Here is a 144179-nt window from a genome sequence, read left to right on the forward strand (position 1 = left end):
TAGCGAACCATTTCACATACAAATTACGGTACATTAAAAAGGCGAGTAAAATTTTATGGATACTAATTACTAAATAGCATTTGGTTAAAAACTGGAACGATTGTGAAAACAGAAGTTTATGAAGCTTTTTTTGCACGGGAAAATATATTATTATAATTGTTTTTCTCTACGCTCTGAAACTACATATATATGTACATATGTACATATGTATGTACATATATTAGGGAAACTTTTATTACTAGGTAAGAGTAGACTACATACTTTTCACGCATTTAACTTTTATGACCTACATTCGATCGGAAGTTTTGCACACTATTGAGGAAATTTGGTCAACATACCTATCTATTAGGTACTATTGTGAAAACATAAATCGGCGGCTCTCAGTCTTTTACTGCGGATTCATTGATATATTATTATTAATAATATAATAAATATTATAACAACATAATATGAATATAATGCGTTATTGAATTTTTATTATAGTGGGCCTTTTACTGATCATTTTCTATTTTACAATTTTAATTTATTTTTGTTAGTAATTATAGTATTACTAGTGAATAGCCCGATGAAATATCATCGCATGGGTATAAAATTATTATATACTCGTATAAAACTACAAAAAAAAAACCCGGAACCGGAACCGTTATTTTCGAAGACTCTCATAGATAGTTTTCAATTCTTTATTTGTAATAATTTTCAATTCTTAAAGTTAACGTTAGCAAAATGTTAATTAAAGTTAACAAAATGTAATATTTTCCGATTATACACAAACGGTCATTGACCTCGTAACGTTGAATATTATTATTACACATAACAAATTACGTGCATATACATATGATGTGTATTTACAACACGTATTCTGGGCGAGGATATGGCGTGCGCCGCGGGCTCGTGAGAACATTTAGTTTGTATCGGAGGGTCTGAGGTTCGATTCCCGGCGCCCGCGGTGAATGAAATCAATTTTTTTCTCGAATATCGTCAAAATATAAGTAATTTAAATATAATTAAAAATAAATATATAAAAGAATGGTTCAAGACCTCGCTAAATAAAATTATTAAAATTACGTATTTTTATATGGCGAGAAGGAATATTTCAATTAATGTTTTAAAAAAAAAGGCAAAATGAAGAATTGGATTTGTTCACCATTAGCTAAATTTAGACTTATGGACCATTAGCTCAATTTAAACCTACATATATTCAGGCTATTTGGGGTGATCGGTTCGATTCGCGACAAAGTTGTCTCGTCGAAAAATGAATTTATCGATTTTTATCGATTCGTTCATTACGTTCGGCGAGAGTTAGGACACACACACACACCCACACACACAGATAAGCGTCTTTATATATATGATATTAAATTATTCTAATGTTAATAGTGTACAGCATAATAGGAAAAATAGCTCAAAAACTTATTTTCAATTAAAAATTCTCTTATGAATTTCTGCTAACGTATTATTACATACATATATGTATCATAATAGTTATCACAAGGAGACACATGGTTAGATTATTTTTATACATAAACTAGTGTTGGACCCGTTGATTTCAACGGGTGGTTTCGAAAAGGAATTGAAACACGAATAAAAATAAAGTTAAAGATATTGAATCGACTGGTTTCGGAAAGAAATTGATGCACGAATTACGAAGTGCATGAAATTATTTGTGCATCGCCGACCTCCTGACGCCTTTGCCCCCGATGCCTCCGTCGCTCCGGGGCCTTCGGCCCCAGCGCCGCCGACGCCTCCGGCGCCCCCGACGCCTTCGGCACCCCGGGGGCTTCGCCCCCAGCGCCGCCGACGCCTCCGGCGCCCCCAGCACCCCCGATGCCTTCGGCACCCCGGGGGCTTCGTCCCCAGCGCCGCCGACGCCTCCGGCGCCCCCAGCCCCCCCGATGCCTTCGGCACCCCGGGGGCTTCGCCCCCAGCGCCGCCGACGCCTCCGGCGCCCCCAGCACCCCCGATGCCTTCGGCACCCCGGGGGCTTCGCCCCCAGCGCCGCCGACGCCTCCGGCGCCCCCAGCCCCCCCGATGCCTTCGGCACCCCGGGGGCTTCGCCCCCAGCGCCGCCGACGCCTCCGGCGCCCCCAGCACCCCCGATGCCTTCGGCACCCCGGGGGCTTCGCCCCCAGCGCCGCCGACGCCTCCGGCGCCCCCAGCCCCCCCGATGCCTTCGGCACCCCGGGGGCTTCGCCCCCAGCGTCGCCGACGCCTCCGGCGCCCCCAGCCCCCCCGATGCCTTCGGCACCCCGGGGGCTTCGCCCCCAGCGTCCCCGATGCCTTCGGCATCCCGTCGCCCCCAGCCCCCCCGATGCCTTCGGCACCCCGGGGGCTTCGCCCCCAGCGTCCCCGATGCCTTCGGCATCCCGGGGGCTTCGCCTCCAGCGCCGCCGACGCCTCCGGCGCCCCCAGCGCCGCCAGCGCCCCCGGCAATGAAAAAAATGAAAAAACTGAAAAAATGAAAAAAATGAAAAAACTGAAAAAATGAAAAAAATGAAAAAAATGAAAAAACTGAAAAAATGAAAAAAATGAAAAAACTGAAAAAATGAAAAAAATGAAAAAAATTAAAAAACTGAAAAAATGAAAAAAATGAAAAAACTGAAAAAATTAAAAAAATGAAAAAACTGAAAAAATGAAAAAAATGAAAAAAATGAAAAAACTGAAAAAATGAAAAAAATGAAAAAAATGAAAAAACTGAAAAAATGAAAAAAATGAAAAAACTGAAAAAATGAAAAAAATTAAAAAACTGAAAAAAAGAAAATTATGAAAAAAATGAAAATTATGAAAAAAATTAAAAAAACTGAAAAAACCTGAAAAAAACTGAAAAATATGAAAAAACTGAAAAATATGAAAAATATGAAAAATATGAAAAAAATGAAAAAAAAAAAAATTTTGTTCCCCATACTGGTTGACGGTTGATCGTCCGTCACATACAAATATACAAATATACAAATATACAAATATACAAATATACAAATATACAAATATACAAATATACAAATATACAAATATACAAATATATTTAGCGACAGTCCGTTTTTATATATATTACTAGTGTTGGACCCGTTGATTTCAACGGGTGGTTTCGAAAAGGAATTGAAACTCGAATAAAAATAAAGTTAAAGATATTGAATCGACTGGTTTCGGAAAGAAATTTATGCACGAATTACGAATGACAAATTACGAAGTGATTACGTTTTGTACATCGCCGACGCCTCCGGCACCCCGGGGCCTTCGCCCTCGGCGCTCCGGGGCCTTCGGCCCCAGCGCCGCCGACGCCGCCGACGCCGCCGACGCCTCCGGCACCCTCAGCGCCCTCAGCGCCCCCGATGCCTTCGGCACCCCGGGGGCTTTGCCCCCAGCGCCGCCGACGCCTCCGGCGCCCCCAGCACCCCCGATGCCTTCGGCACCCCGGGGGCTTCGCCCCCAGCGCCCCCGATGCCTTCGGCATCCCGGGGGCTTCGCCCCCAGCGCCGCCGACGCTTCCGGCGCCCCCAGCACCCCCGATGCCTTCGGCACCCCGGGGGCTTCGCCCCCAGCGCCCCCGATGCCTTCGGCATCCCGAGGGCTTCGCCCCCAGCGCCGCCGACGCCTCCGGCGCCCCCAGCACCCCCGATGCCTTTGACACCCCGGGGGCTTCGCCCCCAGCGCCCCCGATGCCTTCGGCACCCCGGGGGCTTCGCCCCCAGCGCCCCCGATGCCTTCGGCATCCCGGGGGCTTCGCCCCCAGCGCCGCCGACGCTTCCGGCGCCCCCAGCACCCCCGATGCCTTCGGCACCCCGGGGGCTTCGCCCCCAGCGCCCCCGATGCCTTCGGCATCCCGAGGGCTTCGCCCCCAGCGCCGCCGACGCCTCCGGCGCCCCCAGCACCCCCGATGCCTTTGACACCCCGGGGGCTTCGCCCCCAGCGCCCCCGATGCCTTCGGCATCCCGGGGGCTTCGCCCCCAGCGCCGCCGACGCCTCCGACGCCCCCAGCACCCCCGATGCCTTCGGCACCCCGGGGGCTTCGCCCCCAGCGCCCCCGATGCCTTCGGCACCCCGGGGGCTTCGCCCCCAGCGCCCCCGGCGCCACCAACGCACAAAAATGAAAAATATGAAAAAAATGAAAAATATGAAAAATATGAAAAAAATTAAAAAACTAAAAAGATGAAAAAAATGAAAAAACTGAAAAAACTGAAAAAATGAAAAAAATGAAAAAACTGAAAAAAATTAAAAAACTGAAAAAAAATTAAAAAACTGAAAAAATGAAAAAAATGAAAAAACTGAAAAAATGAAAAAAATGAAAAATATGAAAAATATGAAAAAAAAAAAAAATTTGTTCCCCATACTGGTTGACGGTTGATCGTCCGTCACATACAAATATACAAATATACAAATATACAAATATACAAATATACTATATATAAAAACGGACTGTCGCTAAATATATTTGTATATTTGTATATTTGTATATTTGTATATTTGTATATTTGTATATTTGTATATTTGTATATTTGTATATTTGTATATTTGTATGTGACGGACGATCAACCATCAACCAGTATGGGGAACAAAATTTTTTTTTTTCTTCATATTTTTCAGTTTTTTAATTTTTTTCATTTTTTCAGTTTTTTCATTTTTTTCATTTTTTCAGTTTTTTCATTTTTTTCATTTTTTCAGTTTTTTCATTTTTTTCATTTTTTTCATTTTTTCAGTTTTTTCATTTTTTTCATTTTTTCAGTTTTTTCATTTTTTTCATTTTTTTCATTTTTTCAGTTTTTTCATTTTTTTCATTTTTTCAGTTTTTTCATTTTTTTCATTTTTTTCATTTTTTCAGTTTTTTCATTTTTTTCATTTTTTCAGTTTTTTCATTTTTTTCATTTTTTCAGTTTTTTCATTTTTTTCATTTTTTCAGTTTTTTCATTTTTTTCATTTTTTCAGTTTTTCATTTTTTTCATTTTTTTCATTTTTTCAGTTTTTTCATTGCCGGGGGCGCTGGCGGCGCTGGGGGCGAAGCCCCCGGGGTGCCAAAGGCATCGGGGCGCTGGGGGCGCCGGAGGCGTCGGCGGCGCTGGGGGCGAAGCCCACGGGATGCCGAAGGCATCGGGGACGCTGGGGGCGAAGCCCCCGGGGTGCCGAAGGCATCGGGGGGGCTGGGGGCGACGGGATGCCGAAGGCATCGGGGACGCTGGGGGCGAAGCCCCCGGGGTGCCGAAGGCATCGGGGGGGCTGGGGGCGCCGGAGGCGTCGGCGGCGCTGGGGGCGAAGCCCCCGGGGTGCCGAAGGCATCGGGGGTGCTGGGGGCGCCGGAGGCGTCGGCGGCGCTGGGGGCGAAGCCCCCGGGGTGCCGAAGGCGTCGGGGGCGCCGGAGGCGTCGGCGGCGCTGGGGCCGAAGGCCCCGGAGCGACGGAGGCATCGGGGGCAAAGGCGTCAGGAGGTCGGCGATGCACAAAACGTAGTTCGTAATTCGTAATCACTTCGTAATTCGTGCATCAATTTCTTTCCGAAACCAGTCGATTCAATATCTTTAACTTTATTTTTATTCGAGTTTCAATTCCTTTTCGAAACCACCCGTTGAAATCAACGGGTCCAACACTAGTACAAATATATTTAGCGACAGTCCGTTTTTATATATATTATTATACTAACAATTTTTCACACAAAAGAATACAATAGAGATACATATATATGAACGATCAGCTTTTCTTTTAATTTGCGAGAAACTGAGTAGGAGGATACCGATTTATGGGATCCGTCACAACAATTAAGCTGGAAAAAAATTGGAAAATTCCAAAAGAAGATGGTTGATCTGTATTTTTTTAATAACCACAAGATCTCGCCAGCAGCGTATTTGGCTGGGACTTGAGCCCATGACCTCTCTACTGGTATGCAATAGCTCTACCAGTGCATGAAGTTGTGGTTTAGTCGAGTATTTTCTAGTGAGGCACATTTTAAGATATTTATATTAAAAAACTTCTTTCGTTTGTTCTTCGTGCTTTGATTTTAGAAAAAATATAATTAATCGGACTGGAATCTGTAGTTGATTGATGATCATAAAACATATATCATACATATTACGTTTCATATTTTATGTCTTCATCTACGCCGAAAGTTATGGGTGGTTTAATGTTACTTATGTACACATTATTACATATGTTTGTGTATGTATATACAATAATCTTTGGTTTGAGTCTTATTTAATTTACTATCATTTCGTTTCCATGTATTATGATTTGGGCTGGTGTTAGTTATAAAGTTGGATAGAACTTTTGAATTGAGTATCCTAATATTAAGGTTTGACACCAATTATGATACACTTAAGCTTGAATAATATTATATTATATACTAGTGTATCATAACATAAATTATCATTATTCATATTATTCCTATCTACACCGTGTTTATTGTATGTTTGACGGGGAGCTGAATGACATTGATCTATTCATTATTTCCTTGAATCAATTCAGGACTGCCATCAGGAGAGTCTTGATTGATTGATCCATTTCTATTTCTATTATATTATATAATCTTTATCCAATATTATATAACTTTTTGTTTAGTTATGTACATACTATCCTATTTAGTGATATTTTAGTTTTTATTCTTTTTTTTTTCATTTATTCGTCTTTATGTACAATTTTCTGTAATTTGTAAAAATCTATAATTGGGCTCAGATGTTATTTTATTTTGTTACATTTATTCTTTATTTTTATGCATTTCTACATCTGTTTTCTGTTGGTTTTTCAATAAATAAATAATAACGATATTGTGTTTGATAGAAATATTAGAATTTTATGACAGTGAAAATAAACAGGACTACAGACAAATTTTTACCTTATCTATGTACGTAGTAACAATAGATGAAGTTTAAAAATGCTAATCGATACTACGTTATTTCGGTAGTCGGATTTTTTCCTCTTAGAAAGGTCAAAAACGATTTTTTCCACATTACTGAACGTTTCGAGCTGAAAATTTGTGTTTGTATTTTTTATGTACTTATTTAGAGTTGATAAGGTTTTCGATAGGATTCGTAAACCAAAAGTAGTATTTTTTTTTAAAACAATATTTAATTATTTTATATTGACCTTTTAAATTATTTTTATCTTCTTGATATTTTGTACTTATAATATTTATAGTGATATTAAGGATTAATTAATTTGAACAAAATTCGACGACCGGAAGTATAAATTTTACATAACCAGCCATAATTAGCCAGCAGCATAGCTCGGTCGTCAAGCTTCTGCTTAGCGTCGAGAGGCGCCGGGTTCGATCCCATGAGCTGATCTTGACTGAAAAGAAATTTTATGAGTATATCTGTAGTGCTGCTCCAGGTCGATCGTTTCCTATCAGAGTTTGCCAATTTTCTCTGATTTCATTGTTGAAACGGTTCCCGGTAAAATTGGCTAAATATCCTTCCTACCTACCGTGTCACCACTATTTGAGATTGATTGATGTACAATAAAATTTATGTATAATTCATAGATGTCTCGTGAATTTGCGAGTTTTTCAGTGTCTCGTAATTCAGCGACTTGTATAATAAAATAAAAAACTGCAATGTTTGTAATTGGTCAGGAAGGCGCATTGGGGTTACCTATAAGGCCTTCGTGGCATATATGTAAAATATAAATAAATAACGTTTATCGAAAAAGCTCTCATATCTTGTGAATATGTGAACTTGTATGTGTGCGTCAATATCAAATTTTGTTTTCATACTTTTTATATTCCTCAAATGCATACATACATAGATAAAGTCATGGGCTGGTCATATCCGAATTTTTTGTTAGTTTTATGTCGCCCCCCCCTCTAACCCTGTAATTGTGTACCTGTTGCACTTATCTAGTCAAGACAATGCTTCATGATACTATTACACAATTTGTTAATATTTTATACCTATACGTTAACTTCAATTCGACGGTTACAATGCTATGAATCGGAGTCCGGCGTGAATTTCGTACATATTTACCGCAGCGTATTTAATAGCAATTACGGAGAGCAACTATTGGCAAAGCGATTTTGAAATTTTCGCGAGAAACACGCATTCACGCACGCGAATTTAATAATATATCGTCATACTTGTACTCGGGAGGGGGAGGCTGGGATGGGCAACCTTTGTCGAACGGAGTGCGTCCGATATGCGACGCTCACTCGCTAAACTATGTCAATTACACAAACACAAGTGCAAATTTCGGGACATTATACATACAAATTGTCCCCTCCCCGTTCCTTCAGATCACACTTCACGTGGCCAACCTTGTTCTCGTATCCTATGTATGTATGTATATGTATTATATTTCAACGTATAGCACAAGTGGTTATTGTTCGCAATTTGACCAGATTTCACAAGATCCACTGTTTTGGGTATCTATATATGTACATATGTATATATGTATGTACATATAATGTGTGCGTAGTATATGTAAATAGTTTGGATTGTAATCTGGGGTTGGTTGTTTTTACAAGCCTCTATATTCTTAAATATTGAAGATCAATTTTCAATCGAATTATGGTATATAATACAGGGGTGTTAAAGTAAAGCTATTGAATTGATTTCGTGGCCTTTTTTTGTGTTCATATAATAATATGAATTACTAGTGTTGTGCCCGTTGATATTTCAACGGGTGGTATCGGAAAAGAAATTGATACATGTATAATAGCAAACAACAATTGTCATCGTAATCTTAATCGTTATCGAAGTTGGCACCGAATTCGTCATCGTCATCGGAATCGGAAATCGGTAATGTACAAAATCGATATAATAACTAGGGATTGTAATATCGGTATATGTACTGATATAACGGTTTACCGGTAAAATTTCGCCATCGGTATATACCGGTAAATTTTAAAATTTACTGGTAACTAAACGAAACAATTTTATATAGGCATATAATTGTATAGTATTTGATTCAAAATAAGATGCAAATTAGGTTGCCTGGAATTTTTTTTTCAGAAAAGATCTGGAATATGTTTATTTTCAGTATTAAATAGGGAAATTTTAGATTGGTAAATTCACTACCAACATAGATCTTAATAAATACGATCAGACGGTTGTTTCAATTATATGACTGAATCTTTCAAATGGTCTAAACTTTAAAGAAATAAATATGGTTGGTTAAAAATAAGAAAAACATAAATTTATTTACGAATTTACTTTAATGCAGTTATAAGACATTATTACCTTGAGATTTATTTTTAATTATTTACGATTCGATCTAGATTAATTGCTTTAGAAAAAGTAACTACATACACATATCTAATCCACAAAAAAAACTTTTTTCATTTAAAGTAGGGTAGATCATTTACCCTAATAATAACTGTTGCTGATTCTAAAATTCGTTTTTTACTTTATTTTTTTTTAAATTTTCATACTTGTCGATACACCCACTTATATGTATGTATATATGTGCATATATATATACGTCGCTTCCATTTGTACATATATTTATATACTAGTTGTTTTATCCAGCTTTGCTCAGTATTTGTAATATTAAACATGGTGAATCTAATAGTAAATATTCATTTGTTTTTTTATTAAATTTATTTGAATCAAAACCATAGCGAATTGTCGTCATAGAAACTTTGATTTGTTTTCGATGTTATCAACCAACATTACATACTTACAAAGTCTTTTTCGAAAATATATAAGATTATATAAATTATTATTATTTTGGTGACCAGACCAGACAGTATTTTAAAATACCACATATTTTTCGTGTGAAATAAGCTTGCGTATGTCTATTGATCATGGAATATTAATTTTATATCAATTTTTCTAATAAAAATGAATTCCACTCAAAATTTTATATGCATTTTTTAGAGGCTTTTATATGTTTTGGCATTTTATAACTTACAAAAAATATAATAGTAGACGTAAATATTTATTCGGAGTCATTTTACTCGTAAAATGTTACATAAAATGATGTACAATTATATCTAGGGAATCCTTGGTGCTAGTGTTTTGCTAAGGCAAGGCGTAAACACACTTAATCGTATCGCTTATTAAATCTTTTCTACACAACGATAACTAAAAATAAAATGTAAATTACAAAAACTTTGCGGAAAAACATATGGCAGGTGTTTCGTTACGCTTTCATTTTGTCGTAGATTTTTAACAAGAAAAGTTTGGTATCGAATTCGTGAGTCGATATACATATTTTCTTTATTGGCTTTAATTTGTTTGCAGTTAGCTTATGAGTTTTGTCAATACTATGGAAAAAACCATTGAAGTTATCTTTATCGGAATTGCTGTGAAGCACGCCACTGGAATTATATCGACTGCGGCTCAACTTTGTTCACTTCCATTTCTATACGACATTTTTGTAGATACATATTGTGTTATTTTTTTCGTATTTTCTCTTCATACAGTCAACAATATTTTCAATATATATGAGTGGTATAAATAAATTGTGCTTTCAAATAAAAATTCACATAATATATATAATAGTATAAACATACAAACATACGTATATAATATGTATTATATGTATCATTTTTACAAATTTTACTAGTTTCACTGATAGCGTTTGGCCAAAAAATTTGTGAGCTGATTTTGAACTATTTTTACTTTTCCGATCGCTTTGATATTTTACCGACATAGAGGGGTTGGCTATCATTAAAGAAAGCAAGTGTCGTCAATATGACGCTAAATTAATTTCATCATTAACAAAATCATCAGAATCGTCTGACCGATCGACGCGATGACAGACGATTGCGACAAATGCGCCTTTTTGTTGCCCCATACGCATCTCATATGTAGGTTAAATAGTTAAAAAGTTATAACAGTCAATTTTTTCACACCTCATATACATTTTAAATTCACGAATAGATTATAAACACAATTATTTTGATTGATAATAGTTTTGTCTTTGTTACTTTAAAAACACATACGTACATATTGTAATTTATAGGTAATTAACACTTACCTTACTGTGCTAAAATAATCCGTTAACAACCATTGTGTTGGACTCGTCGAGTTAAAAAATTGTGCTTTAAGTAATAATAATGCAAAATCTGGGAGGTTTATTATTGCAATTAGCTATAAAAATCATTTTATCGTATATTTTAAGTCGAATAATATAAAATAGGTGTAGGAAATGAAAAAAATTATTGTTGAAGCATCCCAAGGTGAATAATCATTCTCAGACAGAACGTTGAGTGCGGCACTTTCTGAATTCCCGCTTCCCGCGAAAATAATTATTTCTGCTGATATTGATCAATGTTTTTATTTCGTAATGACATAATTCGAATCATAGAGGTTTTGATGAGTAATACATAAGATATGTATACCCTGTATTGAGTATATTTTTGAGAATTAAAATAAACTATAAGTCCTGGTCACTCGCTATCCATCACAGTGCGGCAAGAGTTAAGATCGAAGTTTAATTGATTGGCGAGAATTATCAATTGCAATGTTGTGATTTGATTGCAAAACAGCAAATTACAATGTTGTGATTTGAATAAAATATCATATTTTGAATATGATAATAAAAATAATAATTATTTTAATATAAGTAAAATTACTATGTAAATAAAAACGAATATCATTCGAAATGCGATGATCCTTTCGACAGGGTCTTCTTAATATCCGGCTGCGGGGATTTCGAACGCAGGCATCGTGAAAGGGTTAAAAAGGCGAGCGCGCTCGGCCAACCCCCAAATCCCCAAAGTCGAGATACGTTCGCGCAAATAAACACACATTTAAATATGATTAATGGGCGTGCTAAAACCGCGACAAAGGGTTAAGTGTTTTATTGCTCGCCGCGAGCACGAGCCGGGGGGGGGGGGAGACTGGGGGTGGAGAACACTCGCGGTCGTTGCGTCGACCTCAACCTTAGGTGCGCTCTTTCTAATGACCGGCTCGATCGGCTCGAGTGCGATAAAGGTTAAACTGAAAGAAAATAAACGAAGCAATCGGCGTGTGTTCGTGTGTGTGTACATACATACATATATGCGTATGCTAATGTTAAAGGTGTAATTTAGAGTTCTTTCGTGTGAAAGAATGTGCATTCGTGTTAGCTTCACACTTTATACGAAATTGTGTTTTTATTTTCATAATGTATAATACTAGTGTTGTACCTGGTGACATATTAAGTTATTAAATAAAAAAAATTAAATAAATGTGTCGTCGGTCATGTGTTCGATCCCCCGCGGTTGAATTTTTTTTCAAATAACATTTAAATATATTTAATTGTTTAATATGAAAAAAAGCGGTAAAACCTATCTAAACATAGATAAAAAAATTAATTAATTAATTAAATAAATTTTTAAATTAAGTAAATTCTCTGCCAAGCGGAAACATTAGTAGCAATATGTACATATTTGTATATCGAAGTTTTTTATTATATATAGAATGTACATACATATATGTACATATATAGAAGTTTGTTATTCGTATATACGTTTTGGCAGTGGTTTAGCTGTGACGTACATATGTATGTCGAATCGAAACGGCTATTTTAGTACGGCGAGCGTTATCTCAGACAGACACACAGACGGAATAGCGATATTATAATATAATATATTATATGTATATGTATATATGTCTTTGCAAAAATGTGATAAATATTTTAGAAAAATGTGGTGATCGTTTGGTTTATTTGATGTAATTATTTACACTAATGTTATTATTTTAATTCTAAGTATATGTATGCAGGTCTTTTATTTCACGAAGTCTTATCTATTAACAACTTGTGTATGCACTGGAAACAAATGCGTGTAAATTGTATGACGGTAAACATCGTTTAGCCAGCAGTAAATATTGTTCAGTTTTATTTCATGGTACACATGTAGGCATAATAAAAAAAAAATCATAATTCATTAATTAATTTGTTCATATTTTAATATAAAAAGTGTAATAAAAAATAACACGTAAGGAATTAAAAAGAAAAAATATATTTTTTTATTTCTTAAATTATAAGTCACATTTGTGTAAATAACCTATAATTGTATTTGAAAAAATAATGGAACAACCTGTAGAAAATTTGTTTTCGCATCAGATATTCAGATTGTATGTAATGGTTGTCAAGTAAACATTAGAACGTGAGATATTGGCTGATATGTGTTACGCATCGCTTTTCCGAAACATTTTTTGTTGTGTTACTTTCAAATTGCATTTTTTTCATGATACTGAATCTTGACTATATGGGTTTGTACAATTTTTGTAAGCGAAATTAGTTTAGCCTTTGATATTGTAATTTTTTTGGCAATTGTTATTTTATTTATTTAAATTTTGTAAATAGCAGGATCTTTTCAAATATAATTCAATTTCTCTTTTAAGCAATTCATATCATTGCAAATTATTCAATTCATTCAACTGAATTTTTTTAATGCCATTTTATTTATTTTTCAATACAATTTGCTTTCCATTAAAAGCGATATCGTCGATGAAAATATATTTCAAAGATTAATTTAAATACATATGTATATATGTATATTGTTTGAATAGCCCTTGAAATTTCATTATTCAGCACTATATTCAATAAAGTTACGGATTTTATTCTCAAAAGAAAAGGTGAATTTTGTGAGGAAATTTTTTAACGGAAATCATTAGCGCAAAGTTAAGTGTAATAAATTTTTCAATATTAACTCTTTTTGGAGCCTTTTGTAATTTTGTATTCATTATAGGTGGATTAATTATTAAAAAGTATAGTATAGTGTTTTAAAGTGGAATACTTTTTATATGGCATTAATTTGTTGGAAGATAACAATCACATCCCTGGAATCTACACGTAGAATTTTCGACATTATAAAATTGTATTTAAATTTCAAAAATTTTAAGGCCGTTAAAAGAATTTCATAGAAATTCTACGCGGTGTTGGTGATACTTTTGGGGTATACCCAAAAATTATACAATATCTTAACCAATCGGATGTGTTTAATCAATGACTCAATCGATATATTTGAGAAATATAAGACGTATCAAAAGAAAATTTGTAAATAACACACATATCTACATACATTTGTATACACACGATGATATTATTTTATATACACGACATTTTGGATTTTCAATAAGACTCGAGTCCTACTTCTGGTGGATCGATTTTATTCTAAACTTTCATTTTTTTGGACCTTAATATCGCTATTAAGATTATATTATAATTGCATATAAAATATCATAAAGACACAATAAACGAAAACCGTTTCACTACTTCCGGTTCTTAACCAAAACCTGATAAACTCTGAAATAGTATATGATTGTATGTATGCATGTACATTAAAAATATAAGTTTAAATTTTGATTCAATTTCAAAATTTTTCTAAGAAAACAATTCCTACTTACAATTTGCCGATTATTTTTAATCTTCAATATGAAAATGGTAATTTTTCGCAAGTTAAAGAAAGAAATAAGTTTGCCACCGCTATTCTAGACTCTGTTTGTAATATCCTTCATTCACTTTTTCCTCGAAAAACCTGTGAAGTGTAAACCAAACCTTTTTGAAAAATTGGGCTATTTACGATTTAATTTACAGATAAAAAATGGCGTCGTAGGTTTTGAATTTAGAAACTGCTGTTCCCCTGCGGGTTATTGTTGGAGTTCTTATGGTCCTTTGGAGTTTCTGATAATATACTAAGTTGAAATTTTGATTTTAAAATTTCAAGTTGAAGTTGAAATGTGGGTAATCGGTCTTTTTTGTTTGCTCTGATTTCATTTGTATTAAATAGAGATTTGGAACAATATATTCAGAGATTTGGCTCAAAAAAGAAAAAAATCGCTGGCTGCGAAATATATCGTAGATTGAAACATTACGAAAGATGTATCGAGAAAAAAATCATTCAACCTCGTTTGTGAAAATGCAAAATTTAAATTTGAAACTTTTTGCAAAAGAAATCGGAGGGTTCAATTTGAGAATACAACTTCAAAGTCGTAGAGCTAGTGGCATACATTTAAAGAAAATGAATGTACATACATACATATGTACAAATATATGCTTTCTTTTTGATAAACTACAGGTGGGTCGCCGTGAGTATATATTTCTCGATTTTAAGTAATCAAGACGAATATGTTGATATGGCCATATTCGAAATGTTCTGTCAATGCGCGATGGATGATTGGTCGAGCGAGCGTTCTGAAAAAGTTCCCTCCTTCACGAAGATAAATAAGTTTCTACTCCAGCATGCTGATGGACCGATGAATGGAGACTCGCATACGTCCGTCTAGCCATGAAAAAAACAAGAAGGTATAGGAGAAGGGACGGAGGAAAAAGGCCTAAGAGGGGAAGATAGAAAGAAAATCCTTTGTTGAGAAAAACCGCTAGTCCGATATGACGTACATACATATGTATGTACATACTAAAATATATAGTATATAATCCACATGTACGCGGGCAGTGTTGAGTGCGCAAGAAAAAGCTGTTTCTTGTATCATGTTTGGTGGGTTATTGTGCTTCGAGCTGGACCCCATCTACCAAGACTACAACAAATTAATCAACTAAAACGTCTTCCGTCTCCAGCAGCCGGCCACAACATCACTGACGACGACAAGGAACAGTGTGATAGTCTCAAACAAAGCTATCCATTATTCGTCTTGAGCGTTTGCCCCACTCCCGGTCGCAAATTGAAATATGTACGTATGTATGTCTCTTTGAGATGTACGCTCAAATGTTTAATGGTTTGTTATTTCGTAATTTAAAATCATTATAAACGTCATATACTATGTATGTATGTTTACTTTGTCTGTATAAGTAGTGCCAAAGTCACGAGAAATTTTGATCAATTCATTCGATATTTTTTTTATGTTGAAAATTGAAAATTTCACTCAAAGAGTCTCGTCTACAAGTTGCGTGATCCTATTTGCGTTATAATTTTTGTATATAAGAGTTACAGCTTAACATTTTAATAAGTTAATTATTTAATTTAAAATTATTTACTGGAAAACACGTTTCAATTTTAATTTATGCCAAAAGACCACGCACCTATGTATGTATGTACATACATTCATACATAATTTAACCATTCATGAGAATTTTTAATATAAGATTAAAACTTGTGGAGCAGTCTATAAAACCAGGGCTGTGGATTCGTAACAAATCTCATTTTTATTATTTTCTTCAATTAATCGTATTACGGTAAATGTCAACTATAATCTCTAATTTTACTTTAGGGTACATAAATCCACTAATAAATTTAAATTTAATAATTTTTTTATACAAATTATCATTTTTAATTACATTATAAATAAAATCGTTAAATTGCACGTTTTGATGTTTTGTGGTCAAAACCGATTGTTTTCTCCGTCTCATACTGTTTTTACAAAGTTTTTATTAGTTTCACTTCGCCAATCGGTCTGACGAACTTCCTACATTATTCCGATCGCTTTGAAATTTTGCCATTTTGCGAAGTTTGGCCGTCGATAGAGATTTCAATTGCTAATTCAATGGTGAAATATAATCGTAATAAACACGTTTAGTAATCCAAAATTTTTGAAGAAGGTGACAGTTAATCTACTGCCCACAGCCAGTAAGCTTGTTTGTTTGACTTTCCACCCCCATTCGTTTAGTCAGATTTTAATTGTTTAAACGCTTATAACTTTCTATTACATATATGCTTTCATTATCTCTCATATATATTTTTACTTCACTAATAGGTTATATAATGAATGTTAAAATGTTTATTTTATAATGTTGATAATTCGATATGCGTGCTATGGCCAAATTAACGATTACTTTCTTTGACATCTATCTGGACGAACCAGTCGATCTTTGTTTTCAACTCCTTTAGTTTGGCTTGATTTTGGACTGAGAGCGTCTATTCGGAACTGCGATATTTTGCGAAATTTATATTATACTATTTTTTATAAGAGATTTTTTACTCTCATTTTTACTCTTATTTTTCTCATTGATTTATTTGTGTATGAAATTCATACATACATACACTATGAATGTACGTACATTTTATTTATACCTATTTCATTACCAATAATTCAATAAATTGGTTTACATGTAAATTTTTAGTGATTTTATAATTCCTTTAATTTTTTATATTTTGAAAATCGCTATTATTTTCATTACTAATAATTTTATACGTTCGCAAAAAAAGTCGATCTTACTAAAATCGTTCAAGTTGTAGTCGACGCTTGAAGTCGGAGTCGGTAAATTTTGATTCAACTCCACAGCCCTGGATTCAACCGAATATACTTAATTAAGTCTGTTAAGTTTTTTGATTTAAAAATGTTAACTTAAATAAATAAATAATTTTGAAATTTTGAACGTCTTTCTTACACTTGCTTACGCCTTTCTTTTCACTAAACGCAAAAATTTCGTATTTATTCGATATTCTAGTTCTATTGAATATATACATAAATATTATAATTTATAGTGAATAAGATTTTCTGTAGGTAGTGTATTTGAATGTTGATTTGGAGTTTTATTCGGCCCAAAAATAATGGTTTAAGATTCAGGTACATAAATATTTCTAATTGCTATCATAATAGAGATGTTTGTCAAATCAATTTGTATGTATTATTTTGTAAACTTTAATATGATGATGTTGCAGTTTTAACAAACCTATTTTCTAGGCGTTTAATTTTTATTATGTATAAAATTTATTTTTATTTTTAAAGACGCCATTGTTTTGAAAACGCAAATAAATTGCAAGGTGCAAACATTTTCTGCAAATATATTATTGTTTGAAAGTTCTGCTTTAGACAATATCGCTGCAGTGTCGTTCGACTGTCACGATCAGAAAACTTCTTAACATCACATACGTACTGTTATTATTGTTACGAAGGAAGTTCTTTTAAACCGCACTTTAAGGAGATAAATAAAATGCAACAGTATTTATTTTGGAGAAGTACGGGCAAACAAATATTGAATGGGGTTTTACTTTGTTAATTTCTCGAAATTTTAAACTGCACTTAGCAGCATTAATAACTCAACTTCACAAAATGTCAGTTAAAATAGATTATCATTTCATGCTTACGATTAGTATCGTCTCAATATTACCAGTGACTTGTATGTACATATGTATGTATGCATTTGAAAACTTTTCGATTTATATTTCTTCTTATGCATCTTCTACTATGGCAATGTATGTACGTATACGTACAACCATGTGTGTGTATTGTTATGACCTCATAGCATTGATATTTATAACGAAGGCCTTATCTGCTTTCCACCAACGATAACCACATACGGTCGCACCAGACGAATCAGATTACGAACCATGCGAACCGTCAGCACATTCCACATTCCACATTCTTTAGATAACCACATACGATCGCACCAGACGAATCGGATTACGAACTGTGTGAATGGTCAACACATTCCACATTCCACATTCTTTAGATAACACAAGAAATGGCGTCGTCTATTTTGTATAAAAGGGGATACACGAACCCCGATAAGTTAGATTACCTCAGACAACACCACGTATAACTACTCTACTCTACTAGTGAAAACTCTTGTAAAAAACCTTGTGAAAACCCTAGTGAAAACCCTTGTGAACTTTTGTGAAAAGCCTAGAAAAACCTTGTGAAATTCCTTTGTTTAAAACTAGCATTTATAAACATTAACTTCAACTTAAACTTAAAACATCGAAGTGATCTGGACCTTTTTATAAAAGGGTGCCTATAAATATCTCTTAGGCTAATATTGTAAACATTATTAAAGAATATAATAAATTCTAACTAATAAGAAAAACAAGTGACTTTTTATTACGGAAACAAAAAGTGTTTATCTGGTTTGCTCGTAGATCAAACATTGATCTGCTTGTGAATCGGATATCAATTTTTGTGTCTCCGGTCCGTCAGGACATAACATAAAATGGTGGCAGCGTGGTGGGATTCCTAAAGGAAAACCTCACAGAAGACAGTCAAATAGAAACTCCATCTCAAAAGAATTTCTACGTCAATTAAGTCTACAAACTTGGAAAAGTCATTGTCAAGATATTGCTTCGCTGGAAGAGACTCATCTCACCCAGATATTCATTCGTGAATCGCGTTCACGTAACGCCGTGCTCAATCGACACGTTGGAACAGTATCACCCAAGACACATCGACGGATTCAAATCCTGGCAACCAACATCTTCGCGGATCGCGCAAGGTGGTGAACTTCGTTCTTCAAGGAAGCCAAGACTCCACGACTACGACGACGACTACGACTACTACATCTACAGTATTAACAGCATCACTTCACCTTACTTCACTTCACACCACGAGAGAGAGAGAGAATTCTTCTTCTACACATTACAGCAGTACAACGACCACGATGAAGATATTAATGTAGGTCTTTATTATAAATACTAACCATAAAATTGTACAAACACTGTAAACACACACATACATAAACACACACTACACACGAAAGGTAATCTCATTGCAAAGAAAAATTAAACTCACTTCTTAAACTTTGCAATTAATCAATTAATTAAAAACTCAAAATGGTTGGAACTTCAGGTGATAGTCCAATACCAGAGGTACCAGAAGCATTAACAAAATTCACGATAGGTGAAATATCTTTAACAATATTATTCAAGTTCATAACGTCATACAATGGAGATAGGGACACGCTCGAAATCTTCTTGACAAATTGCGATAGAACTCTTTTAATGGCTAGTCCGTCTCAAACAGAAACACTCTTTAAATATATCTTAGCATCATTAACAGATAAAGCGGCAATAGTATGTGCAAATCATGATATAAAATCATGGAAAGAACTTAAAGAAATCCTACGGAGGAATTTCGGCGAAAGGAAACATTACGCGCAATTGCTCATGGAACTGCAACAAACAAAACAAGGAGCCAGTGAGAAAGTAGCATCTTTCGTTAACAGGATTGAAACCTGCGTTAAAGATTGCCTAGTTTGCATAAAACAAACGGCCACGACGGAAATGGCAAAGGGCAAGATAGAAAGCATCGAAGAACTTAGTCTTCAAGTATTTAACTTCGGAATACATAGCTCATTAGCTACAATTCTAAGAGCAAGAAACCCAAAGACCTTAAACCAAGCAATAAACATAGCGCTTGAAGAAGAAAGGATAAACAAGCTTCAAGACTTTACCAGAAAACGATGTGGCATCTGTAATAAAGATGGCCACACGGCTAATAATTGTTATAAAAAATCGGGAAACGTAAATCGGAATAATCGCGATTTTACTAGTAAATTTAAAAATTTAAACATTAACACATACGAGGCAACTAAAAAAATATGCAAATTTTGCAAAAAGGAAGGACACTTAATCGATAAGTGTTATAAGAGAGCCAATCAAGGCAACGCCGTAGAGCGACCCATAAGTAATTTTAATTGGGGAACCAACGCTCCCGTGCGTCCTCAAAATAAATTCGTAAGACGGGACGACAAAGATCGTAATCCGCAGCAAAACTTCAATCGGAATGCGCAAAAGACGCATCTCCACATGATCAATAGATCAAAAAACGGGCGGCAATCGGTCGATGCTCGGATCGACTCAACCGATTTGCTTTAGATCCAATAATCTACCATCTAGGTGACTACAGTCTGGGAAACATGAAAATCCTTCGACTTAGTATACCGAAAGGAGATGACTACATCTTGAGATCATTCCTTGTCGACACTGGGGCAGGAATATCTTTAATAAAAGATTATTGCATAGATGAAACTGTTTCGTTGATAGACGAAAATATACATCTAAACGGAATATCCGGTGATTCCACGATCAAAGCCCTTGGAAGTATTTTTATTAACCTCATTATTGATGGTTATCGGCTCAGTAATAAGTTTCAAGTCATCCAAGATGATGATAGTTTAAACCTCGATTATGACGGGATAATCGGAGGAGATCTCTTAGAAAAGGAGAAGGCAACCTTAGATTACGCGAATAATCTATTGATTTTAAACAACGGCCTAAAAATAAAATTGAAACATAAAAGTCCTCTAAATGAAAATAACAATAATAACAATCTAAATGAAAATAATAATTCTGTAAATGAAAATTATGATAACGAAAATCATATTAATATTTTAAAACCAAGAACAGAAACCTTAATAGAAATCAATGTACTTAACCCTGAAATAGAGGAAGGCATTGTTGAACAAGAATTAAATATACCAGGAGTATATCTCGCTAAAGCCATAGTTAAAGTAAATAAAAACTCTAAAGCTTTATGCACAATTTTAAATCTAACGGAAAAAAGTATTACGCTAGATACATTGGAAATAAAATTAAAGCCAATGAATAAAGAAGTATATAAATTAGATAGAGACAATAGATCTAAAATCGAAGATAGAAAAGAATTATTGAACAAAACTATTAGAATGGATCACTTGAATCCAGAAGAAAAAATGTCATTAATATCACTTTGCGAAAAATATCATTACATATTTCATTTGACGGGAGATAAATTAACATCTACGGATTGCATAGAACATAAAATCATAACTAACTCGGATAAACCAATACATAATAAATCATATAGGTATCCAGAAGTTCATAAAAAAGAAGTAAACGATCAGATCGAGAAAATGTTGAACGAAAACATAATCAAACCTTCAACTTCTCCTTGGTCCTCGCCTTTATGGGTCGTACCCAAAAAGAAAGACGCCTCAGGACAAGAGAAATGGAGAATAGTTATCGACTATCGACAATTAAATAACATCACCATAGGAGATGCATATCCTCTTCCAAACATAAATGAAATACTTGACCAACTAGGAAAAAGTAAATATTTTACCACTTTAGATTTAGCAAACGGATTCCATCAAATCAAAGTAGATTCAAAAGACATTATAAAAACTGCGTTCTCTACACCCAATGGACACTACGAATATCATCGTATGCCATTCGGCCTTAAGAATGCACCAGCCACTTTTCAAAGGCTGATGAATAACATATTAAGCGGACTTAACGGTACGAGTTGCTTTGTCTATTTAGATGACATTGTCATATATGCAACCACGCTTAAAGAACATAACACAAAACTAGAAAAAGTATTCGACAAACTTGCGAAAAATAACCTAAAATTACAACCAGATAAGTGCGAATTCTTACGAACAGAGGTAGCTTATCTAGGCCATATAATAACTGATAAGGGAGTATTGCCCAACCCAGACAAGATTAGGTGCATCAAGGAATGCCAAGAACCTAGGACACCGAAGGAAATCAAATCATTCATGGGATTAGCTAGTTATTATCGTAAATTCATAAAAGATTTTAGTAAAACCATTAAACCTTTAACAACCCTGTTAAAAAAGGATACACTATTTAATTGGGGTCATGAACAGCAAAATGCATTTGACACTCTTAAAGAACAATTAACCTCAACTCCAATATTACAATACCCAGATTTTACCCAACAATTTATATTGACTACTGACGCATCAGACTATGCAATAGGCGCAGTATTAAGCCAAGGAAAATCAGGAAAAGACTTACCAATCTCTTACGGCTCTAGAACTCTCAACAAAGCAGAGATTAATTATAGTACCATAGAAAAAGAACTATTAGCTATAATTTGGGGAGTAGAACATTATAGACCATATCTGTACGGCAGGAAATTTACTATCTATACCGATCACAGACCCTTAAGATATCTATTCGAAATGCAAAAACCCGGTACATCTAAATTTATTAGATGGAGACTCAGACTAGAGGAATATGATTGTGATATTCAGTATAAAGAAGGAAGAATTAACTGTAACGCAGACTTCTTATCTAGAATCAAAAATGAAAGCTATGAATCATTTTTACGATATGATCACACTAAACTCAATTTAAAAATGCAAGAAATACAGAAATCATTATTAGAAAGCGACAGTAATATTGCACACTGCGTTTCTAAAGATCTGAAAATGTCTAAAGGCATTGCAGAAGAAATAAAAGGAATAATAAAAAACTATAATGAATTAATTAATACGAGACGAGATATAACAGATATATTACATTCAAAATTCGAGAATAAAATAATTTATCATTTAGTAACGAAAGCAAAATACTTTGACAAACCGACATATGAAAATGTCTTTCAAACGCTTAAAAACCTTAGAGATCTTTTAAAGGAAGATAAAATCAAAACCCTAGCTATACCAAAACTTGCTAGTGGAGAAGATAATTTAACTTGGAAACGAATTAAACAAATGATACAATACGTATTTAGAGACTCGGAAATAAATATACAATTATATATAAAACCAATTAACGTAAATCCAATAACTTACGACTTGATAAACGACTCAGAACTTTTATCACCTATCAGAACGCCTGATATAGACGAACTAATTCGGACAAGAGACGATCTTGACGAAGAAACCATGGACTTCAACGAAAACCTGTTCGATGAAGAACCAGATATTCAATTAAATTACCAACCTTCAGATAACGAACAAGAGATAGATTCTTCTAGCGAAATTAACTTTAAAAACTTTATGAGAACAATAAAACTAGGAACAACCGAAAACAACGAAAACGTTACGGAAACGAACGGATACTTATTAACCAATATAAATATTGCGTATCCAACATCATTAGACCTTGATGAAAACAACCCTTATTGTTTATCCATATTAGAAGACTTATCCAGTCAAGAAATGTTATCAGAAAGAGAAAAACAATTAAAAGATGTGATACTAACAGAATCAAAAGATTTCAAAAGGAAATACTTTCACTGTTTCACTAAAGTTCACTATTTCGATAAAACCGAAACTAAGATAATATTCGAAACGTTAGTTAATTTAAAAATTAAATTAATCGAATTTAACATTGACCAATTAGCAATAGCAAATTTCCAAAATCAATATGACACTATGTCAACTGCTAAAATAAAACTCATGATTGAATTTATATTTAAAGATACAAACATAAAAATACTAATATGTCATAATAAATTAATAACTCCAACATCTAGCCAAATACCAATCATCTTAAAGGATAATCATAATTCTCCAACAGCAGGACATACAGGATTGATGAAAACCTTAGCTAGAATAAAAACTAAATATATTTGGAACAATATGAAAGACGACATATTAAATTATATAAAAAACTGTATTGATTGTCAGAAAAACAAAACTGATAGACATAAATACAAGGCACCAATGGAAATTACCACTACGTCAACGACGGCATTTGAAAGAATAGCCATAGACATTGTAGGACCATTAAACGAAACCGAAAAGGGAAATAAATATATTCTAACTGTACAAGATGACTTGACGAAATATTCTCAAGCGTACGCGATAAAAATAACAAATTCAGAAACAATCGCAATTAATCTTATCACACATTTCTCACATTACGGAATACCGAAATCATTACTCACGGATTTAGGAACTCAATTTACAAGTAACATCACGAAAGAACTTACGAAATTATTAAAAATAAAACATTTGAAAACTACGGCATATCATCCACAAACTAATGGAGCCTTAGAAAGATCCCATTCAACTCTTAAAGATTATTTAACAAACTTTGTAAACAATACTCATACAAATTGGGACGAATTATTAACATTCGCAATGCTGTGTTATAATACAACACAACATACCGCAACTAAATTCACACCTTACGAACTAGTATTCGGACATACGCCAATATTACCTAGTTCATTGAATGAATTAGAACCAGACGTAACATATGGAACATATATAAATACGTTAAAATTCAGATTAGCAAAAATAAGAAATCTTGCACGAGAAAACATAATTCGCGCCAAGATACAAGCTAAAAGAAATTACGATAAGAACATTCACGACTACAATTACGAAGTGAATGACTTAATACTGTTAAAAATGAATATTATACCACGTTCATTAAACAAGAAGCTGACTGCGAACTGGAAAGGTCCATATCGCATTACTGAAATACATAATAATCAAACCATCACCATTCGAATCGAAAATAACCGATTGAAACGCGTTCATAAAAACATTATAAAACCATTCTATGGATAAAATATTTCAGATTGCTCATCCTAACCACCAGACTCGCATCCTCACAAAACATCACTACCATTCCAAAAGGCAACGGCCTTTACTTCAATCAAATCGGAACGATCAAAATAAGCGAAGGAAGCTGGAACGTATTAACATATATTAATACAACTATTATTCAACTTGAATTAGATCAAATACGCGAAGGACTTACAAATCTTTCAACGAAATGTCAAATTATTAGAAAAAATATTAGAAAAGTAGGATGTTATAAACATCTTAATCCTTTAGAATCATTATATGAAGAAATCAAGAATAAATACCAAGATATAACTTATCTAGTATTAAGAAAACGTACCAAGCGAGGACTTATAGACGGAATAGGTACAGTATTGAAAACCGTATTCGGAACCTTAGATGCAGAAGACGCTAAATACTATGACGAATCAATTGATAAAATAAACCAAGACGAGACCCACATAATAGAACTTATGAAAGGTCAGATACACGTCACAGAAGACGCAATAAATAGCTTTAACAAAACAATTGTTAACCTTAATAATAATGAAAAACTCCTGAATATAGGATTAAATAAAATAGATTCACTATTAAATAAAACTAAATTAGAAATAGACTTTACCGAAATGAACTCAGTTTATAGGGAACAAACGGAATTATTAACTTTAAATCTAGATAGATTAAGAGATAGAATAGAGACAATAATTTACTCCATTCTTTTTGCAAAACAGCAAATATTACACCCAGACATATTATCACCAGCAACCTTATATAAAGAATTAGAAGATAAATCAAAAATGATACCCAGTGGATATGAATTGCCATTACCACTTAGATATGAAACCTCACATACGTTAATGGACATAGGAGAATTGATAGTATATTCCACTTATGGAAAAATAATATATTTACTAAAAATACCACTAGTAACTTCAAACGAATACAAACTTTACAAAATGTATCCATTACCAATTCCACACGATGATCATACTGACATCTACTCACTAATACTACCAAATAAGAATTATATAATAAAGTCAAAAGACGAACTAACTTATGCCATGTTTGACATAATAAAAGAAAAATGTAAGATTATAAGTAACGGAAAATATGTATGCACGGAACTGAATCTGTTGTCAGTCCATCAAAATAATGAATGTGAACCCAGTCTACTAATCAATAATGTAAGAATTATTCCAGAAACTTGCAGAACTAGAAATATAAAAGGAAAAATAAACCTTTGGCAAAAGCTCACAGCTAACAGATGGTTATATACCTTATCTGAAAATGCCAGAATTAAAATAGAATGTAAAGATAAAATCAGTAAAATTGTAGAATTAATACATACAGGAATGTTAAGTTTAGACAAGAATTGTAAAACTTATAATGGACTTATAAAAATCTCATCTAACGATCAATTACAAGTAGAATATGAGAATCCATACTCAAATATTAACATCATTAACGATAAATGTTGTCTACTTAAAGACTTTAACAGCTCCTTATATAACGTAGATCCTATTGAACTAGAAAACGTTGAACTTTCGAATTCAATGAATACAATAAATAAACTGGAAAAATTCAACGACAAATTGGAAGATTATCAAAATCAACCAATCATTGTGAAACATTCACATGTACTTTTATATATATCTTTAACAATAATTATAATCATAAGTATAATCATAACCTTTATGCTTAAAGGATACATAATAAAAAAATATTGTAAAAATAAGCCCAGATTCAATATACACTTCAAGAAAAGAAATAATTTAGAATCAAGTAACGTAGAAATTCTAGATAATGAAAGTTCGCCTATGACAGCCGAACAAAGATTAAACTCAATTCAAATTCACTAAATTCAAATATTAGTGAATTACTTTAAGAAGGGAGGGATGTTATGACCTCATAGCATTGATATTTATAACGAAGGCCTTATCTGCTTTCCACCAACGATAACCACATACGGTCGCACCAGACGAATCAGATTACGAACCATGCGAACCGTCAGCACATTCCACATTCCACATTCTTTAGATAACCACATACGATCGCACCAGACGAATCGGATTACGAACTGTGTGAATGGTCAACACATTCCACATTCCACATTCTTTAGATAACCACATACGATCGCACCAGACGAATCGGATTACGAACTGTGTGAATGGTCAACACATTCCACATTCCACATTCTTTAGATAACACAAGAAATGGCGTCGTCTATTTTGTATAAAAGGGGATACACGAACCCCGATAAGTTAGATTACCTCAGACAACACCACGTATAACTACTCTACTCTACTAGTGAAAACCCTTGTGAAAACCCTTGTGAAAACTCTTGTGAAAACCCTTGTGAAACAATTGTGAACTCTTGTGAAAAGCCTAGAAAAACCTTGTGAAATTCCTTTGTTTAAAACTAGCATTTATAAACATTAACTTCAACTTAAACTTAAAACATCGAAGTGATCTGGACCTTTTTATAAAAGGGTGCCTATAAATATCTCTTAGGCTAATATTGTAAACATTATTAAAGAATATAATAAATTCTAACTAATAAGAAAAACAAGTGACTTTTATTACGGAAACAAAAAGGTGTTTATCTGGTTTGCTCGTAGATCAAACATTGATCTGCTTGTGAATCAGATATCATTTTTTTGTGTCTCCGGTCCGTCAGGACATAACAGTATGTACATTTATGCTGAACATAAAAATACCTCTTCTTTAAACACAATTTTTTAGTCATGATCCATTCCAAATAAGTTGCAGGATTCTATGATTTTCTGTAGGTTTTTTTGTTACCCCGACGTTAGACTGTTGAAACTTACATGCATACTTTAGATAACTTTTCTGCCGAAATTGCATCTTGTTTAATTAATTTTTCACTGGAATTAATGAATTTAATACTTGAAAATCACAAAATGACACAAAGTCGTCAGTATTTTTTTAAAACGTGTTTATATTTTTATAAGCTTTTTATTAGCTTCACTCTGTTGGTTCGTGACATTCCTGCCCGTCGAAAATATTTTATCTGATTTTGAACCACTTCAACTCTTTAGATCGCTTTGACATCTTACCGACATACAGGGGTCAGATAACATTCAGGTAAGCTAGTATCCCTGACATGAAGCTAATGGAGTTTAATCATGAACGAACTCATTAAAATTTACATCGGAATCTTGTGTCAAATCGAAGCGATGATAGGTCACCATCTCACGAAGCGATGACAGCCCCTTCACAACTCACAGGCTAAACAGTTTTAACAGTCACATTTTTCACTCTCATTTACACTATACTTAACAGAATGAAATTACTAAATGTCCTGTGCATTGAAGAATCAGATTGCTTGCTTAGACAAAACACAACATTCTGGAACTCTATAAAGCATAAAACAAAATAATTATGATAACAAAAAGCTTTTTATTTTAGCAAAAAGATATTTACTTTTACCATGCTTGTTTTTATTGAATATTATTTTTTTCGATTAAAATAAACGTTTATATTACAAATACCGAGCGAAGCCGGGTAAAACAACTAATATTCTATAAAACAGGAATAGAAAAATTTATTTATTAATTTTCAGTAGATGGCGCAAAAAGTTCGTGGCACACTATTTGCCAAGAGGAAATATAGATAGCAAACAATATATATATATATATACAGATTTTTTCTTGATTCTACTACCTAAACCTTACATACATACATACATACATACATAAAACTTCACAAAGTCTCTTTTGAAATTATATATTAGATTTTAAAGTTAAAATAGTTCAGTAAACTTAATGAATACTATCTAAAATAAAGTTCAATTATTATATGTAAAACATATATTCCGCTTTGAATTTAAAACTTTTTTTATGCAAGGTAAATTAAGTTGGTTGAATGCTGTTCAATTTATGCTGAATTATGACACTGGTAAAGTGTAAATTCTGTAGTGTGTAGTATAAAATACTTACATGGCTGTTTTTTTCTTAGTACTATAAGGTAGAATGTCGGTTTGACCCCTGTGATACGACGTCGAGTATACCTAAAGAGACGCATCGTAAAGTGACTCTGCATCTCTGAACGCACGCGTGCATTGCTCATATCATAAAAGTGAATACACCCTTAAACACGTCGCATCGTAGGCCTAAAAAGGACATTCGTGTGAAGCCAAGCTTAGAACTAGTACATATCCTGACACCATAATCGAGCGAGCAAAGGGAAAAATCCCCGCGAGAGTCAAATCTCCCTCTTCGGCAACACGTATAACGTACACTACGGAATAGAAGAAGGTGGGTTGGCGAAAGGGTTTTCGATAAAGCTCAAAGAGCAATCGGTTAATTCACACGTCGGGGCAGGGGCTTCAAAGCTATCGACGCGGCCCGCAGCCGGTCCCTACCCACTGACACTTGAGTGACGCGGACAAGGAGAACATTTCACACTCGATATAGGGCCTTTTTAGCATGGTTCGCATAACGTCCATTGTCAACCGGGAGGAGAAAGGGAAAGCAGGGAAAAGGAGTACATCAATCATTCGACAGGCGCAGCGCGTCCGGTTGACCGTGAAAAATGAGACGAGGACGTCTATCCCGGGAGCGATTAATGAAAAACGGCTTCCTTCCAGTCGACCGCTGTAAATCCATCAAGATTCGGAGACGGAGGAAAAACGGCCGAAGGGAGGAAAAACCGACCCCCCCCGGATTTTCCCGCCGAAATTGACACGGGGACACAATTCGCGGCTGAATCCAACTCAAATGGTCAACGGGCCGGATTAATTGAGCGGCTTCGGGCTTTTGTTTTGCGTCGCGGCTTAGCCCACTGACAAGAAAAGGTGTGTCTATTCAAATTTGGCCACTTGCGACGCTGTTTCATTTTTCTTTTGCCTTCGAAAAGTTGTGAAAAGAGTGCCTCAAATATTACGTTTGGGAAACTGTAATACTTCACAAGTAAAAAAATTCGGATGCGACCAACCCGTGACTTTATCTATGTATTTGAGGAATATAAGGAGGTTACAAAACAAAATTACACATTGAACCGTACAAACACATTCACACATACCGGCAGCATTATGAAATACTAATAGCTATGACAGCATTTTCGATACAAATTGAGCGCAAATGTAAGTTCTACTTCCGGTTGTTGGATTTTGTTCAATTTTTTTTTATTGCTTAAAAGCACTATCAGTATTATACATAATATAAATATCAAGAAGATTAAAATAATTTACAAGGTTAATTCAAAGAAAAATAATGAAATATTGTTTAAAAAAAAAACTACTTCCGGTTTACGAATTCGGACCGAAACCTTATCAGCTCTAAGTTAGTACATAATGTTTCACTGTTTGTTTTTTTTTATAATTAATAAATTCCTTTAACGCTTTTAAAAGATATTACAATGTATATCCAGGAAATTTTCCCAATTAAAACTATTCTTTATAATAAATACTTAATATTTCTACGTGCTTTCATTTTAATCTTATATAAATTTAAATCGGAATAGGGTTTATCATTAAAAGTTAACATTATCATTTTCATTGGTCGGCCCTTTATAAAAAAATTGTTTAAAATGAATAATATCTTAAAATGAAAAATATCTTAAATAATATCTTAAAATGAATAATATAATAACAGAAAATAAATTTCTCGTACTGAAATTAAGGAATACAAATTCAGAAAATTGGCTTTTTTTCTGTATTTATAAAAACAATTGTGCGTATTTTGGTTGAAAAAATAAATTCTTTTGGCGAGTGAATTGTGAAAATATAGTGTTTACGCTATCACTTTATTTTATTTGGAATTTCTGTTACTTTCTACCTTTATTCCAAGAATATTATGTTATATTATATGACAGATGAACAGAAAAAAAAGTTTATCCTTCGAGTAATCCTACGTCAATATAATGTCACTGTGTTTCCTGACCACCTTCTCGATTTCTCCGGCTTATTGTCGCAGCCGAAATACGACGAATCTTTTTCGAATTGCGAAGAGGTCTTCGAAAAAGAAGAAGAAAAAAAATCAGACAGATGTCTACGGAGAAAAGTCTCGAAGCTGTATGGAAAAAATTGTCGATTTTCGTTTTGCGGCTCTTCCGAGTGAGAGAGAAAGAGAAAGAGCAGGAGCGGGTTTTGAATATCAAGTAAGTTTAAAATTTCGGACCCGAACCTCTCTTGTAAATTAAAAACTTTTCCTGGCAACGCAACGGTCGAAAAGCCCGAGAGGAAAGGCGTAAAGGGGAGGTTAATTAAAATTTTGCTCTTGTTGCTGCGAACAAGGAAGCTCATAAGTGCTTTTGCACTGATTAATAACGCAATCACACGATTCAATAAATGCGCCTATAACAAATATGTACATACGTACATATGCGAATATAAATAACAGTAAACAATTTCACACACATTTGATTTTTTATAACGGTTTCCAATTTGTTGGAACCGTTTCAAAGAAAACAGATAAATTGGCATAGGAAAAGATCTGATAGGAAAAGATCCACCAAGGGGTCACATATACATACATATATCAGCAGCACAGCTAGGGATTGAACCCGTGACTATACGAAATCATTACACAATAACCATTGATCTATGATGCTGGTATGTACTATATATGTATTTTAATATTTTAGCATATGAGCCGTTACATTTGAAAGTGGCATAAATGTACTATTCTTCGTTCCGAAAACTATTTCTCAAAAAATTGATTTAATTTTTTCTTAAATACCGAAGCATTAACTTTTGTTTCATTGTCTTCATTTATCCATGCTTCATTTAAGCGTTGAAATTTTCAAAAATTGACGCGTTAACAATTCCAAAAGAAAATTTAGATACGTAAAATATAAATATTTGTGTTTTGTATCGTATAAGTATTTTGGAATTATTCATGTTCATTCACACATCCATTCGTTCATTCATTCATTCAAGTTCAATATGTATATTTAGTGTATAGTTCAATGTATATATATTTAAAAGTTATTTGAAAATAAAAAAAAATCGAACACAGGACCGACACATTTATTTTATTTATTTAATAACTCAATATGCCATAACCCATGCGATGATATTTCGATATAAAAAGGCGATGATAGTTAGTAAATAATAGTATATTATTGATAATTAATAATAGTATGTCTCAGGATCCCGGGAACGATCCTGAATTCCGTAGGTAGGTATGTAGGTAGGTAGGTAGGTAGTTTCTACCTTTTTTTCGTGTTAACCAATTAAATATAAATATTATATTATTTAAATAAATAAATTTAAAAGGTATTTGAAAAAAATATGACCGCGTACGGATCAAACACAGGACTGACATATATATATATATATATATTTTTTAATTAATATTTTAATATGTCATGACTAGAGGTAGGACCGGAAGCGTGCCGTTTATTGTTCAATTGTTGTAAATGCTTTGTAAAAAAGGTTCGGCAAACCTTTAACAATACATTTACAACATTTGAACAATACACGGCTCCCTCAGGGTCCGGTGACTAGTCATGACTAGAGACACGTATCTATTTTTATGAAGAATTTAATTTTAAATAATAAAAAAAATTGATGAATTTTAATAAAATTTATATATGTACATATGTACATATTTATATATGTACATATGCAATTTAAAGACAACGCAACAATTAAAAAATAATAGAAAAATTCAAAAATGTTTCGGGATTAAAATTACAATGAAAAAAACATGAATATAAAAATACAAAGACAAAAAATATGAATATAAAAATATAATACCAATTAAAATTTATTAAAACTCAACATGGAGCATATTTCTACATATTCTTTTTTGATATTGGTGCGACGATCGGTAATAATTATATTGTATTTACTAAAATACCTTTCAGCATCCACACTATTGACGGGACACCAAATAGATTTTAGAGCTGCACAACTAAACTCTTCATATTTATTTTTTGTTGCCATCAATAATAGCAATATATCTGACGTGGATTCACTTTTAATATTCTCTATTAATTGTCTAAATAAGAAGAGGTATGTAAAAAGTGCTTATATCCTCCCAAGCATTGGAGTCTCTGTTAAACCATTAAACATGCCAGGTTTCTAAAAAACAAAACTGTTTCTTTAGCATGAATATTAGATTTTGTACCTGGCTCAGATGGATTGAATAGTTTACTCAATGTTTGGAGGAATAGATTTGTCTCATTTAGTCTTGAGTGCGAGTGTAGTTTTAAGACGCTTTTTTGAGAAGCCTTTTGGATACACAGCTCCAACTGTCTTCTTTTGTTTACAGTAGTAGACAAAAGTAGTTGCTTGTTTTCGACAGGAAAATTACCGTCTATGGTAAACTGCAAGCTCTGTTTTATCCCCTCAATTTCTTCACATAATAAATGGGCAAAGGGATAGAAAGACCCTTCTAAATTGTCTATTAATTTTATAAATTTTATGCAAATTTCACTTTCGTTTGTTATTTTGGCATCTATTCGCATATTTTACGAATTTAGCATCTATTAGCATCTATTCCGAATTTTAGCATCAATTAAGCATTAATAGCAAAATGCCCAAAATACGTGTCTCTAGTCATGACTCATGCAATGATATTTCATCGGGCACAACACTAGTATAATATAAAAGTGGATATTTTCAAGATAACGATTTTAGAGTATTTTAGATTTTGATGGTGTATAATCTCATCGAGCGAGTTTTCCAGTGAACATTTGTCAAAAAGTCGCGTGTTGGCCCCACACTTTCTTGTTTATTCGGACGAAGGACTCTCGGCGTGTTTCCTATCGGTCTTTAACTGGCCATCTTTCAGCCGATGGTTCAATTCAATCAATCACCCGGGACGTTTGATCCGCTCACAATGCCCGCATGGCTTACGGAACTGCTGAAACTTCGCACTTTTAAACACCATCAATATCTTCCATTCACCTGGCATATATGCACATACATATGTACGTACATATATACAATGATATATAATACTAGTGAATAGCCCGATGAAACATCATCGCATGGGTATAAAATTATTATATACTCGTATAAAACTAAAAAAAAAAATCCGGAACCGGAACCGTTATTTTCGTAGACTCTCATAGATAGTTTTCAATTCTTTATTTGTAATAATTTACAATTCTTAAAAATACGCAGACTCCCATAGAGAGTTTTCAATTATTTATTTAAAGACCTATTTTTTTCTATTATTATTAGCTATCGCCCCGAGCGATACTGCAAATCGAAATCGATTCACTCGATCCATGACACCCGACTACTTCCGACTTCTTCCGACAACTACCGAAGATATGACTCCGTTTTGATTGGTTGTCCATACGTTCTGTACGATTATTGAATATTAACGTTATTTAGAGCAGCCTTTATATCCGTATCATGGTGTACTGGTCAGTGTATATTGATCTGGGCGCGATGGGGGTAGGTTCGAGTCGGCGTCCTGGAATTGATTTTATTTTTTCAAATATCGCTAAAATATAAATTAATTTCAATTTCAATAATTTCAATTAAAAATATATATTTAATTGTTTTATATGAAAAGAAAAAAAAATGGTTCAAAACTTCGCTAAATGAAATTATTAAAATTACGTATTTTTATATGGCGAGAAGGAATATTTCAATTAATGTTTAAAAAAAAAAAAAGGGCGAAATGAAAAATTGGATTTGGCACGATGTCCGAGACCATTAGCTCATTTAGACCCATATTCAGGCTATTTGGGGTGATCGGTTCGAGTCGCGACAAAGTCGTCTCGTCGAAAAATGAATTAATCGATTTTTATCGATTCGTTCATTATGTTCGGCGAGAGTTAGGACACACACACACACCCACACACACACACACACACACCCACACACACACACACACACCCACACACACACACACACACACACACACCCACACACACACAGATTACCGTCGTTATATATATGATATATTTTTTTCTATTATTTTTATTTCATTAATGGAAGCTCGGATTACGTCCACACATACCGTAACGCACGAGACGGGGACTTTTGTGTGTCCTATGAGTAATGTACGGTGTCTGTTAACGCGTCGAGGTGATCACGTAAATTGTCGTGAGCCACTTAGCCGAGCCGTTCTGGTGTACAGTTGCAGGGCTAGTGTATACACTTACACGGTCCATTAAAATATCAAATGTCCCCCCAGGCCCGAATTCCTCGAAGACTCGAAAACCATACGGCCTGTGTACAATGTACCGTGGGTTTCAAAGCGACCGTCGTATGCCGGTAACATTATGCACTTCTCTACATGCATACATAATATGTATATTAGCACGTTTTATTTTACCTATTACAAATTGTATATCATCATCATAATCGTCGTCATCTACAGCCACTTACCATTCACTGCTGGATGAAGGCCTCTCCGACACGCTACCACTCGTCTCTGTTTTGCGCAACTTTCATCCATCTCAGCCCACACATTTTCATAATTTCGTCTACCCATCTTCTCTGCGGCCTTTTGAATTCTCTTGGGTACCATTTTAGTACTTCTTTTGTCCATTTTTCTAGCTATGTGGCCCGCCCATTGCCATTTCAATCTCTTCACGTCATCACTCCATACGTCATCACTGGCAAAACGCATTGATTGAAGATATTTTTCTTCAGAAAGAGTGGCATTTATGATTTACAAACAACATTCATTCGTCGAAATCCACTCCACCCTAATTTAACACGTATTTTTATTTCTTCTTCTTTACTCCCGGGCATGTGTTCGTTATTTGACATGAATATAAATAATTATTTAATACTTACACTATTTTATCATCTAATGAAATGCTATCAGACATTCAATAAGTATTGAACTAATAGTTTGGTATTATTTACACTAATTTTTAATCTTATTTTCCTACTTTACCTGTCCAGCTGTGTTAGTCATGAGAAAATTTGACATCGAGATTTTGACTGTGGTTGAAAAAGTTTCAGTTTTGTATCCCTTGACTATTGGAAATAGACTATTGATATAGTGTGAAAGATACAGTGATTAAAAAAAGATTAAAATCTGACAAAACGAATGGGGGGCGAAAAGTCAAACATATAAGGCTACAGGCTAATAGCAAATGGTTAGCTGCCACCGACTCCAAAATTTCTATATTTCTATTTCATTTATATCTCACTATCTAGTAAGCGGAAATAATTGGATTCTCTATCGGGGGCCAAACTTCGTAAAATAGCAAAGTTTCAAAGCGACCGAAAGAGCATAGGAAGGAATGTCTTGCGAGCGCACTAGGTGAGATTAATAAAAACCTTAAAAAATGAATGTGCTTACTTACGAAAGCATATATGTATGGTGTTGAAATATTTCCTGTATATACATATGTAATAATAGTCAAATTTTTGTTTCATTTTGTTTTTATGTGTAACAGATTTATATTTTAAAATTGTCGCTTGTTAAAAATTTCCCAGTATGCCATTTTTGGCGAGGGTGCTATATTTGTCTCATTTTAAATATGAGGTATATTTTACTGTATGAATTTTTCTTATTTTCTACATATATAGGGTGTATTTTACATAGAGTATATACTCGATTTATCCAGTGTGGATTTTCCGTGTGTGTTAAAAGCATTTTGAAAATGTACGACCGCTGTATGTTAGCAAATTTTTTACCACCCTTAATATCTGCATACATACTATAGTGGTCTTATTAAAACTTTTACTAATGAAAATTACGATATTTTATTTTATATATTTAGTCATAGCGACATAAAAGGTAACACCATATCGTCGCAATGACAATGAAATGAAAATAAAATAATACAGAACACATAATTATAGTATACATATGTATGTATGCATATAAACACAGAAACAGGAGATAAATTTCAATAAATAGAGAGAGTCCATGAGAATATTGGTTCTAAATCTAATGGTCAGAAACTGTTCAGGGACTGAATATCTAAAATTTTCTTAAATGGGATTGTAAATTTCATCCCCCGAAATCGCTAAAGAGTATTTTGATAAAAATTGACATCTCCTAGAAGCAAGAAGGGTGAATCCTAAAGAACCAAGCACAAAAGCACTGGGATACAAAAATGGATAATAGCCATACTGTCTAAAATATAAGTAAGTAATTAGTTGTTTTACCCGGCTTCACTCAGTATTTGTAATATGGCGAATCTAAGTAGCTTAAATATGGTGAATCTAAAAGTAAATATTCATTTGTTTTATTATTACATTTATTTGAATCGAAAAAAAAATATATATCGAATGGAAACCATATCGAATCATCGTCATAGAAACTTTATTTATTTTCGATGTTACCAACCAACATTAAAAACTTATAGTTACAAAGTCTCTTTCGAAATTATATATTAGATGAAGAAATTTTCTTTGAATTCTTTCTAATTTGAGATAGTAATTATGTAGTTTGACTGGGATACCAAATGATCAAGCCAGTCTAAGTACTAACGTCAAATACAATTAATGTTTTCGAAAGTGCGTGAATTTCTTATTATATAGCCCTAGAGGCTTTTGAGCACATTATATATGTGAAGATTGAGAAACCACTTATTTACAAAATTAATTCCTAGGTTCGTCGTTTTATATTCAAGACAAAGGGAACAAATGATTTTGTAAGAGAACTGAAGTGGTAAACAGGTAAATAGGAGAAAATATGGCATTTATTAATGCAGAACGGGAGATGATTATTCGTAGCCCAATCATTTAGAGAATCTAAATCACTAAGTAATAATTGGGTCAGATAGGCCATTCATGCTCCTGAATAATTTAAAATCACCAGCATATAATAAAAAGTAGGAATAGAAAATTGCTTTGTGAATAACAATAATACATATGTTAAAAAACAATGGCCTAAGATAAGAGCCTTGCGGAACGCCAGAGAAAGTAGGATATTTAATAGAAGATTGATGACAATATTTAACAAATTTATATCTGTCTGTCAGGTAGTCAGTGAAAAGATAAATTAAACTATTAGAAAACCAAAATTAAGTTATTTAATATATACATGAAGTAGTTTAATATTGGTCTAAAATTTGGAAGAATAAAATAATTATGGAAGATGTTTCATTGAATTCTGAATTTTTATTGTAAATAGTTTGAGTTCGTTATTTTCTCATCGTTGGCCCGAATATTCGGGAGTACATTACAATTATTAATATGGAAATCTTTATCTATGTGGACTAAGGATTGGAATTTACCGTCCAATTTCAAAAACCGGTAAATGCTAAATGATTTTTCCTACTACCTGTATACAGGTATGTATGTATGTACATATGTATATACTGATAAATGAAAAAATATTTTCGTCGATTAGATAACTGAGTGTAGTTACTTCTCCTAAAAACGTTAACCTAGATTGAATTGTAAATAATTAAAAATAAATCTCAGGTAAACAATGTCATAAATTCATTAAAAAAATTTCCTTTGAAAGTCTTATAATATAATATTTAAATTGTTGTAAAAATCAAATTGACTGCTCTTTGTGGTTATTACAATCTGGTATTTCATGCGATCGTTTATATACGCTTGAAAGTTGATTAAAATGCAAATTAAAATAAAATAATGGATGTTCAACTCAAAAAGGTTGAACACTTTGTTCTAAGGGTTAATAAAACCGCGAAATGCACAATGCAACCCGAGGGTCTTTTTTTGGTCCTTTTATGTTTGTTCACCAAGTACCCGGTACAATTCTGCGCATTTTGGAAACGTTTTAAAATATATTTATGAATAAGTAAATTTAAAAAGTTAAAACGAAAATAAATATTTCAATGTTTTTGATATTATTTTCTTGTACTTGTTTAATAGTGACTTTAATATAAAATACGTAAATCCAATATGAGTCGAGTAAAGTTGTACGAATTCAAATTAAACTTTTTCCTTAGGTAGAATGACGCGTCGATATGAGATTCATGTTTTACACGCTTACAATCTCCATTTCGATTTTATCTTTGCGAGAAGGAAGGCGTTTTTTTGTACGTATTTTATAAAAAAAATATCAGATATTCTTCGTACAATATATACAACGTCGATATTAACATAATCGTATATTTTATGTGAATTACGAGACGCGTCTCGCTGGAAAAAAATGTTGACAGAAGTTGATGCGATCGCACACATACAAAAGATCTCAACTGAAATAAGGAGTGTGGATGGAAATTGATTTTTAATAAACACTCGAATCGAGGATCTTGAGAAAATTTTCAATTCAGTCCCTTTGTCGTGCTTCCATTATTTCTTTAACGGTTCTTGGGATGCATTTTTTAAATAAATCAGTAATTTTTACCATTTTTCGAAGTTAAAGCTCGCAACAGTGCTGTCAATTAAACCGTTATGATATTGCGTAGGGATTTCCCGCTGATTATATGCATATCTGACAATGTCAATAAGTTAGTTTGAGTTTATTTTTTAGTCGTACATATTTTATTTTATTTAACATATTAGCCACGGTTTGTCAGGGCTTATAACACATCTCGTTTCATGAGAACATATCCTCTTTTTAGACAAAATTCTTTTGTTCTCTTTCTTTTGTCAAATATGCTCAAAATGTTCTCTTTTTTAATTTTGCCGGCTTAAATATTTTATAATGATAAAATTATGATAAAGTTTGAAAAAGATAAAATTATAGGCGTTTAAATGGTTAAAATCTGACAAAACGAGAGGGGGGGGGGACTATTGGCAATGGGTTCACGATTTTAAGAATAAGTAAAAAATAAACGACTGTGGTGAAAAGTATGATATTAATTTCTGGCCATAATTATTGTAAATTTGTGTTTGATTTAATAAAATAGGCACTTATTTTATTTTATTTTTTATTTTATTTATTGAAAAATCAACAGACAACAGGATGTACATAGATATGTATAAAAAACAAATAGTAAATATTATAAAAAAATGAAAAAGATAAATATAAGGAAAACAAATGAAAAATAAAAGAATAAAGGCTATAACCTGACAAAATATGTAGAACATTGCATAATTAAACTATAGTATTAAAATATTGGAAAAAGGTTATAAAATAGAATATAAGAAGAAATTGAAATTTACAAATATAAAACAAATGAAAAAGGTAAATAAAAAATAAACAAATGAAAAGGAAAAGAATGAAAGCTATAAGATGATTAAATAGCACATTACATAACTAAACTAAAGTATAAAAATATTGGAAAAAGGTTATAAAATAGAATAGGAGAAGAAATTAATCAATCGGTCAAGATTCTCTTGATTTTTATTTATTAATATCAAGAGAATTTTGTTTATTTTTATTAATATCTAATTTTTTTATTTCCAAACAGTTTCGAATTTTTTGTACACATAATTCGAAAGTTCCAATACTCGAATGATTTTAAGTCACGAGCCGCTAATGATTAAACGTATTTTACGTAAATAATTCATAAAAAATATTATTTGGGCTAAATTTTTAAGTATCATTTCATTTAAATAAAATGGAAATTTTGTGATCATTATTTTACAAATGCATGTAAATATAATATATATTTTTCAAATATTCATATATGTATGTATGTAAGTGATCCGCGAGATTTAAAATTATGAATTTAGTGATTCATGAGGTCTAAAAAGTTGGCGACCGCTATTCTAAATGATCTTGTGCCAAGTTTTGAACTATGTATGTGTATATCGAGGCTTTATCATGATTAATAAATATTTTTGAAAAATGTCCTCTTTCTTATACTTCCCAGTTGGCGACTCTAACATATATGTACATATGTATCAATGGATGATTCTTGAAAGGTATTAAATGATATTAGAGATAATATCAAGTTCATTTACAAATTATCAAACAAATTGTTGCGTCTACGGACCATTTAATTTATATGTAGATATAAAATTCAATATTTAAGTGGAATCGTTCAATTTCAAATACGCAGTATTAAAAAGAACTTGTGAAATAAAATGAACAGTAAGGCTATTTTGCAATAGGCATACATACATATATGTGCATATGTATGTACATATCTAATATTTGACTATTTCATTCCGTTTATTCAAGCATGCAAACGCGCATACGAGGAAAAATATATTATGTACATACAAACATACTCGAATACCTTTGCAAACAAACGTATACAATATGTATATATGTATATATAATATATAAAAGTAAATGAAATACAGCTGAGGCTTTATTGCGGCTCTTCCTCTTACGCTCACCTTCCGTGTGAAAAATGTTAATTTAACGACACGATTCCGCCACCACAACCAGAATGCAGTCGTCGCTCAAAAGAAAAATTAAAGCAGAAAGTCGGAGACTGCAAAAATACACGCACGTAATACTTCGAAAAATAAAATAAAACGGAAATTAAAATTGCAAATCACATTTGATGTGCAAATTGCGACTTGTCTGACGCGCCACGTCTGAAACATCTCACATTTATAAAAACTGACGTTTTTGAATTTGTGAGGGCTTTTAAATGATTTTTTAGAGGCTTTTGATCGTATTCAGAACAATGGTCGTTAGCCTTTCGAGTGGTCGTCTCGATTTTTCTGCGGATAAATGGTAAAAGCATGACTCCGCTTCCATTTACGTTTTCAACTTTCATAGATGATTTTTTTTGTTTCTGAATCGCTTTATCTAATATATAATTTCGAAAGAGACTTTGCATATATGTAACCTTAGTTGGTTGGTTCGTAGACAATACATTCTATTTTTTTTTTTTGATTCACAGGCACCGATTAAATTTTTTTCGATTCAAAGAATTCGAAGTCCCCGGGGGCGCAGGCGCCGGATTCTGGTATACATATAATTTCGAAAGAGACTTAGTATATATGTTTGTTTGTTCAAAACAGTCAATTTTATAAAAAAAACAAATGAGTATTCAAATAAATTTACATAAAATAAAACTAATCAAATAAATTTAATAAAATGTTCACTATTAGATAAGTCATGTTTGAGCGGTTTATATTACAAATACCGAGCTAAGCCGGGTAAAAACACTAGTTATAAATATTTTGGCACCTTAATATCAACCTACACGTGTTAAATTCAGATCATATCCGCAGGGGGCAGTGTTGTCACCCAGCGGGTTTTCGAGATTTTGATTCTTGGAAGGCTGCTTACTCATTCTTGAAGAATATCCAAAAATTTAAATTAAATTTTAATTAAAAATTTTCGCTTGCAGCGCTAATATATTGTATTGAATTTATAAATTGAACGCAGTCTGCCACGAGCAGCAATTTTCGGCAAATTTTGGTAATAATAAACGAAAAATTCTCAAACACGTAACTTTTTCATTTGTTCTTTTTCCTTTACATATTTTTCTTCCTCGATTTTGAGCATGCAGACTTCTCTACATACATATGTACATATGTACATATGTCAAATATTTTTAATTGAGAAATATTTTTATATCTATTGATTTTTCATTTACCTTAAATAAAAATATATATTTTTAATTATTTATCTATTTACTTTGGGAAAGGCGGTATAGGTGATGGATTTTAATTTTATGATACCGTTATTGGGCTACCCCCGATTGTGATACACTTATGGTAATTAACTTGTACGTATATAAATTTAGAGATTATAAATTTGAAATCATATTCAAATATTGGTGAAAAATAAAGTTGGGATGGTTTTGCCAATTTGATAAGAAACCGTTTCAAGAACGAAATCCGATACATTTGCAAACTCTAACAGCAAATGATCGACGTCGAATCACAAATATCCAAGTCTGACCTGACCAGCAGCACCACAGATAATACTCATAGTATAATACTCACATATAATATAATAGGCAACTTCTCGGTGGTTACCATGAACGCAACCACTAAGCTATGCTGCTGGCTTGGTGATTGAATGAATGATGGCTTTATTAATTAGAATTGATTTTTGATGACGCCAATTTTGTACGAAACAAATATTTTTAGAAAAAATCTGTTTGAAAAGCCTGGTTTGAAACCACGAAACTGACAAGCGATTGCTTAAGCAGTCAACTATGCCTCTTACAAAGTTGCGTTTGTTCAAAAATTTACCACGTGGTTTGGATCATTAAGGCAGAGCCATTGTAAATGTAAATATTTAGATATACATAGTAATTCGAGGCTATGGAAAGTTTGAAAAGCTTTTCGCGTGAGAGAGTTTCCCAAGTATGTAAATATAACCGGTTGGTGGAGTTTCACTACCCGGAAACATTTTTACCTAGGATTACAACGGAAGGACAATCATATTATTGTAGGCCGTTATCTCTAGGTCTGCGAGACCACGGTTGAAAGCCCATGCCTTACTAAACTCAAATCATTTATACAGAACAAATGCTAACCGTTCGGGTGTCAAAACTACCGCTTTAATTCGAGCGCACAAACACCGATCGGGATAAGATAAATCGGCCGCAGACTCCACGGGTCAATTTAACGCGATTGTAAGGCAGCCAGAGAGATATCCGGTAGGAAGTGGGAGTGGGGTTGAAAAGTTGTGGAAACCCTTGTTCGTTAAGTATGTTAAATTTGCTCGACGTATAAAAATATGTTGAACGTTACCAGCAACGGCTTTCGGTACGAGCCATTTCCTCGAGCCGCTTTACACAGCCGCCTGCTCTAGCTAATGCCACTTTGAACTCTTTCGAGCCACCCCCTTCCGCCCGCCTGGGTGGTGGGTGGTTGGGTAGGGTGTGTTGGAATTAATTCGACCGAATTTCATAATATGTGCGGTCGGCATTCGAGACCAACGTTCTCGCTGCCAGGCCTCAGGCAAAAACATCAACCTTTAAACCGCAGACCGGGCTGGTTTGCTGGAAATTCAATTGATATTCGGTATGTATTGCGCAATCGTATCGACGGAATGGACGGTCTGTGAATAAAGTCTGATTTGATTCTTAACCCTTTTTCGAACCGACTGAAAAATCATATGAACATATGTACGTACATATTTGCGACGAATTTTCTCTTCTATTATAAACTACTTTTTCTACTGATTTTTCGTATATGTAAGTACATATACGAAATAATGATGGTTCTCGGAAAGATGCACTAAATTACACTGAATGTTAGCGCAGTTTTGACATGTCCTAATTTTCAAAGGCGCTCAAAAATAACTTACGCAATAGAATTCCACAAAAAAAGGTTAGCACCCTCGGACAACATACAAATAGCCCTTGACGCTTTTTTTTGTGAAATTCTATTGCGTTAGTTCTCCTTGAGCATCTTTGAAAGTTTGGATGTCTCGAGGGTGCAACTATCACGAGTGCATTTTTCCGGTCACCATTTTTGACATGTGTTGCATCAGTGGCATGCCGTGACTTTTAAAACAAGGGTATGGACAAAAAATATACGTACATAAAAAAAAATATTTTTAATTATTGAATTATAATAATAATCTGGCTTGAAGCGATAAATTATAAATTTAAATTTTTATGTGTATAAATTTTCATTTTTATGCTATAGCCGAACCAATCTAGCGTGAGACTTACGTAAAATGGATATGTTAATCGCAATCACCCCCACGCGACCCACGATGGCCAATTACATTTCGTTTCAGTTTCAAATTCAAATTTTAATAGAAAATAGTAAGTTATTATTAATTTATTTGTGGAATACGTATAAATAAATTAATAACCAGCAGCATCGACCAGTGGTTAGCATGTCTTGCTATGGTCAGTCTGGTTGTGAGTTCGAGTCACACTGGTTGCTGCTGGCCAGACCATGGTTTGTAACCAGGTTGCCAAGTTTTTTGATTTTCATTGAAGCGATTCCTGCATAATTGGCTTTCCTTCCCCATTTATCTCCCGAAATCTTGAGTGATTGTGTTAAATTTCAGGTTTCTCTCCATAGAAGTCTCTGTGGATGTTTATTGTATATATATATATATATATATATATATATATATATATATATATATATATATATATATATATATATATATATATACATACATATTCGTATTGTTACATGAAAATATTATTGATCGTATTGTATACGATGTTTATTGATAGTAATGTATACGATGTTTGCAATGCCTGACCATAAATGTCATGTATAAATTTCGATTTATGTAATAATTATGTATCAAATATATACAATTTCTTAAAGTCTTAATCTGGTAGGCGAGTGTGCACGATTAATTGAAAAAAAAATTATATTAATGGAAATTTATATTTTTAGGACGATAAAAGTAATTGTCAACGTCATGTTATGGAAAACAAAACTTACAATAATATTATTAAAGACCTTGCATTGAATTATATTGTAATAATATTATTTAATAAGAAATAATTAAAAAAAATAAATAAGTAATTTTACGTCCTTACAACGTATTACACATTGCACGAATACGATAGCATGCTCGGTTCTCGTAAGCTCACGCTACATTGGATCAACTATCACTGATCTATGTTGCTACTTATCTTTGAATAGAGTAAAAATAATGATTTTATTAATTGTAATTAGTTGTCTGATTATAATCAATTTGGAAAATTGCGTTAAAGTTATACGAGAAATATATTATATAAAAAATTCCCGTAAATGATCATATTATTAAAACTATTGTTGATTCAATGACGCGAATGTACTTCATACGTACATATATAATTGTGAAAATAATGAAATTTAAATACATACATATGAATATACAGCGTTTATAAATGGTAAATTATTCTAATTTAGTGTTCATTTTTTAGCATTTTAAACATAAATTCACATATTTTTTTTTATTAGAATTATCACCATAGAAACAAATAATTTTTTGAAACGAAATTTAAAGCTATTTAGTTTTTGCACTTACTCTGTAAAATTGTATAGCATGATTAAGTTTGAGGATTTTGGAATCTTTACTAATTTAACGTCGTAATTTTATGAACGTGTTTTAAAATTATAGAAATAAGATTTCGAATTATACATATATTAAAAAAAATGCCTGTATGGTATTGCAATACATTAAAAATACATAAGCCGATTATTTGACATAAGCAGCTTACATTTTAATTTCATGTAAAAAATCTCCGATTCAATTGGAAATCGAAATTGCTATCTCGTTTCAGTTTTGTTATGAGATCTTTAATTGAGCCCCTTCAAAAAATTCCACTCATCGAAATCATAACAACATACATACATATTAAAAAATTACATAAATAGAAAAGCTGTATTTGGTTTCCTCAACCTCGTTCTACAGCGGTTGGAAAATCGTTGAAATCCACGGCATTCGAATGTTTTATTGGGTCTCGGCGAACGTTGTGTTCAAACTCGCCAACCGTGAAATCGGTATTATTCCTTCAAGGCGTGCACTTCGGAGCCACCCTGTAGTTTGCTAGGTACATTTCAACTAGTTGCTACCCTTAAGCTCCGCAGAGACACCGGGGGTTTCAAAAGCTCTCAATCCTCTCACGCTTGCACAATTTTAGTATCGTTCGTGTCTTTCCCACTGCCATATTGTCTCCGTATACTCGCATTGCTTATGTGCATCAGATTTAGAAACGATGCATTGTTCTCAAATATCACCGTTCATTCTTAATCCATTTTATGTTATAAAGTGCCACTGTGTTTGTGCAGGATGCTCCATTTTACCAGGTAGTAGGTTAAATGTGGGTCAGTTTCTTATTGGTCGATAGTTTTCGTTATGAAATTCGTACATAACTTTGGCTTTTTGTCTGGTTGAAGTTTCTATGTAGAAGTAAACGTCATGTCTACGTTCTCGTATTCCCATGTCTCGGTGATTACAACAAGATGTCTAAACCCTTCAGGTATAAATACAGATTACCTGAAAACAATCTGCTTTAGATCTTCGATTGTGGGGAATCTTTAGTTAATATTATGTATTAAATGTATTATGAGCATTTATAAGAATTGTAAATAGGCTTTTGAGCCTATTTCCTATTACATTAAAATAAGATAATATATGTACTATAATTACAAACAAAATAAAATAAAATTGTAAAATGGAAAATTACTAGTAGATCAGTAGCTATTGTAATATATTTCATCCAGCAGCATAGCTCGATCTTTAAGCTTCTGCTTAGCACTGAGAGGCGCAGGGTTCGATCCCATGAGCTGACGTCGATTGAAAATAATTTTTCTGAGTATATATGTATGTAGTGCTGCTAGTCAGATTTGGATATTTGTGACTCCAGGTCGGTCGTTTCCTATAAGAGTTTACCAATTTCTCTGATTTCATTGCGGTTGATGCGGTTCCCGATTAAAATTGGTTAAAAATCCTTCCTACCTACATGTCACCACTATTTGAGTATGATGTACAATAAAATTTATGTACAATTCATAGATGTCTCGTTAATTTGCGAGTTTTCAGTAAATGCTGCATTGTTTATAATTTGCCAGGAAGGCGCATTGGGGCTAACTGTAAGGCCTTCCTGGTATATATGTAAAAAAAAAAAATGTAAATAAGACTAGCTGAACTCGGCATGCGTTGCAATGTCACAATAGCGCATGTAATTCTCGTGTTTACCGTTCCCGAGTCAAAGTCGTGGTAATCTGACTTATCTAGTGTTTAACAGCAGAAAAACGCAGGTGGTGAGAACACATTTGAAATGATTCAAATGTTTGTTTATTTTACCCTAACAACGTAGGTGGCGACGAGAACACATTTTAAATTATTGCGTTGCAGTGCCACTCATTCCCGTTTTTTCCGTTTTCGTTCCCGTTTTTGGGGGATTTTATTTACAGAAACCATCGCGGACATGCACCCAATAACTGTTGAAAGTTTCATCGCAATCGGTTGAATGGTATAGGAACGCATATGTGACAGACAAACATTGATTTATATATGTATATATTTTTTATTTTTATTTTTATTTGGCTCACCAATAATGTACATACATACATAACAAAATATGCAGATTTTAAGAGGAAACACATTGCGCAACACGTATGAGTTACATGACAAACGTATGACATATGAAAGTATGACATATGAAAGTTCGGTCTCCGTGATGAGACAGAATGTTAAATTAATTAATGTGCGCGCGCAGAATACGGGAGGAAAAGCATGTTCCCCTTGTTCCTGTTGTATCCTGCTCGAGCAAATTAAGTGAGTATGTACCGTTTACCATGCACCATTTTTTTTTTGATCTTTCGACTTAAGATCTTTCGATTTTCGATCTTTGCCTTCCGATATTTGTGTTTTCTGTAATTTAACATTCTGTGTCGTCACGTAGACCCATGAAAGTTATATCGTGTATAGGTATCTTTTTATATTCCACTAGTGTTGTACGGGTTGATTTAAATGGGTAACTTCGATTTCAATGGGATTTAAAATAAAATTATATGTTATAGATAAATATTGTGTAAGGTAATTTATAGGCGCACGTGCATATTAATACGCTCGCACGGCGTTCAGTATCAGGAGCACATGTCAGACGCTCCACACCCCGCCACTTTTCCGCTACCCTGCTTTCCCACATCTCATCAACATGATCGAGCGTTACGCCACACCACTATGCATAACGTATACTCCTTGTATTCTAAAATTTGGTTTTTTGAAATCCTCATACACGCACTCGCGCATACAAACATACATACATACATATGTAGATACATATATCCCGTCCGTTTTTATATATGTACATATATTTTTATAAAGCGTTTTTTTACATACCTCCTTTTTTTATTTATACTTCCTAGTTAAATTTAATGAATATTAAAAGCATATATTTTTCTTCGTTTAAATGCGCATTTTCATGCATTGGTGTACTGAATTTTGCCTTTTTAAATATTTCAGATATTTATCTTTGTCCTTGAGGCCATACTGAAAACCCAGTATTTTCATTTTAATGCTTCTAATGTTATTTAAAAGTACAAAATGGTTGAACGATGATGCAATCACAAGTTTGAGGTTTATTTTTTTTCTTAAAAATGGTTTCTAGAATGTCGAATGTTAAGATGGTTGTTTGGTCTTTGGGCCTTGCCTTACACATATGGAAGTTGCTCACCCGAGCAACACCGGGCAATTTTGCTATGGATTTTTTTTGTTATTGTTGTTTATAATAGTCGACAATAAATGTAGACCTACATACATACATACATATTAGTGTAAATAACTGTTAAATTGTGCATGTAACATATTCACACACAGCTGTCACTTAATTTTATCAGCAACGAGTATATCTGCCACTTTAGACATGCTTTTCATTTATATAGTTGTTTTCATCTTGCATACATCTTTCCGCATTTTTATTCGTATTCAGCTGATTTATGTAACATTATTGCGTTCAAAGTTCAAGTTTCGCAGCTTTTAAATCCAATATTCAAAAATATTAGATTTAAAAGCTATATTAATTTATTCATTTCATTTTCCACTTAATTTGCAGCCATTTGCAGACACATAATTTCCATTATCTTAGATATTGACTATTGTGTTTCTGCAATGTGGTAGTATGTAGCTGCTGTACTTGACATGCAGAATTAATTGTACTTCATAGTTTCCATTTGTTGCATCAAACGTAACGTATTTTTTTTTTAATTGCATTTCCCATTCATAATTCATATCAATGTATTCAACTAGAAATATAGTAAAAATTGAAGTGGAATGTCTGCTAATTAGTCAAGCCTAGTTAATAACTGAACTCGAGCTGAATGAAGTATGCTATGAAAATTCTCCCATCTGCTCTGACAAATCCCATTGCGAACGTTCCACGTTCCGTTATATTCATTTCATTCGTTCCGATGTGTTTTGAATTATTCTCTATTTAAATAAAATGAAATGAAACGTGTTGAAATATGAACATACATACATTTATATATATATATATATATATATATATATATATATATATATATATATATATATATATATATATATATATATATATATATATATATATATATATATATATATATATATATATATATATATATATATATATATATATATATATATATATACATATATGAAATGTGTTTTTATATGTATGTATGTTTATATAAAATGTGTATTATATTATTTGGCACAGTGTCATATTGGGGTAACCTGTAAAGACACTCGCATATACATATATATTAAAATAACAAAAATAGATTTACGTATATACATATGTATATATGAGCTTTTCGGTGTGTTGAACTGAAATTTTATATTTAGAAGTTAAAGATTAATAATACCAAGTAATATATAAATTGAGTGAAGATCCGTCAACCGGAAGTGGCATTTGACAAATCTTTGATTTTTCTTTTACTATTTTTTTTGACACTTGTGCGCTCTTCACAAAAATATAGTATATCAGTTGTAACACTATTATGTAATAAAAAAATGAAAAAGTAAAAATACAAAAGTATCAAGCTGAAAATATCGTAGGATAGATAAAGTTTTGGAGAGGATACGTAAACCGAAAGTAGTATTTTATTTTAAAATAATATTTTATTATTTTATTTGGACCCTTAAATTATTTCTATCATTCTGATATATTATATTTATAATAGTTATAGTGACATTAAATTTAAAACATTTCAACAAAATCTGACATCCCAAACTCAAATACTCTCCATAGCCGGTATGTGTGAACATGTATGTACATATGTGATGCTTCAATATCGATTTTTGTTTTTTATACTTCTAACATTCCTCAAATTCATAGATAAAGTCACGGGTTGGTTACATCCGATTTTTTTTATACTTAAAAATACATATTTTTGACATTTTGTAATTTAATAACAATAGTTAGGCTTTACTAAAAGTTCAAAATGTACGGGTTGCCCTGAATTATTGCTCCCACGTGAACGTTCTTATTCACTGTGTGTATGAATGTGTATTATTAAGTCAGTTTAATATAATCCTCGAATACATGCATACTTTTTTATTGCCCAAAAAATAAATTTAGGTATAGAGAACGTTCATGTACGAATAGCTCGTGCATACATACTTACCTGTATGTCTGGTAGCGATCGATTGTTTCACCTTTGTTCAAAATTTATCTTCCGTCTCCGATAAACATTGGCTTTAATGATTTCCGGATATTGTTTTCTCTGCAAACCACATCAATGGTGTATACTTAGGGAGGTGGGTGGTTGATATTGTATACTCATAACGATAATTCCTTGAAACTTGGTAGCAAGCGCGCACTATTATTGCATCGGCTGTAATCATTTGCGGGTTCAGGAGAACCCACACTATGCTACAATGTCTAGAATTCTCACAAGTTACAGATACAACCGCTGGACGTACTTACTGGCGAAGATTACCGGTATAAGGGTTAAGCCGCATACGGGATGCTGGAGGATTACCTGCGTATTATATACGTCTGGAGGGTGGTCCTTGCACAACACGCCTTCATTCCATTTAAGGTGGCCATTCACGTACATATTTGTCTGTAGACAAATCGCCAAAAAACTTTCTGGTAATTCGTATCGCAGAGACCAGCAAGTTGCTGCCAACAAAAAAGGATTTCACATTACAATACAGTCAGGTTAAATTAGTTGAGTTAATTAATGTTTCAATATATTATCTAATAATTAAACGGATACAGGACGTCCCTAGAAATAGTGGTTTTCAGCGCCCCCCACCCAATCAAATATACCAAAGGTAAAAAGTATTTCAATTTTTGAATTTGTGTCGAATTTTAAGTTTGCAAATGCTGGAATAATTCAGGTTTTTTCTTTCAAAGTTATTTATATGGTATTCATAAATTTAATTAAAATAATAATCATATGCATATATATAATATCGCTATTCTTTCTGTCTGTCTGTCTGAAATAACGCTCGCCATACTTAAATAGTCGTTTTGATTTGACATACATATGTACGTTACAGCTAAACCACTGCCAAAACGTATACGAATATAATAACAAAAGAAAAAACTAATATATATACATATACTGTTTGTTACCAATGTTTCTTCTAGGTAAATAGACGGCGCGATCAATTGAAAATTTATTTAATTAATTAATTTTTCTGTTGGTGTTTTATATATATATATATATTTTTTGCATGTCGGTAGGTAGGTAGTTTTTACTATTTTACCATTGTTTTTTTTAAATTAAATATATTTAAAAGGTCGTTGAAAAAAATTCGACCGCGTGCGGATCGAACACAGAATCGACACATTTCTTTTAATTTAATAACTTAATATGCCAAAACCCATGCGATGATATTTCATCGGGTACGACACTAGTATAAATTAAACTTAAAATTCGATACAAATTCAAACATGGACTAATTTCTCCGTGAATAACCACATTTACGCCGATCGGGGTGTGTGGGATTATGCATGTCACCCTTCCTGGAAGTGAAGAGGTGGTTTGTGATAGGGTTTGGGGTGTATTGGGGTACGAGGTGATCTTAATTAGCACTCTCTCGCGAATACGCCGCTTTGGTTTGAACGGCGTATTATATAATATAATGTGTACACATATCGATGTATGCAAATTAACAACACCGTGTGATCCGATCTGAAACCGTGCTTAAAGGTCTGTTTCCAAATATTATGTATATTTAACAATATAAAAATTTGAGGAACGTAGTAGTGAAAGTCACAAATTTTCACAAGGTTTTTTTTATCGGTCCAAAATGGTTAATACATACATAGATCAATATTATTGTGCTCATATTTTTAATTCTCTTATATAATACTTTTAATTGTCTTAAAAATACATACATATATCATTCATCTTTGAGATTAGCTTAAAATTGAAAAATAAGTCTTTTTTATTTTAAAATCTTTGAGTTCATTACATACCTACAAATGTATGTATGTGTATTTTTTTATATACTTTTTGTATTTGCTATTTTATTATCATTTATTTTTTAATCTCTACCAGGAAGGCTTAACAGGTAACCCCAATGCGCCTTCCTGGCCAGAAACATTGTACATTTGATGCAAGTATTATACAAAGTAAATACATATCAATTAACACCCACAGAGACATCTATGGTCAAATTTGTAAATTTGCAGCATTTATAAACAATTCAGTGGAGTTCAGTGAATACATCTCAATTAACATTCACAGATACAGTAATGGTCAGATTTGTAAATATGCAGCATTTTATACAATTCAGCGAAATTCTAGATTTACGAGAAAATGGGTAAGGTTGCCAATTTGTTGGAACCGTTTCAATGATAATCACATAAATTGGTAAACTCTGGTATGAAACGATTGACCTGGAGTCACAAATCCAAAGTCTGGTCAGCAGAAATCAGTGGGATTTGAACCCGTGATCCGTTCAAAGCATTATATGCTAACCACTAGTCTATTCTGCTGGTTTTTCATTTTTGTATCTACATACATATGCATATACGTTTTACTATTACCCATATCTCGTTGACATACTCGAGTCTGTTTTAAATTTTCATTTCAACAGGTGTATCCGTAGACGCATGCAATCAACTGTCCATACTTATTCAATACCGTTGACTGAAAATCGACTATGTTTGATTGGTGCCAGTGCCAATTTTTTGTTGTTTTTCTTTGTTTTTTCTTTACAATAATATGACCCAAGACATATTTTCCTCATTTCTTCCGGGATCATATTATATTTTGTTATCAAACTTTTAAACCATCATCTCTTTTATTTTATATTTACGTAATTATTATTCTAGGAGTTCTATAGTAGCGAAAAATTTCAATAATCTGCTATGAAATTTATCATTTCTTCCGATTTGTGTGTGATGTGATATGACGCACGAAAAGTTGCAAGAACATCCGATTGACTTTGTGATTCCAAGGTTGATCGCTTCCTATCAAAGTTTGTCTAGTCATCTGATTTCATTGAAACGATTCCAAACAAATTGGCAACGCTGTCCTATTCTTGTGAAAATTCAAGCTTACAGCATCTCGAATTTTTTGATATCAGATTTGTCCATAGACGTCTCTATGAAAAATATATGTTTATCGATATTTATAATTGGCCTTGAAGGAGAATTGGGGCTAATCTATTAGACCTTCCTGGTATATGTACATATACTATGTATATGTATAAAATAATACAATGCTTATGCACAATGTTTTGAGCATAGATGTCGTGTAAAATAAAAAAAATATGGGTGTATATGTATGTATACATATATAAATCTAATATATAATTTTGAAAAAGTCTTTGTATGTCTGTTTGTTCGTAGAATTCGTGACGTTCAATTTAACAAAAATATAGAGTGAAAAAGAAAAAGTTATAGGCGTTTAAGCAATTAAAATCTTACATAGATAGATGACGGCGAAAAGGGATATACAGCAAGAAGAGGGGATATACGGATAAAATGCAAAATGTATACTTTGCGCATGCATGCATTTGGGCATAGCGTATGCCAAAAGCGCATGCTTTGGGCATGCGCTATGAGCGATAGTCGAATGCGTCTCTAGTTGCACGAAAAATGAACAAGTGGAGACAGTTATTAGCTACACGTTGCCATTCCTCATTTCAGTTTATTTGATACTAGGAAGAAAAATATGCAATTCCAATTTATTAAATTAAAAATACGTTAAACCTAATGTATTTAAATAAATAAAAATAAATGTGATTGAATATATGTATGTATGTATATTATAAGCCTGCTATGGATGATCCAAATACGCCGTCGCTAAATCACTACTTCAGAATATTGGAAAGCTGTATTCACAGAATTACGAGTATGTACTGATTGCATGTGCACATATTTATCAATCAAATACGGATACCACGTTGCACTGGATCAAACGTTTCCACCGTACAATCTTTTTCGAGGAGCTTACTGGCTTGTAAACTCAAATGTATTATATGTATACGTAGGTGTACATTTTACATATTGAATTCGCTTGAAAGTGTACTTATTCAATATTTCGTTGGAAAAATTGCACAGTTGTGTTTTTATCGCGAGGAAACGCTTTTTCAACGTAATATATGTACCTATATTAGAATATAATATAATGTACATATACTATGACTATTCGAGCTGCTGCTTCGAGTTAAACCAACTGGAAAGTACACGCCTGGGATTTTGTCTTACCAAATTTGCATTTGAATAGATTTGTAAAATTCAACTGTAGACACTTTGAAAACAATTTTACATCATCTATCATATTTAAATAACCTTGTGGTGGAAATAGTATTTTGAAGGCTTTTTTTTAGGGAAAGTAAGTGATATTCTCTAAAGAATTATATATACGTACATTATATATACGAATTATATATTTTGGCCGAGAAGATATCTTTTCAATAAAACTTCTCGCTTCCTTTCATATTTTCACGTTGAAATTTATTCTTTTTATATTTTAAATTTGATATGCAAACGTATTTATCTCCTTCGATGACTCAGTCTACTACATATGTACTTATTTATCGAAACAATTAGTTGTTAAAGAGGAATAGTCGAAAAAAAGATACAGGCGGACCTCAACTTTCGCACGTAATTGGTTCCTGAAAATGTGTGCGAAAGTTAAATGTTCGAAAGTAGAGGGATGTAAAAAAAAAAAAAGCATACCAAAAATTGTATCAAAAATGTACGTATTAAATAAAAATTATTTATATACATTAAAAAGTAAAGTAAATGCATGAAATAAAAAGCAGAATAACACGATAAAATAAATAATAAAAAAACAAAAGAAAAATAATACGTAAGAAAAAAAATGAACATAGCTGTAAAAATCAAATAAAATAAAATACTCAAATCCTATTCTTAGTTTTACATTCTACAAAAGAAAAATAGTACCAAAAAATGTACATAAGGAGAGAGGAAAATAAAAACAAAAAAAAAATCACAACTAGGCCCAAATGGAAGAGAGTAGATTAAAATTCCACACATACATCACATTCAAATTAAGAGAATAATGATGAGCGCAGGCTGCCAGATAAATATGTTAAAATAACATCCAATAATCTACACTCACTTAGGTGGAAAAAATGGCATTCAGGCACGGCAAATTATAATCTCGTAATGAACTTGTCAAGAGTTGGTTGAATATGACATTTTTTTTTCTTCATAGAGAGTTCTGTTACAGACAGTACTCTTATGAATAGCCCTACGTACTTGAGATATTCGTTCTCCATTGGGATCACAGTCTTCCATAATGTTCAAAAACTTTTCGAGATGCGTAAAAGCTTCGTTCATATTTTTTATAGTTAAGGTATTAATGATTTCTTCTGGTTCTTCTTCCTCACTTTCAATATGTATATCATTCTCGTTCTCTTGTCGGTCCATTAGAAATTCATTGGTCATGGGTTCAGAATGAGATTCAATCATCTCATTAATATCTTCAATGTTAACATCTAGGTTAAGTTCGTTCATAAAGTGAACTATTTCAAGTGTGATAGTTTCTGGAGTTTGATCAAAATTTATGATATCACCCATCATTTGTGGTCATAGTTTTCTCCATGAACCTTTCATTGTTGATAAATTAACATTGGCATCAATTTTAAATCACCAGCTAAATTTCCACCAAGAAGCAATGGCAATCGGTTTTTAGAAGGTTTATGACCAGGGGCAACTGCTTCTTCCTTTGATAAGAATGTATGATTAGGCATCTTCTTCCAAAATAAACCAGTCTCATCTACATTGAATATTTGACTAGAGGAATATTCACCATCTTCAATAATTTTGGACAATGAGGAAATAAAGTCTTTTGCAGCATCTTCATCTGCATCAGCTGATTCTCCAGTGAATTTAATATTGTGTAAAGAATATCTTGTTTTAAAATTTTAAAATCAGCCGTTACTTGCATGAAACACCGTGTTAGAATCTTCTTTTAGTCTAGCCTTCCAATCCTTATGCAAACTAAGAGTTCTAGCTTGAATTATTGAAGTACTCAGAGGGATGTTTTTTTGATTTTGTCCACTTATCCAATAAGACAAAGATTTCTCCATGTCATCCATCACTATGCCGTGCCTTTTAGAAACAATTTTTGATGATATATTTCCACAATTTTTAACGAATTCTTTAATTTTGTCTTCATTTTTTAATATAGAACATATCGTAGACCTATCATACGAACGGCCGATTGACGCATAAGATTCTCCATTTTCCGACCTTTTTATGATATCCATCTTTGTTTCAATTGTATGAAGTTTATGAGTTCTCGACTTTTTATTTTTATTCGTATCTTCATTGTTTTTCTGTTTGTCACTCATATTTAATGTATGAAATATTTAGTAAATCAAACAACTTGACAAAACTCACGTATGTGCGAGCAGGATGTACCACTTTTCACAGCACGGGCTCGTTCATACGCATTTCATAGTGCGACAGGGAATCGAGGAGAGGGAAACAATTGCACGTAAACAAACATTTTTGCATTATCACCAAAAAAAAAAAAAAAAACGATTTTTTAAAAATGTGCGAAATAGCGAATTGTGCGAAAGTCGAATGTGCGAAAGTTGAGGTCCGCCTGTATTATGTTAAAAAAAAACTCTTAAAAGATTTTCCAAAAATGGTTCAGTTTTCAGCTATCATTTTAGTATTTTAAGTTGAATTGGTCTCCACAAGGTGATGGACATTCCTACAATTTTTTTGACAAAAAATCAAATTAAAATTGGCATTTTAAGTTATTCATATTCCAATACAATTCAACTTGTAAATTATATGTAACTTTACAAACGTAAATACACTTTCAAAATTGTGCGTCAGTTGTATATACATATGTAATTGTTGAGTTTTGACAGTCTGATGTTTTAAGAATGCTTTAGAATTGAATAATGCATTAATAGTTGCTAGGTATTTCGAATTATGGTAATGAGTATCCTTTGCTATAACTTTAAGAATGCGTTCAAAACAAAAATGTGACTTTCTAATTCAATTCACAAGTTGTATATACATTTGTAACTGTTGAGTTTTGACAGTCTGATGTATTAAGAATGCTTTAGAATTGAATAATGCATTAATAGTTGCTAGGTATTTCAAATTATGGTAATGAGTATCCTTTGCTATAACTTTAAGAATGCGTTCAAAACAAAAATGTGACTTTCAAATTAAATTCACAAGTTGTATATACATATGTATCTGTTGAGATTTGAAAGTCTGATGTTTTAAGAATGCTTTAGAATTGAATAATGCATTAATAGTTGCTAGGTATTTAGAATTATGGTAATGAGTATTCTTTGCTATAACTTTAAGAATGCGTTCAAAACAAAAATGTGACTTTCAAATTCAATTCACAAGTTGTATATACATATGTATCTGTTGAGATTTGACAGTCTGATGTTTTAAGAATGCTTTCGAATTGAATAATGCATTAATAGTTGCTAGGTGTTTCGAATTATGGTAATGAGTATCCTTTGCTATAACTTTAAGAATGCGTTCAAAACAAAAATGTGACTTTCAAATTCAATTCACAAGTTGTATATACATATGTATCTGTTGAGATTTGACAGTCTGATGTTTTAAGAATGCTTTCGAATTGAATAATGCATTAATAGTTGCTAGGTGTTTCGAATTATGGTAATGAGTATCCCTTGCTATAACTTTAAGAATGCGTTCAAAACAAAAATGTGACTTTCTAATTCAATTAACAAGTCGAGTGACGCTTTCGAAAAAATCTAACCTCTTCATCTAAACTGGTACCAACTTGTAGTTAAGATGTATTTTCAGTTATAATATATTTCAACCAGTAATTCGCCATATGAATCAATTTACGTAGGTTAAACAGAATATATTACAACTGGTCAAAATATATTACAACTGGAAAATACACTTCAATTGCAACATATGTATATAATAAAATTATATTTTCTTCAGATGTTTCTTCAAACAGATGGCTAGAAAATTTTCAACGTTGATAGTATTGAATTGATTTTTCTCGGGCAAAAGCTGACGAGAATGGGGCGTTATTTTATATATACCGTCGCGGTTTCGGAAACCGGAACACTTGTGATTTTACGATTTTTGGGCAATAAAAATATTGTGTGTGGTTTTTAACGATCGGGTCTTTTACATATGATTGTTTTCTACGATTTGAGTTCAGTTTAGTGTGAGCTGTCGAGGTTTACGGATCGAAATCGTTGAAAATAAAAATACCATGCAAAAATACACTCAACTATCATTGGAGGAGAATATAAAAATCGTGGTTTTGGCAGACTCTGGAAATTCATTGCGATCAATTTCTCAACAAATGTGACGTTCTGTATCTACTGTGTCAAGAATAATGAAAAAGAAAAAAGATTCTGAAACTTTTGCTCGTAAGAAGGGGACAGGACCGAAAAGATGCACATCCGAGAAACAAGATCGCCTGATAACTCAATTAACTTTACGTAAACGGTTCAAAACTGCTTTAGAGATAAGAAAAGAGATCTCGGATCAATGTTTTATTGAAATTAGTGATGTAACCTTAAAAGACGACTCAGAGAAGCTGGACTGTACGCTCGGAAACCAGCGAAAAAACCATTACTTACGAAGAAAATTATGAAAAACCGACTAGAGTGGTCGAAATATCACGAAAATTGGACGACATCGGATTGGCGACAAGTGATATTTTCTGATGAGTCGAAATTTAACCTCTTCAGCTCCGATGGTTTTCCGTATGTTCGAAGAAAAGTTGGAGAAAGATTCGACCAAAAATGTACCCTGAAGAGAGTGAAGCATCCCCCAAGCCACATGGTTTGGGGATGTTTTTCTTATTATGGAATTGGTTGAATACAGTTTCTGCAACGTTCCATTAACGGAATAGCTTATAAAAAAATTCTAGAAGAAAGTTTTATCCCATCAATGGAAAACCATCTTTCAAATTCAGATGATGTCATATTCCAAAATGACTCTGCCCCTTATCATCGAGCTAAATTAGTGAGTATTAATTTTATTTAATGGTATTGAATGTAATTAATAATATTTCGATCAAAAAACTGAAATATTTTTGTTACTTTTTTTTAGGTTCGGGTTTATTTGCAGGAATTGGGTATAAATACATTAACATGGCCTGGGAATAGTTCCGATTTAAGCCCAATTTAAACTTTATGGATGGCTATTAAATATAGAATTATTAAAAAAAATGTGTCTACCCATCAATCGTTAAAAGAGACCATTGAAAAAGTATGGTATGAAGACTTCCCCATCGACATTTTAAGAAACTTTATAGATTCTATGCCTAGCCGTATAAAAGCTGTCATAAAAGCAAAAGGAGCCGCAACAAAATATTAATTAAGTTTTTATAATTTGTAAATAATACCATGTGACTAATAAAATTAAAATTTTACGCTCAACTGTGTTTTTTCATTCAAAATTTCAATCAACTGTGGAGACTGCGTTTGGTCATAAAAACCGGCTCGGACTAAAATTCTCCCTACCTTTTTTTGTTGTTCTTTTTCTTAACGATTGTCGTTAAAATAAAGCACAATGATATAATCTACCATTTTAATGACTTTGGGTGTTTATTTTATTTAGATCACTGAAATTTCACGCAAAATCACATTTTTCTATGGTGTTCCGGTTTCCGAAACCGCGACTGTATATATGTATATATATATATATATATATATATATATATATATATATATATATATATATATATATATATATATATATATATGTATATATATATATATATATATATATATATATATATATATATATATATATATATATATATATATATATATACTATTTAGGACGCGGTAACTGATATATGTTTGTATATTTGTTCAATAATTTCAATAAGTTTAGTAGACAAGACATAATAGTCGTTTCCAAGTTTTGAATTTAAAGTAAAAAAACGAATGTAAAAATTCGTTACAATAAATATATGGAAATAAAAGCAGAACGAATGTCGTGAAAGCCTTGCTTTCATCCATGTAATAAATTTAGAGGCTGTCAATTATATTTTTAACCAGAGTTGTATCGTTGAATTCGGAGTCGTCAAAATCTAATGACTCGTCGTAAACCTGAATAGAGATTGAATAATACTTTTTCAGCTCGGATAGAAACCCACCCCTCATCAAGTAACGTCAAATTTATATGAAGAGGTTTGAGCTTGTTTGTTTGACAATTTTTCCATTAGCTGCATATCCGTTTTTCACGCAATAAAACGTCCATCCTCTTTTGTAAAGCTTGCTTATTAGATTTCGCGAGAGATAATCGAACGGCGTTGATGGTGAAAATTGTGGTGAATGGAGGGTATTTACCAAGAATGTGCAATCAGCAGAAGGACGAAAGCGCATTTATGCCGAACGATGGCTCTCCAGAGAGAAAGATGGTCGTCGGCAACGAAGCTTAAATATACCTACCCATATTCACCGGTTTCCTTTGTTTTCTCTTCTTGCCAACGTATCTGCCCTAAATAAAAGGACAAACTATGGTCGTTTCATTTTAAACGTGAGTAATTAATCGTATAGAAACGAAGATTCTAGATAGAAAGCTGTACCTATGTATGTATGTATGTATGTATATAGGTACAAATGTACCTCCTTATAGAACAAATACTGAGGTTTTACGCATTGCGACTGGAAAGTCTCTTCGCTATTTCAATGACTGATATTTTTCATTGAAATACCTTAGTATTGATCCATCAAACGTTTCATGTTTATTAATAAAATAAAATACACAAGATTTTCAGATAAAGACGACGAATACACAAAAGATGTTTCGTATTATGTATATTGCACATAATAATATCGTTTTATTAATTTTTTAACTGTAAACGAAATATTAAATACTCATATACACATAGGTATACATATATTGGACCGGAGTGAAAAATGGGAATTTTAGATTTTCACGTTTTATATATGTACATACATATATATGTATGTGTAGCTACATGCTAGCTACGAGGTGTCAAAACCGCGGGAGACAATACCACGAGAGACAAAACCACCGCAGCAAAAAGCGCTCGGCAACAAGAGCGTGCAAGAATATATGAAAAAATTAAAATTTTGTTGCGTAGGGGTGGGTTCAGGATTCAAATGAATGGCCAAAATTGCTTCACAACATTTATTCAACGATTCAGGAGGCCCACACTCACAGCCCTCACTCCAGAGTGATTTGATCTACCGTGTGTACCTCCTTATAAATATATAAGTTGCCCAGCATCACTTCCCTGATCCATTAATGTGTCTAGGCATGTACATATCTGTCTACCCTGGCGAGTCGCACGCACTCGCCCGGGTCTACGATAACTCCAGCGCATCCTTTGTTCGGGCACTTACTGAGTCTCGATTGCTTAATCCGGGGTGTCTATTGTTCACCCATGAATGCACTTAGACAGTGGATACTCCCTATCGTGTTCCCATGTTACAATATCAATGTCGAAATCGAAGTTGAAATTGGAATTGGATTTTTAAAAGTCAAAGTCGAACTAGAAGTCATAATTGTGGTTTTGCTTCCCGTGGTTATGATCGCCAGTCATTGGGGTACCAGGTTTTATGCAATTTTTGGCACAAGGTGAATTAAAATTTTAGTACATATTCAAAATTTATATTTTCATTCCCTTAAATTTTTTAAATTTTCTTATAATATGCGAACATTTTGTCATGATTTCTCGAGGCGGATACCATAACTACATATGTATGTACATAGTTGGCTTGCCTCACACCGGTTCGGGAAGACAAGATTTAGGTAATGTATGTACATATGTATATACAAGCGAACCTTTACCCAGCATGATCCACTCACACTATGTATGTATATTTTATTTAGAATATAATCCTGTTTAAAATCGGCACGTTCTTCTATGTCGATATGTGCATACGTATGTGCGCACACGTTTACGACCGCGTGTGTTTCGTACTTGCTCATCACTGTCTTCCGATTTTTCTCGCTATTTTTTTCCAACACGTCCCAACAGAGGAAGCGTTCTAAACACGATATAAATTATTATCGGACATCATCCCCTATTCCTATGTATCTTCACTCAGCGTGCGTGGAAGGTCTCCTTAAACAGAAATTCATCTAAGATCTGGCGAAAAGAGCACGCGCGATGCTCGCTGTATGGCCCTAGACTGGTTTAGCGACGATAAGTCTCTTGTAATTTCCGGATTTTTTTCTCTTTTACAACCCTGCGGTGACCATCTTCGCCCCCTCGGAGAGAGAGTGAGAGGGTCTAGGACGTCGTTAAAATTGATAACGGCCGATGAGAAACGGCAATAGTTTAGTTTTATTCGTTTTTGCGGTTACCCAGCTTGAAATATGGTTGGCGATCATGAAGATCACGCGCTATCAACAATTTTGGACATTTACGACGCACACCCACTTCCCTTCCTCCCTCTTTTTTATATTTATTTCTCCCCTTCAGATGTTGTCGTCGGTCGTTTAAGGGTTAAAATGAGCGAAAGCCCTTATCTAGACGTTGTTGTGCCATAGATAAAGGCGGCGTTCTAAATTTTTCTCTACAGCATCTTGATAAAATACTCTTATACATATGTATATAGTACCAGTATATAAAATTTAATATATATTTTCAATATTACAAAAAGCAATTTCAATATAAATATGCAATCTAAATTGTTTGCGGTTTTTAAACGCTACATCATGTTTTCGCTTTACCTGATTTTCTATTATATTACATATACATATGTACATGTATATTGGTGATTGCTCAAAGTATTACAACGTGAATTCCTGTTTGTATAGAATTTCATCTGTTGAATCGTGAATTTATTTTTTAATCAAAAGCGTCTGGGAAGCGAATGTTATTTATTTATTATTGCCATTTTTATCTAATAAATTTAATGGTGCATATAAAATAAAATAGGAATTAGTAGTTCTTGAAAATGCTATTTCCTTCAATTAATGTTGAAATGGATTTAATTAAATATAGAAGAGGTTTTAAAAATTACCTCATCAAAGTTAAAATTAACCAAATATTTAGATTATTACTAAAAACGGTATTTTTATGTCAGTCAAAACTTATTATCGATCTAAATAAACTTTAATGGGTGAACATTGAGCGTTTATTGTTTTTAAATAATTCACAAAAACGATATATCTACATATGTATATGAAAAATGACTACTGTTTAAAAATTTTTGTTTAGATAAATCACGTGGTTGGAGACATTATTAAAATGGGCAGGGCATTATTAAAAATCAATGTTTTTTATTTAACGTTCTCTTGATACGGTGAAAGTTTTCCACTAGATCCATTGATGAAAATCTAAATTTCGCATTTTTCGCTCCGATCTAGTTAGTATATATGTATATGTATATGTACATATATAATATATAATTTCAAAAGAGACTGTATGTAACTATGTATGAATGTATGTATGTTAATATTGTTGATTCGTAAAATCGAGACGTCATCGAACAAATGAATATTCAAATAAATTTAAATAAAATAAAACTATTCAAATAAATTTAAATAAAATGAAACTATTCAAATAAATTTAAATAAAATAAAACTATTCAAATAAATTTAAATAAAATAAAACTATTCAAATAAATTTAAATAAAATAAAACTATTGAAATAAATTTAAATAAAACAAAACTATTCAAATAAATTAATTAAATGTTTACTATTAGCTTGGGCATGTTTTAGCGCTTTAAAAACACTAGTATAATATAAAAGGAGGTATTTTTTTCCTTCGAAAATGTCTATACCCAAAGCATATATGTATTATGTATACATATGTGTAATTTTTTTTACAATTAAGGATCACTAACGGAGATTCTACGTAACCACACTAAAACTTATCCAAGAAAATTAATAAAACACGCTTCCGTGAGATAAAAACTATACTTATTTTGAATAGAAAATACATACTGACAACATGAGTTAACGCTTTAGAATGCAACCAGGTCGGAAACACCTATCTGTGATACTGTCAGTTAACTAGAGCTTTTGATACTTCAATAGCGTAACTCGATCATCAACAATTGATAATTTGTTGAAAACATTTGCAAAAGTTTCATCTAGTATATGTATGTATTTACATACATATATGTATGTATTTGTGAATCTGTATATTCATATGTAGATTAAAATCGACGGCTTCCAAGTGACACAAAATCTCAAAGGCATACGTTCATACATATATCTATGTACATATTATCCACGTCTAGTGTTCAACTTTGCTATGGATACGTACCGATGCTATATGTTTATAGACCAGTGCTTCTAAAAGTGTTACAAATCGCAGAGAAAGTCCTAAAATTAACAATGTATTCATGATTGCGATATTTTAAAAGTTTTTATTTGATATCTACCGGAAAGCGTAAAAGGTATTTTACCGTGAAATATAATTATTTATGCTCTACGTATCGGAGAGTGAACTTTTAGTACCTCCCTTTCCTCTTAGAAGATGGCATGGGGAGGAAGGCAGATGATGCATATTCGTTTTATGAACTATATAAAAATTGTCAACAAAGTGTTGCAATTGCGCTTACAGTGTAAAAGAGCTGTCTCGCAAATGGTCAGAAAACCATTTGAGAAGCACGGTGGTGGCTTTTCCGGAACATACGGTCAATCCTGAGAGCTGTTTGTCTTGGTAATGCGAATTCTTGGCATTGCTTGAGAAGTGAGGAAAATCGAGCACTTTCGGGGATTTTGCCAAATGCAACGCGAAATACTACTGTCGTTAAGCCGGTTACATTGTTACACTAAGATGGTGGCATATTTAGATAGAGTATTAGATTTTATAATATTATAGGATGGCAGTCACGAAGCTGGAGGGTTCGGTTGGGCTTGATAGTTTGCCTCCTGGTGTATTAAAGACATGCTGTAATTCACTTTTAAAGCCTCTTCAATTTATTTTTAACTTTGTTCTTGGATCTGGTAATTATCCTAAAAAACGGAAATAAATATTATCAAATATCAAAATATTGTTGTGTAATGAACAAAATGACTTTGCACGATGTCGTTCCACCACCACTAATCTCACCTGCTTTACAAATTCGTACATATCTAAAGTTGACGTTGGATGTAGTCTACTTTGGCTTTTGCAAAGCCTTTGTGTGTATATATACATATATTTATATATATATATATATATATATATATATATATATATATATATATATATATATTTATATATATATATATATATATATATATATATATATCATCATCATCATCATCATTTACAGCCATTCGCCATCCACTGCTGGATGAAGGCCTCTCCAACACGCTTCCACTCGTCTCTGTTTTGCGCAACACTCATCCATCTCATTCCGCACATTTTCCTAATTTCGTTCACCCATCTTCCTTGCGGTCTTCCTTTTACTCTTTTGCCTTCTCTCGGGTACCATTCAAGCACTTCTTTTGTCCACCTTTCGTCCATCCTCCTAGCTACGTGACCCGCCCATTGCCATTTCAATCTCTTCACTCTATCCACTATGTCCACTACCCTTGTCATATTTCTCACCCACGTGTTCCGCTTCCTGTCTTTCCTCGTTATGCCAAGCATACAGCGTTCCATACTTCTTTGAGTGCATTGGATTTTATTTTGCATCTTGGCGTTCAGTGTCCAAGTTTCACATCCATACGTCATCACTGGCAAAACGCATTGATCAAAGATCCTTTTCTTCAGGCAGAGTGGCATTTTTGATTTAAAAACAGCATTCATCCGTCCAAATGCACTCCACCCCAGTTTCATACGTCTCTTTATCTCTTCATTTTTACTACCAGACATGTCAATTATTTGACCTAAATATAAATAATTATTTACTACTTCTACTGGTTTATCATCTAAGGGGATGCTATCAGGCATGCAATAACTATTGAACATTAGTTTAGTCTTATCTACGTTAATTTTTAATCCTACTTTTCTACTTTCCCTGTCCAGCTGTGTTAGTCTGATAAGTAGGTCAGCTGAATCACGAGCTACTAAAACTATATCGTCTGCGAACCGAAGGTGACTCAAAAAGCGACCATTGATGCTTACTCCGGCTGTATCCCAATCCAATTTCCTGAAAACTCCCTCAAGCACCGCATTGAATAACTTGGGCGAGATTGTATCTCCTTGTCTTACTCCTTTTCCTATGCTAAATCTATCTGTACCTGAAAAAATTTTAACTGAAGCTGTGGCATTCTTATATATTGTAGCTAACAGTCCCACATAGGGTTCCGGCACTCCCTGTGTTTTTAGAGCGTTAAGTACTGCATTATGACTAACTGTATCGAAGGCTTTCTCATAATCGACGAAACCTAGGCACAGTGGCCGTTGATATTCGTTGGCGCGCTCGATTAGTTCGCCAACTACTTGGAGGTGGTCCATTGTGCTGAAATTTGCCCTAAACCCTGCCTGCTCTATAGGTTGGTTCTCGTCGAGGATATTCTTCAGCCTTTCTGTAATAACCTTCGTGAAGAGCTTGTAGACCGCTGAAAGTAGACTAATGGGTCGGTAGTTCTTGATATCGCTTTTGTCGCCTTTTTTGTGTATTAAAATGATAGTTGCGTTATTCCATCCTTCTGGTATAGCTTGGTTCTGGATGCATTTGCTGAAAAGCCTAGCTAAGATATTAATTAGGGGGGGGCCGCCACATTTTAGTAAGTCGATGGGAATATTATCTTCCCCTGGGGTTTTACCATTCTTTGCAGTTTTTAGCGCGGCCTCTACTTCGCTAGGCAATACTGCAGGAACCCTTTGGCCGTGTGTCGATTCCAGAGTGGGGAATTGGCCGTTGTCGTTCTCGTATAGTTTTGCATAGAACGTGTAAACTCTGTCTATGATTTCTTCTCTATTCCTAATTATTACTCCGCTCTCTGATCTGATTGCGATCATTTGGTTTTTGCCTAAGAAAAGATCCTGTTTGCACTTTTTCAGGCTACGGTTATTCTTAATGGTATTTTCTATTAGCTTGCTGTTAAAATCCCTGACATCCCTGACTATTCTCTTCTTAATTTCCTTATTTACTAGATTGTATTCTTGCTTATTATTATCCCTATCTAAATTCCTTTTATGCTTAATTAGGTTTTTTGTTTCCGCTGAAATTTTGCTTAATTTAATCTGTTTCCTGAAACCACCTAATTTCTTACCTGTTGAGGTTAGAACCGAACTAATTACAGTGTTCAATTCCTCGATGTCTGCTTCTGGGTTTAATTTCCCGTATCGATTTCCAAGTTCGAGTTCGAATTCCTTTTTCCTAGACCTTAGTTGAGCGAAATCTGGAGAGTTACTGCATCCTTTTATTAATTTCCTACGTTCGCAATTTATATTAATGGCCATCTTGGCACGGACTAATCTGTGATCGCTGCCTATATCTACTTTACTTAGAACACTAACGTCTTTAACGGAGTGCAGGGCATTTGTTAGGATGAAATCGATCTCGTTTCTGTCTCCTTTAGGACTCTCCCAAGTCCACTTATTGTTGGTGTTTTTCCTGAAAAATGAATTAGTGATGAAGAGCCTGTTGTGTTCTGCGAATTCTATGAGGCGATCGCCTCTGTCGTTTCTTTGGCCGGTACCAAAATTGCCTACTGCTCTTTCTGTGTTTGCCTTTTGTCCTATTTTTGCGTTAAAGTCGCCCATGATTATTTTAAAGTGGTGGCGGCTATTATCGTATGCGCCCTGTAGTTTTTCGTAGAAGTCTTCTATTTCCTCGTCTGGGTGGCTAGATGTGGGGGCGTACACTTGGAAGATTTGACAAGTGTACCTGCTCGAGATTCTTAATACTACATAGCATATACGTTCCGATATGTCGTTTATTTCTATAATATTTCTTTCTATTCTCTTATTGATAAGAAACCCTACTCCTCCTATTCTACCATTTGGTAGCCCTCTCCAGTAGAGACAGTTACCACTTTTTAGGATTATTTGGTTTTCCTGTTTTCGTCTTACTTCGCTAAGTCCTACTAAATCCCATTTGATACTTTCTAGTTCATTCTCTAATGCAAGCACACTTCCTTCACTCGATAACGTTCTTACATTGTACGTGGCTAAATACAGGTTTCTATTAGCTAAGCTATCATCCATCGTCACTCTTACCTTGTTGGAGGTTTGGATATTATTTTTCTCGCATTTATCCAAGATGTGTTGAGAAAAAGGCGGTACTTGAGAGAGATTTCCATTCAAGGAGTGAGTTCTTACCGCCATAAACTCTTCTCTGTGGTCAGCTTTGACATATAGTCATCCTAGGTATCACTTGGATCACTTATGAGTTATTACATGCCATTTAACAGGGTTACTTTGTAAGTGAAAGTAGTTAGTTATGATAATAATAGATTAGCAATTGTTATACTACTTTTTTACAGATCTTTATCGTGAGACGCCTCTTTGGAGACAACGGATTTATATATGTGAGTGCGGTTTGCAATTTAATATTTTAATAATAACTTTAGTAAAGTATATAAAATTACACGAATTACTTTAATATAATTTAAATATGAAAAAGAACTGATAGACAGTTGGGAAACACCGTTTCTGTTTGCTATTAAGTAAAGTTCGTTAAAGATTTTTGGCTGGAAGCAATTATGTGGAAGATTTATTGCTTCTGTGGGACCGACTTGGCTGGCGAAGGACCCTTTTTTTGTATTCAGGTAGGGAGATGTATCTCGTTTGACACCGATTTGACACAAAAATTAGCACAATATTTTTCGAAATAACTGATATAAAACCGCTTTTTACGACCGATTTGCTGTTTATTTTTACACTTAAATTATACTAGGATGCAATTAGTAAAATAAGTGATTAGATGGTTAAGTTAAATTTCGTGCAATAGCCGGGTTTAAGCGAGTAATAGCGGGAGGAACGCAGAAGCACGTCCTCCTCACATGACACGAAAGACCGAACTCCATATATATATATATATATATATATATATCTATATATATATATATATATATATATATATATATATATATATATATACATATATATATATATATATTTTTTTTTTATGTCTTATCCATAGATGAAACAAACAGGGACTTTCAACATTGAATATAAGTACAATGTAATAAAATAAATCACTTAACATACCTTCAATACATTGGATACATTCCATTAGAAGTTTTGGGCCAAAAATAGAAATGAAAAGTTTCGACAAAATTATTTGTCTAGTTTTCAAGAATAAATACTTATATGTATGTATGTATCTATACATAAAAGTAGCTCGTTTAAGATATATTATAATATATGAAATATCAATATTTATTTTATAATTGAACTAAATTCAATGCTTGCAAATTAGAAGGAGGTTGAATGTACTGTTATTATTTGATTGTGTTAAGTTATAAAAAACTCATTGTTAAATTTGTAATAAATAGCTATAACTAAATAAATAATAATAAATAACTATCTGGTGGCAGCGAAACTATACATTTATATTATAAATATCCAATAGTTTTATAAACCGAAATTGCAAATAAAAAATTGTAGGTCTCCATCTTTAGTGGTAAATATATTTCAATAATTTAATGATTAATTCACGATAATTAATCGTAATATAAGTAACGTAGATGAATCTTATATTACCAACCCTCTCCATATCTTAAATCTCTTATATTACGCACCATATCAGTATGTATCGAAATACATGGATACATATATATGTATATCTAATATATACAATATATTAAGAGAGCACTCGAGGTTTGGGCATGCTCTTGATCGATACAATTCGTACGATTTATTTCGAATTACTTCAATAAATACCTGAAATACCGGAGATTTAGGTGAAACCATTTTTTTCTCTCGAACGACTAGCCACCCATCAATCACCGCTTTAATTAAAAGGGCGATCTTTCTTTTCTTTGGCGGTTGAAAATGGAAAATCGTATCGGGAAATTCTACACAAATAATAGCTCACCCGATATACCTATACAATGAGCTATATTTTACATCAATCAATAATTTATTTCTTTATTATAGAAAAAAAATTCCTACATATAAAAGGCAACGTTCAAATTTCACCGATTGGTTGTTCGGAATAAATTAATGCTACTTTTATTGTTGATCATTTTTTAAATACTGTCTAGGGAATGTAAATTGATGAAAAAGTCGTCCTAGTATTAAAAAAAAATTGCTTTGAATTTTAATAAATGCTTGCGCTAGTGTTTATACATATATGTATGTATATACATACACACATATGAAAAGTTGATAATTATTAATGAAAAGTTGAACTCAAATGAAATGAGCAATTTTTAATTGATAATGTTAGAAAAATGTCAAGAAATACGATATGTAAAGTGTCTAACAGCCAGAGGCGGCTCCATCTTTAGAGAAAATCGGGGCACTGCTCCACACACATTTCTCCTTACTAAAATAATAATAAAAAGCCTGTTAATTTTTGGTGACTTGCCAAGAGTCAAAATCGTTTTTTTATCCCACTCACGTGGTGAGCAGAACCGGTTAGTAATTCAACTCGGGCAATCGCTTATCTGCCGTGATCCCGCTGTCGCCAGCTTCACGACACGGTCAATGTTTTTTGACAATCAACAATACATATATGTATATCTCATATGTTTAACTATAGAACGCTTAATTTGTCAATTCTTTCAATTTTTTCATTCATTTTTTTTATTGATCACATTTTTGCTATGGACGAAGTCGATACTTTGTTAAATTTCTTCCATAAAATATTACTAAAAATATATTCATTTTTTTGGAAAAAAAAAATCTAAGGGGTGGCTTTAGTCACCTCGTGTCCAACTTGTTTTTTAAGTCACGAGCCGCCCCTGCTTACAGCTATAGAAATATATTTGATCAAAAATTTACGCGGTTTAATTAAGGTTTGACATTTCTATTTGTTTTTGTCAATTTTTTAAATTATATTTATATTCACTTCTATCGGACGACGGGGATTATTATATGAACGATAATACTACACAATTCTTCCTACTGTCTGGAATAAAAATATATTACTATTATTATTGAGCCGATTATCTTTAAATTTTGCATACATATTTAAATGAATTTAAGTTGACTTCTCCTTCCGTTATAAAGGTATTTTCGGTATTTAGGTATTTTTACATTTAGCGACAGTCAACAGAAATCATATTGAATAAATGACATATATTTTAAATTGGTTGTTATATTAATTAATCAACTTTCAATCTTAACATTACAATAATGTAAATTAATATGTTGACTTTTTCTTGTAGTCTCGAGAGCAAAATGATAAAAGTTTGTATGTACATATGTACAATCTTGATTTGAGATCTCGGGTGATTTTCATATGTATTCATAATATGTATGATAACCAACATGAAAAATTTCAATTTATGTATCTTTATTCCACACACACATACATACATAAGTGTATATTAAAATACCTACAGATGACTTAGAGCGACCCAGAGTAGCCGATGTCCATTTTGTTAAACAAGATAATCTAGAAGATCGTCTGTTATTCGTTAATTGTAATTTCCGTTCAATTAAATTGACATTTAGCTTGCGCAAGTGTGTCGCATCGCGTTTGTCGCAAACCTAGTCCAAATAACCGTTTCAATTTGTATATGTAACTTCGTTTCCGGTTTAAAAATGTTCGACTGGAGATTTAATTCGACACTTTAAGTCGGTCACCGACCGAGCTCAAAACTTTCAATTCAAATCAGCCGGTTCTAAATCAATTTCACGGCTATCGCGATCAATCCCAAAAAGATAAAGAAAATCCCTTCCGCTCCTGATTCGACGTTCGCCTTTTATTTCACTCCCCATCTCCGCAATACCATTTAAATTATCTCGCGAATTTTTTGCGGAAATTATTTACCCGTTACAGTGGTTCTTAGCCGGTGTTTCGAAGAACATTGGAGTTCCGCGAGCTTACCACAAGTGTTCCGAAACATGAAACCAAAATTATCAAACAAGGTAATCTTTTTGATGTTCACACAAATATTATGTAAACATGTATGTATTTGTCAATATTTTATCAAACACTAGAAAAACGATTTTGCAGAAATTTTTCGATTTCCCTATATTTGGCCTAAATTTCATCGATGTTAACCATCGGTCCAAATAATACAAAATAAATCCCTAAAAACAATTTGTAACACACCCATATATGTATATGTACTAACTTGAAAAAACTGCATACCATAAATAATATTCCGTTAGTTACATACATTACTAACAAACTAACCAGTAGATTCTATGACAAAATCACTAATAACCAAACTAACACCCTTGTGAAGAGTCTCGGTGATTACAACAAAATGTCTATACCCTTCAGGTATTAACACAGATGACCTAAACACGATCTGCTTTAGATCGTCGACTTTAGAGTGTCTTTAATTAATATTATGTATTAGGTGTATTATGAGCATTTATAAGAATTGTAAATAGGTTTTTGAGCTCTTTTTCCTATTATGCTGTACATTAATTAACATTAGAATAGTATGATTCTATGATTACTAACAAAATTAAATTAAAATTGTAAAATAGAAAATTATCAGTAGATCAGTAGCTATTAAAATAGATATACAATGTATAGTGAAAATAATTTAGTAATAGTAAAAAGCATTAAAAAAAAAATTATCGATGTTCATTTATTAAAATAGTTATCATCATAGGAACTTAATTAGTCAATTTTAAATACCTTTAGCCAGTTATTATATTGAATATTCAGTTACTAAAATAAATACTTAGTCAATAAATAAAGTTAGTTCATTGTCTGACATATGAAGTTTTATTGTGACATTTCGCATAATAAAATGATTTTTAAGCCGAAAACATGTGACCGAGTGTCTTATCTTATAGCATAGAAAATTTTCTTGAATCAAATAAAAATATTTGTTGAACAAACTGATAACATTCGTACATACATATGTATCAGATAAATCAGATAAATTGGCAAACTCTGTAAGGAAATAATCGACCTTGGAGTCACATACTCAAGGTCTGGCCAGCAACAAAGCCAGGGATAGATCCTGTGACCACACAATATAAAGAATTGAACGCTAACCACTGATTTATGTTGTTGATTAATGTATCTGTTTTCATTGAGTTTTCAGTTATTTCGAAACACAAACGGCCAATTATTTGTTCGGTTAAACCTTTGTCGCCATAATGTCCGTTTGGCCAAACCTTTTTCGGCCATGTGTCTAGGCCGCGCAAGATTTATGTATTTGATATTTGGCATTTATGTATATATGTTTGATCCGCATACATCATTTACATATAAATTTAATAAATAGATATAAATATAATATACATATAAAATGTACATACATATGTAGTTACATCCAAAAAAATTGTTTCCAAATACTTTGTATATGTAATATAGAAAATAAATACATCAATTATTTGATACATTTATTTTTCAAAAAATCGAAAGGATTCATCAATTAAATTAAGATTATATTTAAATAGGAATATTGAGATATGCATGTATAGGAATAATAATCAAAGATTCGTGAATCTAATGGAATCAGTGGACAAAAATCAATTTGCGGAAATTGAGTCCGAGTATTTCGCAAACAATATCAAAGTGAACACTGTCCCAAAATGGTTAAGAACCACTGACTTACGTGCATATCAGTGGCGTAGCTACCATGCCCGCAGACCCGGGGGGGGGGGGGGGGGGGCGCCGCTGAGCGGCGCGTCTTTTCCACTGATTTTTTTAACTTTTTCTGTAAATTTTTTTTGTGACAATTTTACACTACTTTATTTTTCAACCTATTCGCATGTCGTTTTATGTTATGTACATATCTATATCTGAGAATTCTCCCCTACTCTTGTACATATATATATATATATATATATATATATATATATATATATATATATATATATATATATATATATATTTTTTAGTGTTAAAACAATAACACAAATATAAATGAGGCGTGAAAATCAATACAATTTTACAACTATGCATTTGTTTTCGAGAATATTCATTGAAATCTCCGACCAAAATTATTTCATTACAGACCGTCATAAAAGTCAAAAGCATGTCGGTTTTATAATGGGTCGACCTTTTTTTCAACATAATTATAACGTCTTTCCATTAATAAATCATAGAACGCGACCAAAATATGTCAATTTTACAACTTTACTTATAAAATCATTGTGTTCGTTCAGACTTTTCTTCAGTTGATTAAACTAACTCCCGAAACGTGTTTGATCATTGTATGTATATAATAACTAACTCATTGCTCAGGGTAAAGTGACGTGAAGTGTACCATTATGTTATCTATGTATGTAGTTGAGAAATCTTTCGCGATACATATATTTTTTTAATATGAGTAGTTTTAAGAAGAAGTTCAGTGGAGCAGAATCTCGAAAGCGAAAAAATACTCAAATCGCGAGTTCATCGAAATTGACTAAAATCGACAAATTTTTCAAAGCCTCTAGTGACATAGTGGAATTAAGTCCTCCAGCAGTTTTATTAGAAAAACAGCCTAGCTCTTCTTTGAGCAATACTGATGTAATCGAACCAGCAGTTACGGATAATACGGCGAACTTAACTGTTGCAGAAATTCAATTGACTGAGCCTAGCTCTTCTTCCTCAAACATTTCTGGTGAATTTGTCGATTCATTTATAAGGTTCCTTCTTCAAGAAAAATATCCGACTGACCGAGGACATTATATAAATGAGCTGACAGAAAATGACACCAATCTGAGGAAATTTATATTGAATCACGGTACTTGCCAACTTGATCTTGTATCTTTTCCTCGAGACCTCGTTGGAAAAAGATCCTTTTCTAAAAAATATTTTAAGTGGACAAACCAGTCTGGGATTGAAATACAAAGGACGTAGCTAGGTTACTCGGTAAAACTGAATAGAGTGTACTGTGAACCGTGTTGGCTTTTTGCTGACAAAAAAAATAATATTATAATTCCTCTTGGGTTGAAGGGATACAAGACTGGAGAGGACTTTTTGAGAGGACTGGAGAGAAATTTCAATTCACGAAAAATCTCAAGTACACACTAAATCATGTTTTACGTACGATTTGTGGAAAAATTCAGAGACAATTGATGAATATGTATATGTATCTCGTCAGAATTGAAAAGTCGTGTAAACTACTGGCGTCAAGTCATTCATCGTATTATTAATGTAATATTTACATTGGCTAAATGAAATTTGGCATTTCGAGGCCATCAAGAAAATTTCGTGTCTTCTAAAAATTTTGGAAATTTTCTTTCTTTTATTAAACTTCTGGCAACTTATAATCCACTTTTGGAATCAATGATAGCCAAACATAAAGCAGGTTCTGTGACTTATTTGAGCGCGACAATTCAAAATGAAATCATCCAATTAATTTCGACACGAACAGAAAATGAAATATTTAAAGAGATAACCACTTCGCCTTTTTATTCAATAATAATTGACGGTACTCAAGATTTGAGTAAAATTGAGCAAGTGAATGTTGTTTTTCGATACACTATTGTTCAAAAAGATGAAATTCAACGTCCAATTGATGTTGAAATAAAGGAATCATTCGTGGGGTTCTTTAATGTTAAAAACAGAAGTGCATAGGTTTTAAAAAAATATATTTTAATTTGTTGACAAGTAAAGGACTAGATATTGCGAAATGTAGAGGACAGGGTTAGGATGGTGTCAGAGTAATGAGTGGTGCATACAACGGTCTACAAAATAAGATAACTGAACTCCAACCAAACGCTCATTACATTCATAATTCAACTCATAATTTAAATCTCGTCATTAAAGATATCGTATATGATGTGCCAAAAGCTTCTTATTGTTTTATGTGGTTGAACAAATTTATAAATTTTGTGCTGTCGGCATTAACAGGTGGGAAGTTTTTAAGGAAAATTCACCATCAGTTACTTTAAGAAGATTGAACCCTACTTGTTGGTCTTCCAGACTAGATTCCATCAATGCACTTCGATATTCATATACAGATGTTTTAAAATGTCTTACTGAAATAATTTTAAAAAGTAAAAGAAAGGATAAACAATCAGAAGCAAAGGGAAAAAAAAAGAAAATGGAAAGTTTCGAATTTATTCTCCTACTCGTGTTTTTTGATAACATTCTTCAGCCTCTCAACTTTGTATCAAAGCTCCTACAATCAAAAAACGTCGATGTTATCAGTGCTCAGTCGATGATCAAAAATGCATACGACAATCTCAATCGTTTTAGGAATAAATTTGAAGAATTTGTAACAAATTCCTTAAAGATTGCAACAAAATGGGGTTTTGAGTCAAAATTGACATCGAATCATCAATCTTTTGTCAAAAAGCACTTCGATGAACTTAGTAATGATACACGTTTCCAAGATTCATTGAAAAAGTTTGAAATAACAATTTTTAATGCGGCACTAGACGTAGCTTTGATGCAATTGAAGGTTCATTTTACATCTTTTAACGATATTATTTCAAAGTTCACCTTCCTACAAAGTAAAAATCTCATTCAATTATCAGATGACGACTTATATCGTGAAGCCAAATCTTTAGCCGACCAATACGTAAATGACTTTGACAAGTCAGTACCTAACCAGGTGCTTGATTTCCATTCGTGCTTAAGAGAAAAAATAGAGAAGATCGACAGTTTTCATAATTTGGCGAAGCTCTTCATTTGTGATTTTTACACTATAAATTCGTCATTTCCTGATATCGCCACCGCAATCATCTTGATCCTCACACTTCCGGTAACTGTTGCCACTGCTGAGCGCTCGTTCTCTTAGTTGAAACTTATTAAAAATTACTTAAGGTCAACTATGTCACAACATCGACTCAAAGGATTAGCGCTGATTAGTATTGAACATGAGAGAACAAATACAATTAATGTTAACGAAATAAACGAAGTGTTTGCCAATGCGAAGTCCAGAAGAACAGATTTTTCTACGTAAAAAGGTATGTATTTTGAAAAATTATTTTGCTGAAAAGAAAATAATATGTGTATATGGGGGGGGGGCTGGAATTCACGTTACGCCATTGGTGCATATGTACATATACGGGAGCGTTTACCGGCAAGTGAACAAACGCCCCTAAGATCTGCTTGGTTCACTTTTCTATAGGAACTTCGAGGCAATGGGCGGTTAATTAGAGTCTGGGTGGTCGCATAATAGTTGTTATGCGGTGATTATTACGTATGAAACGACACGGAATGTTGCCCGTTTTAATTAACTTCTAAAATAGCCTTCTTCTTCCCCCTACTCCTAGAGGCTCTCCCTCTTTTCACTTCTATTATGCTCCGAATATAGAATGAGTACCACTTCAGTAAGAAAAATATTTATTTTATGGTTGAAACTAGAATGGGATTTAATCACCTTGGCACCGTGGTATATTTTTATTTAGCAGACCTTTATACGAAACTTAATATGCATAATTGCATAAGTGTATGTGGACTTATTTGAGGAATGATTAAATGGAGAACTAAATATAAGTCAATACTCATTTTCTCATAGCATAATATGTTGTTATTATAAATGTATGTATAATATTCTTCTGATGCACTTTCTAAATGTGGGAACTTGTATAATATGTATGTATGTACATACATACATATATTTGAACACCAATACCTAAACTAATCTCACATATTTTTAAGCCTCGAGACTTATCTTTTTTCCATATAATGAACTGTAGGATATTACAAGTCACCGGACCCAGAAGGTGCCGCGTATTGTTCAAAGGTTGTAAATGCATTGTTAAAGGTTTGCCGAACCTTTTTTACAAAGGATTTACAACAATGGAACAATGGGTAGCACTGTCCTACCTCTAGATATTACACATACCACACTAAAGAAAAATTCTTGATGATGAAATAAGATGAATCTGTTATATCTAATATATAATTTCGAAAGAGACTTTATGTGTATGTATGTAAATTAAATAAAATCAAACTATGTAAATAAAATAAAATAAATTTAAATAAAATAAAACTATTCAAATAAATTTAATAAAATGTTTATTATTAGATTAGTCATGTTAAAGTGGTTTATATTAGAAATACCGAGTGAAGCCGGGTAAAACCACTAGTTATTTATATACATATGTATGTACATATGTACGTAAGTGGAAAAATATAAGTAGCGGAATGCTTACTAAATATAGATTTACCGAAATTAAATATATGTATGTTTATCCCCATTTTTTATAAATATTTATAACGAATAATTTTGAATATTGTGGATTGTTGAAATTCATGTGCATATGTGTGTATATAAGAATATTTACAATCTTATTTTCTATAGGCATGTAAACATTTGTGTTCGAATTTAACATTTCTAAAGGCTGTATTATTTTTAATTAAAATAAAGCTGAATTTTTGTACCATGTATATGTGTATGTACAATATGTATCTTATTTGATGTCGTGCAAAACCTGTCTACATGTACATACATACATACGTATACATATATATTACGTATATCTTTCCATTCAATTCTCTCATACCCACACCCTGCACTTTGTGTCCCTTTTTATACGTATCTTCTTTCAAGAGAGATATGAGAAAATGTTAATAGAAAAATTCCCCCGAAATTTTCTCCTTTATAGTTTTCAATCTTTCGACGTCCTCACAAAGACGTTCTATCAAATAAAAATTATGAATAAGCGAAATCGCGAAAATACCCTGTTGTTGTTGTCGATACCATGTATCTATTGAAATTTCAAAATTAAAGTTCACAAGCCAACAACGCAACCTCAGATAAAATTAATAGAATATAATATGTACATGCACAACATGCCTACAAAATTATATTACACTAGTGTTGGACCCGTTGATTTCAACGGGTGGTTTCGAAAAGGAATTGAAACTCGAATAAAAATAAAGTTAAAGATATTGAATCGACTGGTTTCGGAAAGAAATTGATGCACGAATTACGAACTACGTTTTGTGCATCGCCGACCTCCTGACGCCTTTGCCCCCGATGCCTCCGTCGCTCCGGGGCCTTCGGCCCCAGCGCCGCCGACGCCTCCGGCGCCCCCGACGCCTTCGGCACCCCGGGGGCTTCGCCCCCAGCGCCGCCGACGCCTCCGGCGCCCCCAGCACCCCCGATGCCTTCGGCACCCCGGGGGCTTCGCCCCCAGCGCCGCCGACGCCTCCGGCGCCCCCAGCCCCCCCGATGCCTTCGGCACCCCGGGGGCTTCGCCCCCAGCGTCCCCGATGCCTTCGGCATCCCGTCGCCCCCAGCCCCCCCGATGCCTTCGGCACCCCGGGGGCTTCGCCCCCAGCGTCCCCGATGCCTTCGGCATCCCGTGGGCTTCGCCCCCAGCGCCGCCGACGCCTCCGGCGCCCCCAGCGCCCCGATGCCTTTGGCACCCCGGGGGCTTCGCCCCCAGCGCCGCCAGCGCCCCCGGCAATGAAAAAACTGAAAAAATGAAAAAAATGAAAAAAATGAAAAACTGAAAAAATGAAAAAAATGAAAAAACTGAAAAAATGAAAAAAATGAAAAAACTGAAAAAATGAAAAAAATGAAAAAACTGAAAAAATGAAAAAAATGAAAAAACTGAAAAAATGAAAAAAATGAAAAAAATGAAAAAACTGAAAAAATGAAAAAAATGAAAAAACTGAAAAAATGAAAAAAATGAAAAAAATGAAAAAACTGAAAAAATGAAAAAAATGAAAAAACTGAAAAAATGAAAAAAATGAAAAAAATGAAAAAACTGAAAAAATGAAAAAAATGAAAAAACTGAAAAAATGAAAAAAATGAAAAAAATGAAAAAACTGAAAAAATGAAAAAAATTAAAAAACTGAAAAATATGAAAAAAAAAAAAATTTGTTCCCCATACTGGTTGATGGTTGATCGTCCGTCACATACAAATATACAAATATATTTAGCGACAGTCCGTTTTTATATATAGTATATTTAATACAGAATTTTCCAACATTTTATTAGAATTTCTACTCAATCATTTCTAGAACGTATTACGAGAATGCTACTGAAACTTGAAATATTATTAAAAGAATGATTTATACCAACTTCAGACTGCGTTCAATTGCATTGAGTCAGCTATGAGAGAGAGAAATTCTTGGAAAATCGAGAATATCTCGAATCGAATCATTCCATGTTAAAAAGCATTTAAAAATCAAAATAAAGATTCATTCTTAGAGCAAATAGGGCATATTTCATTTAAAAAGATCTCCATGAGCATAATCAAATATTGATCATATATTTGTTGCCTATGCATTTATGTAAAGCCTGAATTTTCAAAACACGCCTTCAATAGCGTACATATCTATATTACATATCGAACGTACATATAATACATACATACATATGTATGTATGTACATTAGGTGAGATGATTTAACGCTCGTCCGGTACCCACCAACGATTTCGATCGAGTGAAACTTTTGCTATTTTGACGTTTCAGCTGAAAAAGGTCATTCAGACCCATAAATAAATAGGAACGTGTCGCGGCGCGTGGTAATATTGCTACGCACATATTCAAGTAAATACCAGTTGGTTGGGGCCCGATATAAATACCACTTGATCTGAGGCGGCAGTATTTCATACATTATTTATTTTGCGAAACCTGAAGCAAGCCGACTCCTTACACCTCCCTGTTTTATCTACCCTCCTCACCTCGTAGAACTTCCGACACATGTTCAAAATGCGGCCTCAGCAAAGTGTTATCGTTTCGAGCGAAGGTCTCTTAAAAATTGTAGCTAAACAGATTATTTCTTGCTATTTTTTTTAATATTGTCATGTGTATTTACGGTAGTCGGTTATGAGTAGGGGGACTATATTTCTAAGGAATATATATATATATATATATATATATATATATATATATATATATATATATATATATATATATATATATATATATATATATATATATAAGCATAAAAGGATGTTAGAATACAATCAAGTAAATAAGGAAATTAAGAAGAGAATAGTCAGGGATGTCAGGGATTTTAACAGCAAACTAATAGAAAATACCATTAAGAATAACCGTAGCCTGAAAAAGTGCAAACAAGATCTTTTCTTAGGCAAAAACCAAATGATCGCAATCAGATCAGAGAGCGGAGTAATAATTAGGAATAGAGAAGAGATCATAGACAGAGTTTATACGTTCTATGCAAAACTTTACGAGAACAACAACGGTCAATTTCCCGCTCCGGAATCGACACACGGCCAAAGGGTTCCTGCAGTATTGCCTAGCGAAGTAGAGGCCGCGCTAAAAACTGCAAAGAACGGTAAAACCCCAGGGGAAGATAATATTCCCATTGACTTACTAAAATGTGGCGGCCCCCCCCTAATTAATATCTTAGCTAGGCTTTTCAGCAAATGCATCCAGAACCAAGCTATACCAGAAGGATGGAATTCCAACTATCGGAACGCAACTATCATTTTAATACACAAAAAAGGTGACAAAAGCTATATCAAGAACTACCGACCCATTAGTTTACTTTCAGCGGTCTACAAGATCTTCACGAAGGTTATTACAGAAAGGCTGAAGAATATCCTCGACGAGAACCAACCTATAGAGCAGGCAGGGTTTAGGGCAAATTTCAGCACAATGGACCACCTCCAAGTAGTTGGCGAACTAATCGAGCGCGCCAACGAATATCAACGGCCATTGTGCCTAGGTTTCGTCGATTATGAGAAAGCCTTCGATACAGTTAGTCATAATGCAGTACTTAACGCCCTACAAACACAGGGAGTGCCGGAACCCTATGTGGGACTGTTAGCTGCAATATATAAGAATGCCACAGCTTCGGCTAAAATTTTTCAGGTACAGATAGATTTAGCATAGGAAAAGGAGTAAGACAAGGAGATACAATCTCGCCCAAGTTATTCAATGCGGTGCTTGAGAGAGTTTTCAGTAACTTGGATTGGGATACAGCCGGAGTAAGCATTAATGGTCGCTTCTTGAGTCACCTTCGGTTCGCAGACGATATAGTTTTAGTAGCTCGTGATTCAGCTGACCTACTTATCAGACTAACACAGCTGGACAGGGAAAGTAGAAAAGTAGGATTAAAAATTAACGTAGATAAGACTAAACTAATGTTCAATAGTTATTGCATGCCTGATAGCATCCCCTTAGATGATAAACCAGTAGAAGTAGTAAATAATTATTTATATTTAGGTCAAATAATTGACATGTCTGGTAGTAAAGATGAAGAGATAAAGAGACGTATGAAATTAGGATGGAGGGCATTTGGACGGATGAATGCTGTTTTTAAATCAAAAATGCCACTCTGCCTGAAGAAAAGGATCTTTGATCAATGCGTTTTGCCAGTGATGACGTATGGATGTGAAACTTGGACACTGAACGCCAAGATGCTAAATCAAATCCAATGCACTCAAAGAAGTATGGAACGCTGTATGCTTGGCATAACGAGGAAAGACAGAAAGCGGAACACGTGGGTGAGAAATATGACAAGGGTATATATATTAACCGTTTTTCATATGTATGCATGGTAAATGAACATTTTCGACTTTTTCACTGTCGAATTTTTTACGGTCACCCACATACATATATGTACATCTTTCAATTGCAGAAACTAAGTGCAACAAAAATTTTGATTTATTTAATTTTAATTTGCTCTTTTGTTAAGTTTATTAAATATATTTTTTACCAGAATTCATTCATTCATAATTCATTAAAAGAAGAAAACGAAAAAAGATAAATATAATGTAATATTGTAATTCACAATTATTTGAAAATGATTATGAACAAAATATAGCAAAAGTGATTTTTCTTCAGAAACATGTACCAAAATATTTAAATAATACTTTAAAATGAATATATTTTTTTGGGAATCAAATTAATTTGGAAAAACAAGGACGAAATGATGAATTTTTAAGTTCGTAAAAAACGGGACATATAAAAAAGTATATTTTTGAATTTTAAAACAATTTATATAAATATAAATTGTCATTCTCGCAAGTCTCGCGATTTCATATTTTCAATTTGGGAATTTGGAGCGTCGAGGAATACTCGAAGATACAAAAAATCCGTTAATGGGCGTAGTAAAAGGACTATTTAAAATTTAATTTGCACGACGATTTATATTATATATATATTATATTATGAATATAAACAGCATAAAGTATACGCGAAGTTGAGGCTGAGTACGTAAATACGTCACATCAAAAAGTTTCAGCTTTAATCGGAACAGTTTAAGAGTCGTTAATGAACCAAATGGTTCCGTTACACACGGCCGAAATTGAAACGCCGAAAATAAAATAATCTCGAGGCAATTTGTTCGCACGTATTAATTCTTTCGCAATGCGTAATTCGCTGCGATCGTAATTTCGATACGGCCCATTGTGCGCCGGAAGCTCGCTCGCTAATGAAGCTTTTGGCAGCGGGCGCGCTTTTCCAACCGGAAGTGAGTTTTCCCCAACAACCGAGGCGAAATTCTTCAATGGTAAGTCGTTCGAAAGTCGACCCACAGTGTGTGTACTCGCTCATTCGCCTCTAAGTGCATCCACAGCGTGCGAACGTGTTACGCAATTATAATAATTACATACTTCAGTTATGTTAATGCGCTCAAATGTGCTCGCGTTCTTCTCCCAAATGCATTTTACTATACTTTAAGAATATGAAAATTTCGTATAGACTCGTGGTGCACATTTTGATTACTCATAAAAGGAATCATTGACCCTATGAATGCTGACCAACGCCGATCGGCGTTTTTCCAACAAGTCTATGGGCCTGAAATAGGCGTTGTATTTTGAGCATATACAAAGTAAACCAGAATACTACCCGCTAAGCCTTTCATGGTAGCATTGAAAAAATTTGCATTGAACGTGGTTCGTGTAATCCGTGTCATTCATTGGTCAAAGTTTATACAGGAATTTCTGAATTTATAACGATAGAAAATTTATCTGATGGAGTATATTAGATTGTGGTTTGGCATTTAGATTGTGAGCATTACATTTTAATAACAATGAAGAAGATGGAACTGGTTTTGGAAAAATAAATTCATTAATAGACTTCTTTCGTTTATTTTATATTGTTGCAAGATATATTAAACAGTATATGCTTTGTAAAAAAGGTTCGGCAAACCTTTAACAATGCACTTACAACATTTGAACAATAAACGGCACCTTGGCTATCCTACCTCTAACTATTACATGTATTTAAACTTGGTCAAATCATGACTTTATATATGTATGTAAATATTTGAGGAATATCATCATCATCATCTACAGTCACCATCCACGGTTGGATGAGGGCTTCTGCAACACGCTTCGACAAAACTGAGGAATACACGACGTATTAAATACAAAATTCGGTAATGATGCACACATATACAATCAGGGGCGTGGACTAGTGGTTAGCATATTATGCTTTCGAGAGGAGTGATCACGGTTTGATTCTCGCTAGTAGCTGTTAGCCAGACCTTTGTTTGTAACTCCAAGTCAATCATTTTCTTTCGGAGTTTGTCAATTTTTCTAATTGTCATTGAAACGGTTTCTGTAAATTGGCATTTCCTTTCCAATCTCAAGTTATCCATCGTCTTTAGGTTCGCCAATTTCTGTAATAAAATGCTGCAAAAACTTTTCCATATATGTCATTGTGGATGACGTTTGTATGAATTCGCATTGTATAAAAATGCTTGTATTATTGTATTGTGTTTGTATTGGTACACTCTTCGCTTTTGAGCGATCTGTAAAGGCGGGTGAACATGTTCTATTGAACGAAATAAAATAAGAGGAAAAAATACATACCAGCAATTGAGCTCAGTGGTTAGCGTGTCTAATGATTAAACGATATGAGTCATAGGTTCTATCCCTGGTCCGGTGCTGCTGACCGGACCTTGGATATACATATGTATGTGGCTCGAGGTCGATCGTTTCCAATCAGAGTTTGCCAATTTGTCAATATATTTAATATATAATATATATATATATATATATATATATATATATATATATATATATATATATATATATATATATATATATATATATATATATATATATATATATATATATATATGTACATAATAATAAATTGTTGATATTTAATAATATGTACTGCTACATTTTGTAAAATGTATGTATTATATGTAAAATGTATTTTTCGTAGTAAATTTAATTTTTTGATTATTATAGTTTGTCCATAGATGACGCTATTGTATTGTACCCTATAATAGCTGTATTATAAATGTAATTGACCTTCAAAGGCGCATTGGATTTAATTGTTTACTTGTATATACAAATGGTATAAAATAAAATATTATCATACGCATATGTATATCGGGTTCAAATAATATTTGATCATAATCTTCGTTCCATTGTTTATATATGTATACCTATATTTGGAATTCTCGAAATTGATTATGCCTTCATACTGCATACGTACAATATTATTAAATCTATTAGCTGATGAGTTCCTTGTTTCTGAGAAACAAATCTCTACGTGGGTGGCTACCTTTAGACAACTTCGAAGGTCTACATAGTTAAATGAGGCACACCAAGGGACGGTAACCGGTCCATTATGTTACACAATACAATACGTACTTATTAAATACGAATAGGAATGATGGATTTTATTTATAACTAGTGCTGTAACCGATGACATATCATCGCATGGGGGTTGGGATTAATAAATTATTAAATAAAAAAAAAAAAAATAAATGTATCGTTGGTCATGTGTTCGATCCCCACGCGGTCGAATTTTTTTCAAATACCTTTTAAATATATTTAACTTTAATCTGAACCTAAAAAATGCCGAAATCAATAAGCAATTTTATTTATAAATTTATTTATTTACCACAGTGACATAACGCGTCACTGTGACCAGACATATAAGCATAATACAAATACTATATGTTATATATAAGAATTAGCGAGACATCTATGTTATAGATAATACATTTTTGAAATCATATTCAATAGTGGGTAAGATGGTTTTTGCCAATTTGATAGAGGAACCGCTTCAACAATTAAATCAGATAAATTGGCAAATTCTGATAGGAAACTATGACCAGCAGCATTTAAAATTATACTCAGAATACTTTTTTTTAATCAACGTCAGCTTATGAAATTAAACCTGGCGACCTCTCGGTGCTTAATATCAACTCAACCACCGAGCCACGCTGCTGGCTTATGAAATTTATATATATATATATATATATATATATATATATATATATATATATATATATATATATATATATATATATATATATATATATATATATATATATATATATATATATATATATATATATATGTATATAATTATTATATATTAGAGTATTGTAATGATATTACTTTGGAAAAAATATGATTTATTAAATATATTTCGAATTGACATACGACGGGCTGAAAACCAGACTGGTACAAGTGACATTTTTAAAAAAATCTGGTTTAAGTGCTAAGATAATAAATAGCATATGTATATGAAATGCTATTATTTTAGCACTTAAACCAGCTTTTTTTAAAAATGTCACTTGTACCATCTGGTTTCCAGCCCGTCATATGTACTTACTTATAACTTATCAATATATTCAAATACTACTTTAAAATATAATTCATTTGCACTGTTTTGCATTAAATAAATACTTTTTATGCTGGTTAATTTTATGCTGGTTAATGGAAAATCGAGATATTAAGAAGTTAACAAAGCAAATTCTATCTGTGACGGTGAGAAAAGTTAAATTTAAATTTTTAAATGTGCAATGAAATTAAATATTTATAATATAATACTGATTTCTTCACAAGGTATAAAATTCCGACTATTAAAATATTGATCAAAATGTTTAAAAATAACATTAATTTATGTATAAGTCATATGAGATGATCGAAACATATGTATGTAGTCATATTATACATAATAATACGTAAATTAAACTAAAGTAAACATCCTTATTCAGCTGTCACTTTGACACTTGTCCACGCTGTCCTGTTCTATAAAACAACACCAGAGCGCTGCTGTCTATCTGCCGACTCCACGCTTTGAGCAGACAAATTCTTGCCGGATACACGCATTCGGCAAAGAATTTGCCGAATCCGTGAACTGGGCAACGTGCTTGCATTTTTCACGCATTCGGCAATTCTCTTGCCGAATGCGTGTAATAGAAAATTTCACGGATTCGGTGTAACATACATATATATATATATATATATATATATATATATATATATATATATATATATATATATATATATATATATATATATATATATATATATATGTATATGTATATGTCTGTAAATGTATTGAGAGAAGCAACGTCTTGTTTAAGTATGTGCTTTAAATTAAGCTCTAAACTCTCATTGTGAGATAATTATCTTTAGGGTGTTTGTGAATGTGTAGGTATTATAAAAAGTTTTCACGAGGCGCTTTGTAAGAGCAGGGAATCTCGACCTTTTTCTCGTTATTATACATACATATAAGTAAATAGGGTAATATGATCTGCTTTATATAATAATATCAGGAATTTTGTGGGCATGCATGTACGTATGTTAGGTTGAACTTATAAGATAATAAAGTTTTGTTAAACAAAGATTTCTATTTGAAAACTACAACTCAGAACTCACTGCCACGGTGTATATTGCTCTGTATGCAATTTTGCAACAGCCCGAGGGACACGGTGCAATCTAACCAAGTGCACTCTAGCTCGTTTTGATTCCATGTTTGATTTTGTATATCAAAAGCCGTTGTCTATTACTTACTTTAAGTCTGTCTATATTTATAACTATGTACATTCGATTGTTGTGAGAATATTGTTTCGCGTACTACTGTAGAATATATGTACATAAAAATTCTATATATGTATGTAAATATTTAAATATTATTTTGATTTAATTATAATTAAAGAATCATCCCATTGATTGGCGCGCATGTGCATGCTGACGATTCGAATTTGTCCGCAAGCTCATTTATTTTTTTATTTTTATGTGCAATATTTAATTACTAGCGTTGTGCCCGTTGATACTTCAACGGATGGTTTGAATAACATACTTGTATGGGTCGCCCTATAGTCAACTTTTTGAAAGTGTCAGATGTGGTGTACAATTTTGCGCACACGCACCCAAGCAGGTCACCTAGTAACGGTCGTCGGAAATGTGTCAAGAATGGGATGAAACCTGAAGGGGTGTATTTGAATTCCCAATGCAATTCCCCAACCTTTTTGGGAAATGCATTCTTACACACCCAACCACATTGCCCCCTCATTCTATCCCCACATGTGATTATATATACATATGTAAGGCGTGATCTTTTATATTATTATGTTTTTCCAGTACATGAATATTTTATAACCGAAGTCGGAATCGGGAAACGGAAGTGAAATATGAATCGGGAATCGAAACTGAAATAGGAATCAGGAATCGGAACTGAAATTTCAAATTAATTAATTAAAAAATTTGGTTTTTAAAAACCTCCATACTTGTCGATGCACTCGCCACATACAAACCCACATACCCACATACACGTCCCTTACGTTTTTATATATGTACATACATACATATATTATATTTTAGGAATAAAATCAATTACTTAATGAAAGGTAGGTATAGAATTTCTGAAGAAATCAATACTTTTTAAATTCACTGGTAGTTCAAGAGAAAATTCTTTATCTTTCCAAAGTAAAATAAAGTGCAAAAAAAATGCAAAAAAGAGACGAAAAATAATTATGATTAAAATATAATACCAAGGAATGAATTCAGAAATGAAAATTAAATATCCGGTAAGTAATTTTAATTGCAGTTTAGTAGTATTTAAATGAAATGATCAGTATATGTATAAATGAATTTGGTCAGTTAGTTTAAGTTTGGTCAAAAAATACTTTTATTGGATGTATCATTATCTTTCTATTAAATTTTCAGTGTAAACAATCACTTCATTATATTTAATACAACAAATTTGATTAAAATTACGAATAACTAACCATTTAATCAAAAGACTGACCCAATATATGCATGTAAAATATTTACTGTATTAACTGAAAGGTTGTCTACTGACTAGAATGTACTATTTTATTTATTTTACTAACCAATCATCTATGGATGGATAAAAAAATTTATTCATCACACTGATAATTGTTCGTATAGACGTTATACCGACAATACACGTGCGCAATATGTCAACTGACATCACACTGATTGTTCGTAACAAGTGGATCTGGTAATTAAAATACTTGATTAATTAAATAAAATCTATATATATATATATATATATATATATATATATATATATATATATATATATATATATATATATATATACATACGTTCTATGCAAAACTATACGAGAACGACAACGGCCAATTCCCCGCTCTGGAATCGACACACGGCCAAAGGGTTCCTGCAGTATTGCCTAGCGAAGTAGAGGCCGCGCTAAAAACTGCAAAGAACGGTAAAACCCCAGGGGAAGATAATATTCCCATTGACTTACTAAAATGTGGCGGCCCCCCCCTAATTAATATCTTAGCTAGGCTTTTCAGCAAATGCATCCAGAACCAAGCTATACCAGAAGGATGGAATAACGCAACTATCATTTTAATACACAAAAAAGGCGACAAAAGCGATATCAAGAACTACCGACCCATTAGTCTACTTTCAGCGGTCTACAAGCTCTTCACGAAGGTTATTACAGAAAGGCTGAAAAATATCCTCGACGAGAACCAACCTATAGAGCAGGCAGGGTTTAGGGCAAATTTCAGCACAATGGACCACCTCCAAGTAGTTGGCGAACTAATCGAGCGCGCCAACGAATATCAACGGCCATTGTGCCTAGGTTTCGTCGATTATGAGAAAGCCTTCGATACAGTTAGTCATAATGCAGTACTTAACGCTCTAAAAACACAGGGAGTGCCGGAACCCTATGTGGGACTGTTAGCTGCAATATATAAGAATGCCACAGCTTCGGTTAAAATTTTTTCAGGTACAGATAGATTAAGCATAGGAAAAGGAGTAAGACAAGGAGATACAATCTCGCCCAAGTTATTCAATGCGGTGCTTGAGGGAGTTTTCAGGAAATTGGATTGGGATACAGCCGGAGTAAGCATCAATGGTCGCTTTTTGAGTCACCTTCGGTTCGCAGACGATATAGTTTTAGTAGCTCGTGATTCAGCTGACCTACTTATCAGACTAACACAGCTGGACAGGGAAAGTAGAAAAGTAGGATTAAAAATTAACGTAGATAAGACTAAACTAATGTTCAATAGTTATTGCATGCCTGATAGCATCCCCTTAGATGATAAACCAGTAGAAGTAGTAAATAATTATTTATATTTAGGTCAAATAATTGACATGTCTGGTAGTAAAAATGAAGAGATAAAGAGACGTATGAAATTAGGGTGGAGTGCATTTGGACGGATGAATGCTGTTTTTAAATCAAAAATGCCACTCTGCCTGAAGAAAAGGATCTTTGATCAATGCGTTTTGCCAGTGATGACGTATGGATGTGAAACTTGGACACTGAACGCCAAGATGCAAAATAAAATCCAATGCACTCAAAGAAGTATGGAACGCTGTATGCTTGGCATAACGAGGAAAGACAGGAAGCGGAACACGTGGGTGAGAAATATGACAAGGGTAGTGGACATAGTGGATAGAGTGAAGAGATTGAAATGGCAATGGGCGGGTCACGTAGCTAGGAGGATGGACGAAAGGTGGACAAAAGAAGTGCTTGAATGGTACCCGAGAGAAGGCAAAAGAGTAAAAGGAAGACCGCAAGGAAGATGGGTGAACGAAATTAGGAAAATGTGCGGAATGAGATGGATGAGTGTTGCGCAAAACAGAGACGAGTGGAAGCGTGTTGGAGAGGCCTTCATCCAGCAGTGGATGGCGAATGGCTGTAAATGATGATGATGATGATATATATATATATATATATATATATATATATATATATATATATATATATATATATATATATATATATATATATATATATATATATATATATATATATGTGTGTACATCAGTGATGATTTTTGACCGAAACTGAAAGAGATTTTTCCATTGCTGGAAATTTTTGTACCAAATCTAGAATTAGACTTTCAGATTCTTATTTCAATATTTTAGTATTCTTAAGAAGCTACTTTAAATAAGTTCACTTTTATAATTTCGAATTTTTACTTTTTCGAATGGCTCCTATTCCAAGGGCTATCCGACTTCTTAATGAAATCGTTGCTGCCGAGACTGAATGTGATATTTTCCACCTTAGTGAGCGTAAATTGTCGGAAATTACTCTAACCCATTTATCTGGTAGTCTGCGCTCATCATTGTTTTCATGATTGATTGTGATTTATGAGTGAAATTTTGATTAACTCTCTTCCATTTGGGCCTTACAGGGATGTTTTGTATTTGTAGTTGTTTCTTACATATTTATTGAAACTGGCTGTAGGTGCAAGGCATTCCTTATGCTATATTTTATTTGATATTTTTACTTTATCTGTTATTATTAAATGCTATTTTTTATGTTTATGTATGAATGTATTTATGTTTATGTTTAATTGTTATTTTGTTTTTTTTTCTTTTTTGTGTTATATTTTTTGACCATTGTGGCGCTTTAGGAATTCCTGTTATGCCACAATGGTCTGTTTAAAATAAATAAATAAATAAATGAATAAATAATTACATTTTTTCAAGTTAATAGATATATTATGTATTGTTTTGCAAATAAATAAATATATATTTTTTTATTAATAAAATCATATATTAAATTGATAAAATTTTTTTTTACATGTGTCCCGGGATCCCGAGAATCCCGGGAACGATCCCGAGCTCCGTCCCGTGTCTCAGGAATTGAAAAAGTCCGGGAAATCAGAAACCCTAGTATGTACATACATGGTTTTAGCATTGCTAAAAGCAAATGTTGCTGTTGACACACAAACACGGGTTTTGCAAAATAAAAGATGTTGAAGAGGGTGCATTATGAAAGTTTTTATAAAATATAAAATTAATACATCATAATTTCAACAAGTAAGAATATTTGTTAATAATTATTTGATTTTTTTATAAATATTTCAACTACCAATATTAGGATACAACTTTTTTTTAATAAGGAAAAAGGCGGGGGGGGGGGGGGGTCATAAAAATTAAACACCGACCTGGTTCTTTTTTATTTAGAACTACACCACTGGTTATATTGTACATTTATTAAAGCATCCCGGCTGCCTTAGTCTGATAATGATAGTTAAATATCCTAAGAAATCAAATTCACAAGTACTCACAAAAAAAAAAATTCATCATAATTTTTGTCTAATATTTCTTTCAAGGAAATAAAATTTTAATGAAAATAAATTTTTTTGAAAATGCCAAAAGTTTTATAATCTACGTTTTTACGGCGGGTTAATCTTTAAGTAATTATAAATACAATTAGATGCACAATAATAGAAACGAGGAGGTGTACGTACACGTGCATTTAGGTTGGTATTTATATTATGTATACGTATGTATGTATGTTATGTATGTATTCACAATATAATAGGAAGCTTAGGGGTGAGTATATGCGGGGATTCCCCGGTGTTCAGTGAGCGTGGGACTGCGGACTGGGTAGTACGTGTCGCTCTTTACCTCTAGGTTCGAACATCGCGCGATCGGAACTACTCTGACGTTTAGAATTCGACTTTCAAAGGGCTTTCGTGGGGTTTCCTCAAACTGTGGCACTGGGACGATTTTTATTTTACTCGTGTAAAATGACGAGTGTAGGACGCTCGTGACGAACGTTCGCGAGCCGTGTTTTTAATCTTTACGTCACAATGTGGTTTTCTGTTTAGTTGTTGTTGCTTTTGTTTCTGTTGTTGTTGTTGTTCTACTTGTTGTTGTTGTTGTGGTGCTGTATGGTCGATGTGTGGTGTGAAAAGTTCTTCGACAAGACAGACTCGTGCTGTTCTAAACTCTCTGATAGAGGTAAGCCAATATATTTTTTAACTTTTAATATTTTTATATGAGCCGTTATATTTTTAAATGGTGCAAGTCCACTTACCTCAATTTCAAAAAATATCCGCAAAACATTAAATATAATATTTTGCGTTTGAAAATATTTAAAAATACTGTAAGAAGTCTATTCTTCTTTTCCAATATTCTGAACAAAACGAATTATTCTAGATATATTGAATTATAAGTAGTGATTACACTTTGTAAATTAAGCAAAACTGAAAAATTGTTTTTGGAACTGAAAATCAAACTTCTGCCACTTTCAAATATAGAGGCTCATATGTCTTTTGTATGTATCTTTTTTTGTGTAAATCAAAAATTTTAAATCACGCACTTTGACTTTTTGCTTAGCTGGGTTTTGGAATAGGTCTGGAGACAGTGTGCCAAATTTTTATAATCCATAAAAAAGTCCATTTTCTATTTTTATGTCTCGAAAACAAACTGTTTAATCAAATGTAAATATAATATGAATAAAATAAACATCAAATAAATCTTGATTGATAACGTTTTTCGATCGTTCATCGTGTCTTACTTTTTGATTTATTTAATTAAAATATCATCTTTTTATTATACTCTTACTGTATTTTACGAGATGTGATAAAAATGCGGCCAAAAAATAACTACGTAGATAATAAAAATTTAGTCTACTCATCTCCAAAGTATATGTAAGTATCTTTGACTTATTTGTATGTATAGGTATTATATTTTTATTTATTTTTATTTTTTTATTTTATTAATTGAAAAATCAACAGACAGGATGTACAGAGATAGGTATAAAAAAAACAAAAAGTAAATAAATAATATATGTAACATCCGAGTCCAATAATAGATTTTTACAAAAATGAAAAAGATAAATATAAGGAAAACAAATTAAAAAGTAAAGAATAAAGGCATGACAAAATATGTAGTACATTGCATAATTAAACTATAGTATTAAACTATTTGGAAAAGGTTATAAGATAGAATATAAGAAGAAATTGAAATTTACAAATATAAAACAAATGAAAAAGGTAAATACAAAATAAACAAATGAAAAAGAAAAGAATGAAAGCTATAATATGATTAAATAGCACATTACATAACTAAACTAAAGTATAAAAATAATGGAAATATTGGAAAAATAGAATAAGAGAAAAAATGAATCAATCGGTCAAGATTCTCTTGATGTTAGACCTGAATTGATGTAGGGAAATACCAAACAGATCAACCTCATTCAGCTCTCCGTTAAACATACGATAAACGCGCTGCAGATAAAAATATTTTTGGGAATTAGTATTGAAAGGATCAAGTGAAAAGAGTGCAACGCGTCTAGAGTATCGAACTGGGATTCTGAAATTAACCTTATTCAGTAAATCAGAACAATCAAGGAAACCATTTATGAGCTTAAAGAAGAATATAGCATCAGTATGTCGTCGCCTGACAGAAAGATTGTTAAAAGAAAGGATTTTTAAAATGTCGGAAACAGTAGAATGGGTATAGGTAGGAAAAAGGTAGCGTATATGTACAATAAATGTTTTTATTTTGCTTTGAAATCATTTGCTGATGACGACTTTTAGTGATTTTGACGAACCAATCTCAACGTGTTTTATTTAAATGTATGTAATGTATATAAGTCGAATAATAATTACATTAATAATTTAAATTGAGATTGTGTTAAGTTATTGCTTTCAGAGTTACATTTCATTATTGCGTGAAATAACTTAAAGTATGCAAAAGAACAGTTTGTGTATATTTTATTATTCTATAATGAATGTGAACGATTCATATCAAATTTATAAGCCGAGTGAAAATTTTATATTGAAATATTAATTAGGTTGAACATTGCGAACTTTTAATCGTGTAAGAAAATTCAACGAAACGTGTGGACTGTAGAATGTAGATTGTAGCGACACACTAATTCGAATAAGTAAAGCCACTCACTTATTCGGTAAATGTAATAATGTTAAAACAGTATATAAGAAATTATTAAATTAAATTAAAATTTCTTTTGTCTACATTCTACGTACATACAATGTATAATATATTATGGTTCAAATACTTATTCGTTGAATTGTTTAGAAATTTTAAAATTCATATGTACATAATATACGCAATGTATAAATTTCTACATTATTAAATTTATAATACTCCCTGATATTTCATATCCTTCTCCAAGAATATTCCTTCTACATGAAAAAAATCCTATTGAATTCTTATTTAAAATATAGGCTCATTTATAAATAGACGTAAACTTAAATTGATTTTAATTTCACGGATTTTTCGTTCGTTTTAAATACGGTCAGTAATTTAATATTGCGTATTAAAAACATCTCTTCAATTAAGTGTTTTCACAATCAAGAAATCAACAGACTTCGCAGCACTGCAAAATCGTGGAGTAGCACATTACACATTTATTTTGTCAATTTACAAAACAATTGTCAAAATAAACTGACCGATCAATTTAAGTCCTGACCGTTTATTTTATTTACTGACCATTTACGACAGTAACTGATCGTACATTATAATGACCGACTATATGTATATTATAGTTACTGAACAATAAATATAATCGATTATTTATTAAATTACTGAACATATTTTTTATTACTGACCAAAATTATAATTCCTGACAATTTATCACAATTGATCACCATTTATTATAATGACTGACTATTTATTATAATTAAGTTCTATTTATTATAATAACTGACCATTTATTTTAATACTGACCATTTATTGTAATTTGTAACCATTTATTATAATTACTGACCGTTATTATATAATATACATACATATATGTCCATATGTAGATATGTATGTCTCTACATTGTACACGTGTATGAAGTAAATGTAAATGATGTTTTTGAACGCGTAATTATAATATTATAATTTGATACGTCCTTGTATGGTTTATAAAACCGCAAACTCAATACAGGTGATCAGACTTTCTCAACACTTTTCAATTATTATTGTATGCCCATTGCTAAATTTAAAACACTGGAAACTTTTGATTATGTCGGGGTGAAACCACAACTATAATCAGGTTCGACGATTTGTGTTGTTCGAATGTAATCGAAAATATTTCCAAGAATATTTAAATGTCCAATTTTAATTGAAAGGTGTCAATTTGAAAACGTTTTCTTATACTTTCATATATATATATATATATATATATATATATATATATATATATATATATATATATATATATATTTTACTTCAGAGTAAATTTTATTTTTATTTTAAATGTTAAGCGTCTCGTAATCTGTAAATGACAATTCATCCAAAAAGTTTTGTATGAAACTTAACTTTGCGGTTTTTTGGTTTTTTTTTTATGTTTTATTATATTATATTAACATTCGGATGCAGTGCTTGCACGAATTCTTTTTAGACTAGGAGATAATTATAAAAAAATAATTACGTCTACACATGTTTCAACTTTTATTTATATGGTATAAAATATATAAATAAATGCGTTGTATGAAATTTCAATACAAAATTATTAATAACCTTTTTAAATATTAAATAATTAAAAACCCGTTTCAGATTACACTTTTTCGTGTGCTATATATTTACACATGTCTATCCATCTGCCATATAACAAAGAATGCTATCTATTTCAAATTTCGTGTTTTCATCATCAAGCTCTTTTTACTATACTTATTCTTAAAATTTTAATAATCATTTTCAAACCTCCCCAAAAAGATTTTCCATAAGGTGATAAATAATTATCAACTATTCAAGATATCGGCTATTATATAGAAACCATTTAAAAAAAAGTAAAAATGAAAAAAATCCACTTTTCTGTTTTTATTTCCGAGATAAATCGCTGTGTTGGAATCATGCAACATTGTCCATGTCCGATAAAGATATGTCAACTATTTTTGATACGACGAAAGATTTCACCGTGGGAAATTTAAAGTTTTCATTTTTCGCTTAGGCTTAATATTCGTACATATGTACATTCATATGTATGTACATTCATACATAAAGCACAAATGACAAACATTGATTTTTATTTATATGTATAGTTATATGAAAGGTGTTTATAAATTATGGATTTATTGCGAATATACATATGTAAGTTCATAAATATGTATATACATATATCACATCAAAGCTGGTTTCCTCTGTAGTCTGTGATAAAACAAGTTATTTCAAATACTAAATATAGTTTTACCAACGGGTATCCGATCTTCATACATATTGTAATATGGATGTGTAATTGTGTACCTATTCTCGGTATGAAATTTTCCCTCTGTCAGACAATGTGGTTTTACTAGTTTGCGTCACTTATTTGCCCATCTCATGAAATATTGCCGTTTATTTATTACATTGGGGAAATTCCAGGTCTGTTTTCGCCAAAGCTGTCCCAAATGGTGACAAGTTACTATCGAAATGATAATGCGTAGAAAAATAGCCGCAATATGTATGTATTTGAGATAGTTTTGAACTTGTAGTCCCTGTGTATCTACATATACACATGTTTGAATGCATGTAGTAGCTTGAACAGAAACAACTACGATATAAATTATATGGTGTACGTCTGATTATTCGACATTAGAAAGTAGAGAGAATGTACGAATTAACGAAAAATATACATATGTATGTAAATAAGTCGATTCTTAAATGTATGGTATATTTGTTAAGTTAGTGGAAGTAGGGAATAGTATTATATAATTTACATTATAAATATTGTTCTTATTTATATATAAATAAGTTCGATTGCCGATTTTGTAAGTGACATGATTTATTAAAGTATATATGTAAGAGTTCCTAGTATATCTGGACTACATATTTAATTTTGATTTAATGCTTTTAAATTCTATTTAGAATTTGATTCCGGTGTTGTATATTATATTTACATAATCAGGTTAATAAATGGATATTGGTGCTTAACGCGTTTGAATATCGTTTGAAATTTTTCATCATTCAATGTTGTATGAAGGTTTTTCCAAAACGCTTTTTATGTTTTTCTGTTATGAGCAACATTAATCTAAAACCTTCATGCTTTCCTTACTTCTACCACGCAACTACTAGTGCCCATCCTTTTTACTAGCCTCTTCTTACTTCGTTTTTTAAACTCTCTTGGGTAACACTTATTTTCCTATCCACTTTTCATCCATTCATCTAACTGCATCACTCGTCCATTATCAGTTCCATCTATTCACTAATTCCAATTTATCAGTTTCGCCAAAGCATCAAAGTCATTTGATTGTACATGTTTTCCAACAGTTAAAGCTTTTTTATTTCAATGATATACGTAAGTTTTATTTTTTTGAACGAATAAATATTTATTTATTCCAGTTTGAACCATTGTGGTATAACAGGAATGCTTAACCTATGCGCCATAATGGTTGAAAATATGGAGGGAATTGAAGACAAATATACATTTATACAGAAGATAAAGTTATAATAACAGAAGATAAAGTAAAAATATCAAACAAATAGAATACATAGTAGGGAATGTCTTGCATCTACAGCCAGCACTAATATATGTATGTATAAGAACCAGCCATAAATACAAAACATGCCTGCAAGGCCCAAAAGAAGACAAAATATCAAAATTCCACTCGTACATCATATACAATCAAACAAAATAATGATGAGCGCATGCTACCAGACAGATAGGTTAAAGTAATCTCCGATAACTTACTCACTGAGGTGGAAAATATTACATTCAGGCACAGCAGCAACGATTTCACTGATAATTCGAATAACTATTGGAATAGGAGCCATCCGATAAAGCACTGTGCGGGCAGCAGGCACAACCGTCAAAGGATGATGTCTAATACGCATATAATTATTAGAGACATAAAGTCCCAACTGTTCCATCAACGATGGGTATTACCCCGTAGAAACTGGAGAACAAGACGAACTAATGAGAAATTTTTCCGAAATTCAAGGGAATTATACCCAAGCATGCTCACAAAGGAAAGGAGTGTGCTAAAGATATGGGTTAATACCCATACTTTTTCCTATATAGAAAACGAGAAAATGCTTTTGCACTTTCTCAAATACTAGAGATTTCACACAATCGCATTATACTATGTACATATATACATATGTATATAGTTATACTCAATTTTAATAACTTTACATATAAATTATATATAAATGTCGGGGAAAATTCATTTATGTATAATATGTCACTTCTCAAAGGTTTTTTGAGTCGGTGGCATCGAAAGGGTCAACTTGGAATATTTTTGATGGGTTGTTGAATATTGTAAAGATGTAGGTATATGTATGTAAGTATTCACCCCAGAGTATGCCAAAGTGTTTTATGCTAACAGTTTCGACACGGTAACAACAAAAAAGTTCAGTTCGTTTCCTGTTGCATGATGGTGCAGTATTTTCGCCGAAACTGTATATATGTATGTATGTATACGTACATACATATGTGCACGAATGATCATATAAAGTGGATGTTTGTAAAAGGGTACGTATGAATTTGTTTGCTAGTCGACTTTCGATAGGCAACTGTCGATATTTGTGCGGGCTGTGAAAGTCGATATGTGCTATTTTCCTATAGTATAATATTTGCTCAAAATCGGGTGACCGAAATTGAGACACCCCAAATTGTGAAAATCATTCACAATTGATACTTATATTTACATATATGTATGCTGAGTCTAACTGGAATAATTAAATATCGATATAATAACGGCGTTTACTTCCTTTGTTCACTGATTTTGACATCTTTATTACGCCTGTGCCATTTATGGCATTTTAATTACATTCAAATGCATTAATGGCATTTGAATTATATTAAACAACAATCAAACCTTAATGCTTAGAAAATATTTCCATTAAATACATTTTTTCGCATCTTGCACTTTTAACAACATGAGCACGTGCGCACTTATCCTAAATCCATATTTTTCTACTCTTTATAAATAGACCGAATAAAAGTGGGACCTCCGAGTAAATTAGGATGTTGTCGAGACGAGAGAGTAATAATTTATTATATTTGCGAGGCATAAACAAGAGCAAGTCTCTATCTGTCTTTCTCTCTCTCTCTCTCTTGGTTTTCGTTCCCTTTTGAAGTTTCCCAAAAGAACAACGCGTTTCGGTTAATTTCGCAACGGTGGTGTCCTTGTACACTTTGCGAGAACTCTAATATTTGCTGCTCCTCCGTATGGAAACTTTCGCTCGTCTCCCATATTTTACAAGTGTTTGTGTGCGTCTAAATACGGGCATAATATAAAGAAAACAACAAGTTCGACCCGTCTTTATTTATGGCATATTCATCGAGAAGGTAATTCGTCTTTAGCTCGCTCTATATTTTGGGAGAATAAATCTGCTCGTCTCGAAGTGCTTCTTATCCAGAACAACGATTATTAATTTTGAATATTATATGTATGTATGTACATATGTAAATGCTTATTTCATCATCATATTAAGTAATTCGCCATCCATTGTCAGATAAAAGCTTCTCCAACTCTATTTTATTATTGTTTACCCTTTTCACCCTATTTTCACAGGCTTGTGCCTTTCAAGCTTCTTTCTGCATCCTTAAGGATAAAATTCTATTTAATACAAGCGCAGAAAATAACATGATAATACATTGTGAAATACAAATTAATTAAATATTTTATTGAAAAAACTAACCATCAGAACCATAACTAAAATACATATACTTATTTATGTCAACTACGTACGATTTTCATAAATCAAATTTCAAACTCTCTAAATGTATTATCTATCTAATAAAACAAATTAAATTAAAATTAAAGAAGTCATTGACCAGATAACTGATATGTTCTAATTTTATGTTTATTTTTCCGAATAAAATTTTTAAAACTTATATTATTTATCCATACTTATTATATATATATATATATATATATATATATATATATATATATATATATATATATATATATATATATATATATATATATATTTTTTTTTTTTTTATTTTTATTTTATTTTACATATATACCAGTAAGGCCTTACAGGTAAATCCCAATGCGCCTTCCTGGCCAATTACAAATACAAATACAGCATTTTTATTATAAGTCGTTGAATTGCGAGACACTGAAAAAACTCGCAAATTAACGAGACATCTATGAATTGTACATACATTTTTATTGTACATCAATCAAATTTTCTAATAGTGGTGACATAGTAGGTAGGAAGGATTTTTAGCCAATTTTTTTGCCCGGGAACCGTTTCAACAATGGAATCAGAGAAAATTGGCAAACTCTGATAGGAAACGATCAACCTGGAGTCACAAATCCAGGTCTGACTAACAGCATACTCCGAAAAATTCATTTTCATTCAGGGATAGAACCCGGCACCTTCTTGACGGTAAGCAGAAGCTTAACGTCCGAGCTATGCTGCTGGCTAATATATATATATATATATATATATATATATATATATATATATATATATATATATATATATATATATACATATATATTATATGAGCCGTTATATTTGAAAGTGGCGGAAGTCTTACTTTCACTTAAATTATAAAGACTCATATGTATTTACATGATCAAATAAATGTACTATTTAATAAATGTACGTACATAATAAGCGTGATTGAAGATTACTTACTTAAGATTACGTACATTTATTAAATAATATAAATTAATTATACAAAACATCGCTTACCTCAAATATGAGAAACAATCGACTTAGGCTACTTTCGTCATCGTTTTATATATTGAATTTTTTTTTGTAATTTTTTAACACATTTTTTGTGTAAAGAAGTGCACACAGATTTTATCTATTGTTTTCGAAGGAACGAGTCGCCTGTGGAGCTTCCGCACTTCGGCTTGTCATCGCGACAGCTTCTCGCAGCTTTCACTTTAAATTATTTTCGAAGTGAGCTTGGGAAGATGGAGAGAGACTGGGAGGGGAGGGGAGGAGGTTCGCTGTGAAGTTTTGACAGTTCATTATGCGAGATTTTTATTCACGTGTCGTTAATCATCCTGCGCGGTCGGGGGGAGGGAAGAGCAGGATATTTGAAGGATGGGTGGACTGAAAGATGGTTGGGTGAAGGGAATATGAGAGAGGCACAAAATCGGCGGTGAAGAGGCTGAAGAATCTGGCTGAGCTGAAAGCCTCACCACATCTATATACATATAACGTGATACAGAGTGTCTCAGACACATGGTGCCAAAGTTCAAATGTCTATTTGTAGGGTTGGGTTGAGATCGAGCTTACAGACACCACGACGTGGCGAGATTGCAATTTGTTATAAACTTTATTTAAGATGCATATGTTCGAAAATAGTGCATGTACATATGTATATGTTACAGTCGAAGTGTATTTTCAGTTGTAATATATTACAACTGAAAATATATAAACTGGCGTTTTAGGTCATTCATATTCGAATAAAATTCAACTAGTAAATTATAACTCTACAAAACCAAATACACTTTCAACAATGTGCCCCAGTTGTAATATAATAGTTGGGTTTTGACAGTTCTGATGTTGAATTGAATTCTCGCCGTAATATTTGCTAGGTATGTATAACGAATTATGGTAATGAGTATCGTATTACGATAGCTCTAAGAATATGTTAAAAACAAAAAATGTGACTTCCAACTCAATTTACTAGCCGAGTGACATTTTCACGAAAACCTAACCTCTCCACATAACCTGGTACTAACTTATTGTTGAGATTTTGGGATTAAAGATGTATGGAATTTTATATGAAGTCAATAAGTCATAATAAATCAAAATAATTGTTAATTCCAATAATGTTTTCAAAACAAATGCTACGAGACATTTGTAATAGAAAATATCGAGTCTGATATTTTCATGTTTTTAAGAAATACGATGCTTAGGTTCTACGTTTATACCAGGGCTGTGGAATCGCTTCAAAATGTACTAAATATAAAAACCGACTCCGACTTTATCTTATAGGTCAACTTCGACTTCCAGTTCTGACTCCAACCTGAACGATTTTAGTAAGATCGACTTTTCTTGCCAACGTTCATAATTGTTAGTAATAAAAATAGCCTTTAAAAAACAGTGGTGATTTTCAAAACATAAAAAATAAAGAAATTAAAAAAAATCACTAAAAATTGACATGTAATCCAATTTATCGAATTATTGGTAATGAAATAGGTATAAATAAAAAGTAAGTACATCTATAATTAATGTGTAAGAATTTAATACACAAACAAATCAAGTCAATAAACAAAATGAAAATTAAAAAAAAAACATAGAAACAGATGAAACGATTGGTTTTGACCATGACACATCGAAATTCGTGCAATTCAATGGTTTTATTTATAATGTAATTTAAATTCATGATTTTTATAAAGAAGTTATTAAATTTCAATTTATAAGTGGATTTTATTTTCAAGAGATTTTTTTTGCCACAGTGTCTTTACAGTTGCCCAAAACGACACTGTGGTTGAAAATTTAAACAAAAAAATAATTCACGTGAAAAAAAATATATACAAATAAGAAAAATACAAGAAAATCCTGATAAATATGTATCTTAAAAATTATAAAGAAATTCAGAATTTTAAAAATTAATTTGAAGAATGCAATTTAAATAAATTGAAGTCTAGTTGACGCATACCGTAATACTATTAATTAAAGAAAATAATAAAAAATAGTTGGAGTCGGTTGATATTTTATGTCTCTGACTTTGACTCCGACTCAGCTTGAAATGCTCTGACCCTGCAAATTCGACTTTACAGCCCTGGTTTAAACACAACAGGTGAATCTGCATAGGTACTGGTAGTTTTTTGAATGTCGGCAGTAGCAGTGTCATTCTCCGGCCTGACGATTATACGGACACCGTTGTGCAAAAACGATCCAACCCACATGCAATTTGTCACAGGTTGCTATTGTAAACTATCTGTGCGAAGATTATGAGTGGGTGACTCGTACGAAGTACGAAAGACTGATTACGTACGTGCGAGTGCGATGCGGTTTCCATTAGACAAATGACCCAACGCGTTTACATTATTTTCACCCCATCATCCCCCAAAACCCCGTTTTTGCGGCTTAATTATTTCATATGAGAAATCCCAGTCCAACCCTTCAACGAAGCAGCCCTTCAAAGAAACAGGGTTTTCCCGACCCCGTGAGAACGAGGCATGAGTGGTCAAAACGGCCCAAATGCACTTAGTCGGCTTACAAACTATGTATGTCCATACATACGTATGTTTATATAGATAATGCACTTTTGTATTATGTAACACAAAATCTATGAATGTAGAACGAGGCTGTTAAAATATATGATTTTATAAAAGAATCAACGATTCAAACAAAAATTTTGGTCAGTATACACAGTATGTCCATATGTCAGTAAATATTTATTTGTTTTATTTGATATATTTTGGTTAGGATTTCGACATTGTCCTTTTACAGTGATATACAGTGGTGGTTCAACATTAAATTCAAATCATTGTATTAAATTGCCCGTGAAATTTGCGTTTATTGCATTAATACTCATTATTCCAAATGAACACATACGATAAATGGCAACATTAATAAATCGAAATTACCGTATGTTAATATAATACATACATGCGCTTGAATTATGATGTGTTACATATAATTTATGCGTGACGTTTCGTTAGAGTGGTCATGGGTTCAAATTCCACTGGTTTCTGCTGTGGATTGTTTCTTGTGACTCCAGGTCGATCGTTTCCTATCAGAGTTTGCCAATTTTTCTGATTTTCATTGAAACGGTTCCAACGAATTTGCAACCTTACCATTTTCTTGCAAAATCTCGAGTTTTCAGCAATCTCGAATTTCGCTGAATTGTATAGAATGCTGCACATTTACAATGTATCTGTGGATGTTAATTGATATGTATTTGCTGAATTTCGCTGAATTTTTTAAAATACTGCAAAATTACCAATTTGATCATAGATGTCTGTGCGAATATTAATTGATATGTATTTACGTATTCTGTGCAATACTAATAATATTTTTATCAAATGTATGTATAATGTTTCTGGCCAGGAAGGCGTATTGGGGCTACCCGTTAGGCCTTATTGGTACAAATTAAAGATTAAGAAAAATGTATTTTAACGTTTAAAAAATTCGAAATTCGATTATCCTACCCCTTTACAGTTTGTATGAAATTTTCAAATTTTCGAGAAATTCGCACTCATCGATGTCACCACCTACGACTTTTTGACTGCCAAGGATTGTCGAAAAATGTGAAAATATCGTCGGACTCGTCTGCGGTTCTTTTTGCTTTTCTTTTTGTCGGTGGGATTTTCGTACGATTGATTTCCTTTTTTTTGTGTCGTGCTAAGAGCCTCGCCAGAGGCGAGGCCTTATTGATTTAATAGGAGAGCCTTGTCGACTCGTCGCCGATGGCAGTGAAAGATAATAAGAAGGACAACACAAAAAAAAAATCATTGGATGTCAGGATCGAAGTCGAATCGCATAAACGGCGCGAAAGCGAGTTAGGTAAAAAGTATTTGAAACCTTTCCAATCGATGCATTGTTCAGTGACGCAAACTACGCAAAATACTTGTGAAAATTAAAAAAAAACAACAGAAAATCCCAGTCTAATCGACAATATAATATACATATCTAAATATGCCACAAATCGGTTAAATCTTATTTATATACGTAGGTATTATCTTCAAATATATGTATAATTTCGAAAGAGACTTTGTAAGTTTGTATCGTTTCTATGACGATTCGATATTTTTTTTTCGATTCAAATAAATTTAATAAAAAAACAAATGAATAATTACTATTAGATTCGCCATGTTTAAGCTGTTTATATTAAAAATCCTGAGCGAAGCCGGGTAAAACAACTAGTATATAATAATTCTAACTGAACCCGGCATGGGTTGCAATGCCACAATAAAGCATGCAATTCCCATTCCTGTTCCCGTTGCATTCCCGTTCCCATTGGGTTCCCGTTCTCGTTCCGTTCCCATTCCCGTTCTCGTTCTCGTTCCCATTTGTCGGAAAAATTCAGGCAGCGAACACATTTGAAATTATTCAATTATTTGTTTATAACAACGTAGTTTGTTTATAATAACCCTAACAACGTAGGTCGCGACACGAAAACATTTGAAATTATTTCGCTGCAATGCCACTCATTCCCGTTTTTCTCGTTTCCGTTTCCGTATTTGGGCGATTTTTTTACAGTAAGCTTCCCGGACATGCATACAACAAATCCTGAAAGTTCCATCGTAATCGGTTGAGTGGCTTAGGAGCCTATACGAGACAGACAGACAAACAGAAATTCATTTTTTTACTAACCTCTTCTTATTTTGTTATATGCGTATATTTAAATAATAGATTACATATACATACATACATATATTGATGTGTGAGGTGAATGAACAAATTTCTTTAAGTTGTCTGTATATGGTTATGAATTTTGCGGAAGTTATTCTTAAAATACTATGTCTATGCGTCCTGAATTTACAATCTTCGGAGTCAGCTTACGTTTGGTATGATTGTTATTTTTTGTAGAAGAAAATTTGGCCTTCTTCATTGAGAGGTATTGGATGGGATATATAATATACATATGTAGGTACTCAGAACTCGTATGAAAAAGCAATCAAAGATATTGCTTTCAGTGGTACTGATATTTAAATGACTACAGATAAATCTGAGAACCCTCAGTAAGGCAAGTGTGAGGAAAATACATATGTATCTTTAGTTGAAAAAGATTTCGGAAGAGGCTAAGGATATGCTCAATGGTTGGTGACCTTATTAATCCTTGGATAATTATTGTTAATCCTTAATTATTGGATTGTAGTAATATAGTCATTGCAATTATAGTAAAAAAAATTATTGTATTTTATTACTTTTTTCAATGAATAATACAGTAATCATCACCGTAATTTATAGGCATTCACCATCCACTGTTGGATTAAGGCTTCTCCAAAACGTTTCTCATCAACGGACACATTTTTATAATTTCGTCCATCCATCTTCCCTGTAGTCTCTTCCTTTTTTACCCTTTTATATTCTCTCCCGTACTATTCTAGCACTTATTTTTTCCACCTTTCGTCTATTCTTCTAGCTCTGTGAGCCACCCAAGGCCATCTAAATCTCTTCACTCTGTCCATAATATCACGCGTTGGTTAGTAAAATATGACATCAATACAATTAAATTCAGTTATTTGTTTTCAAATATGAAGGTAATCATTGAAAAATTGCCCATTCGTTTTTTGAATATGAAAAACATTAATGCAATGCCATCACGTTGAATTTTGAGTAGGATTAGTTGTGGTTATTGAATAATGCATTGTTTACATTAACGGCTACCAATACATATGTATATGTACGTATATAAGGTATTAAATTTAAAAATATTAATGGAAATTTGAACTCCACCTCGAAAATGAGTGGAATTGAAGCGATGGAAAGAGGAAAAATTTTAATTGGATTTTCCGATTATGATTGCAACGTGCACATTTTTCTCGGTTCATATTAGCCTAACGAGGTTGCACATGCAACTGCCCTTCGATGAACTAATGGAAAAGCGGCATTTATCGAATAAAAATAAATTTTAAATTCGATTTTGATCTTCAGACTTTAAAAGCATTAACCGAAATTACTATGATTCATTTTAAGGAGCAGATATATGTATACACACACACACATATATGAGATGAAAGTATTTTAAAACGTAATTGAAATCGGTTGACAGACGTAAAATGAAGGGTTGTACAAGTTGTAAAAATAGTAAAAATGAGACTTTTTGTAGAAGACTTTTGGGATTGTAAAAAATTTGATGAATCTAAGTTATTGAAAGCTGTAAATTTTCATAGCGGACCGAAAAAATAGATCATTGATCTTTAGACTTGCCGAATTACCCAGTGTTATCCGGACGGGGTTCATCTGAAAGAAAAGTAAAAAAAATGGAACTTATACAGATAATTTTGCTTTCTACAATTTATTACAGTGTCATAATATAGTATACTAAATTTGGTGGTCATAATTTTAAGCTGTGACTTTGTATTGAAATCAATCCTTCATTTTTTTATATTTGTCAGTACGTATGTATGTCAATATAGATAAACGTATGTTTATATTATAAATATATAATATCAAAAACATATAGACATCAAAAAGTATATCAATAGATAAAAGTAAAATGAGAATATATTTAGGACATCACATGAAGGACATACGTATTAAGTAGATACTTTTGTATACATGTGCTTTCATTCATTTAAACGAAAAATTACGTTCACTTTTAGCTATAAATTTGGTACGATTTTCGTGTGTACACATTAAACGCCAAAATGAAAATATTCTGAGCTGAAAAATAAAATAAAATTACCCGATACATACACTGATTTTAGAAATACCCGTTACTCGTTTTTATTTAATTTTACGACATTCGCTTTTATGAACACTTCAAAAGGTTTATATCGGGTAATTAAAATAAAACGATCGTGTATATAAATACACGTTTTTTGTACGTAATAGTATTGATAAAAACGAGTCAACATAGTACACATTCATGTGTGTTTCAATATATCCAAACATTGTCATCGCAATCTTTTGATCGGCGTTATTCAACCGTTCTATCAATATTGATCGCAATGTAATTAATTACTGAAATGAATACTCTTTCAAATTAAATAAATAAATAAAATGTACATATGTATGTACACACACACACACATATAAATAAATTTTACATGTTCATGTTAATATTCATTTTATATTGGATAGGTTTGTGTTTTTAAAATGGCACGTGTTTCATTGGTTTAAATGTTTTAGTACAGTTTTTATAATAAATGGTCAATCAAATACATACATATTATGTGTACTATATATCGATTTTTTAATATTGTTGTAACTAAATTATTAGTTTATTTTGATGGTTGGTTCTTAATTTGGTATATGCTATTATGCATATTTAAATAATTTTTGTGCGGTCGAAAAATAAGTGGATGATATTTTTTAATCAGAACCTAAATTTTAATCAAATTAGCTGACCAAATTCGCTTATAGTTACCGACCATTTAATTTTAAAGTTACTTTATTGTAATTAACTCACCCATAAATTAAGATGCCTTTTGAAATCTGCATAATGTATAATATGTATGTATACATAAAATTAAATTAAAAACAGGATTTTGGGCTTTTTTCCTATGTCTCAAACCAGGGCAGCATAACCTTTCTGTTGTTGCGATCTATTTCTTAATATAAAAATTAATTGAGATCTACCAATATGCAGGGGAGAAATGATAATCTTTCATAAAACGTTCGCAAATGTATAGCGTTAGTTAAAACATTTCATTTGAAAAAAATACAATTATAATAATAAATAAAACGAAAAATAGGAACACAGCAAATTAATATTGGATAAAATATTATCAAGACGAAGGTTGATACTGTCCAGAAGTCGGGATTATATGATAAAAAACTTTTTCCTGAATTTTAATCGTAAGTGAAACGTGAAGGAGGTTTGTAAAAATATATTCATAATCATAAAAATCGATTGAGATGTTCATCACGCAAAGAATTTTGTACATCTGATTTTATAATGTTTATATCAGAAAATCAGATTCAACCAAATATGTAGAAACAACGTCCTGTGCCTCCAAACAATCGATTCAGAGTCTAGATTTTAGACAGCAATTTAATCGATCTATAACTAGCTAACTAACTAGAATCGATCAAGCGAGTCTAGATTCTAGACAGCAATTTAAAAAAAGTATATTTTTTTAGTATATTTCTTTTCCAGAATAGTTTTCTACTATTAAAAAAAACTCAATATTCACTTATTGAAGTTTATTTAGGTCGATTATGATAAGTTTTTAATGATAAACGAGAATTCAAAGTAACCGTTTAGCTCGAGAATTCCCATAAAGAGCGTGCGCGCCCGCCGTGGGTATTTGTATGGGGGTTTTTTCACTAAATCGTCATTTTTTTTATGTTTCCGTGATTATTTGGAAAATTACATTCTTGGCAAAGATCGACTTAAAATCACATCGCTATCGACCGATAGACTGCGATCGACTGATTAAATAAGATAATATTAAAATGAGATAATATTACAAATTCTAACATGAAAATAATTGCTAATGTACATAAATAATAACCACTAGATAAGTAGCTATTGGACTAGACTTAAGATGTAGTGTGAACAATAAAAAACTTCTAAAAATCATAATTAAATTTAGTGAATGGGCTTTTGAGCTTTATATGAGCCATATGAATCATAAAAAGATCCATATGAATCGTAAAATGTTTATTAAATAAATATATGTCCATTACAAGTAATTTGAACGACAGCCGTTTATTCGACCTCTCCAATCATCCGGAATGAGTATTTTACGCGAAAATTTAATGAAACGAACGCTGCGTGGAGTAAAACGGCAGTTAAACTGCAAGTTAAGCGGGCAGTTAACTTGTACGCAATAAAGTGAATTTTCTTCACATCCCCTTCACCCTCGGTGACACTTTATTTATGCCTTTTTCTGCAGTCTCCGAGGCTATCGTCGAGCGGAAATTTTAATCCGCGGATGTGTCGGCTTTGGAGAATATTATGTAAGCGGGAGTAATACATAATAAGTATAGACTAGCTAAGTAAGCGAGTTAAGGCACGACGTATGTACGTACGCATTGTATCTAAATATACGTACACACGCATATAATTAACGTGTTTAATATTCAAGCGCACCGCACTGTAAGGGTTAAACATTGCGACATTTGCAATCGGTTCTAATTAGCGATGACTGACAGGGCTAAGCCGCCAAACAACCTTGACACTCGTAAGGGTGGTTATGGTGTTTTGAGAATGGTATTTTGTTACTTTGCTTTACTCACTTAAGCCGTTTGTATTTTCACTTTTATTTATTTAAAAAAGATTGTAAATTTTAGAATTTCCTCTTTAATAATCCCAATATAAATATTGGATTAAAAAAAAATGCTATTTAATCCAACAGAATTTTTGTTTGAGGGTCGTTTTTTCAATGAAAATTTTCGAAATGCCGCTAATTTGCAAATCCCTTTGACTGTTATGTTGACCCATTAAATAAATTTAATATTCAACTATTAATACACATTAAATGTTTACTTTTTCAATATGCGTATGCATATATGTACATAAATAAACGTGCAAATAAAAAAACATTATATACTATGTACATAGATTTTTTCCAAAATCATGAATTGAAACGTCAACAATCGTTGTAAATAAAATTAAACATATGTATGTAGTTAAAATTTGCCACACTTATGGATAGCGAGTGATCAGAGCTTATATTATATTTTGGTTTATTTCTTCAAATATACTAAATGCAGGGTCTTCATATTTTGTGTATTCCTCACCAAAATCTCTATGATTCGAATGATGTCTTTTCGAAATAAATACATTGATCAAAAATAATTATTTTCGTGGAAGCCCCTAATAAACACATGCCTCAAAGATGTGAGAGAAAGGAGTTCAGTACGCGCTGCGCTCAACGGTCAGTGTGAGAATGATATCCACCTTGGAATGATGGCTCTGCATCAGCCATTATTTTTTTCATTTTTTGCATTTATTTTATATTATTCGTCGTTTATTACACGATAAAATGATTTTTATAACTAATTACAATAATTATCCTCGTGGATTTTGTTTTGTTTTAACTTAAAACACACAATTTTAACTGGAAGCTTGGAGTCTAGCACAGTAGCTAGTGGATTTTTTTTTAGTCCAGTTAGGCAAGTGTTAACCAGAATGAATTATGAAAAATGATAATTTTTTTGGTTCCATGACAACTAAACACGTCCCTGTTGAACACAGCGACAAGTCCACACAGTGAAAAGTGAACCTATAGACTACTGAACAATTAGGTTAATTTGCCACTTTGTACTTTTGTCGTTATGATCAACATGTGTGGTTGTCTGGTCGACATCATTACAAGCTTTTTATTAGCTTCACGGTATTTAGATTGTCACTTTGAATCATCGCAATCATTAAAAAATTGTCGTAGACAGACGAGTGCTTTTGAATTATTACTTTTGCGCTGCAAGCATACGATATTTTTTTAAACAAATCGTTCAAATATATTCTAATGGAATTCTGCCGAAATACTTTGTTCATTTTATTTATCATTTTATATAGATACTTCGCCTTAGAACTATTTCTGAAATATAGGCTTCAATATGTGTGTATAGTTTACACATCGAAGTATGTATAGTTTACACATAAAATATGTACATGTACATATTTTAAGTATTTATTTTATCAAAAAGCAAAAATATACATATGTATGTATTTGGTTTAAAAAATTTAAACGCATCGATAATGTGTGAGCAAACATCTGTTTGAGTATCCGACAGTCGAAAAAGCGTGAAATGAGCGAAGGCAGGGTTGGGCGTGGGATGGGGGTGAATTTTCCGAAGGAAAACGGCGATGAATGCGTCTGATTTATACTCTTGTCGAATTCGCGATATTTCTCGGATTATCTCGCGCCACGGTTGATTCGGTAAAATCGGCTGTTTTCAATGGAAATTATCGTAAATTTTCCTCGCGGCCCCGTGCCTACGTACGGAGATTTTCCCAGATTTATCGGGTTGTTTTGATCACATTTGATCGACACACATCAATTGTTGTTCGCGCATGTGTGTTTCGACGCATCGGCATGTGTGTAATAGCGCACATCGAATACGTGCACACGTGTATGGTTCATCTTGTGTATACATATATGTATATATGTACATACATATGTATGTAACACTGCGTAATACGAAAACAATTCTGTGGAAAGCAATTTAAAATACAAAGGAGCAACCGCAGACTCTAGCTGGAGAGTCGAGATAAGACGTCAGGGTAGCACTCGGCAATGTTCTTTAACGGAGAAATAAGATTAAAAGTGAAGAAATTTGGAAAAGATCTTCATTTGTTGCAAACCCTCTGATAGTGGTAGCATTGTTTGTATTTTTATTTTTATTTTTATTACAATCAATGTACACTCGTCATTACAGATCGCTCCAATGCGACGAGTGTACGAGAACAGTCAGACAACGTATACAGTACGTTCAATAAACAATTTTTATACACATAATAAATTCGAAATTTTTCACGATTTCAGATTTCTGTGCATAATTTCTACAAATTGTACACACAGATTTTTGTGACAACAGGAAATGATATATTACCAATTTTCAGGAATCGTTTCAACAATGATCAGATAAAATTGGCAAACTCTGATAGAGAACCGATCGATTTGGAGTCACAAAACCCCCAAATCTAACCAGCAGTTTGGTGAGTCGAACCATCGATCGCAGTGGTGCTAAATATATACGCTACCATTATATATTCCATCTAACCAGTTGTTTTCAGATTTTTTTGACTAATTGGAATATATTCCGTCTTATCTGCGTAACTTAATTCAGATGGAGAATAAATAGCATTCCAACTGGCCAACATTAATTACAACTGAAAATACACCTCAACTATAAGTTGGTATCAGGTTAGATGGAAAGGTTAGGTTTTTCGTAAAAAATATCACTCGACAAGTAAATTGAGTTGGAAAGCCACATTTTTGGTTTGAACACATACTTCGAGTCATCGTAATACAATAGTCATTTCCTTTATTCGTAATACATACCCAGCAAGTTGTAGCGCATTATTGCATTCTAAAGCATTCGTAAAAACATCAGTCCAAACTCAACTGTTATATTGAAACTGGATGGACAATAGTTGAATTGTATTCGAATTTGAATGACCTTAGACACCAGTTGGAATATATTACAACTGAATACACTTCGACTGTAATATATATGTATATATAAAACCTACCATCACCACAATTGGCCTAACTTTTGCATTATTGTAACAGTACGTTTTGCATCGTTGTTTGATGTTTAATTGTATATACATATATATATACACACATATACCAGTACAAAAAAAAAAAAATATAAATAGTCCCGTGTTCAACCAACACGCGGTCGGATATTTTTCAAAGAGCTTTTTTCAAAAACAATATAAAACAACAATAGAAAAATTAATTAATTAATGAAATAAAATTTCAATAGATGGCGGTAAATGCTACGAGACTCAGCGCCGTATATTTGACTAGAGGAAACCTTTTTTCTGTAGTGGTTTAGCGGTGACGTACATATGTCGAATCTATTATGATAGTATGGCGAGCGCTATCTCAGACAGACATACAGACAAACAGAATAGCGATATTATATAAAAATATGATTGTTTGGCATATATTGCTGAAAATATTAAGAAAGCCACTCAAGTAGTAGTAGGAAAGCCACTCGATTTTTTTGTAGTACTTCACTGTTTTACATAAGATTTACATATACAAAAAAATCTATCTATGTACGCAATATATATTTAACTAATTGTATGGCGCTGTGAAAAAAAGCCTTGTCAGTTGTTGAACAAGTTGCTACCATTAGCCAAGAAATCGGCAAATTACCGCATGCACTAATATTATTATCGCAAACTTGCACTATTGATTTGAAGATGGGAAATAATAATTTTTGTGTAGGTTCAAAACGACCGGTGTAGCAACAGAAACTGGTCGTAAACTATACGTACAATACAATGCTTTTTTATGTGAATACTGTTAATGAATGTATGTACAATGTATCTTGTAATGGTGGCTCTAAAAATGTTGTGTTGGGGTTCTTTCAGATGATAACGACCAACTGAAGGAGCTACGTGGGGACAGAACCAGGCACAATTGGAGAGCTTCGCCCTAAAGGTGAGCGTCAAAAATTCTGGAACATTTAGTAAATAACTTTTTTACTATCCCAATAAAATTCTAATACAATGTTGAAAAACGTTGTATATTTAGAAATGTACATATGTATTTGTTTGTAATTTATATACACGGCTAGCCATATTAGGAGCATGTAGAAAATATCCCATACCACTATGTCAACATTGTATTGAATTAACAATCTGGTGAGAGAAATGTGTGTGTGTGTGTGTGTGTTTTTTTTAACACACCTGGATGATATTATATTTCGTAATTAAATTTTATGATGCAGCATCCAATTGCAAATTCGCTCACTCGTTCACGTGAAACGTCATCATGAGACCATTGCGGTTGTGCGGTCGCATAGCTACCTATCTAATTGCATTTATTATTATGTTATTTGACTTTTAATTTCAAGAAGATCGTAAATAGGTTATTGGTTTAGAGTTTAAGCTGTAGATGATAATTTATTTGCAACAAAGTATTAGCTATACTCGTTAGTTCAGTGACATTCCTGCCCGTCAAAAAATTGTGATCTGATTTTGAACCACTTCCACTCTTCAGGTCGCATCTTACCGACATACGGGAGTTATCTAACATTGAAGTAAGTTAATGTCTCCGGCATGAAGCTAGAAGAGTTTAGTCATCAAAAAACTTCATCGGAAAAATTACATCGGAATCTTGTGTCAGGTTGAAGCGATCACAGTTATCTAAATACGTCTTTCTACCTTTAGATAACTGTGATCGCTTTACTTTCTACAGGCTTTTCCTTCCGTATTCTGCGCGCGCACATTAATACGGGAGTAAAAGCCTGTTCCTCTTGTTCCTGTTGTATCCTGCTCGCGCAAATTAAGTGAGTATGTACCGTTTACCATGCACCCTTTTTTATCTTTCGACTTAAGATCTTTCGATTTTCGATCTTTGCCTTCCGATATTTGTGTTTTCTGTAATTTAACATTCTGGCTCGTCACGGAGACCGCATTCTACCACCCCTTGATAACTCACAAGCAGTTATACTAGTTACGGTTTTCACTCTCATTTACTCTCATCTCATATAAGATTGATATTACAAGCTTTTAGACTTTTTTAAATACGGTTTCATTTCACTAATATTGAAGCAAAATAATAAAATAATATTCCCCAAATATTGAAGCGTTTTGGCCAAATCATATATACAAAGCTGTCACTTGATTCGGAGAGTGTTGGAGAGAGATATTCTGGAGCGTCCAAACTCCTCATTAGAAAACCAATAGAATCTTCAGGAATGAGAGTATTGACAAAATATATTTAGGATCAAAATTCCTTGCTGCCGGGTAAGCCTGCAGATACATTATCAGAGTGAAATTACTAAATGTACTGCGCATTAAAGAATTGGACTGCTCTAAATGTAATGGTAAAACACAAAATTTTGCAACTCTAAAAGGCATAAAATAAAATAATTATGATAAAAGCAAGCTTTTTATTAGTGTTAATTTTTCTATTGTGCCTTAAACAATACATTCAAATAGGATAAAACTTAAAATATTTATAAGAAATTAAAATGTGTAAAATAAATAATGATCACTTGATCTGTAGCCGTTTAAATGTTTTGCAATCAATAGAAAGCTTTGAAAAATATGTACATAGAAGCAAAATAGAACATATTTTGACCCAATAGCGCTTAATTTCTACCGGTTTTGACATGATGATATAATGTATATAATATGATATATGTATGTATGTATAATAAAACAATACGAACCGAATGAATTATACGTCAACGTGTCACGTTTTTTCCCGCGTATTTACACGTGCTGCGATAGCGTTGAAAACGTACGTGTGTTTGCGAGCCTGTGCCTTCGAGGGCTTACCTAAGTCTTATCCGGTTCAACATGTAGCCTTTGCTGATCCCATCGAGTTTCAATAGAAATTTAAATTCAAAATCGGCGACATTGTCTCGGGGCAAAATCTGCAGACCCCCTGAGAGCCGGAGACTTTGCGCCCCTCACACGCCCGGCATCTCTATCTCCGTCTGCTCCCGACTCACCCGGAAACAGCCAACGGGAATTTGAATAAATCGAGGTAAATTTAAGGCAGTTACATTGAGCGTGAAAATATTTTGAAAGTGAATAGCACAAAACACAATAGAGCCATCTCGAGCCACTCAAACTGCTGGCGAATAATGCTTCAGATAAGTCGAACATGTTCACAGAGTAACTTTACCGGTACTATCATGCTTAAATTTAAACATGCATAAGTTGATGGTTTTATCAATGAATGGACGAATTGATCAACAATACTTGTGCTGGAAAAAAGTCGAAGAAAAAACATGGATTACTTGATTTATTACAAAAATTGTGCTTCTTATTGCTCATACATAGATTTACATACAGCTAGTAGCATAGCTCGGTCTTTAAGCTTCTACTTAACACCAAGGGGCGCTGGGTTCGATCCCATGAGCTGACCTCGATTGAAAAAGATTTTTTCTGAGTACATCTGTAGTGCTGCTGGTCAGATTTGGATATTTGTGACTCCATGTCGATCGTTTCCTATCAGAGTTTGCCAATTTTCTCTGATTTCATTCTTGAAACGGTTCCCGTTTAAAATTGGCTAAAAATCCTTCCTATCTACTATGTCACCCCTATTTGAGTATGATTAGTGTACAATAAAATGTATGTACAATTCATAGATGTCTCGAGTTATTCAGTGTCTCGTAATTCAACAACTTGTAAAAAAATTGCTGCATTGTTTGTACATACATAATTGGCCAGAAAGGTGCATTGGGGTTTACCTATAAGGCCTTCCTGGTATATACATATGTATGTAAAAAAAAATAATATGAGAGAGAAGTATAGCTCGGTGATTGCGTTAATGTTTAGCACCGAGAGGCTACCGGGTTCGATCCCGTGCTAATCTTTAATACTGCTCGTCAGACTTGGATATTTGTGACGTTATGTGTATCGATTCTTATTTGAGTTTGTCAATTTATCTGATTTCATTGTTGAAAAGGTTCCGCCATAAAATAGGCAAAAGTCATCCTACCCGTTATGTTGCAAATATATGGATATGATTTATGTAAAATATGCAAAAAACTATACACAAGTCCAAATGCATAGATGTTTGTATGGATTAATTAACTGTTAATTTCGTGTTCTTATCTCTCAAAATACAGCGATTTAAGTACATATAATTAAAATGGCAAAGTTTGAAAACGATCGGATAAGAACCCAAACTTCGTCATACGGCAAAATCGATTCTGAACTAAGAAGAGGTTAGTAAAAAATGCTGCAATGTTTGTAATTAATTGTCTAGGTAGGCGCATTGGGGTCTAGTTGTTAGGCTTCCTGATATATACATATCTACATATGTAAAATAAATTAACATTCATATTTTAAATAGTAGTTTGTATAATAGCAAGGACGTTAATTAGGGTTTATTTTAATTTATAATAACTAATCATAACGAGTACACCCGTACATAACGAATACAAATAGCTCCCTACAAATATCTGCCATTTTCAGCCGCAAGATTAATTCATTTCTTAGCTTCTAATATCTGAATGGCTTTTCAAATTTTAGCTTCCAGCTATTGAAGGTGGTGGTTAAGAGGACTAAAAAGTAATTAAAAGAAGATAATTTAACTGTCTGACTTTTATAATGAGAAAATTTCATATCGTAGGTATTACCATTACTGCTTCTAACTACTGATACTAAACTTTATAGATATTTAGATGTAGGTAACTACCATTTAAAAATATAATAAAATATTCAAAATTTTTAAATGGTACGCATCATTTAATGTAGCATCTAAATTTTGCTAAACCAACTTGTTATTAAATATTTTGTTCATAGATATGTAGAATGTGCACAGTTATATGAATAGATAATACTATACATATGTATAGTTGTGTATAATCGATAGTAAGGTAGTTTTCAAGCAATTGCCTCGTTTATTTAAGTTTTATTTCTATGTTAAAGTTTTTTATTGCCCGTAATAAATTTATTAAATTAGACAAGTAGGTCTATCGACTTTGGTGTGTTTATACACATACATACATACCATTGGCGTGTCGTGACTTTTAAAACAAGGGACTAGATATAAAGAAAAAAGTACGTAAGATGAGTTTAATTTTTCGTTTTCTTACTAACAGAAATATGAGCCTACATTTTTTAATTACATATTGTCTGTCTTCAAAACTTAATCTTCTGAATGATTTATCGAACAATTGATCGAGAATGCAACATGTCAAGGCCTCGTTATTTCAAAGGAATCGTTACGCGAACTGAGTCCTTCGCCATATTGTTTTTGTGTAAATTTGTGTTATTTTAATTTAAAAAAATATATTTCAGAATGATATTCTTAGTGAAAATTCAATAAATGCTTGAAGAGACGAGTAAATAAAAAAAATTATTTTGTCTACGATGAAACGCCTATATTTAAAAATTCGCCAGTACCGCGAAGGGAACAGAATTGAGACCGCGAGTCCTTAGAGCGAACGACGCGGCGGACCATGCCACTACGGTTCCAATTTCCGAACTTCACTAATCTGAGTTAAAAATATTAATATGGATAACGATTCGTATTTATTGTGATTGAATTGTTGATATTTTTAAATTTTAGGTAAAAGAAGTTCTAGGCTAATGACAGCACGTCTCTGATACATACATACATACAATGTATAGTTCAGAGGTCAAATAATGTAGTTCAGAAAAATTGAAATCCGAAAAATTATTTACAAAAGTAAGGTAAATTGACTCTGTACAATATCTTGAGTATGAATTAATTTCAAGTATTGATTTTAAATATGGTTTTATAATTTTCTTAATTCGAAATATAAAAATTATGTTTTGTTGTAATTAATTGTTTGTATTTTATGGACTTTTTGCATTTTTAAATGAACGGAATTGTAATCAATATAATTTTTATTTTCATTTAATCAATGCCTCAATAATAACACTGTTCGACAAATGACTTTTTTTTGGTTCAGAGACGAGATATGACTTTTCTTATAGATCTATGCCCAGTGGACACGAATCTGGTATAACATTTTTTATTACCAGATTCGAGTTCACTGGGCATAGATCTATAATATAAGAAAAGTCATATCTCGTCTCTGAACCATTTTTCGTGTCGAACTGTGTAATTTGCTATATTTAAATTTTCAAGAGGCACGGTAAGGTTGATGTCAATGCATTTTAAAACATTGTACAATTGTATAAATTCAAAAAATGTTAAGAGATTTAAATTATACCCGCTATAGGATTAATTGCAAAACATTTATAAAACCGAATAAACTTATCGATTTCATCAGTGTTTCATCCCTTGAACTATGGACTGTCGCCATTTTGATGATAATTTAATGAATGATTATTTTCAATAAATTAAAATAATTCTAAAATTGAGCTGAAGGACATCGTAGAGAGTGAGAGTGCGACGTGCTTTCTCGCTAATGGCCTTTAACGGCCGGCCATTATCGTCGCGGTCGTGTAATTATTTTCGCGGAAAAACTTTAAGGGCGCATCGCGGTAAGTTTTGCCAATTAAAAGCTACCAGGGGTGGCCAACTGATCCGCTTAACTAAACTACACAAAAGGCGGTTATCACCGCCTTTTTTGACGTATGCGAAAAGTTTGTTCGCACTTTTCTGTAGGAATGATGAATTTCCCCATCGAAATGATCACATTTTATATATGTAGGTATTTTAGTATCACGTCAATGGCCATTTTATTAATGTATACTATTTTATGAGTTTCTTTTTACTAGATTACTTATCTGACAGTTTCTTAGTGCCTCAATACAATCGTTCGATTGTTAAGTTGGATTAGTATTGTTGCGTAGGGGTGGGTGGAGGATCCAAGTAAAAGGCAAAAGGCAAACAGTCGTTTTACAGCATTTATTGATGATTAAGGAGATACACGCACTGTCACTGCTCAGTCCAGAATGACATGATATCGCCTACGTACCGCCTTATAAAGGGTAGATCTCTCAGGACGCCTAATCTGTTTACCTGTTGTATAGTCACGTATTCGGATATGTATTTCCACGACATTGGGATCCAAATTACATTACCAATATTGCGAGTGCTGCCATATGCAGCAATGTGCTGCCAATATGCAGCGATGTGCTGCCAAATTTTTATCTACCAATTCTCTGTTTCTGAACCTTTAAATGGCACCCCATCTATGAAAAAAAAGCAACACTAAAATACTTTACTCTCTATTAAAAATAATTAATGACTTGTTTGCCTTTTAAGATATCACGCAATTTTTTTTCCACCCTAAAACCATGGAGAAACGATTTCAACAAGTTGAAGGTTGAATTCTGTCTAAAAATGTTTTAAAATTGTGGATCTCTTGTATTATTTTGGCATTCGGTTCTAAGAACTGCCATTTTTTTTAGCAACCGGCTCTAGAAAACCGGGAGAACCAGCTTCCAGCACACTGCTGGATATGATATGTATGTATGTAAATATATGTATATGTACTAATACTGAAATTTATTAATGAAAAAAACGGATAGTTTTCTTTTATTTTTTATTGTAAATTTCAAAGCCTAAAAGTTATACATGATCTGAAATCATGAAGTGTTGTTTACATTTAAAATATATATTTTTTTCAATAAAGTAGTCGTATTGTTTTTTTTTGTTGATATTTACGGAATAATTATACATATATGTAGGTATTATATTTACATTAAAATTTATTTCAACATGAATTTGAGTATTTATGGGTTGACCGCTTTGTCCTATGTTATATGCATGTATATATTTTTAATTTAACCAACAGTGTCTTTTTGTGTCGAAATTCGTAAATTAGGCTAAGGTTTTTGCTTCGGCGTTGAAGGAGAAAAAAAACGAAGCTGGTCGGGAAATTTCCGTTGGCGATAATCGATCAAATTGACCGGAAAAGAACTTTTGCTAAGATTCAGTATTTAATTGTCCGTTAAAAGTGTTCATCATATTTCATTCGACATTTTATCACCGTTTCTTTCATTGGCATAGATTTGTGTCAAAATATTTCAATCTGAAATTTTTCTCCCTTCTCGAAATCAATATTTGATATTAGAACGAAAAATTTCAACTTTTATAATATCGAAAACTAATATAATTTTAAAATTCTTTTGATTTGAGACGAAGAAAACTCAATCGATTGAATTTTATACACGGATTAATGTAAACTTGGATGCTGTGTTAGATAATAACCATATCGCGATAAATTTGAATAAGCTCAATAGGTCAATTGACAATACGCCTTTATAGTCAGATATACAATTATATTTACATTTAAACTAGAAATTTATGAATTATTTTTCTACAATGAATTCGAATAATCTTAATGGGAACGCATGTTACGAAAATAAACTATAGAAAAAGTTTGATACCCATTTATTAAATTTATTGTATTGTTTACTTTATAAAGTGAATATATTTAAAACGATGATTTTGTAACTTTTATAAAAAATATAAGGCTAGTTGGAGTAAATTTAAAATGCATATGTACTTATATACTGTTAAATGATATTATTAATATGATATTAATTTAATGTACTAACACAGGGAAACTAATAAAATGCTTATAATAAAAATGCCCTTTTCTGTTTTCTAAAATTTGAAAATGCTAAAAAAATTTTACATAGTACTTAAAGATAAGTGGTGAAGTGGTGAAGATTGTAGATCATTGAATAAATTATGTAATTGTCGATCATTTATTAGTAAAAACTTTCATCTATATTTTTAAATGATTTCTCTTATCTTGTTTACGTAAATTGGCGATGCACAGTCGCCATTTTCAAGGCTTAACCACTTTATTTTCGTATTTAATTTAATATAAAACAAGCGAAGTCAAACTTTTTAAATGTTTTGTACCAACAACTTTAATTAATTTCCGCTGTCTAAGCACTCGTTGACCAGTGTTTCCAAACAATATGTGTATAATAATATTTGTATATATGTATGTAATTTCTATGAATAGTCGAAAATATATGTATATATGTATATTCAAATGTACATTGTATGTAGATGAATATTTTTACAAATTTTCTCATAAGAGATATATAAAGTAAAATAAAATAAGATTTTTCCCACACTTATACTATAAGACAAAAAAAAATCAATATATATATAATTTAGTAATAATAAAAAGCATTTAAAAATCAAAAAATAGAAGATGAATCCTATATTTACATTGAATACAAGACAATGAAATCCGTACAATTTTTTTTTAATTTTAATTGTAATGCTGTAAAAGTTTTGATTAATTATATCCAACATTGAAGCAGATCTTTATTTTGTTGAAAAAGTTGTTTAAGTTGTGATGTGAATGTACCCAACGTGTAATACTAAGTATGCACGACGTCCATTCGTGTTGTTAGAAATGACGTTTCTTCCAAATTAACCCGTTAGCTTCCACGGTCAATCCGAAAAGTTTACGACCGGATGTGCGTTCGGCTAGATTGCTTTTTTACAACACGACCGTGTGTCTATTTTATAAATACTTTTGTCCCGAGCGGAGGCATTACGTTCGGCCAGCTCTACGTATCTACAATGAAAAACTACACACATTCTACTGAGTGACCTCATTTCCACGAGCACTTAAATTCCTTTCATTATTCTTTGCACCCACCCAACCCTCACCTACCTAACCACCCTCCCTTTCGCCAGTTGTTCGCTCAACCCCTTGGCCACACCTGCCACTCCTCTAAGCCTCGAATGATTCAATTTCGGAGTCGAACGTGTTAATAATCCTCGAGAGTTGTTGCCGTACGCTTTTGGCGGCGGCCTCAATTGAACGCTTTTTCTCCCTCTCAACCACCTGTCCGTATTGTGTATTTTTATTTTCTTTGAGTATTACATTTTATATAAGGAGACATAATAGACGAGAAGTGTTGTTGGGATTCAGATTGAAAAACACCCCCGTTTTAACATTGCCATGTCGCTTTTTATTGTTCGCATATTATGTTCTCGATACATCTTAAGTCTAATCTAATAGTTAATCAGTGATTACTCTCTATTTTACACATTATATTTCACGTTGGTTTTTATTTTATTATCTTATTTTAATTCTAGTGTAAGCAGCATAATAGGAAAAAAGCTCAAAAATATATTTAAAATTATTTTATACATATATTATTATTTTCAACAAAAGACTCTTGAAAGTATTGAGTAAATTTAACTAACAGGAGTAAATCCGGTTGACGGGTGTTCGCCAAATTTTATATATAATTTGGTATTAAGCTTAAATTTATGAATTAGATATGAAATTTTAGTTTAATACATTCAAATGTTTCTGAGGGATTTACAAAAAAACTTCAATTATCTAGAGTAAAAGTACTACTTCCGGTTTATGTAAGAATATTTAAAAAATATTATTGTATAAAATGTATAATTTCTATTACATATGAACATAATTCTAAATCCATTGAATGGTTTGAGAGATAATTGAATCCAAAAACGAAAAAGAGGACACCCGCATATGTATAAGGGGAGGTACCATTTCCGATCAACTTAAAAATTTGAAAAAAAATCACGTCGAATCGATAAGCATTCTAGAAACCGATATCAAGTTTCAGTTTGATAGGACTAATGGTGTTCAAGAAATCCCCAAAATACACAGACACAAATACTAACACAGAAACACACACACACACATTTATAGATCATGAAAACGTGATCAGTGATCGATTTTGAGTTCGAATCAGTCAAAATCTCGAGTTTGAATTTTCGCATGATCACAAAACTTCATATGTTGTTACTACGTACATGGATAAAGTAAAAAGGGTAGGCATAATTTCAATTTTGAAACATACGATTGCTAATTTAAATGCAATTTTCTTCGGGATATTGCAAATTTTCATGAAAGCATTTTCGTTATAATTTCAATAGGGTGAATAAATGGAGGTGGGTTAAAAAGAAGAAGGAATTAAATTAGCAAGTATGTACAGTACATATATGTCTACACGTATGAGAAAGATATTCATGCCATCAAGTACATATGTAATAAAGTAAAAATTTTCTAATATTTCAATAATAAAAATATACTATTTTTAAATTTTGCATTATACTCTAATTTTAAAATGTTATATAATATTTAGAATAACCTTCATTTTCTTCTTTGAACTTGTATGTATGTATGGTGTATGGGAACGATTTAAATTTTTAATTTATTTTTTATTTCATGTGTTCCTCTCATGAGATTTTTTTTCGATGTTGACTGTTTTGCATTCAGAATAATGGTCGCCTAACGCTCCATTCCATTGTGGTGGCAAAAATGAAAAATGGATATTTCATTGTGAGCGGGTAAATTCAGAAAAGAGAGTGTGGAATTGCATTATTGCAACGAGAAATTACACTTTTCCCGATGTAAAAAAAAATAGTAGAAATTCTTCCTAGCACACATATGTAGCACCACTGCATGCGAGAGCAGATAAAAACGAGAACTTTCATTTTTGGTCGCTTTTTCGCACCCAAATATGTACAAACGTTTATACATACATACATATGTATGTATAATATATCTTCAACATATTATCCGCTATGTATACGGATATGAGAAATTCCCGTGTGAATATTGCGCACTTTACAAAACGGACTTTGCATTACGAATTCTACATATGTAATAATAATTTTGATACCTTTCTACATATTTCTTTTGTTATCAAGTAAATGTCATAAAATATTCCTTTAAATAAAAGCGTGAGGAAAATCCAACTCTGAATTATTATGATGAATCAAACTTAGCAAAAATTTTGTTTCCTATCTCTAATGAAAGGTCTCCAAAATTTGATAGTTCAGCGGTTGTTGAGATGGATTTTACATTTAATGTAAAGTTTCATACAATGTAAAGTTTCATGATAAATATATACAAACTTTCTGCACTCTTCTACTCACTTACTATTCTGCGAGGTTTGGCCGCCGATAGAGATTTCAATTGAGTTCGCTGGCGAAATATAATCTTAATAAATACGTTTAGGAATCCAAAACTTTTGAATTCGTAAACGTGCCTTGTTTTTTTGACTTTCCGCCCCCACTCGTCAGATTTTAATTGTTAAAGCGTCTATAACTTTATCATTTTCGCACTATATCTTATAACATTTGTATTAGAGGCTCTCATAATCTGTCATATATATTTTTAATTCACTAGTAGGTTATATAATGTTAAAATGTTTATATTATAATGTTGATAATTCGATATGCGTGCTATGGCCAACACGCCTACGGTTACTTTTTGACGTTTCTTTGCTCGAACTAGCCGATCTTTGTTTTCAACTGTCTGATTTTGACTTTTTGGCTTGAATTTGGACTGAGGGTGTGTATTCAGAACTGCGATATCCTACAAACTTTATATTATATTATGTTTTATTAGAAATTTTTGATAAATTTAAACGAGTAAAAATTCTATTCGGTTAAGTGTCCGTCAGTGCGATGTTCATTCGGCCAAGAGTCTGTTCGCCTAAATGTTCGTCGGTCTAATGCCCGTTCGGTCAAGTGACCATTCGGCTAATAGTCCGTCAACCGAATTTTCTGATTTGGAAATTTTTATGACTTGAACTTAAGCGAACGGTCTTTTCGGAAATTGAAATGTTTTAAACTATCGAAAAATAATAAATCCTACAGAAAATATTCTTACCATTGTTTGAAAAATATGTAAAGTTTTACAAATTGTTTCAAGCGCCACTTGTGAGCGCTCGCTCGTGAAAGTAAAATACGAATAGGAAAAAAAACGAACAGGAATACGACATGGGGTTATACGAAGTTTTCCCGCGGGAAAATTCTTCGGTGGTGGAAAACGGATTAATTCGGGGGTGGGACGTTCGCATTAACGCGTCCGCGCGCCTCCCCGTCGGAAAACGCTTCCGTGCGACATATCCGGTGTATCCGAACCGGTTAGGCCGTGTGACGAATGCGGGCCATCATTCAAAAAACCGGTTCAACGTCGTCGGCAAATTCGACGGAAAAATTCGATAAAATCGTTGTCGTGTTTGCGGGAAATTTACCGCCTCCCACCCTCTCCTCCTCACTCCTTTCCTGACGTTCGATTATTTATGAGCGGTTTTGATCACCGAATCGCAGGCCTTATTATGTATAATATAATAATATACACGTTGGTTTTCGATTTTGCATATGCCCTTTCAGCTTTCTTTTGAGTCGCTTTTGATTGAAAATACATACATACATACATAAATATGTACATACGTACATATTTGTGTGGGCTTTATTCGTATCATTATATAATGCAAATGCGTGAAATTTTTATATCTAAAAGCATAACAAATTCAAAAATCATATCTTAAACCTTAAAAGCCAATGATTTTTTGTTGAAATTTTTTGTGTTAAATTAAACTTTGAGATTTACTTTTTATTTGTAAAAATTGTATTTAAAACTTGAATATAGGCATTTACGTTTTTAGCTCCGTTTTTATTAAATTAGGATGGAGTGCATTTATGAATGAACGTTTTTTTTGTATTTTAAATTAAAAATGCCACTCTGCCTGAAGCAAACGATCTTCTATCAATGCGTTTTTGCCAGTGATGACGTATAGATGCGAAACTTAGACATTAAACGCCAAGATGCTACACAAAGTCCAAAACATTCCAAACAAATTAGGATGGAGTGCATTTGGACGAATGCATGTTGTTTTTAAATCAAAAATGCCACTCTGCCTGAAGAAAATGATCTTCGATCAATGCGTTTTGCCAGTGATGTATGGATGCGAAACTTGGACATTGAATGCCAAGATGCTACACAAAGTCCAATGCACTCAAAGAAGTATAGAACTCTGTATGCCTGCCATTACGAGGAAAGGCAGGATATGGAATGCGTGGGTGAGAAGTATGACAAGAGTAGTGGATATAGTGGATAGAGTGAAGAGATTGAAACGGCAATTGCAGGGCCCCGTGGCTAGAAGAATGGACAATAGGTGGACAAAAGAAGAACTAGAATGGTATTTTTAATAAATTTGCATTTAAGGGTCTCATCATCTCTCATATACATTTATATTATTTTGCTTCACTAATATATTATTTCCAATAGTCGAGGGAAACAAAATTGAAACTTTTTCAACCACAGTCAAAATCTCGATGTCGAATTTTCTCATGATTTCACAGACTAACACAGCTGGACAGGGAAAGCAGGAAAGTAGGATTAAAAATTAGCGTAGATAAGACCAAACTAATGCTCAATAGTTATTGCATGCCTTATTGCATTTCATTAGATGATAAAATAGTATAAGTAATAAATACTTATTTATATTTAAGTCAAATAACAGACAAATATCCGGTAATAAAGAAGGAGAGATAAAGAGACGTATGAAATTAGGATTGAGTGCATTTGGAGGAATGCATGTTGTTTTTAAATCAAAAATGCCACTCTGCCTGAATAAAAAGATCTTCGATTAATGCGCATGCACACAATAAATCATGTAAGTTTCGTAATCGTAATCGTAATCGCAATCGGTTGAATAGTATAGGAAGGCATAGGTGACAGACAGACAAACATTGATTTTTATATTTACGTATATGTAGACAGCATCTAACTTTATTTTAATTCGTGTATCAATTCCTTTCCGAAGTCGCGGGCACAATACTAGTAGGTATATTATATTTTCTATGCAAACAAATGTAAGTACATATATATTTATAAGGATATATGTACTTATACATATGTATGTGCATGCATACGTGTATATGGATGTACACTTGTATATAAAAGAAACAGCATTGTGTGAACCATTTCCGTCGACTTCCCCATCGTATCAACGTTATTACTCGATTGCACAATTTCCGTCACGGTACGACTCTTCGCAATGGTTTGCAAACATTATTTCTGCGAATTTGTGTCGCGTATTATTTGTTCAATACAATTTTGGGTGTTTGGTTATAAGCTGGAAATTTCGAACGCGCCGAACCACGCACTTGGTACGCGCTCGCCTAGAAATTAACAGTCCACAATCGGGAATATTACTCTAGCGACGAAACGTATTAATCAATCTTGAAATTTAATTACGAAATCAATTCGCTGGTCGGGACTGATTGCGAAATTGCGAGTCGTTATCGACTGAATGGCGACGAAACGCCACGGAAACGCCGAGCAATTATCACGTATATGTATTATATAAGATGTATGTATGTACATATATACAAACATATGTACATACGAACGTACATATATTGTATGTATATGTAGTTTCGTTCAGCTTTCGAGAATGAGAATTTAAAATCAACGTCTTGTCCTGTTAGTTCAAATTGTAATCAGATTAAACCGAATCGTCTTTTAAATCTAACGACGTTATTTGCAGAAACGACAATTCTAAATTGAAGACGTTTAATGGTTCAAAACTGGGATGGGTGAGTATTTATTTTGTTAATTTTAAATTTTATTTTGATGTAAATTTATTGTTGTTAATTATGACAAAATTTCAATATTTTGTTACTGTTCAAAAATATGTAGTTATTGTATTGTGGCTGTGGAAAGCTACCTATGTGCATTAGTTCCATTAAAAAATAAGGTTTGTTTTATAAATGTACAATTGTGTATACGTATTAAACATGCATGCATACATATAATTTTAATTAGCGAAATTGCCCTACTGCGCCTGAAATCGCTAAAATACGCTACCGCGTTCGTTTGGAAATGTTAAAGGCGTTTTGTTGTTTTAGATGGTAATGTATTCCATTTAATGTTTTGATAATTTGTAGTTAAGTGTATGTAAGCTTTCGCTCTCGTGCTCTTCAATTATATTGTTTTGTTTTAAAATTTAAAATAAACACGTTATTGTTTTGAAGAACCTTACGACAAACATTCCAATTAAGTATGTAAAAACTGGAGTAATTTTCCAGATTATGAATGATTTTTGATTGATTTTTATTGGTATTATGATTTCCACATGAAATGTCATAAACGTCGAAAGAATATATTTAGCAAGGATAACGATCGGCAACCTCATCTAACTGGCGTATGAAAATATTTGAGTGGTACATATGTACAAACATACAAATAATGCTTTAAAATCAAATATAACATATTATTTTCCCAGACATAAAAATCTTATTGGTAGTATATATTTATTTTTGATTTTATGATTTTAAATGTATTCGCAACAAATACGTCTACATACTTTGGGATAGTATTAGTGATCAATTATTGTAAATATCTTATGTAATATATTAAGTAAATTTATGTACAGGTATTCCTCGACGTACAACAAAGATACATACTTGCACCATCGTAAGTCGAATTTCATATAAGAAGTTAAAATATTAAAACATTCAATCAATTTTATTCAGTATAATATAACTCAAAATGTGCTTATTTACTAATTTCTCGAAAATTTGCGCCATTTAATTTCTCCCAAAGGGCAGTGACTGCAGATAACGGCGGGCCATGGTTTAATCGTAATTTTTAAAAATAGTCTAAGACTAATTGTACAATACATATATAGACTTTTTGTTATATGAACCAATCGTTATATGAAATACACATTTGTGAGGTTAAACGGTATTGATATTTCTACATGCAAATATGGGCTTGTTATAATTTCAATTTGTTCTATGAGTTGAGACCAAACTTTGAGAAAAATTTCGTCCCCGTATTGTAAAGGCTTTCGCAATTTCACCTTGTGTATGTGCATTCATTTTCATTAAGACCAAAACACTTTTCCGTATTCAAATGATACCGGTATGAAATTTACTGTAGCATTAAAAGTAATTCAGTAAATTGCCTCAAATACGCTTACATATGTACATTCAAAACCGCAACGAATTGGCTTTGCGGCGAAACTCTTTTCAACTCACAACGGACTTTTCTTCAGTCGATTTTTCTATTATTTATTCATGGACGCGTAAAAATACTGAAACACTCAATAAAACAAGGTTTACAACAGAAGCTTTTTGACTTTTAAGATGAGAACAAACAGAATTTTTCGTCTGAAATTCGTTTGAAGAATTTGTGTTGTTAATTAATAATTGTATTAATCCATACATTCATATGTCTAATGAGAAAAGTTCAAGTGCATACTATGTGTATTTATGGTAGTCGAAAAAATGCAAACAGGCACCGGTGATCTGACGTTGAATGCAGAGGTGTTATAAAGAGTCAAAAGATTTAAATACCTGGGTTAAATGAAGAGATGGACGCAGATGAAGACTTAAGAATCTATACCTAGAATACCATTCATCAAACTTAAGGCGGCGCTTGCAAACAAGCACCTCAATCTTCATATCATCCTTATCATCCTGATCGCGTTTGAGATTCGCGATCAGGATGATAAGCCGCATCAAAAATATTGAGATATGGGTCTACAGGCGTATGCTGAAGATCTCATGGACCAAAAAAGTCACAAATGAAGCTGTCTTTGGCTGAGAGGCAGGGAACTTGTTTCTGTCATCAAGCGGAGAAAGATGTTGTACACATGATACGGGTCCAAAATACGAATTTCTCCGTTTGATACACACGGAAAAAATATACGGTAGAAAATGAATTGGCAGGAAGAAGTTATATTGGCTTCACAACATGTACATGTGGACCAATATGAGCGCCGAAGAGCTGTTCCGAACCGCTGAAGACCGATGCGGATATCTGCAAATAATCGACGAGATGGAAGAAGAAGAAGATGTTATGTGTATGTGTCTTAAGATGCTCTCTATCGAATGGAGCTTGATACTTTCGCAATAATAAAACATGACAGTACATACATATATTGCAATTGGAAATATTTCAACCGATATTATATCATATGTACCTACATATTTATATATGTATTCTATACTGAAAACACCTTAACGTGAACAAGCATGTGTTTATTTTATTTTTACTCTTGAAAAACATTGGCAAAGTTATATGTGTACATATGTATGTACATATACATATACATTTAGTGTGTATTTTTCAGTGTGCGTTTAATTATCTATTCGGTCTCATCGTAGTCTAATAACATTGAACAAAAAAAAATAACTACATAGTATTGATGCTCCAAAGTGAGTATTGGAATCAATAGTCAGATGTTTATTTCTATTGATTGTAATAATTTTTTGCTTAAAAATACATATTATTAACCATCTAGCAAAATTTAAAAGTAAAATATATATTTTTTTTTACAAAATTTTTCCCGTATTATGAAAAACTAATTTCGCTAATTTTTCACTTAACCACGTTTATAAAGGCTGTTTTTTTATCTTATCTGATCGTACTAATTCAAGTGGTAAATGATTTCAAATTACAATATGAAATATTCTAGGCTCATCACTCATCGTGAAAGTGAGAGCGAGCGAATGGGATGGAATGATGCGCAATCCATTCTTCATATCGCTCTTGCATCATCTCATATAACAGCATTTTTAACTCAATTTAAAATCATTTATCGCTCGAAATAGTACGTTCCATAAAAAAAAAATATTGACACAAACCAATAAAGCAAGGCAAGTAAAAATCGTGATATTTTGTTGCACACTATAAATAAAATAAACATCATAATTTTGAAATGACCTGACGCCATTAGTTTTCGATGAAACGGACTGATGAAGACTGATGAATTTTGAATTTTAAATGCTTTTTATTATTACTGAATTATGTTCACAATACATCTTATATCTATTTTAGTAGCTACGGAGCTACTGATCATTTTCTATTTTACAATTTTAATTTAATTTTGATAAAAAAGCGGACTGATGAAAGTTGGAACAAACCCTCCAAAAGGGTCCGACCTTTTCAAAAACCCGTCTACGGTCGAAGTTAAGTTAACGCGAAATTAAAAAAAATACTAAATTTGGCTGTTCTACATATGTATGTTTGTAAATATGAGCCATTATATTTGAAAGTGGCGGAATTCCAATTTCCAGTTCCAAAAACACTTTGTTTGTTCAAACTGTTTGACTTAATTCACAAATTGTTATCACTTATTTTAATTCGATATGTCCAGAATCTCGGCAAAGCAGAAAAAACGTATTACAAGCCACCGGAGTTTTTTAAATATGTATTGTTAAACGCAAAACATTTTATTTAAATGTTTTGATAGGATGTCTAAATTGCTGAAAAATCAATTTATTGAATGTCATATTGCAAAGAAATGTAAAATATAATATTTTAAATGAAATAAATAAAATTTGAAATTTTTCGAAAAATGTGACATCAAGCAATTGATTTGAAACAATTGTATTCGAGATATCGGGATTCGGAATCAATACTGAAATACATACATATTATATATTGCAGTCTTTCATAGCGGACAAGCAAATTACATATCAACGTTCCAGATTACCTAAACACAGTCTGCTTTACGTCATCGACTTTAGAGAGTCTTAAATTAATATTATGTATTACATGTATTATGAGCATTTATAAGAATTGTAAATAGGTTTTTGAGCTCTTTTTCCTATTATACATGAATACATCACGTCCGTTTTTATATACATTATAAAATCGTTATAAAAATTAACTAAGGATTGTAAATAGGTTTTTGAGCTCTTTTTACTATTATGCTGTACATTAACATTAGAAAAATATAATACTAAGATTACTAACCAAATTAAATTAAATTGTAAAATAGCAAATGATCAGTAGATCAGTAGATATTAAAATAGATATTAGAAGTATTTTGAACATAATTTCGTAATAATAAAAAGCATTTAAAAATCAAAAAAAAATTACATATCAACGTTTATTTTTATATACATATGTATATACATACATAGTAGAATAAATGTATGTATATATATTGATACATATATATTCCAAAAAAATAATATTTACTTATGAAATGAAATGGGTTCGTGCAATTGTGCACCATTTCCAAGTTGAAAGACATCCTCACCATTACAAAAGACATACGAGGTCGCATATAAACCCCTCAATGGACGTCTCAATACCACCATAAAAAATAACGTGCTTAATGGATTTTTTTGCGGGTTTCGCACAAAAAGCCAGCGTTAATTCCGCGAGGTGGCCCTCGTTCGATATAATATATTATAGGTATATTCCAAATCCCCATAGGTAGCCGAAGGTGGGGGGAGGGGGGGGGGTGGTTGACAGGTGGTGAATATTAAAAAAAAGCCTCAGCATAAATCTCGAAATAGGGTCGACTATGGTGTGTGCAACGTTCTCGCCGCGATGAAAAAGTTCAAAAAAGAATGTGTTAATGGGCACTTCGCAGGCAAAATGTGAATTTTTTGCATGCACATTTGCACTGTATATACTTACATATGCATGTATGTATGTATGTAAGGTACGTGTATTTCGGTGTGGGTTTGCTTTGTTGATAATATTCAGCTATTTATTATACATATTATGTGGTTGTTGTTGTTGTTGCCATTTAAAATAATAATGTGATGAATTATAGTTTTTAATTGAAATTTTTCTTGTAAATTTGTTCAGGTGTCACTGAAAGCAAAACGCTACACGTCACGCGCTTGTATGCAGTGTATGCTTGTCTCCGTCTGGTGATACATATTATAGGTCTCATTCTGAACGATTTGCATGTAAAAACAATATTCTGATTTTTTTCTTTTGAAAGATTTTATCTCAATTCGTTCAACTTATTTATTATGTTCTAAGAATCTACAATCTACACAATAAACTAAAATAATATGCAAATAAATTCGCTCTGCCTTCTGAGACACGAATGTTACATTTATGATGGTGGGTGGACTGGGCAAGAGCTACGAGATTCTGAATAAAAGCGCTTTTCGCAACTTTTTCATTTTTTCACTCAAATTAACATTCTTACACAATGCGAAGGAAATCCTGAGCCAAAGAAACTATCGTTGGAAAGTTTTTAGATAAAAAATAATTCATAGAAGTGGAATATCCACGTTGGGAAAAAAAACTTAATTAAATGCACGTGAAACTACGCACGACCCTAAATTAAGATTTCTTACGGAGATTAATATATCTAAGTTTCTGTTTTGTAAAGATTTGTTTATTTTATAACTGTCACCATTGTGTTGTCTTGAATATAATTTTAATTAACAACCGTTTAACTTTGATGTTGACCGAAAATCACACGGATATCTAATTCAAATGGTTTCAAAGCATCAATTTTTATATATTCAATGATATCTTCTTTTTCTTGTTAATGCCTTGTCCGCATCCGGACGTTGGCGACCACCTCGTCGATTATTTGAACATATCCGCATCGGTCTTCAGCGGCTCGGAACAGTCTTCGGCGCTTATATCGGTCCACATGCGCATGTTTCGAAGCCAAGATAACTTTTTCCTGCCAATCCATTTTTTTCCTTCTATTTTCCCCATGGTTATCAAACGGAGAAATTCGTATTTTGGACCCCGTATCTTGTGTCCTAGGTACTCCATCTTTCTCCGCTTGATGACAGAAACAAGTTCCCTGCTTCTCCCCATCATGCCGAGGACAGCTTCGTTTGATATCTTTTTGGTCCACGGAATCTTCAGCATACGCTTATAGACCCACATCTCAAAAGCCTCAATGCGGCTGATCATCTTGGTTTTCAGAGTCCACGTCTCACATCCGTGTAGTAATACTGTCCAGACGTAGCTTTTCGCGAATCTCAACCGCGTATGAAGATTGAGATGCTTGTTTGTAAGCGCCGCCTTCATTTTTACAAATGCTGTTCTAGCCACCTCGATGCGGATTCTTAGATCTTCATCTGGGTCCATCTCTTCATTCAGCCAGGTACCCAGGTATTTGAATCTTTTTACTCTTTCTATCACCTCTCCATCCAAGGTTAGATTCCCGGTGTCTGTTTGCATTCTATCTACTATCATAAATTTTGTCTTCTTTAGATTTATGCGCAGACCTCTTCGATTGCTTTCTTGATGTACGCGATCTAGAGATCTTTGCAGGTCTGCTAAATTTTCAGCGACTAGTGCCGTGTCATCAGCATATCTTATATTGGTGATCGTCTCGCCGCCCACCTTGATGCCCTCCGCCTCTTGGAGAGCATCGTGGAAGATGGATTCGGTGTAGGTGTTTATTAATTTATAATGCCAAAGCCAAATGTCTACCGGCCTAATATCCTTTCGGCCAAGCGTCTGTCGGCCAAGTGTCCATTCGGTCAATTCGATAACCGAAAAAAATCATGCTAACAACGATCGTTAAGATTATTAATCAGCAGCGTGGACTAGTGGTTAGAATATTATGCTTTCGAGTACAGTGGTCACGGTTCGATTCCCACTAGCAGTTGCTGACCAGACCGTGGTTTGTAAGTCCAGGTCGATCGTTTCCTGTCAATTTTTTTGATTTTGGCATTACCTTTACAATCTCTCTTGCAAATCTTAAGTTCTTCAACGTCTTGAGGTTCGCCAATTTGTATGATAAAAAAAGCTGCAAAAACTTCTCCATATACACATGTATCATACATACATAATATACATATGTATGTATGTATGTGACTGTCGAAAATGTGTGAATTGGCATTGTATAAAATATAAATGCTTGTATTGATTGAATTGTATCTGTATTAGTACACTCGTAGTACGCTTTGGAGCGATCTGTAAAAGTGAGTGTACATATTCGATTGATATAAAAAAATAAAATAAAATAAATGTTTTCATACACGTATGTATGAATATATTTATGTATAATCGATAGAAAATAGACAAATTTTAAACCTATAATTTTATCAGGATGGTTTACAGTTGACAGTTAAGTTTCGGAAAGACATCGAAAAACTCATACAACCCAACAGTACGTTTTTTCCTATAGCATTTTCTATTGAACTGAAATAATTTAATGTACATATGTAATAATATATTTTAATGTTCATATTTAATTTAATAATTTAATGTACATATGTATGTACATACAATAATCTAATATATAAATTCGAAAGAGACTTTGTATGTATGTAAGTATGTAAGTATATAAATATGTAATGTTGGTTAGTAACGTAGAAAACAAATCGTTTTCGAAAACAAAAGTTTCTATATGACGATTCGATATACATATATGCTTTTCGATTCATATAAATTTAATAAAAAAAAACGAATGAATATATACTATTAGATTCGCCATGTTTAAGCTGTTTATATTACAAATACTGAGCGAAGCCGGGTAAAACAACTAGTATTTCATAATTTTAGCTTCGATTTAATAAGTGTCATCGAATATTCTAAACTTTTTTTTACCCGGAATAAGACAATAAAGGTTACACTTGATATTCATCGATATAATATGATATTAAATCGACGACACTGGTATTGTACGCGTTTCTCATCAGACAACACAGAAGTCCTACATTTTTTTTTTAATATTACCATTTTAAGCGCAAACCATCCAATAGAGTTTTATGCGATCCACCCGCCTTCCAGAATATGTGTTTGACGGCTGCTCGTAACGATTTTCAAAATATTTAATAAAAGCGCAAATCGATCCGAGAAGTTCTGACGCACTCTTTCCGAGTTAACGGCGTAAACTTCGTCCCGTTAAGCCGGAAGGACCTTCGAATGCTCTCACCCCTTTCCCGCCCCTTCACGCGATATAAATACTAATATTCTTCAAATTATTATTATTATTGTTGTTCTGAAAACACGTCGACGCTGTATTCTTAAGAAATTTCTCCAAGCAGGCAGAGATGCTCAACTGGCGGTCTGGAGCGTTTAGTAGTCTAGTGTGTATTAATAATGTTTTAAGATTAAAAAATATACTTTATATAAATGAAGGTTGAAGAATATTTGAATTTTTCAAAACATGTCAACAGGGAATTTAAGACTTTTTAACAATTTGAAATATTTATTGGTGATTGGATATGATTGCATACGATAATAGCCTATACGAAAAATAGGCAAAAAATTAAAGGTCACGTTTTACGTCAAAACGGGTCATCTTGACCTACTTACATCCCACAAAATTCTTAATTTTTACAAACCTCTTTTGTTTCACTTACGATTACAATTCTGAAAAAAAATTGCCTCTTATTCGATCGTTTTCATACTTTGCCATATTGCTCATTTTGGTCATCAATATATGTATGTAAGTAAATGGATCTCATGGAAGATCTTAACGACTTTTATTAAAAAAAATATTATTTTTAAAATAATCATGACAATATGAAAAAAATGACGATCTTCTGAAAATATCGCTTCCCCATACGAACACATTTTGAATTCGACTTTCCAAATGGCGACTTTGAATCAGCCGTTAATCAGCCAAAATTTATCGTAGTCGACGTAGTGAATATTTAGCGTTTATTTTTTTTAAATAATAACAATTTTAGCCAATCTCCAAAAAGAGATATACGAAAAAACCTATTTTGTCGAAATAAATCGATTGGTTGGATAGGCGCCGGAACATTGTTTTAAAATCAATGATTTTTTTTTATTTGACGTTCGTTTGATACGACAAAAGTATTCCACTAGGTCAAGCGATGGAAATCCACAATTCGATGCAAATCTACATGCATACATACATACATATATACCTATATATTAAGGGTGCATCCTGTAAATAGTAGTTTGAAACTCGCCGTTAAATTTAACCGTCTGCGAATAAAATACAGAGAGAGAGAGAGAGAAGGGGGAGTTGCTCGCCACTGGGTTATATGACTTATCGGACAAACTTGGCCGCGGGGGTGCCTTCTCGAAAGTTCATTTTGGGTACCGTTTGGGCCCCGTAAATCGTCTAGGCGCGTTCTGGAAGGGGACCCTTGCACGTCTCTGCAACGTTGCACTCCACGACGCGGTCAAAACCCACTTAAACTAAGGCCAAATGCGGTTTTCTGCAACTCTTTTTGGACTTAAAAGTTCCAACCGGAGCCGAGCGACCGTAAATTGGAATTCTGGACGAACGACTTACACAGCGGAAAGAGAGTTCAGTCAAATTCGCCATGTTGGAGTATTACGTGTTAAAACGCTAATAATATCCTTCAACAAATACTCGAATTGAATCACACAATTAAAACTATGCGATTGTTTTTAATCTATTTATACTTTCACTTCCATTTTACAACGTGTTGTACGTGTTGTCAGAAAAGAAAATTTACAATTTTGTTCAAAAGTTTTTTGAATATACCTTATGTACATAATCATTAACCAAATAGTATACTATTAGCCAAATTGTATGGCGCTGCTTTGGTGGATGAAGTTTTCTTTTAGGGGCTTTTTGATACTAATCTTTGACCCCTTCCAAAAATCGTCTACGTCTAAGAGTACCTTGAGATAGTATGTCCATACATACATATATCAAATTTGGTTATTTTAATTTAAAAATGACTGTAGATTTATATGGAACAAACAAACAACTATTCATCTTTATATGTATATGTACGTATGTATCAAAGAAGATATTAAAAATTTAAATCATGCCATATTGTTCTTAGATGTATGTACCTATACATATGTACTTACTATTCTGATGGACGATTAACGTAAACTTTGTTTACATGCTTATATATTTTTACTTTATCTATGTACGTAGTAACAAGAGATGAAGTTTTGTGGTCATGAGAAAATCCGAACTCGATATGTTGACGTTTTCATGATCTAGAAAAAATGTCTGTGTGTCTGTGTATTTTGGGGATTTTTTGAACACCGTTAGTCCTATCGAATTGAAACTTAGTATCGGTTACTGAAATTCTTATCGACACGACGTAATTTTTTTAGTTGACCGGAAATGGTACCTCTTCTTATACATACATAGGTGTCATCGTTTTTTTTAAGTTTTCATAAACATGTGTGCTCTTCACGAAAATATTCAAGTATAATTTTTGTATCGATGTAATGAAAATAAAAAAAAAATCACTAAATTTAATTAACCGGAAGTGGGATTTATTCCTCTTAGAAAGGTCAAAGTGTTGTAGCCACGATTCTGTCCACACCCCAGAACATTTATATTTGTATTCTTTATGTATTAACTTAGAGCTGATAAGGGTTTGTACAGAATTCGTAAACCAGAAGTAGTATTTTTTTTTAAAACAATATTTCATTATTTTATTTTGCCCTTTTAAATTATTTTAATCTTCTTGATATTTATTGCGTATAATACTGATAGTAATTTTAAGTAATAAAAAAAATTGAACAAAATCTGAAAACCGGAAGTAGAACATTTGTCTTGTGCAAGTTTCCATACATTTGCGCTCAATTTGTATAGAAAATTCTGTCATAGCTATTAGTATTTCATAATGCTGTCGGTATGTGTGAATGTTTTTGTACGGTTTAATATCGACCTTTAATAGTGACCTTCTTATATTCCTCAAATACATAGATAGAGTCACGGGTTGGTCATATCCGATTTTTTTTATTTTATTGAAAGATTTTCATCGGAACATTTTTAAATTTGACGCGATAATGCAATCGATAATAATACGCGTGTGATGCAAAATTGTAATTGCAATATTGATCAGTCAATTGCAGATATCGAAATTACAATAAATGTATTCATTGACCGTTAAATATCTGCCTATTTCTTATTTGGCTCAATTACGCTACGAGCGTTTGAGACTTTGGAGACTGTGAGAAACACTGATGTTCAAAGCCTTCGTTTTAATTTTAACGAAGTCTCCACTTGACGTCGAGGTGGTTTTAATTAGGGCTACCTTCGTCGCTCTTTAAATTAGAAACGTTTAAAATAAAATAAAATTAAAGCTCAAAAATGTTTGATCAACTTTTACTGCAGCCACATTAATTACATTCGAATCATCAATCCATTTTGTATTTTTAATTGGAAATAAATTGTTTCCCAAGATTTAGTAAATTAAAATTATTAAATTTCCAAATCGAAGTACATATGTACATACATATACTGTTAAGAATTTATTTTTAGGCCATAATGATCTGTTTTGACGTTTAACATGACATTTTTGCATCAAAATAGGTCATTTTGGCCCCATTATATTTCATAAACTTCGTAAATTTATTGGGTATTTTTTGTATTCAGATTAAATATATAAACTCGAGAAAGCTCTTAACGACTTTTATTTTCAAAATAATCGCGGGAACATGAAAATAATGACGATTTTCTGAAAAGAACGCTTCCCCCATACAAAAGACCAATTGCGAACACGGGGCGCTTTGTATAGGGACTTTCAAGCGAAACAGTGACTTTGAATACTCGTTTATCGGTCAAAACTTATAATAATCGAACCAAATAAACTTCAATAGGTGACTATTTAGCGTTTCTTTATTTTTTAAATATTAAAAATTCGGGACTACTTGCAAAAAAGAGATATATGGAAAAATCTACTACATATGTATTTCGAAATTTTTGTCGAGATGAATCGATTGGTCGAAGGCACAGCACATTGTTTAAAACCAATGAAACTTTTTATTTAACTTTCCTTTGATACGAAGAAAGTTTTTCTCTAGGTCCATTGATGAAAATCCAAAATTCAAACTTTTTACTCCGGTACATACATATATTTTGTAGATAATATTGAAGAAGTTCTTGTTTTTAAATGATTTTGATTTCATATCACGCGCCAGATAATCGAATAAAATTCTCCTTTTATTGGCGATAGATATAAATAGTGAATTTATTAAATTAACAGTCAATTGTGACGGGATATTTCCATTGTATGGGGATATACATATATCTATTGGGATCATGTGTAGATATTATACATACATATGTAGTAGTGATAGATGAGTTTCGGAATAAAGTTATGGACTAAGTCAGTTGTCCAAATTTCAAAACTACGGTTGAATTTAGCTGTAATTATATCTCTGGCTTATAACCACATACATACATATGTATGTACATACATACATACTCATATGTATGTATGTATGTATCATATTATATTTAGGTTGCCTAATAATTTATATACAATATGAAAGGTCAATGCTTGATCTATATAGGCCGAACACGTTTGACATTTCATAATTTTCATTTTTCTTTTGTTTTACACGTGTAGAATCAAATCCTTATACATAATAAAAGTGTAAAACGGTTTCGTGAGTACCTGTGCCGACCCATTATTACCATCCACCGGTAATTCCCGCATGAACATTGTGACATTTAAATACGAACACGGCCACCATGAATTTGTTAGGCATATTTCTCGCTAATGACGGCTAACCGACATTTCAAATATTAATAATTATTTCACTGCACTACCATTAGCTCGCTAGCTTGAATTTATTAACAAAAAAAAATAGGTTGTTGCTAGTATTTTCAGGTTGCATTTTTAACTGATTGAGAATACATTCATATATACGAAATGATTTTAATCAATTTGTTCATTTTTCAAAGTGGTGTTATATAAAACTGAGCAAAAACAGTCCGCGGGACGTATGTACATATATTGCAACTGTGTTGATCAATAATTATACATATATATATATATATATATATATATATATATATATATATATATATATATATATATATATATATATATATATATATATATATATATATATATATATATATATATATATATATATATATATATATATATATAGAGCGGAGAATTATTAATCTATACTAAGTTTGACTTACTAAATTCGAATGACAATGATTTTGGTTAGCTTCATCTCGTTTATATATATATATATATATATATATATATATATATATATATATATATATATATATATATATAAACGAGATGAAGCTAACCAAAATCATTGTCATTCGAATTTAGTAAGTCAAACTTAGTATAGATTAATAATTCTCCGCTCAGCTAATTATTTTGTTGCTCAGTGTAATTTTCATAAAATTTCTCGTATTTTCAGTATTGAGTTTTTAAGTTATGTTTGAAGCCCATACATATTAGTCGTTGTGTATCAATTTTATACATGCATTGATTGTTAGACTTTATTTTTGCACAGCACAATTCTATTATACATACATTTACTATGTTGATTTGATTTCCACATGTTGCCAAAGTCGTGTGTAAAAAGCTCAACCTTGTTCGAAATAAAGAAAGTTCTGTCGAATTGACGGTCCAGATGTTCCAAGAATAATATATTTGATCTAACTTAGACAATCAGTGTTATTGTACAATAACCAAGCTAAACATCTCAATATTAACATGTAATAGTCGAACAATATACGTAATGTTTTTGTATTAATTTTCCCCAAGGTTTCATTATGTATGCAAAATAATTAACAAACTCGCAATTTTAAGTTCATATTAAAACAAATGTCGTAAGAAACTTTTCAACGTACTATGTATATTATATTTGAAATAAAATTCGTAATATTCATGAGCGACAAGTTCGTTTGAATGCCGTTTTATTTTAAATTTCCCTGCTTAAAATTCGTTGTGTATATTTTTATGTCCATTATTTAATTCTAAACGATTCTAGAGAGCATATTTGAATTGCAAATTAGGTCTAATATTTTATTAGAATATAAATATGATTACGGACGTGTTCGTATTAATAACTACATATAAAAAAATTATTTCAATGATCATGCGTCGCACGTAATATTAAAATTATACAAATGATACTGAAAGGAAGCGACAAAACTGTAAATATTTTTTTGTCATTCATACTATCCATTAATTACGTTATTCAAACACGTATTTCAACGTACATAATGTCCTAAATGGAAATATTCGTTCCTTTTGAGACACACTATGCAGTATATCCATATATGTACATAGTATGCTTTCAGTACAACGGTACCAAAAATTATATACTTATCAATCTTTGAATTTAAGATCGGGTTTTATAATACGTACATACTAGTGTTTCTGATTTCCCGGACTTTTTCAATTACCGGGACACGGGACGGATCCCGGGGTCGTTCCCGGGATTCCCGGGATCCCGGGACACACGTAAAAAAAGTTTTTTTTTCAATTTAATATATTTTTTATTAATAAAAAAATATTTATTGATTTACAAAACAATACATAATATATCTATTAACTCGAAAAAAATTAATTATGAAAGTAAACTTATTTAAAGTAGCTTCTTAAGAATACTAAAATATTTAAATGAGAATCCGAAAGTCTAATTCTAGAATTGGTACAAAAATTTCCAGCAATGGAAAAAACCCTTTCAGTTTCAGCCGAAGTTGGCTTTATTGTTAAAAGGGACGAAAACAATTTTTTTAAATTATCGGTATTTTCTCCTGTCAGCATGTATATTTTAATTTCTTTTTTAAAGTCGATGTTATTTTTATTTACGTTATTTTCTATATTCGTCTTTGATAACTCCTTATTTAATTCTTCATTCATCGTCAAACACACAATTGTTTAAATTTTATGTTAAAAAAATCAGTTTTAGTCTTCTTCTTTCTTCGATTTTAATTATTGAGAATATTTTACGATTCTTTGTGTATTTTATTTATTATTTCCCTTCGTGTAGTCGTGAAAATGTTGTATGTTTAAAATAATTTTTTAAATCCAATTCCCGGGACACGGGACAACAAAAATTCCGTGAATTCCCGGGAATGTCTGTCCCGGGTCGACCCGGGTCAGAAACCCTAGTACATACATTTGAAAAATATTTCTCAGAATAGTCAAAACTTTATTATTTGAA

Source organism: Arctopsyche grandis, chromosome 2, assembly GCF_051622035.1.
Source record: "Arctopsyche grandis isolate Sample6627 chromosome 2, ASM5162203v2, whole genome shotgun sequence".
NCBI lineage: Eukaryota > Metazoa > Arthropoda > Insecta > Trichoptera > Hydropsychidae > Arctopsyche > Arctopsyche grandis.